Source organism: Ptychodera flava, chromosome 22 (assembly GCF_041260155.1).
Source record: "Ptychodera flava strain L36383 chromosome 22, AS_Pfla_20210202, whole genome shotgun sequence".
NCBI lineage: Eukaryota > Metazoa > Hemichordata > Enteropneusta > Ptychoderidae > Ptychodera > Ptychodera flava.
In genome coordinates this window covers 32840555-32984733 of record NC_091949.1, presented here as the reverse complement: position 1 = coordinate 32984733, position 144179 = coordinate 32840555, and the positions used below count along the sequence as shown (strand labels likewise).

Genomic DNA, 144179 nt, shown 5'->3' with positions numbered 1-144179 from the left:
CAACTTATTTAATGATTCTCACATGTGCCGCAGTTTTAACCAAACGCTCGATAGATTATGACAGTACTTTATTTTTGGGGGATTTCGTACGAATTTAATAATTTATCAGAGAATGTGTTTACATTACCCAGAATGGTACGCGGACTTAGGAATCACTCATATGTCTTCACAGTGTTCTTGACAAGGGAACCACAGAAGACTGGCTAAAACATCGGTAATCATACATATTTTAGGATCACAAAGAATTGCGAGACGATAAAATAGTGAAATTTGTACTAAAATAACAAGGATCAGGGAGACTGCGGTATGGACTGATCCTCTTTATCTCTTGGAGCACAGATTTCGCTCAGTAAAGATCAATATGTCGTCATGCCTCGATGATTCTGTGACGGATCTATTCATGGTTTGATGAATAGCCAGCAGAGTTGTACATTGATTGTTGATAAACCATGATACGTTGGTATGCCTTAATAATCACCACAAAGGTAATAAGCCGTGGTGCTCTAACACACAGTAATCTGCTGTCATCTCACCAGCTAACGGAACTGATGTAGAATTGAATTATTTCAAACACATTGACTCGACTTCCAATTTGTTTGGAGTTATGTTTTAGGATAAAACTAATCAGGCCTAAGATGCCTGTAGTTTATTCTAAAATACCGTCACACTGGTTGATGTATTTATTTATTTATTTATTTATTTATTTATTTATTTATTTATTTATTTATTTATTTATTTATTTATTTATTTATTTATTTATTTATTTATTTATTTATGCTGTTGTTATTATTATTGTCGTCGTCGTCGTCGTTGTTGTTTTTGTTTAGAAAGTAATATACGAGATTATCATTTTCAACCATGTTTTCACACTCATTATTAAAAACCACGAGGAACAAAGACCTTTGGCAATATCGTTGGGAGGGGTCTTTAACCTCCAAAATGCTTCCACTACATATTATGATCAGAAATCAAGGTTTCAAATTCAAAAGATTTACTTTTTTGTTACATATTATATGAATATTTAAATAATAACGCATGATAGCGCTGGTAAGATCACGATTTATTGCCTGCCCACGAGATGTTACTCATGACGGTAACATTGACAATACCCGTGTCGAAGGCGAGGGTATAATTACCGCCATGAGCACTTGCCAGAGGGCAGGCCTCAAATCTTGGTTGATCTTACCCGCTCTATCATGTGTTATTAATTTTATTATGCCGAACAAACATTTTTGTTTTCGAAACTTTTAGTAGAAAAAAAAATAATGAAGTGTCACGACCGTCACAATGAAATACTCTACTTCTTATTCGATCGACATGTACATGGAGATGATGGTCAACTCGAAATAATGTCTGAAACAGTTTTATCTTAATGCACTTATTGTTTTCAATTGTACTAAAGTGTCGTGAAATTCAGCTTGAAACAGCCTTTGTAAAGCTATGGCTAAACAGACAAAATCCAAATGATGCACGCGATGATGTGATCAGCACAGATAGCACACGCCTCGAAACGAAGATTGTTTTAACTTTTGCTCAACCTTTCGTCTAGTACAAATCTTTGATAAGAAAAACACATTACCTATTATATATCAATATTTGATCTTCAAGATAGCCGTTACAGCCTGCGTTAACTGCATGGTGAAACATAGATTTTCGATTTTCAAATAAAACCTGATGGTTAAAAGATCCTTTATTCAACAGGCTTCACATGAGTCTATTTTACCAGCGACTAGAAAGGGCATTTCAAAAATTGACCGTCAGAAAAGTATTGTAAAAAATTCCGAAACACGTTCCGCTGAGGTGCATTATACCTTGTCACCAAATTTTAAGAAAAGGCAATACCGATACTATAGAATGTCACACAGCACACAAATCTCGCGAGATCGATGTGCTGTTAAACATTTATACTACATGGAGGTAACTCTGCATGACCTTTCTCAGATCATTTGGATGACTGCATAGGATGTAATACTATCCCCGGCCTATTTCAACAAGATTGAACAGTCACAATATCCATCATAGTAACGTTGAATCTAATGATGCAATTATTTATTTTATCACTTCGTAATCATACTTTGCCAATGTCTCCTGCGATGAGTAGAAAAACATAAATTCCGTCTTTCAAAGCTACCCGTCAGACAGACAAATCAGATTGAAAGATACTTTAATTATCATGGTGTGTATGAAATATGGAAACTAATACCCCCTTTATGAGTTCAGTATGTTTGAGTAACGCAAACTGTTTGGTGCAGCGATTTTGAATTAGATACTTTAATCGATGATTGAAGAAAGTGTTTTTTCTTCTGTGGCTGAGTAGATTTTGTCATTTTACCATACTTGTAAATCAAGGTTACACTAGAGAAAGACTTGTCTCTACATTCAAACGCTTTCTTGGTAGGTATCACAAGCTGGTAGATATCTCTCTTCGACAAATGATCGCTGATGGCGTTGGTGACATTAGGCCTTAGTTAGTGACCACTACCTATCTGACTTATAGATTGATATATGGCGGGTGCCACATGTGGGGCAGGATGCGCTTATATTTTCGAAACACCTGACATCACTTCTTGGTCTTTAAGCCAGAGGCCCAACAGCTTTTATCCACAAATTTGACTTTGTTGTGTGTACCGGTGATTTACTGTCTGTTCTGTGCTGTTTTGTGTCTATGTTTACAATAATAGTATTACGAATTTGACCTGGTGTTATTGGATTATGGATGGGTATGATTGTGATTGTTTTTTGTGTACCTGTCGATAACTTATATTCAAACATAACTGTTATAGGAATGTCTAGCGTCTGAGGGCCACAGTATAAAGACGTCTAGGAATTTAACATTATCTGTCGGGGCCGAAGGTGTCTCCGAAGTAAATTTTTCCGGGAAAATGAATCTGTTGACAATTGAACAAGTTGTGGCTTGAAACGACTGATAAATATTACGGCTTACATGGGCTCACTTTATAAGCTAAACCCAAATGAAGTTTTAACTATATCCGATGTTTTCCTCTCTATAAATTACTTCTTGTACAAACTATAAATGCTTGGAAAGGTCAAAACACTTCCTATAATTCCCCTATCTTGATTAATGCTTTGATGATGAAGGGCTGTTTTCAGCCGGGAACACGATTATGCGGACACTTTAATCATGCGTGTAAGAGCGATATGTTGAATGAAAACCGCACCCGTGTGTTTGTGACTTATATAATAGCTTTCGTATCGCTAATACGAATAAACAAGTATGTGATGACAGAAAATTTGATATGACGATTCAAAATACATTGTTTACTTTCATCGCCAGGTCGCATTGTACCCTTGTTGATTATTCTATTACTTTGTAGGTCTATCAGTCCGTAACATTACTTTGGTACCAAATCAAGGATTTACAAGACACATTGACACAAATGCAGAGATTGACGAAGAGAAGGATAAGAAGCCTTATATAGAATACCAATGTTTGTCGCACGTAACCTAGGCCTATACCCCCATTTCAAAGCTGCTGGCGCTAAACGTGGTTTACTCGACATATCAGCAAATCGCGCTTCAAGATATTTTGGAGAAGTGTTGTCGTGCGAATTCATCCCATCCAAGACTCAAAACTTTACGTCGTGTTACAGTGACTAACGAATATATAAGCACCTCCCCGAAAGCAGCCATCGCGCACAACAAAAATTCGTAGACGTACCGTGGTGAAGTTATTCGAAGATGGAAAGCATAAGCTGTCTATCGACATTCATTCGAAATGTGCCTATTTTATTGAAACTTTCGATTTTTACGTCGTGTCGTTTCATTTTTATTGTTCTGCGAGATAGGCTAACCAGACAGAGAGGAACGCCGGGTAACAGATGATTAACAACATGTCGTGAGCAATTTGTTTGCAGGAACGCACGATACTGACAACTTCGGGCAGAAATAAGGTCAACGAAACCTACTGGAATCGAGTGAGGTGTAAAACATATTCAGCAAGTCGGATTTCACAGACCTACACTCGTTTGTACGGCCCTTGGGGTCAATTACGAAAATAATCCACCCTGCTCTTAAACACGACGTATCAGCTAAAATTAGTTTTTAATGAAGCTCTTTACGTGTTAGTGTGAGCCAGGAACCGTGTTTTAACACTCCCTATAGGGTGTCAGTTCAGAGTCAGTTAGTCATTGTATTTCTTCACTACTAAAGTGTTCGTGGAGGAAGCTTCAAATAGATATATCACCACAGGTACAAATATACAGTTCCCTGGGCTAACCTGTCTCACAGAAATAAAAGTGAAAAGAGATCTAGATCTTTGAAGAGGAGAATGGTGAAAAAAATCTTATCGTTCATCGTTTTAAATTGCATTTTCACATCGCAGGGACTCATCTAGAACTTATGATATGATTTTTATGTGAATATGTAAATTATGTGAATATGTGACTGATAAAGCTGTTAATATTGCCGAAAAAAAAATTCTCATCGCTTACGTGTGACGTTTATTTCAATAGTAACGGTTCTTGTTTTTGAAAAAGACAACAATTGACAATAGGTATTGTCTAATGCCCTGACAAAAGACAATTTTTAGGATGGCGTAGCACATAACCAACACACTTTTTTCAAAGCAATATTTATTATCAGAGATTACACGAAACCCCATCATACTATATATTTGCTAAAAACAGACAATCTCAAATTTAGTTGGGCAGAAACAGTTTACTCGAAAGATGAAGGGGGTACATTTTTGGGGGTAGAACCTCAATTTTGCTATTATTGACAGACATTCATTTTAGTCAAAAACTTGATACTACTTAATGAAATTTAATATCTCATTTGAAACTAGAGTATATTTACATTAAACCAACAATTTTGTTTGGAAGTTTTTTATTCTCATTCTTAAATGGCACAGGTTGAAAGACTTACATTCAAAAAAGAGATTAAAATTATGATAAACAAAATTGAGATGCCTCTTATTCAAAATAAAAGAACTTTACTACCTAACAAAATTGCTATTGTGTTATACAGTATTTTTAGAACATATTGTGAAATTTCTCAACATTTGACCCAGCCATGTGGAGTTGAAGTGTTTGAAATGTTATAGACGAGGGAAAGGGGCCGGAAGACTGTGTAATTTTCATAATTTTTAATAAAATTACACTGCTTTCTCACCTAACTTACATCAGTTTGTCATACTAAAAGGTGAACCAACAAATATTCTAATTTTGAACTAACAAATATATGGAAATGAATTATTCTTTTAAAAAAAGCGATTTCAAGCAAAATACGCGTGTTACATCATAGACCCTCGAGTTTCTCGAGGGTCTATGGTTACATATATGTTCAACACCACCGCAAAACAATATACGGATATCCTAGGCACCAACTTCATGAAGAACTTGATCAAATGTCTGCCGATCTCTTTTTCGCTGGATTTTCAACATAACGGGATCGGGTACATTTCTTCTTTCAATCATTGATTTATTCCCAGTCTTATCAGGAAAATGTTAGAATTTCTCGTTTTTCATAGACATTATTTTCGCAGCTTCATTTTCTTGACATAAATGCTTCATTACTTGGCTCACTTGGCTGTCAATATATCTTTCCGTCTTAAAGGTACACAAAGGCTGTAAATTTTGACGTTTTCATTATTTTTGTCTATAAAACATGTACTTGTCCGGAAGAAAATTTTGTTTTGATAAAAACACTGGACTTTGCATCATGATTCATACCGATTGAGTTGACAAAGTGAACATTGTCTATTCTGACATGATTTGGGGAGTAAAGTAAAATACTGAACTTCATAAAACCCGTTAAAACTTGGAAAGTACTTAAAAGGATACGGCTGATAAAGCTTTAATGTGCTAAAAGAACTCATTTACAACTGTATGTCACTTGTCAACCTTTTTATCGATTCCTTTCAGTTGCTTCTTCGCGACAGACATTTTTGTTTCAGTGAACATCGTCTTCCGTCGCTAAGGCTAATTAATTCTTGTTTTGCACCTCATAAAACAAGCTTGATATAAATCTAGAAATGTTAACCACGTCAACCAATGATTCCATACTACCCATCAAATTTACAGTTATACAATTTTCACCTGATACAGTTTATCATTGTCGGTGTTAAGTCATTTTCTGTCTCACTTAAATGACTTGAAAGTCTTAGCTTCGAGTTATTTAGGTGCTAAATATACACAACGGCCTTTATGAGAAAAAATCCCAATTTTCACAAAACTAAGTCGATGAAAACTGTATTTTATTTCATAAACTTCAAAATGAGCGCCCACAAATGGTTGGCCAAAAACAAATTGTCAAAGTTTGAGAGCCCGAATATCCGTCCCCTAGGCGCATTATGCCTTAATAAGTTACCCATTTAAAGTTTACGTCAGACCAACGAATGTCGACGGTGGACCGTGGAGGAGAGGAGTGCCGAGCAGTTGTCTCGTCCTGCGTGGTCTTCAGGTTGTCAAGGGTTCTCCCCCAACGTCGATTCTCTCGCAATCCTTTTTATCCATATTCTCATCTATTGTTTTACACCCGCACGTTTGCACTAGTCATGTTATGAATACTTAATTGGAGTAGACTGTGGCGGCAGCGTCGTTTATCACCAGCATGGGGAATCTTATGTATGTGGAAGTTAGAATTTGGCTTGAATTTTGATATACACACAGCCCCTAGCCTATGTCAAATTGATATCATAACAACAGTCGTGCGATATATTTTCCTCCAATGTGGACATGACGTGACGTCATAGAAATTTAGTTTTACACGAGACTACTGATTTCTATAAATTATCAATTTAATCGCCTGAGGTTCCTTTCTCTTTTAATGAAGGATTACTGCTAACCATAATTATCGCTTGAAGATCATGTCACGACAGAAATCCTGTAACTGAAAGTGATGTTGTCAATACTGTTGCATCTCTTGATATCCACAAGGCGACTGATCATGACTACATAAGTGTGAGACTTGTAAAAGATGCAATTTCTGTAATTTCCAAACCACTCTGTCATATCATAAATTGTCATTTTCAACGGGTGAATTCCCAAATGATTTAAAAGTTGCAAGGGTGATTCCAATTTACAAAAAAGGTGATGCAGATGATGTGAGTAATTACAGACCGGTTTCAATATTACCAGTGTTCAGCAAAATTTTTGAAAAAATTGTTAACAAACAGATGCTTTACTTTTTTGATCAGAATAACGTTTTATATGAACACCAATATGGTTTTCGGAAAAATTACAGCACAAAATTATCGTTAGTTAACTTGTCTCAACATCTTTTGAAGAAATCGACAAAGGTAATATTACAACTGGTATTTTTATAGACTTTTCAAAAGCCTTTGACACCATAAATCATGATATTTTGCTGTCTAAGTTAGAGTACTATGGTGTCAGAGGCTTACCTTTGCGATGGATACAAAATTACTTGTCCTCCAGAAGTCAGTTTGTCAGCATCGATGGCGTACATTCTCGTAAAAAACATATTTCTTGTGGCGTTCCCCAAGGATCGATCCTAGGGCCTACTTTATTTCTTATTTATATTAATGATTTTCCTTGTTCATCTGATGTTCTTCATTTTAGACTGTACGCCGATGATTCAAATCTTTTTCACACCATACAAAAATCCTGTAAACTTGATTTGAATGTGGTTACTAACAATTTATCTGCTGTGACTGATTGGTGCGATGCTAACAGGCTGACTATAAACTCTAAAAAGACTAAATATGCAATTATAAAAAGTAATAGAAAAGATTGTATATGTGAAGGTTCACTAAGAATGAAAAATGAAATTTTAGAAAGAGTAGACAGTGCATCTTTTGTAGGGGTAACTATAGACAGTAATTTATCATGGAAACATCACATTGTACAAGTAAGAATGATTATCATATACCAATGACCGTATCCGTGTCTCCTCTGACGCGTCGTCACGTGGAACGTAAAATATCATCTGATACGGCACGTTATACGTCATCAATTGTTGTTTATTTCCGATTTTGATGTTATGATGTTCATCTTGCATTCAATCAAAATTTACCGATATAAAACGAAACATATTCTTAGTACATATGAATTTAACGTTCCTTTATTTCAGATGTAAAGAGAGTTACAGGATAGGTTGTTGTAGTAAATTAAACGTTGATGTTTACAATCTGTTGTATTTCGCGCTACTTCGTCGTTCCTGTTCACGTCAGCCATGTTTCAGCAAGAGTTATTAAAGTGAATTCAAACTTACAATATTGTCCGTGTAATAATTATCCACCAGAACACCGGGACGGTGACCAGATTAGTAAATTGGCTCCATTCTTTTCTGAACTGCGGTAAATTGCGCTGAAATCACAGGCGCTCCTTAGTTGGGTAGTCTGCTAAGTAGATCGATTTTCGGATCGATCTATTGATCCCGTAGTCGATATGCCCGCCACTGCAACCTAAATACTCAGGAGTGAGTATTTAGGTTGCAGTGGCGGGCATATCGACTACGGGATCAATAGATCGATCCGAAAATCGATCCACTTAGCAGACTACCCAACTAAGGAGCGCCTGTGGCTGAAATAATCCTGTTTAGACCGTATACACTCGACACGATGCGATCGACGACTTGATCAGCTGTTGTAAACAAACATGTATCAATGCGCTCAGACCAGCGGCAGAATATAAAAACATAGTCCCTTCGAAAGACTGACAAAAACTAATAAAATTTCTTTATTTTTAATTACCTTTTACATAAATATACGGTCATGGGCATATGATAAATCGGTTATCCCACGATATCAGCGCTTGGTTGGGACGTATTGCCACTCGTGAGGGTGCGCGCCGCATCACACTCGTCTTCGACTCGTGTGATGCGGCTCGCACCCTCACTCGTGGCAATACGTCCCAACCAAGCGCTGATATCGTGGGATAACCTCATAAAATCAGTAAGTTAACAGGTGTGTTCCTGAAATTACGTCATGTAGGACCGCTATTTACACTTGTATTGTTATACAATTCCTTTGTTTTACCCCACATAATGTATGGCCTTGAAGTGTGGGGAAATACTTTTCCTACTTATTTGAATGATATTTTCCTGGTTCAGAAAAGATGGTCCGTATAATGACCTTCAGCGATTATAACGCAAACTCGTCCCCACTTTTTAAGAAACTTGGTATTTTAGATGTTTTCAAGCAACATAAACTACAGCTTGCAATTTTTGTACATGATGTTTTAAACCACAGACTACCAGATACTTTTAAAGACTTTTTTTGTCCCGATTCAACATAGATATAGTACAAGACAAAGTGTTCGTAACGATCTAGCCATACCAAAAATTAGACATAAGGCAGGTGAATTTACTGTAAAATATGCTGCAACGAAAGTCTGGAATGCTATACCCATTGAAATAAGAGAAATACACAATAGATATCGCTTTAAAGTGGAATACAAAAATTATCTTCAGAATAGTCTCACTGGTCATTGATGTACATTAATCCTTGGTTTTTATTTCCATAAGTTCCCTTTGTGTGAATTTGAAACTTGGAAACGGTTCTTTTATCAAGTTTATGCTGTGTATCTTTTTTGTCTTCCTGAGAGCTTTCACGCCTCCATAGTTACTGCTGCAAATTTTGATCCGCATTTTCCATGTAATTCATTGATAAATTTCAGCCCATACAGTGAATGTGTCAAATTACCAGGTATTCGGGAGTGACCCGATTAGTTGCAAGACAACTATTTTTCACTCTCGTTTTTCCTACACATATCAACACTTTCTCCATGTAACTGTCTTTGTGAGTGTGCTTTTTCACACATTTTCGAAAAGGAAATAAACCATTATTAATCCTCACCTTATACACGGAACCGTCTATGCTCCTAATTAAATGGTACTGTATCTTTGTCAAGGTACCTGACGCCGTGGTGTGCACTAAATTACACTACTCGTCAGACATCAAAGACACGAGCTAATAAGATTCGATACTATTTTGTTGAGAAGGCTTTACGAGGTGTGAAGTTTGAATTTGTGTAAAATGTGCTTGAACATGGGAATTTTTCAGATGTACGAGTCTAAGAACAATGCATTTATGAACAATACGCTTTCAGTTTTTCTCTTGGACATTCTAAATTTTGCCAGACAGTAATCTGCAAAATGTATAAAATTTCTCGATTTTGATCCCATGCACTTTTATTAAAAACACATGTATCTCTATTTGATAAGATCCCAACAAAACTTTCTTGAACTGGAATGAATTTGAAAGAATAATTTAGTTTCCCTCTAAAATATTTACATTTTGAATTCTGATATTTTAAATGGTTACAGCGATGAAGACCCGAAAAACTATTTTCTCCCTTTTTGTAGCTCCCGGATGTCAGTATACATTCCATAAAATACATTTATCATTCACCTTCTTAAAAAATTCGAACATACTAAAGTGAAGTAAAGATTATTCGATGCCAAGGGCATTAAACATCGCCATTAAGCTTAAAGCTGATAACTAAGTATCGTATGTGCTTCGAGACAATGATTGACTTGATCAACTTAATCATCGTTGACGTTTTTCGCAGCGTATAAAGCAAAGCCGCTTCTCTCGACAAGTGATAGATTTCTCAATACTACAGTATCACTACGTGAAGTGTCGGCCGGTGTTGTGCCTAGGTGATTGCATGGGGGCGCACTCTACAACTGAGTGCAGTGTGCAGTGTTGCACATGCAGCAAGGTAACTGGGCCCTGGGTCAACTTTGCAAAGAGTTCAGTATATGCAATGTATGACAAAGGAAGGGACCATGCCACATTTTCGGGAGCTCGGAAAGCTGCTTTTGAGGAATACCTTTAAGTTGCAACTCCTCAAAATGTTTACTTCCACGTTGTGTTTCTCTTTGTGAATTTTTCATGCAATTTTGAAAATGGTCCGTGTTGACTTTGACTGTTGCGTCTGCTGGATGTCAATCAAATAGTCCAAAAGACATTATTTCACACGGTACGGTGTTTCTCTAGTTTGTTTAAAAGGACGATGGTTTGTTATAAAACCAGCAAGTGCTTTCCTTAACCGTCCCCAAGTTTGCTGTGGTCCCTATCGTCCTCGAAGCTATCTCGAAACGGCTCGACATCACTAGTTTGACCAACTTCACTCCCTTCTCCGGGTATGAGGGCGTCATCTCCAAAATCTCGTTCGCCGTCCAGGCCTTCCTGCGAAGTCTTTGAATCTCCATCACCGTCATCTGGCCTCTCCATCGACTGCTTGTTTTCGTGGTCAATGTCGTGGTCGTCCTCGATATTCGATGGTTCACGTTCCAGTGGTACATCGTCAGTGTCACGCGATAATTTGCTAGCTCTGAGGTTTTCGTCTCCTTCCGGAACCGTGCTCAAGGGTTTCGGTCCCCGCCAATCTTGAACCGTAGCGGCGAGGTCCAGCCTGTCGGCAGAATCGAGCGCCTTGGCCAGCAAATCGAACATGTCGTCGAATTTATCACCGAGTAGCGATATCCAAGTCATTATCATGTTGTAGTTCAAGTTCAAATTACCAAATTTCAAATTGTCGGCCTGAATGTGTAGTAGCTGAACGGATGAGAGTCCGAGATACTTCCCAAGGATTTTCCATTCGTCGATACTCACGTTTAAAGACAGCACACGTAATCTTTTATCGGTTTCGGGGTCTGAAAGAGTACATAAAATTAAGTGAATCAAATTTTGGTAAAACGCGCATCGTGATTCGTGGATTTTACCTGTAATATGAACCAATGTAGAATTTTCAGAAGGTATAGAAAGTAATGGGACAGGTATACAGCTATAGAGGTGAGGAAAGTTGCCAACCGAAATGTAGGCTAGCTTAATATTTTGTATTTTTTCAGATATCAATTATTAATTTGTGTCACTCTGGACAATGAAGCTAGGACCGTCGATGTTTGGACTGGGATGACACAGTATACACCTAGTATGCTGACATTCTATCTATTTAATGCACACCATTGAAGCTTAAAATCGTCTTTGTATGACACCCGTTCTTGAAGAAGAGTAGTCAGGCTTTAGTGGTATTTGTCGCAACTTTACTATCAACAGAGCTTGGCCATTAAATACACGTTTATGTATAATTCAAAAGAGACGAAGAAATTCTTACCAAAATTTTGCGTTCGCAACCGCTAACGTGAGAATTTTACTGATATCAAATAAAATCTTTTTCTCACCTAACACTCTGAGGGCGTCAATCCTGTTCACAACTGGACTAGCATAGACGATTGTGCTTCTCACAATATCTTTTATTTTCCTCCAAGTTGCCCGAGTTTCATTGTCTCTCCAGTCAGCCAGCGCAATAACCATGGATTCGTCGTATGTCATCATGCGTATTCTGTACGACTGATTTGCATACCACTGCGGAGCCAGGTGGCCTATGACGGTGTTGTGATATGGTGAAAGTATGGTGGCCAAAGACTTCAACGATTCCATAGGTATGACGTCATCGTTTCTGTGAGCTCCGTCTTTGTCATCTGCGATCGAGGAAAAGACATCGGGATCCGGCCATTAGAGACAGTGTTTTTGAAACAGCGATGACTTACGACAAAAGTAGCTTAGAACAACTTTCGTATATTAAAGTAGGGCTTCACCATCAGAGGGCGCCATAGTGCAGGTGTGTAATATCTGGAATTTAATCGCATTGTTACAACGCTGTGACAATTTTAACGGATATCACGTCCAAATATCAACACGTACCAGAAGCAATCAAGTAACAGAGGCATGTAGCTAAATGTTGAACAATGGAAGTCGTTCATAATTCAATGACACATCTGAATAACACCTTACAGTAGAAATCGATTGGTCTGAGGACCTTAATGTGAGTAAATAAAAAAGACACTCCATGGATTGTACCAAAGCTTCTCATGGGCCCCGAATTTTTAATTTTGCCAATTGAATCACAATTGATGTGACGCAAAGTCGAGAGTAAGATGATGATACTTATAGCCAGAACTTTGACTTTGACAAAGAATGACGTCAAAAGTAAATTCCTCTAAATTGTTTTTATAAGCGCGGAAAGTGCTAAAATCACAACCAGTGTTCATCGATCATTTTACAGGTTTCAAGGTTCAAAGCGATTAGAAGACAGTAGAAAGACAAGTTCACGGTTTAATGGAATGAGTTTAAAAGTCACATCGGATAAGACTGGATTGAAAACCTAAATCTCAAAAGGAATTAAGAAGGCACTTCTCCAGTCAGATAAATCTCGATAAGAACTTTAAAACCGACCCAATGATTAAAACTAGACTTCATTTAACGTAAGTATGATTTCGGTGCATAGATTATTATCGTAATACACCCAAAAGTTTAATTTGAGTAGCGGAAACTATCATATTGATGACCAAACCTAAACCTATCGACTACACTTTGTTTTGATGCAAATTTGTGAAAGAAATGCAAATATGCTTACTTTGGGGAACATGACCTTGACAGTGACACTGACATAAAAAATCAGAAATAGGAGAACTCTGGCATTGACAATGTCAAAAGTCTAATATCGGATATTATTTGCTATGACATTCTGTATAAAATGTACAGAGTGAAGCATGGAATTTCCATTAGAATTTGAGAGGATTAAAGTCACTTAATCTTATATAATACAATGGAGACATTATTCTTTTTGGATAAAATAAAAAGGCTACCAAGTTCATGGCTACGTAATCGTTGTCGATCAAAGTTAAGGTTAACGCTCAAGTGGTAGGATATCTCAAGTGGTAGATCAGAAAAGAAATGTAAAGTTTTAGAGTCGGAATATTTGTCCCCGAGGCGCATGCCCAAATGTTGATGATGTCCTAGCCGCAGACGAGGGTATCATCTATATTTCGGTCCAAGATCACCAGCTCGAGGGCGGGTCTCAAATCGTGATATTGCCCGATCTTTATGTGTTATTAATTTTATTACACCGAACATTAGAAATCATCACAAAATTCAGTATTTGTACTGTGCGCATCGAAAGACAGGTTGAAATGACGAGCAAATATTCGAATTACGCATTTTATATACCTCGTGCAAGAGTTCCTGACGCCGCGCCTTTACACATGTGCGCGCTTCGAACATATGATTGTGTTCGAACGGATAGCGCGTAGTGGGAAAGAGTCGAGGGCAATAGCAAATCGAACCATGTCATATCACTTTTTTTGGAATGTCACGTGGCGGACTTTTAGCCAATCACAAGATCAGTACTATAGGTGAGGTGTAATAAACGCCGATTTTACCCTGTCGCGTTCTGGAATACCTCGCGTCGTTTCTGCGCGTACCGCATCAGCACATAGATTTGCTTGGTGTATATTCTGTATAGCAATCATTATGGCTTTGAAAATGTACACGGCGTTAGTCTGACTTGAATCAGACGATATTTAGCACACTGAAACAACATTCACCAAAGCTATGCGCTTCGCATATGCGCTTCGCATTCGGTGATGATACAGAAATTACTTTGATTTGCTTCAAGGTGACGCACCACTGAACATTGAATGGCTATGTTTCAAACCAAGAGAAGCCTCACAATTTAGTTCAATCAGTCAGTTTTCAGCAAAATGGGAAAATTCAATGTTCGACATGTACACTTGGAAGTTGTTTTACGATAACGGTTCAATGGCACGCTGACATTTTGTGTTATCTGCTGAAGTCATTAAATAAAAATAAACGGAATTGTAGACAATTGGCTGTTGTGAGTCTTGTGTTATTTTCACTTAAAATCGATACTGAATACTTTGCTATAGAATGCTACTTTAATCTAAATGACCGAAATTGCATTGGGAAAACACTAATGCATTCATTTCATACGGAACGATGATTTTGTCTGAAAGGTATGGAGCACTTTTTGTAGTTTTGGCGGGAAATGTCGATCACTTATCAAAAGACTCATTCGTCAGTCCGTTTTTTTTCACTCACCGAGAAGCTCTGTGCTGTGGTCTGCACTGACGGCCAGCAGTTTGACGCCGAGGGAATCAGGGTCTGGAACTTGACGAAAAGAAAAATCTCGGCTGTCGCTCAACGTTCCCAAGATGTGATCCACTTTACTTTCCAGTCGCCCAAGTCTGCTACCTGATCTGCCGTATTCTGGGAAGAATAATAGGTTTAATTAATGTAGTTAACTTTTTCCTGAAGTTTTGTTCAAAAAAGGGAACGTGCTTGAAAACAAAGAAGTTGATGATAATATTTTTCATTCAAAGGGAAATAAAGAGTCCGTGAAGATGTCAACAGAAAAATATATTGGGTGTATTTTATGCATAGTATTTATATGTGCATCTCTCGAAAAAGTCGATGTAAATTGAGTTTTAAAATTTCAGTACCAACCGTTGCTAGGGACAACAGAATTACACGGTGCTTTGTGGAACTAATATGGCAAGTAAGTGCAAGTGGAACTAACGAGTTGCTTTTATCAGTAAAATACGCAAATGCGTCACAAAAACGTGTCATGTCCATAGGTTTTTGATACATTATGTCTTTTATACTTTCAAGGAATGCAATATCCTGTTTTATATTCATCATTTTCCAATTAGCGGCGACGCAAAAGCGAGTTGGAAAATGTCGCTTGCTTGGTTGACGGAACGTTTCAAGTAATGTTAATTGATTCTCTTGACAGTGCAGTATGCAGATAATCTATTCAGAACACGAACAATTAAATTCCGGTTCCGTCAGAAAATATCGATATAAATTGGAGAACGGCTTTGCTGGCGATTTTTAAAATAAACACAGAGTACGAGGTTATACGTTAAAAACTGGTCCACTAAGGGATATGCCAGTTTCTAAAGCAAAAATGAAGGTCGCACGGAAAACTTTTTCGTAAAAATTCTCTTGTGGCCTTTTTGTTGTTCTTTTTAAGTCATGTCGTTCTTTCCTTTTACGAACACATATCGTGATACTTCGAGACACCTCCCTACTTTCAAGTGATATCACACATCATTATACTTGTTAAAATTTATGTGATACTACAGAAAACTTGTCAGAGTAACACAACTTGAGATTGAGGACAGCTAACATGAGCCATTTTGATATTTGTTCAGAAAAAGAAATATAGTAAAACTAAAAAAATAATATTTGAAGCGTGAATATAGTAAGGAGTATGAAAAACACATCGACTTTACCAGTCAACTGACGTTTTCATTCAAACATTCGCTCCTACTGTCTGTAATTCAAAATTGAATTAACTGATACCTTCATCAAAGCTCTTTATTTGTTCGTCATATCGTTGCTTTTCTTTCAGTGTACGATTGTAAAGGTAGCGATTCTGCTCTCTCAGCACGTTCTGCAGGATCTGAAATGACCCTCTCTTTTCTTTCAGTTTTGACAGCAAAGTCTTTGTCTGCTTCACGTATCCTGAATATTCCTGAAGTAAAGAGAGATGAGACAAAAAGACACACAGGTTGAGTTATACTGAATATTAAGTGCACTGTTTCGCATTCATAATTTTAGTAAAGCTTTAGTGTGCCCCTCGAAAAAGAATGTTTTTAACTTTTGCTCAAGTATTTTCAAGGACAGTTTAGACCATTCTCTTTCAAAATCAAGAACGCAATATTGAGATCACCATGCAAAGTTTGAAACGAGAGAAAAAATAACTTCGAATTTGCCGATATTTAAAATCCAAATGGCCCCAACCCTATGTAACTCCTTGGTGAAAAAAAAACAAATTTTCTGTTGAAAAACAGTAAGATGGAGAACACTTCATTCACTCAACAAGGTTCACAGTGTCCGGATAAGCAGCATCAAAAGTGGTGTACTAAATATGAATAAGACTTATGTGTCTCCGAGGCGCATTCACATATATCTTAAGGTAGAATGCACCTCGGGGACAGACATTTGGACTCTCAAACTTTTACAATTCTCTTCTGATATACCACATGTTGGGGTTCATTTTAAAGGTCTTGATGTAAAAAAAATTTTTACCGGCTTAGTTTTTATAAATTCAATTTTTTTTATTTTTCTCCATAGAGTTGACACAGGGATGGTGGCCATTTTGAATTTCAAATATCGGTAAATAATTGGTAATTTGTTTCTCGAGTACCAAAATTTGCACGGTGACCCCCTATTTTTATTCTTGATTTTGAAAGAGAATGGTTGAAAGATTCCTTAAGGAAAGTTTGAGCAAGGCGCATACTACCTTTAAGCGCTTTCATCTAGGCTAGCCTATATCATATATGAACAGGGAATTTCCATAACCCCCTATTCAGATCTACTGATGAATATTTCGTTGCCTTGCGAATTCATCTTTTTCATTACTAGGCCTGGTTTATAAATCGATTGTCACCCTACATGTAAGATATCTCAGCCCAACATGAAACTTCCCCTTGCCGACTATCCTGTGCCAGCTCCGATTGGTACAGTGGCATGGTAAAACTACCAGCAGTCCGTTTCGTGGACAACTCTTGCTTAGGTTTGTTAGCGTATAAGTTGTAAATTTCACGGAAAAAAAACCCTGACTAGACAAAAATACAAGGAGTGCATATAACAACAACAGTTCAATTGTGATATGTGTGTCTCCTAGGGGGGATTAGTGTTGTTATGACTCTGAAGTCCTTCAACTGGTCGTGCTGCTTCACGCCGTAAATTTTCGGAGCGAACGTTTGTGTTGACAGTACAAGAAACACACAATGATATGACCGGTAGCATAACAACACTGGTAAAGCAGTCTATACTCGGTTTTTTGTGAAGTTTGTTTATCAGTCCGGATAAACACGAAATATACGAGGACGTTTACATTACGGTCATCGACCAACAACAACTCACCTTAACTGCCTCTGTTTCAGTGTTACTCAGAACACCTTCCCTTTGCAAGTCCGACAAGACTGGCGCCACATCTAAATGAGCGATGAAGACATCTTCGAGTTTCTCCAGGACATAACATTCACCTCGGTTCATTCTTGATCAGTCCTCTCAGCCGACGACGCCGGCGACGTGAGACACCAACGCAACCGGCAAAACTGTGGTGCCGGTTAGTTTCGCATCTCCGGCCTGTTGTATTATGTGATGTTACTGCGCGTCGTGACAACCGGTACGGTGACGACAGCGGCAGACGACTGTCACGCGCGCGAAGAACACTCGTACGTGCACGCGATAATGAAGAATTCAATCAAAGCATTCGCAGCGATGAAAATCTCTTCAAATGTCGCCCAAGCACAGAGTTCTTTCAACTACATGTACACCAATCCGAGTAATGTGCAGCTTTCGAGCCTTTAGGGACTTGCGTCAATGCAAGCTCTGCAAGCTGTTCAATAGAGCTCCCTAACAAACTTCGGCAATACATTATTGCGTTGCTGTGTTCCAAATCACCTACCTTTCAGGCTTGAAAATATCTGCGTAGGCCTATTATGTTTTATTTCATGAGAAGGCCCTAATTCACCATTGTAAACAAGGAACCAAAGGTCGCCTGTTTTTACAAACAAAGCGACACCTGCGCTCAAGGCGGAGGCCTGACCTCACTTCATGCCAATTTAGGTCGACAGACTTTGGTCCTGTCCGAAAACGAAAGAGTTGTACTTCCAAAGAAATCGATACAAACAGGTGTATTTCTCCTAAAAAAAAAACTACGAAATTCTTGTTCGGGCATGTCTGTGGTGTCTTTCAGACCGACTGTAAAAAGGTGACAATAAGAATTCCTCCACGCGTACAATAGCAGAAAGTAATCTATTGTGAATCTTCGTTTATGAGGGCGCTCGCCACTACGGACCGGTGATTATCAAATATATTGGTCATGCTACGAATAGCCTGCGTTAATTTAAAACTCCGTTAGCTGTAAGTTTTGATAAATCTCCGTGTTTTTTTTAGAGAAGTTTTGTTTTCTAAAAGACCATTTCCTATTCTACGTCGAAATGTACAGACTGTATGAATGTAATAACTTAATTTCAGTCCGGACTAGAATTTACCTGTCAAGAACAACATTGTAAATTGCGCATAATGCATAATGTTCGTAAGACTATCGATCGATCAATCATTTATTGCATAACCGTAGGCCACAGCCCCAAAGAAAAAGTGTTACAGAGACTTTAACTAACGGAGAGAGAATCCATTCCTCTTTTCATTGCAAAGTAAATGAATGAGGCAAGGTTGTTTAAGTAAGTTACATTACTTGTTCTCAGCAGTGAAATAAACCTATCGAATATAACATATCATTGCAAAGGTATCTGTAGAGTAGACAGATAGACAGAAAACAGAACTTGTCCTCAATGCAATTGTTTTTCATACAAAATTTTAAAAATTAATCGTTAATATTTCAAGATGTTTTTAAAGTTGTTTGTGCCTAAATATTGAAAGACTTTACGTGTTGCTCAAAATTACCTCAAGCAAACATTCTTGAACAATGCTCTTTCAAAATCAAGAATAAAACTCGGGGTCACCCTGCTCTGCAAATTGTGGTACTAGAGAAACAAATTACCAAAGATTTACCGATGTTTGAAATTCAAAATGGCCGCCATCGATATCCCTGTGTTAACTCTACGGGAGATAATAAAATTACAATTAAAATATATGATTTTAATATTATTTGATAAGTAACTGAATAACAACAATGCTTCGTGGTTGTGTAAAGTCAGAAGTAACCATTGAGGCTTAGTTGTACAAAATACAAGTCTTCGCTAAAGAACGTTATTATTCAGAAATTTCTGTCGGGTGTTTGAATTGAAAGTTTGAGATTGTCAGGGTCTAATTCCGGGGGGGGGGGGGGGTAGGACTTGCAACAAGAAGAATACACTAAACCAAATGTACGGCGGTTTTGACCCAACTTTTTTCAATTCGTGGGGACTTTTGATTGAATTACCGATAAAATGAAAACTTTAGAAACTCCCCTCCCTTTTCCAATTTCCAACACAAATTTTGATCCCGATATAAGCACTGTTGAACTATATACTGCAGAAAAATGTACTAAGACCAAAAATGTAGACTTTTGACATCCTCTGCCTACCGGAATATGGTAAATTCTCAGCTTTGTAAATTCAACTGTCCGGGATTCACTGGATTCATCTGTACCGAGTTCGGAACTGTGTGCCCCCTCCCCCATCCGGGGGTCTAATGTCTAATCGTTTTTGTTACTAACTTGTCCGACCGCAATGTCACTAACGTTTACTTCGCGTCGCTATGGTATGATTTTGGAATATCCACAGTTCAAATGACACCTCTATCCACATATGAGCAATATCTGGAGTCCAGGAATTTTGACGACCTCTGTAGACTGTGAACAGAAAGTTTGGCATGGCCGAATCACAGGAGTTGTACATCGATTCAAGTACTTAGGCACTGAAACAATAAATTTATCAACTTTGGAGTAATATCACACTTTGACGATTGCAAAAACTACGTACGACGCGTTGCTCCCATTGCAATCATAAAAGTCGCCCTCAACGCGCAATGTACAGCGTCAGAACGGAGTTGCCTGAATTTTCAAGTATAGCGCCATCTAGTGTCCATCATGGGGAGGCTCATTCTCCTTTCTAAGTTCTAGCAAGATCGCAGTGTTAAGGAAAATCAAAATTTGCAAGGTAACAAACGTCATTTGTTAGCTTTTTCTTTGAGTTTGCCAGCAGGAAGTTTATGAATATACTACATCTGTTCAACAGTTTTCGCTTTTCAAGAACTGGTGTGATTCACCTGTGAAATTCGAAAGACTAAAAAACTTTTGCTAAAACTTCCAATAAGGAAACTTTAAATCAATCCCTTTTAAGTTCAAGAAGAGGTAACTGCAAAATTTAATACTTGAGAAACAAATCACCAAATACCGACTGACAATTTAAATTCAAAACAGCTGCAATCAATGTGTCAACTCTATGGAGAAAGTAACAGTCTCTATATTCTTAAAAAGAAGTTGGTGTAGGCCTTAACTTAATTTACTTCATGAGCCCTACAATAGTATTGTGAAAATTGAGCGTCTGAATATCTGTCCTAGAGGCACATTGTACCTCGGTTGTGTTTATTATAAACAGTTTGCTAATTTATAAAATAAAGAAGGCAAGGACTAGAAATACCAAGAGATCAAGTTGTTTGTTTATTTCGGTTTAAGAAAATCTCATCCATAACATTGTTCGTTTATTTGTAACAGAACATTTCATTGACGATCAAAGTCTCTTACTCAAGCTTGCACAATAAGTGTCACTACTAAAACTAGTAGTTGTAATAGTAGACCCATAGCAGCGATGCAAACACTTTATCCAAGGTATGTTGGTAATTGATAAAGTTAAAATATAATTGTCATCATGTTCATTGAACCTTTAAATGTTGCAGCTATGTTGACATGATGCATAAAGATATCATGCATGAAATATATTGTTTATAAATGCAAAAGTTGCACAGCAGCAATTCCGAAGACCCCCTCCCTTTAAATTGAACAAAGTGAACTTAAAGAATACACTTAATATTATAAGTAAAATTTACACAGCTCACTTTGGCATACTTTTTGATATTAGGCAACTCACAACTATATGTATATGAGAGTCTCTTCAATTATTTGATAGTTCTCAGCCCTCATGTCCTGGTTCACAAATGTTTGTGGAGGAGACCACGGACAGTCCTTTGTCTGTACAAAACATGAACACTGACTTGACCAAGGACATGCAGACTGAATGCTGACCAAGGACTGTCAACTTTTGATTTGGAACAGCTCTATATAGTGATCAACTGCAGTTGAGCCTATTCCATGGACCAAGTACTGGTTCAGCCAACATGTGTTATGGCCATACTAGCACACTGGCGACTATGGCACAACACCTGTACAACCAGCATATCACTAGTAATCAAATGGAAAGCATAAAGCATCAAAATGACTACAGTGACAGCATGTATTGGCAGATAGCAAAGCAAAAGTCTGCCTTAGCCTTGAGGGTATATTACCGGTGTCATGGCTGTAAAAAGTCCATATCCAGTTCAATGATATCTCACAAGAAACTTGTTGCTGATAGGTACAATGTTGACAAGCAGCAGATGCCACTCTTAATGTATGTAGAAGAGAGTTGTTTCGCCTTAACTTGCGAATATAAGGTGCAGCACATCAAATACTAGTATGCAGATACGATACCCAGTATCTCAAACACCTTTGACCAAGTGCAACATCGCCCATCAAATTTAATGTCTACTCTAACAGAATAGTATTTCGCAAAATAAACATAATCTTGACACTTACTCCTTGTTTAAAACAGTACCACACAAATTAAATTCTCATGATTGGTAAAATCCCATATGATCCAGCTCATTGGTCTTACAAAATACAACACATTTTGCTTCTCTTATTAAACTTTAACAATGTGTTAATTAAAACACACATTTAAGTCTCCTACCTCTGAATGAATACATTACAGATACAATGATACACATGTAACACACCTTCTAGTCATCAAACATTTCAAGTTATCAATGATTCTGGATAAAACGTGGTATAAATACTCTCCAAGAAGTCATCTCTAAATGTGGACTTAATATATAGCAGTCACACAGAAAGTGTTTCTCATCTTCAACTTGAGGAATTGTGAACCAACACAAAAAGCACAGCCTCTCTTTTACACAGGTTGATCAAATCTACCAGTCCCTATCTTTAAAAGTTGAGCAATTGCTCTATTAAAATTGACCAAGATTTGAATAATTCGTACTGACGACAACTGAAGTACAATATTTCATCCATGATTACAAGTCAAACATGTTACTTCTTGTTCACTTGCGTATCTCTATAAGTATCTGTTATGAGTCACATGATCAATGTCTGTCTTTTCCATACAGAGAGCAATTTTAGTCATTCTGTAATCAGGCATATCTACAACCCTGTTCAAAATTTTAAGCATGTACAGTTTGTGTCTGATACTGGATATGATCCAAGATATGGCTCCATTCATACTGGCTTGTGCACAGGGGCAGATAAAGTCCCCTTGGGTGGGGAGGAGGTTTTCTTTGTGCAACGGTTTACCTTTAATATTTGATTTTATTAATTTTGACTGTGATATTTCAAATAAAGCTTTCGACTCCTGTGTTTCCAATTCCTTATCTCCTCTTCAACCAGTGCACATACCACTCTAATTGCTGCGCAAACATTGCCAACTTGTTAATGACTGAGCGTATCAGCAGATTAGCTTATTTAAGTCAACACCACAGCCGTCCCACACGTAGTGAAATAATGCGTGTGGGACGGCTGTGGTGTTGACTCAATCACTTAATCCGCTGATACCGACAGCGGATTAGCAAGTTGGCAATGTTTTCGGAGCAATTACAGTGGCGTATACACAAGTTGGAGAGGAGATAAGGACTTGTCGGTAATATATAAAGCAGTCAGACGGTGTGGAGTCGAAATCTGTATTTGAAATACCACAGTCAAAATCAATAAAATTACTTGTAGTAATAAAGAAAGCAGTCAGACGGTTTGGACTTGAACTTTATTTGAAATATCACAGTCAATATTAATAAAATCAAATGAGGTAAACCGTTGCACAAAAAAACTCCCTCCCCACCCCAGGGGACTGATTTCTTTCCCCTATGGTACAACATGTGATCATGGAGGTAGTAGGAGACTGAGGTTTCTTGCACGGTCGCGCCGATGAAATGGGAAGCTGAAATTTTCGCTCGTAATTTTGCAAACGAAATCGTAAATCCACTCAAAACTTCGGATTATTGAGTTTTTGCTGATAATTTGCCAAATTAAATGAGAAAAAACACTACGAAAATTTCCACACGCTTACACACTGAGTGTTTCAGAGGCCTTTCATGTTCGTGTGGTACAACATGTGATCATGGAGGTAGTAGGAGACTGAGGTTTCTTGCACGGTCGCGCCGATGAAATGGGAAGCTGAAATTTTCGCTCGTAATTTTGCAAACGAAATCGTAAATCCACTCAAAACTTCGTATTTTTTTACATATTTGAAACCCATGAGGAACGTAATTCATTCTCCCATGCACAGCTGAGTAAAAAGGAGATCGAAACGACATGCATGTCAGACAAAGACCAACGCACGCAACATGTCCATCCACATCCACCAATCTCGTAATTTACACCGACAGAACAAAAACAATTTGATCGAGCATGGACGTTCTAACGTAAATGCATCATTGTCTATCGCATTTTCATGTAAGCCAATACACTCACACGTACGCCCTAAGTTCAATTATAATGTCAATCCAACACGATACTATTTTCACTGATAGCGAGTGTGCAGCGTGAATGGTATGCTATAGTCATTAGATAACACTGATCACGTGGTGTGACAAAATAGTTTTACGGAAGTGGTGATCACGTGGTGTGACAAAATAGTTTTACGGAAGTTGTTGACGGAAATGACGTCTACTTTGCCTCTCACAACTCCATAAGCTTCCTCAGTTACGTAACTTCGTCGCTAAAAAACAGCATATCTGCCAGTTTATAAAGAATCTTCAGCTGGTTATCTTTATCAGTATTTTCATCCTATGAACCAAACACATTTTAAGTCTCAAATTAGCATTGCAAGTAAGTTCTGTTGAATAAGTTGAGCCTGTAGGTACTCAGAGAAAGCACACCGAAGAGACAAATGTTTGCAACTTAAGAAGTTCAAGGTCATCAAAAGCATTATAAGGAATCCTGTAACACTTTCATTGCACTGTTTACACAGATTGCATAATTGCTATAAATAGAACATGAGGAATCTTATAGCCCAGCTTTACCATAAAAACCCTATCACTTTGACCACTCTTTTAATTGACCACTCAATTTTTTTCCTCAAAAGATAATTTTAAAGTCGACCATTAATGGAAATTGGAACTTTCTCTATCTCTATTTATTTGACCAACCTATCATGACAAACTATTATAGCAATTTCTTTTAGATAACATACAGAGAACAACACATGACAGCAGAGAATATGTCAAAGTTGGGATTCAGAAAGTTGTTTTTACATGTTTTCATCATCCAAGATGGTAAGCTTTTCACTATGAACTGTGAAAAAACTTTCTAATAATTCTACACTAAAATTATTTTGGCTTTGTTGATTTTCTAATTAATTCAATTATTTAAAATCATATCATTTTTTTCTGGGTGAATTGATAGGGTTTATATAGTACAAGAGTTACAAACAATGTAGGTCAAATTCAGTTAAAATATCAATTACCGTCTAACATTGCATCATTCCTATAAATAACACCTCAGCCTGGAACAGCACAATCATAATCTGCTCATTCACACAGGCAGTACTTGACTTTGAATGAATGACCTACTACATTTCACCTGTGTACCAAATTTGAAAGCATGGCAGAAAGTACAAAAAATTTGCAAATTTCGCCCGAGTTCACCGAGTCATCTTCAGGTCACTCCTAGGAACCTGCACATCCAATTAGAAAGTAATGGCATACACAGTTTCAAAGAAGATTTTTAACCAAAAATGGCAAAAATGCCCGAAAAATAAAAATATGCAAATTTTGCCATAATTTTGATGAATTCTATTTTGAGTTATCAAAAGGCACCTGCACACCAAATTTTAAAGCGATCCAACCATTGATAAGAGAAAAAGATTTTTTACTAAAATGGCAAAAAAAGAAAGAAAAAGTTCAAAGCATCAAATAGAAAGCATCAAATATTGACATCAAATCTATAGGTTTGAATGAGTTGGGCCTAAGGTACCTAAAATCCAAATATGACAATGATCAGATGAGTAGTTCCTGAGTTACTGATTTTTGACCATTTTGGCCATTTTTCTACCTCATTTGCATATCTATGAGATTAGAAAGTTCATTTTAAGAACGGCACATTTACATCATATATGGCATCATTACACCAAAAATCAGCTTAATACGTGCAGCGGTTTTTGAGTTTTTGCATTGGACAGACAGACATCCATACATCCATACATACATACATACAGACGGACATCTCACATAGACTTTTTTCAACCATATAACCTCCCAATTGCCATATATGTATGGCAAATGGGAGCTAAAAATATGAATAAACCTCAATAGCAACAAAATTCCGAGCAAAACATTACACTATGGTTCAGTGTGTTTATTTACAAAGTTCACTCAAAATGTACTTTGAAAACGATAGTATTTTGACAGCCGTCAACTACTTACTAAAGTCTGTTGAAAAAGAGTACTAAATATCATTGTTTTTCAGGTCAATCAGTGATTGAATAAAAAAAAATGTGTCATGAAACGGTGAGACAATAACTGATTAATAAGTAATTTTTCTGAAGAGTGACTTAAAACGCCTCGCCTGAAAGAAAATTTCATCCCGTTCCACAGAAACTAGCTGCGTTTTCCAGCGCCGCAGCTATGAGGGAATCCCCGCAAAAATTGCTCACACTCGTCCAAAACATGGATTGTTCGCTCTTGAGCTGCATGATTCAGCTTGTCGAAAATATTTTCATTTTGTAGAGAATGAATTACTTTTTCTTTTGTTTGTTAATTAAAAGTCATTTTAATGTTTTTAGATGCTTTAAAAAAATTCAAAACCCGCTAAAAAGCGACTATTTGGCCAAAATTCAAACGAAAAACATGAAAATAATGCTCGAATCATGGGCTATTTATATATGAATACTTTCAGTCTCTTTAAGCTTACGCTCAAATGCGAAAGAACGCTGTGTATATATTATTACATGCCTCGTATATCGAACGTCGCGCGCTCCATAGGATTCAATGGTAACTCGTCGATGACGTCGCGGGCCGCATAGTCATCACTGGACTGAAAGTGAACCGGAACTATTTTCAACTTGACAACTTTTTTATGTAAAAATGTCGAAATTTCATGTTTTGCACAGGAAATCCGGTTTTGGAAAATTTTGCAGAAAAAATTGATAAACCGCATAACAGTAGTTTACATATATCATTGCGCCATTCGATTATGAAAATCGTTCCATTGTTAACGGATTTTTGTCTAAGATGGAAATAAAGCATTGGATTATCATTTGCCAATAAATCTAAATATTTTGAGTGAAAAATGTGTAAGAGAGGCATGTAATAAAAACATTATAGCCCAAACATGGGACTATGTACCCTCGAGGCAGGAGACCATTTGCCCTCCTTACGTCGGGCAAATGGTCACCTGCCCTCGGGCACATAGTCCCATGTTTGGGCTATAATATATAATATAGGCTCAGCGGGCTGAAAATAGTGAGTTGAAAACATGGCGGCCACTCTCGCCGATGCACGATTTTGCATCAAAATTTTTCACTCATTTTCGTTCGTATGACTTTGAAACTCCAGGAAACAATTGAGAAGAAAGGTTTACCATGAAGTATTGAGGTATTTGCTGATAATTTGCCAAATTAAACGAGAACAAATGCTTAGAAAATTCCCACACGCTTACACACTGAGCGCTTTCAGAAGCCGTAGCATGATCGTACTTAGGCTGTCAGACATGTGAGTCGGATCATACGAATTTCCAAAACACCACTTGATACATTTGTTTTATTCCAAAAATGATCACACACATATCAGTATTCATGATGTGGTTTTCATGATGTACACAGTAAATCTTAATGAATTGGACGTAGTTCTTTTTCAAGTACAAGATTACAATCGTGCACCGGGAAAAGATGATATAGGAGCACAGGGACTGTGATAGCAGTAACAAGGACGGTATCAGATCCAAAGTTCAGATAATTCTCACCGCTAGATGGCGCTATACAAAAAATTTCGTTACTCATACTTGGCACGTTTTTTACCAGTACATGTATATCCAAATTTGAGCCATAATGAGCATTTAATTTATAAGCCACACCCACCAAAATCTAATCAGATCTAGATCTTATCATAACAATGCTACATACCAAATTTCATACAATTGGACTCAGGGGTTCTCAAGTTATGAGTGGAACAAAATCTGTCTACAGACGTACAGACGGACGGACAGACGTACAGACGGATGGACACACACACAGAAATTATGGCAACAAAGGACACCTTTAGCGCTTTGCGCCATGGTGTCCAAAAATGAAGAAAATTTAGCTTGAAGGTTGATAAATTTGCAATTTCCATATCAAAATCATTTGCTAAACTTCTTTCTGTCATGGGGTGCCTTAAAATCAATGTCCGGACCAATTGCAACGATACCACTAGGGTTCACACTCGGATGGCTTTGCTGCAACACAGACAGAAAAAAACAGAGACTTGGTCAGGTTCATTTACACCTATACTTACAGGCATACATTGTACTACACAGCAAAGTCTTATCTATGATTCTAAGTTTTGCGAAATCAAATATCAGCAAGTTTAGATCTAATGTGGTGTTACAATGTTCATATCGGGATCTGTATTGAGCTTAATATGCACCAGGCAATGTGGTGTTATGATGTTCATATTGGGATCTGTATGAGCTAAATATGTAACAGGCAAAACCAAAATATAAGTTGTAACACACAAGGTTGCAGTGCATATTGATGCAGTATTGGTATGCTATTTGAGACACATATAAAACTATTCTCCTAATTGTATCACTGCTCTTGTCACTACATTTTAATTAATGCTCGAAAAATAAGCTTGTAATTAATCAAACTTTGTTTTTACTTATTTACACAAATTTCAAGTGCACTTACTTTCTTTAAATCATGTCTTATTTTAATTTACTCAAGATTTTGTTTTACAAAAGCAATTGAAACAGATTTGTCAGTCTTCAGTTTGTTTATCCACTGGTATTGTTACACTGCTTGCCTACCTGGTAATGTTTCTGGATGTGCTCCTGATCACAAGTTGCTGCAATTCCATCAGTCTGATAAATGTCACGGACAAACCCCCAAATATTTGGATAATCTATGATGCGTTTTATGTTACACTAGGAAAATAAAGATTCACAATGGTTACCATCAACACAAACACAAATATCAGTAGCATACCATCTCAATTGAAAAACTTGACACGAAGAGCAGTGTTGCAGCCAGGAATTTTCAACTAGAGGCCACTGTGTCCCACTACCATTTATTTTTGGGGACATTTTACACATTTTGAGGACAAAATGCAACAGTTGTCAATCAAATTGTGTATTATTTTAATATAATTAGTTTCACTAAACAAAATTCAAGCTACCGGGACCACATCCCCATGCTTTAATTTTAGACAATTGTAACAGTATACGGAAGCTGCCTCCAATTAGTGCTCAGTTAGACTACAACCAAGTGTGGTATTTTAGTTACTTTAATCACAACATCGACAGTACGTAAATATAAGCCTAAAAATGTTCATGGAAAAAACAAAGGCTATTGTCAGTAACAGATATCACTTGCAGATTACACTCATTGAACACAGTAGACTCATAAGTGCCTCTGAGGTGACCCACAGTGAGCGAGAATGCGGGACAACGGGTTCTGTTTTTGGGACATTGTCGCAAGGGTGTGCATCCTCACAGCAACACTGGAAGAGTACATGATAAAGTGTAAGGAAAACACTATCTATGATACTGTAGCTTGTATGCTGTTTATTCGTCGGCAAATATACTATCACTACTAAACCTGACAAAATTCTTACCTTGAAGTGGCCAACATAGACTGTATCAAACCTGACAAAATTCTTACCTTGAAGTGGCCAACATAGACTGTATCAAACCTGACTAATTCTTACCTAGAAGTGGCAAACATAGACTGTATCAAACCTGACTAATTCTTACCTTGAAGTGGCCAACATAGACTGTATCAAACCTGACTAATTCTTACCTTGAAGTGGCCAACATAGACTGTATCAAACCTGACTAATTATTACCCTGAAGTGGCCAACATACATAGACTGTATCAAACCTGACAAAATTCTTACCTTGAAGTGGCCAACATAGACTGTATCAAACCTGACTAATTATTATCTTGAAGTGGCCAACATAGACTGTATCAAACCTGACTAATTCTTACCTTGAAGTGGCCAACATAGACTGTATCAAATCTGACTAAAGTAGTGAATAATCTGATATCAGCCTCTGTGAGTTGATTTCCAGTCAGATATCGAGTCATAGACAAAATATCTTCCACCTGAAACATAATTGGTACAAGACTAATGGTTTCATGATTTCAAGCATGTATTTCATATTTTGAATATCTAAACATGCAAACAGTATACAGAAGTATAAATTTCAATGTGAGAATTCATGGTTTTAACTTTGCAGTGAAAATGGGATCGGGGACATCAGGAGAAGAATATTAGGAATTCATTGAACTTTCAACAACTCTCCCTAGTATAGAGCAGCAAAGATTGATGGCTTGTGAGTTCAGTAAATGCAGGTGATGATGTATTTATGCATTTGTTAGCAAAACCCTGCCATTTCAACAATCTCTACAAACTAGACTCAGAAAGGAACCAGATGTGAACTAAATATGCTCACGTGTTTTACAACAGGTTCATTAATAGTAGTTTGCTTCACAGAATGTTGGATATCCAGTAAACAGACTAGAAAATTTTAGCATTATAAACTCAACAGAACAATTTGACCTGCTACTGTGACCCCTGAAATGGAAGGGCTTTGAGTTTGACAAAATTACAAACTTAAGTTATCAAGCATTGAAATTGACTGCTGATGACTCGACATGTATTGACATTTATCAAACACTACTAGATGCATGAAATCATACAGTATGACATAAACTACTGCATACTTTTTTACTGTTATGAAGTTGTGTTAAGGTAGGTTGCGGCTTACAGTGACTTTAATCAGGATTTTTCTGAAACTTTCAGATGTCTGGGATGAGATGAAATGTTAAAAAATAAGAAAAAGAGATGGGGTACGCATGCAAATTTTGGAGATATGGCGCCCTTTATGTTGTCCCGCGGAAACATTTAGCTGAAATTGGTTAAAATGTTGTATTTTTCGATTAACTAGTGTTATTGAATAATAAAACTGAAATAGAGTAAAAACAATTTGACAGATTTTATACAACACAAGTCCCTGTATTGTAATATATTAGTTTTGTGATCTACTTTTGAAAATATCAGAAAATATAGCTACGTTTCCATGAATAGTGCTTTTATACAAAGAGCAAAGTTTGGCCAAATTTAGATATTTTCATTACAAATGTCATGATCTGAAATCTACGTTTTCTTAAAACTCTCGTAAATTAAGCCCAACAATATATAGATACGGCTAGTTTTCAATCGGGTTTGAACCCACAACATACGGCATCAGTCGCCTAGCGGAGTGGCCACAGAGAGAACCGCTCGGCTAAATCTCCACTCCCAAAAAAGAGTGGTTCAATAGCCGGCTAAGTTGTTACATTTTTCTGACTGATAGATTTCGAATCAAACGAAAAAAATGGGGGTCATTGCACAATTTTTTAAGATATGGGCATTTTTAATACAAAAAATAGCGTCAATGACACTCTAGCTCCCATCCTGGACTATCTAGTGTTTGTTCTCTGGTCAGATATTTGAACATGTGTGAAAGGGATAAAGTGCATGAAGTAAAAATACTTAAATGTAATGTACTGGAGACAGTGAAATATGTTTAATGTATTTATTCAGAATATAAAATGGAAAAATACAGAATTAGAAATATCAATTACTGTGATACAACCATTAACTAAACAAGTCATTGACAATGACATAGTCCCCACTTGTAATAGGAGTATTAGTCTTGATGGGGTAGGGAAATGTGGTCATTAAGAAGTATCACTGGAGTGTATATGTTGAGATCTATGGGCACATAGGTCTATGTCGTTGTTCCCAATTTGAAACACATGAGGCATGTCTAAGTTATGGTTCTAAATCAGTAAAAAAGATCAGACCTCTAGCAGTATTGGCCAGCCAAGAAATACATATACGCATAATAAATGAGGTTCAAGATGTGACATCTTAAGGTCTAATATCAAATCAAAATTGGAGGGTATAGAACTTGTGGTTACTGAGATATGCATATATATGTATAATCGAGGTCAAAGGTCATCAAGGTCACATGACATTTTGAAAAAAAAATTATATCGCTAATTAATCCCCGTATGCCAAAAAATCAGACCTCTAGCTCTATTCACTTGCCCAGAATAAGATGTGTGCATAATTAATGAGGTAAAGCGTGTGTTGTCATAAGGTCTCCCACCCTACAAAATACAAAGGACATAGCACTTGTGGTTACTTATTTATTGACATAAACATATATTTTAGGTAAAAGGTCATCGAGGTCACATGACATTTGGTCAAAAAATTTCTCTCCTATAGTTATCCCTTTATACCAAAAATCACACATCCAGCTCTATTGGCTTGCTCAGAATTAGATATGTGCATAATTAATGAGGTACAGTATGTGGTGTCATAAGGTGTCAAATCATACCAAATATGAAGGGTGTAGCACTTATGGTTACTGAGTTATGGACAAATAAGTATATTTGAGGTCAAAGGTCACCAAGGTCATGTGACATTTTGTCAAAAAAATTGTATTGCTAAGTTATCCCTATATACCAAAAATCAGACCTCTAGCTCTATTGGCTGGCTCAAAATTAGATATGTGCATAATTAATGAGGTACAATGTGGCATCATAAGGTGTCCCATCATACCATACATAAAGGCAGTGGCACTTATGGTTACTGAGTTATGGACAAATATGTGTATTTGAGGTCAAAGGTCATCGAGTTCACATGACATTTTGTCAAAATATCCGTGATATCTGCGTGAACGGATGGACTCACGGATGGACGAACAGAGGGACATGACCCAATCTATAAGCCCACTGGACTTCATCCGTGGGGATTAAAAATTGTGTCACTGCATCCTTTTTGCAATATGAATAGGATGAGAAACTAAATTTTTATTTTTTGTGGCCTTATACATGGGAGTCTATGGAGATCTGCCTTATACATGGGAGTCTATGGACATGTAAACTAAAAATATGCAAATTTCACCACGATTTGCCCAAATTTGATAAAGGTCACTCCTATGCACTTCCATACCAAGTTTCAAATCAATCGGACTTGTGGTTTCAGAGAAGAAGATTTTTTGACCAAAAATGGGAGAAAATTACAAAAAAATTTATGAAAAATAGCAAGTCCAAGATACTGACCCAAGATGTGCACAATCATTTCAGGTCAGCCCAAAGTACTTACATGCTAATTTTTCATGTAATCTGCTCAGTGGTTATTGAGTTTTTCAATTTTGACTGTTTTTACATTTTTTCACTTAATTTGCAAATTTTTGGCAATGACAACTTCATTTGAACAAAATCTCATCTACAGCCCATCATCCATGTACACAACAAATATCAAGATGAAATGTGCAGCGGTTTTGGAGTTTTTAATGTTGACGGACAGACATACAGACATACACACAGACAGTTCCCTAGCCTATGAGAATAGCTTCACTTGCCATATATACATATGGCTACGGGGGCTAAAAATGCTACACTGAAGCGCCCTCTAGCAACAGATCCCTGTTTAGTTTGATATATTCGAAACTTTTTTAATAGCGATCGCAGCGAGAGCGGCATTAAGACAACTTATATACATGAAATTTAGAATGGAATCTCTATATACCTACAAGTTTGAAAAGAGTGCGCTGCTGGTCGTTTACATGGAGGCGGCCATTTTGAATACTTTTACACAGATTGCGTGAAATTAAAGATGTCATCTACCACAAATTCTACTCGACAATGTGTTTTTCTAACAAAAGAATCTCTCTGTTCCAAAGAAAGTGAGAAAGTTAGTTCGATCACTTTCGAAAGCCCGGTTCGGTCATCCTAGTGCACCGCCATTTTGAAACAAGCCAACTCACGAGAGAACAAACAGTCAACTCACACAAGAATTAAAATTCGTGTGCTTGAGCCAGTAAGTACCGACGGCAATATCAAGTGCTCGTTTTACATTTAGTTAGACTGCCTCTGTTCCCACGCCTGTTACAATAAACTGATCTGAATTATATAATTTACCAGTTTTAAATAATTTTCGTTGGTGAACTTGGCATTTCCGAGTTAAATTGCTATAATGATCTATAATTGTCATTCTAGAAAACAATTGACAGCAAATCAACCTCAATGGCAAAAATGTGCATCATGCATCAAACACAGAAATTAGCATGCTATTGCCTGAAAACATCAATGACGATATACCCTACACTGCGCTCACTCTCAGGTCAGACCTGTTACATATTAGGTATTAAATAAAGTTTAGTTCACTTAAATACTGCAAATAATCCCACATTTGTCACACTTAAAATGGGCCTGTTACACAAAGTTTGCTATCTTGGTGTGAACTGTTTTGACAAACCAGATTTGAAAGTCGTACCTCAAAGTAATTGTATGCTATATCGCTAAAAAAACACCACTTCCGCAAAGAACGCTCGCGGAAAGACCGTTAATACGCAGTGCGGAGATACCGTTAATACGCAGTACGAAAATTCGAATTACCCACAACCTACGTTAAACAATTGTACCTTTGACCTGTCTCATTTTAAAGTGACAAATCAATGAGCAAGGAGCTGTTACGCAACATTTACAGACCTCAGGATAATCACTATAACCAAAACACAAGAACAAAGACAGACATTGTATATTCTGACAGCAGTTCAATTGAACACACAACGCGGAGTGGAAGACAGACTTCTGATAAGACTAGACTTGTATACGGTCTACTGCCAGAGTAGCTATCTCTGATGAGGATTTATTGTATTATGTTCTTCAATATTCCTGTCAATAATCCCAATTCATACCAATATAATTGACACCCATGTGAGCCGTGTAATAAGAACAATCAGATATTTGTTATATCATTATATGTAGTAGGTTTCATCAACTTTCGAACAGTACTCTCACAGTTAAATCACTAATTACAAAACTTTATTTAATATTTAAATGAGTTAATTATTAACTTTACATTCCCAATGCTTCTCAGTACAATTAAATATTTATCAGATCAATATCTGTAGCAAGTTTCATCAAATGTAATGCTCTAATTATGGAGTAATATCACTAATTACAAAGTTCATTAAATATGCAAATGAACCCTTAATTAACTCCACACAACTAAATGCTTTACACCACAATTAGATATCTCTTGGATCAGTATCTGCAGCAGATTTCATCACATTTGATGCAGTTATTTCGGAATTATATGACGAATTACAAAACTTAATAAAATATGCAAATGACCTATTTGTTAACTTGAAACTGCCAAATGCTTCTCAGTACAATTAGATATTTATCAGAACAATATCCGTACCCGATTTCACTGACATGGGTGCCGTAATTTCAGAGTTATATACCTAATTACAAAGTTCATTAAATATGCAAATGAACCCTTAATTAACTTGACACTACTAAATGCTTTACACCACAGTTAGATATCGGTCGGATCAGTATCTGCAGCAGATTTCATCACATTTGGTGCAGTTATATCGGAGTTTTATGACTAATTACAAAACTTCATAAAATATGCAAATGAGCTATTTATTAACTTGACACTGCCCAATGCTTCTAAGTATAATTAGATATATCAGATCAATATTTGTTGAAAGTATCATCAAGTTTGGTGCAGGAATTTCAGAGTTATCTCACTAATAACAAAAGTTCATTAAATATGCAAATGAGCAGATAATTGACATGACACTCACAGTATCATGATAATGTTCTGAGATTGTCATCTGTGAAAAGTTTCATGAAATTTTGTGCAGTATTTCGTGATATATGTCTACACTGTCATTACCATCTCCATAGGGAAACCATCGTATGGAAAAAAACAATGTTGCATAACTTCATTAATATGCAAGCCACACTAACCAAAATCTAATCAGTTCTTGCAATTAGCATATGGTACCTGTGTACCGAATCTGACTTGAATCTGTTCAGGCGTTTTTGAGTTATCTTGTAAACAGACAGACAGACAGACAGACAGACAGACAGACACACACACACACACACACACACGGACAGACAGACAGACATCGCAATGATATTAAAAATAAGCAGTCAGTATGTATTTAGCTTGTTAGATCAATACTGGCTGTGTATGTCCTTTCAACACTGCAATACTCCTGCTGTATTTCTTGTTCATGTAATTCTGTATAAGGTTTTATTGAACAACTCTTTTTTTATTTCCCTGGGATTGTGGCGTATTAAATAATCTAAGAATGAATCATCTGTAAACTGGTTCCTGAAACAGGTTGGACGATTACTCATGCATATCTGAACAGTCACATGGTTGGAACCTTAGTGGGATATTTTGCAAATGTTAAAAAGAGTTTTGAAAGGAACTTAGTTCACCAAGGCCAAACCATCTAAATACCATACAGTATTCTTGACTGTCATACTTTCATCAAACAAGTCATTGTTGATGACACAGTCTCCACTTGTTACTGGGTACTTTGATTACAGGTCCTTAGAGAGGATAGCGTCCTCTTCATTAGGTCTGTGATAAAAATAATTTTGAATAAATTCGCTTGATACATGTCTGAGTTGTAGTTCAGGACATGAAAAAATCGTAATAAAATGGCCACAAGGTGGCCATATTGGATTGTATCACAAAACAAATTGGCATGCACATCTATGTCATTGGTCTATGTCCTTGTACCAACTTTCAATTAAATCAGTTGAAACATGCCTGAGTAATGGCTCTGGACATGAAAAAATACCGTCAAGGACAGTGTGCTCACATTCCGTTTGAATTGGTAAATTCAAGAAATATTTAAGCCAGAAAAACAAGAATGACAAAAGCAAATTAGGTCTGCAGCTTAGGTACTGGAGGTCATCTTTAGGAACATGCATATCAACTTCTATAGCAATGGGAAAAGCAGATCCTACATACATAAGCAAATGTCAACAAAAGAATTAGCAAGAGAAGCTTGACAAAAAGAAAAGGTGGGAGAATGGGGAAAAAATAAAGAGTGGGAAAAATGTACAAGGGATCTGGTAAAAAGTAACGCTACCTCATCAATCTTCTATCCCCTACCCCCTCCTGAATATCAAATGTTCCACCCCTTGGTTGACCATGTTTACATAAGACCAGCTGGTAGGAAATGCATTTACAACTTTGGGTATGTTTTAATTAATGCTAAGAGTGCTATCATTCGAATGTAAACAGCACTTAAATCAGTTACAGTTAGTGAAATGCCTTCCACTGTGGGGGATTATGACATATGGAATTATCCTGGATCCAAATTTCTTGTCAGTTCTTGTGTGTCTTACATGCAAAAGTTGCAAGAATTGGTTCGCAATGAAAAAATTACCTCAGCTGTGTTTTCTGGATCAAATTTTACTACAAATTGATATTATAAAACATGACAAAATTATGTTCACAGCCTTAAAAATTCTCTCACAACATATCTTGGGTTGGTGTAGGTCATTTAAGGTCACAAAACAAAACAAAAATATACAAATTTGGGGGTTTCCCAACACTTTGAGCAGAAAATTTATCTAATAACATCCCTTGGGACTTTTGTACTAAATTACAAAGCTATCAGACAAGTAATTTTAAGAACAAGTTTTCTTGACCAAAAATGACAAAATTGTCTTAAAAATACAAATTTGTATATTTCAGGACAATTTCCACTGAACTGATTCAGCTTATACGATTACCTCACATTGGTATACAAAATGTGAGCTAAAAATCGTAATAAAATGGCCGCCTGGCAGCCTTATTGGATCGTATTACAAAACAAATGTCATCGTTGATGACCCAGTCCCCGCTTGCTAATGGGTACTTTGATTACAGGTTCTGTGATAAAAATACTTTGATACTGATGGCACTCAATGGCCAAGAATGAGTTCCATGGTGATGAAAAACATAAAACCAATGTAGGCCACTATCCTAAAGGTAATTAAATGAGACAACTGGGAATTAGTTGACAGGATGTTGCAAAACATTTTTCCATTCTATCCTAACACTAATAGATAACCGGTACCATATTTCATAAAGTTTAATGTAGTATTTACAACACTATGAGATCAACATCTGTATCAAGTTTCATCAAATTTGACGTTGTATTTGTGGATATATCACTCTAATTAGGAAAGTTCATTACATATGCAATTACAAATTAATTAAAATGACACTGATAAATGTCTTTTTCACTGTTAAAGCAATGTGAGCTTAACATCTGTACAAAGTTTCATGAAATTTGATGCAGTATTTCTGACATATCAACCTAATTATGAAACTTCAATAATTGACATGATACTGCTACATGACGTGAAACAACTGACGAGCATGTATGAAATAGGTCAATGTCCTTGTACCAACTTTGAATGATACTGGTGGAAATACCGGTATGTCTGAGTTATGGCTCAGTACATGAGAAAATCGTAACAAATTTGCCGCCACGCAGCGATATTTGATCTTACTGTTTAAAAAATCAATACGTATATGTATTACATAAGTCAATGTCCAGGTACAAACTTTGAATAAAATCAGTTGAGACTTGCTAGAGTTATGGCTCTCGACATGAAAAAAACCATAACAAAATTGCTACCATGTGGCCATATCAGACCATATCGAGAAACAAATCAATGTACTTATGTATACTATAAGTAAATGTCCTTGTACCAACTTTGAATAAATTTGCTTGATACATGTCTGAGTTATTGTTCAGGACATGGAAAGTCGTAAAAAAAATGGCCACAAGGCGGCCATATTGGATCGTATCACAAAACAATTCAATGTGCATAAGTATAACATAGGTCAATGTCCTTGTACCAACTTTGAATAAAATCAGTTGAGATATGCCTGAATTATGGCTTTGTACACGAAAAATCATAACAAAATGGCCGCCTGGCGGCCATATTGGATCATATCACAAAACAAATCCACATGCATATATATGACATTGGTCAATGTCCTTGTACCAACTTTGAATAAAATCTGTTGAAACATGTCCGAGTTATGGCGCCTCTACATGAAAAAATCGTAATAAAATGGCCGCCTGGTGGCCATATTGGATCGTATCACAAAACAAATCGACACGCATATATATGACATAGGTCAATGTCCTTGTACCAAGTTTGAATAAAATCGGTTGAGATATGCCTGAGTTATGGCACTGTACATGAAAAAATCGAAACAAAATGGCTGCCTGGCGGCCATATTGGATCGTATCACAAAACAAATCGATGTGCATATGTATGACATTGGTCATTGTCCTTGTATTAACTTTGAATAAAATCGGTTGAAACACGCCTGAGTTATGGCTCTGTACATGAAAAAATCGTAATAAAATGGCCGCCTGGCGGCCATATTGGATCATATCAAAAAACAAATTGACGTGCATATCTATGACATTGATCAATGTCCTTGTACCAACTTTGAATAAAATCGGTTGAAACATGTCTGAGTTATGGCTCAGTACATGAAAAAATTGTAATAAAATGGCCGCCTGGCGGCCATATTGGATCGTATCGCAAAATAAATCGATGTGCATCTGTAGGTCATAGTGCTATGCCTTTGTGCCAAGTTTGAACAAAATTGGTTGGCAGTGTCTGAGAAACTGTTGATGACGGACGGACGGACGGACGGACGGACGGACGGACACACGGACGGGACCCAATCTATAAGTCCCCGCCGGACTTCGTCCGCGGGGACTAAAAATGACGTGCATCTGTATCACATATGAAGTAATCCTTGTACCAAGTTTGAATGAAATCGCTCCAGGCATCTCTGAGATATGTGCGTGAACGGATGGACGGACACACATTCATGAGCCCCTATGCATGAACACAGCATTAATATTAATTTCATCCTTGAACGTGGATCATACCTGGGGACCCTGTGGATGGATATCAAATACAGGAAAGAAAACAGCCGTCACACAGCCATTTATGATCGAATCATTACAAAAATCAGCGTGCATATATATGTGATAGGGATTAAGATAGGTACCAACTTTCAATGCAATCGCGCCCGGCATCGCTGAGAAATTTACGTGAACGAACGCACAGTCATCAAATATAGGAAACAAAATGGCCGCCAAGCAGCCATTTTAGACCGAATCACAACAAAAATCAATGTGCATATGTATAACATATAGAGTAATCTATGTACCAAGTTTGAATGGAATCGCTCCAAGCATCACTGAGAAAGTTGCGTGAACATACGCACCGACATCAAATACAGGAAGCAAAATGGCTGCCAGACGGCCATATTGGATTGGATCGTAAAATAAATGTATGGCATAGGTGATAATCCTTGTACCAAGTTTGAATGAAATCGCTCCAGGCGTCTCTGAGATATCTGCGTGAACGGATGCACGCACGGATGCACGCACGCACGCACGTACGGACATGACCAAACCTATAAGTCCCACTGGACGGTGTCCGTTGGGACTAAAAAGAATCATACATTTACAGTTCATACCTTATCCAAGTGTTCAAAGAGTGGTTTGACAGCTGCATTGTACGCCTCTTGTGTTGAAGCAAAACCACAGCGATAGACCCCATTATTAATGTATCTGGAAAGTAAACAGTGAATTCTTTCTGATTGACAGTATACACTTTACTACAACAAAATTACATGTATCATTTTAATCTTTGGCAATTACAATATGTAGAATTGATAGAAGCAATCAGTGCATATACCACAAGACAAGTGAAACAGCAGATACATGTACAAGAAAATTTAAGGGGGGGGGGTACATTTTAATTTTTGACATGTACATGTCAGTGTTCTCCCTGAATAAGGTAACAGGGGCGTGGCGCCCTCTTGTAAATTCCGAGCGCCCCCTTGCCAGAAATGAAAAAGATTTATTTTTTTGAAAAATAAAACAATAAAATGTACGAGAAAAAAAGTTGATGGTGATTTACAAGCAAAATGCAAGTGTGTGCGTCGATCCTGCAGGCTGCAAACGTAATTCTCATCGATCTTGCAAATCTCGCGAGTTTGTGATGTCATCCATGAAAGGCCCATGTGAAACTCATCGATGGCAGCCATATTTGCATGGCTCAGGCCGTAACGTTATCCACGGTCCCTGCATAGGGACCACGGTCCCTGCATAGGGACCGTGCATTAGGTAACCGACTTAGCTGAGTAAACATGCCAAGGAGCTTGAGGGTAACCAAGGACAGCAGGGTACACTGAAGTTTTTTAGGAGGTTAGAATTTCGCTTGTGTATTCCTTCCCAAAGCAAAACGACCTATTTTTAGGCTCGGCCAGACATGTATCAGGATGAGAATACGTGAGTGTTATGGTGATTATTTTGACATCGATGAATAAATGTATGTCTGTTGCTATGTTTTCGTTTTCAAAAAATGTAATCTTCATTGAAATCAGTGAACTGGCATAAAAGTTATCAAACACTGTCTCAGATCTCTTTTCCTTTGAGTTTTTTATACGAAAAAAATCTGAAAAAAATACTCCCCAAGTATCACCAAACAACACCATTTTAATCTCTGTTTTTCAAAAGCTCCAACGGCTCCTGACCTCCCCCCGCGAAAAACCGCTAACGCGGTAGCTTGTGGTGCTTCACACTAGTTACCGAATGTGTCCAAACTCTAGGGAGTTCGTATGTGTTATACAAGTGATATGACAGAACCCAATGGCCTTGGAGGGCACTCTGTGAAGTTCCGAAGGTATTTCCCGAGGGATACGGTGTATTCTGCCTGTACTTTTCCTGGCGGCAGAATACACCGTATCCCTCAGGAAATACCTTCAGAACTTCACAGAGTGCCCTCCAAGGCCATAGGGTTCTGTTATTATTACATATGTTCCACAATTTTGTCGATCGCTGTCGAAAAAAACAGCTAATTACGACACGGCCTAATTGTATATAGATTCTATATAGTGCGCATTGATATGCTGTCAATGAACTTTTCATCAGCAGTGAGCTCACTGATTGGCTAAGGGAAAACTTTCTACTATTCATATGCAAATATTTGATGCAGCGTACTGAGTTCAGTATATCACTGTATTTCCATCTCTACTAAAAGACAACAAAAATGGCTGTCAGCTCTACGGTTATGTGAATGAAACACGGTGGTGTACGGACATCTGGCGAAGAAAGACGCTATTAAGAGTTGTTTTCTGAGGCGGCGATGTTAAATGTGAAGTTGAAGACTCCACTGGTGATTTGAGAATAGCCCGGGTAACTGGTTTTGAACTTGCTGGCTACACCATTGCAAGGCTTGCGAAGTACTGATCGCCGCGTTGTCGGAGGAGCCGATCTATCACATTTGTCTTCACTGTGGCCGACATGGGTAATGCTTGTCGATGTGCTCAGCCCGGGTGCTCGGTCACGGCATGGTCCCTCAATCTCGGTCCCTCTATCACGGACCGAGGTCACGGGTTGAATTTGTCATTAACCCAACTCAATATTACTCATTTCCCGTTGTTGATCTTCGTAGGCGAGTGATTTATGGTAACTGGATACCGATCGCGAATCTAGCTCATACTCTTCGTTGCTGTTTCTGTACGCTGGCGTAAACCGGCAAGATTTATGTCATGGTCGTGGGTCAAGCTCGACTGGTAAAAGTTTCCGTTGTTATTGTCCGAAGCCAGTCGTTAAACAGCAACTTCGGGACCCGTTTCCATAACGGTTTTTCCATTTATTTTCTTGCAACCTGACGAGAGCTTTGACGTCTTCGGTCAAGATCGCAGCAAATCTTGCAGATGTCAACGGCTTAAGCTTCGGTGTACCTTTGCCTGTACACCGCTTCCATCGTAGTCACAGTATTTTGTTCCGTCCGTGCCGAGATATTAATTTCCCTTCGATAATAAAATTCTGATTCCAAATGTTCAAAATAATTACAGTTCTGCCAATCGTAATAATTATTTTCTTCCACAGATATACAGTGTTCAGGAGCCGGCAACAATATTTACCAATAGATATTTACTAATAGAAAGTAGTACGGGATAATAACTAATTTGCACAATTTATCGTGAAATAATTTCTTAACAATGGTTTTCTATGTAAACATTATTTAATGGCACGTGACCTGTTTTCGAAATACTTTGAAGTTGATGAAACATGTGAAATACTTTGCTGAAAGCAAGCAATTAGTTAAATATTTAAGAGTAGCGAAATACCTTTTAGACACTTTCAGATTTTATTTTTGTCTCAATTGAACACGTCCCAAACCCCAATAAAGTATACATTTTCTGAAAGCCTGATATAGAGCTATCCGACCAAGCACAATACACGGTCATTATTTGCATAAGAGTCAGGTGACAAGAGTTTTGCTGAACCTTCCAAAAACCGGTTTTCCCGCCTTATGCGAACACGCTGCAAGATTTCCGATTGGAATTTCTTCATTGACAAGCCTTGACAATATCCTTCATAACCGTGTCTGCGATTTTTTCCCGGAGGCTCCATTCAAATTATATGGCGTGATAATTAAAATTCCATGAAAAGCGACTTCATCTAACACCTTTAAGAGCGCATTAAAAAAAAACAAAGGCATATAAAGAAAATCCCAGACACGGTTTTGAAGGATATTGTCAAGGCTTGTCAATGAAGAAATTCCAACCGGAAATCTTGCAGCGTGTTCGCATACGGCGGGAAAAAACGTTTTTTGGAAGGTTCAGCAAATGCTTGTCACGTGACTCTTATGCAAATAATGACCATGTACTGTGCTTGGTCGGATAGCTCTATATCAGGGCTTTCAGAAAATGTATACTTTATTGGGGTTTGGGACGTGTTCAATTGAGAAAAAAATAAAATCTGAAAGTGTCTAAAAGGTATGTAGCTACCTTAAAAGCAGTGATAATTAGCTCAATCAGAAGCTAAAATACTTAAAAAAAGTCACAATTTTTAGAAAATGCAAAAAATATACGGGGACTACATTATCTCTGTCTGTGAAAATACCAACTTTATTTCGCTGCCAACAGACTGGTAATCTGTGGTACGAATTTAAGACATCACTGAAAATACCACTAATTTTTGAATGAATTTCGCAAAATTATACACCATTCATTGCAAATCAAATCTTGATTGTTGATATTGAAAGGTCATTGTTTAAAGGTTTTCAGAAAAAGAAAACATATACTTTATAGCTGGGCATATGAAAGTGAACATATCTCTAATGACAAGCGACCTAGCGGCCGATATAGCTCCGCTGTGTTTATGTAGAGAATAACTATTTTTGACACATGTTGATGAAGAAGGTGGAAATCTTTGATAGCTCAATGCAGTGGCCAGAAAAAAGTGGCTAAAATAGCTGCAAAAATACACAATTGAAGATTTCATCATACTTTGAATATATCACTTTGGATCATCCCTAAAGAACATGTCAACCAAAGCTATCTGATGAGTAGTTTTTTGAGAATAAAATTTTCTGACCAAAAATAGCAACAATTGCCCCAAAAATAAAAATTGCAGATTTCATCATAATTTCAAAAAGACCAAATTTAGTTCATCTATAGAAACCTGTATACCAAATTTCAAAGCTGTTAGACCAGTACTTTTTGAGAAACACATTTTTAGACCAAAAATGGAAAAAATTGCCCCTAAAATTCAAAATTGCAGATTTCATCATAATTTCAAATATCATTTAGTTCATCTATAGAAACCTGTATACCAAATTTCAAAGCTATGAGTAGTTTTGGAAATACACGTTTTTTGACCAAACATGGCAAAAATTGCCCCAAAATTACAAAATTACAGATTTCATCAGAAATTCAATACATATTACTAAGCTCATCTGTAGAAACCTGCATACCAAATTTCAAAGCTATCAGACCAGTACTTTTTGAGAAACACATTTTTTGACCAAAAATGGCAAAAATTGCCCAAAAATTAAAAAAATTGCAGATTTCATCATAATTTCAATATCATTAAGGTGATTTGTAGGAACCTGTATACCAAATTGCAAAGCTATCAGATGAGTAGTTATGAAAATACACAATTTTTGACCAAAAATGGAAAAAATTGCCCCAAAAATACAAAATTACAGATTTTATCAAAATTTCAGTAACTATCATTTACTTCATCTGTAGGAACCTGTATACCAAATTTCAAAGCTATCAGATGAGCAGTTTTGGAAATACACACTTTTAGACCAAAAATGGCAAAAATTGCCCCAAAAATACAAAATTACAGATTTCATCAGAAATTCAATATATATTACTTAGATCATCTATAGAAATCTGTATACCAAATTTCAAAACTATCTGACCAATTCTTTTTCAGAAATACATTTTTTGACCAAAAATGGCCAAAATTGCCTTTTAAAATGCAAATTTGCATATTTCTGCACAATTTGAACAAATCTGAAAAAGATCATCCCTTGGGACATATATCCCAAATATCAAAGCTATCTGATGGGTATTTTTGAAGAAGATTTTTAAAGATTTTTTTTACCAAAAATGACAAAAATTGCCTTAAAAATACAAATATGCAAATTTCACCACGATTTGAACAAATCTGACTGAAGTCACCCTAAGTAAACTGCATATCACATTTCAAAGCAATCAGACAAGCGGTTTCAGAGAAGAAGATTTTTTTACCAAAAACACCAAAAAATGCCCCAAAAATACAAATATGCAAATTTCACCACTATTTGAACAAACTTCAGTGAGGTCACCCTAAGTGAACTGCATATAAAATTTCAAAGCAATTGGACTTGCGGTTTCAGAGGAGAAGGCAATTGTTGACGGACAACGGAGACGACGGAAAATCAACCTATTTGATAAGCTCAGTGTTGCTGACAGCGGAGCTAAAAATAATAATATCATAGTAGGGCTGACCCATACGCTTGCAATTGAAAGTGACAGTTCACAATTCATAGTCTTTGTTTTGTTTGATCAAAATATTTATTGGGATACTCTATTACTCTTCTCCATCACAGGGGTTGATGGCTTCAATGGCTAAGCACACAGTACAGACTGCAGTGCTGCAAAGCATGTGCTCTCTCATATGGCAGCTCCCTAGCCTTGAGCCTGTCTGCATACTTTGCACAATGTGGGTGACTCTTGACAAAAGCCATAAAGATCGCTATATATTTCATCTCACACAAAAATATATTGATGTGTTTGAATTTAATTTCAAATTTCTGAATTCAGCTTTGACAGTTTATAACTTAATCAATAGCAAATCTTGATCAAAGTAATAAATATTGAAGCTGTGGCTTTGACATGCAATATCGCACTCGCAAGCACTGAAGCACTGTGGGACTATGTGTCAAAAATTTTATTCAGTGAGTCACACAAGCAATTATTTTAAATAGTACTCACGGATATACCCAGTCATTTACTTCATCAATTTCTGACTTTAAATGCTCTGGATACAGATTTAACTTCTTCTGATCTTCAGTTTTACAGAATGCATTAAACTCAGTGTTCAACATACGAATGATTTCACTAGATTCATTGTTGACGATAACCTTTGTCTTCTTATCAAAGAGAACTGGAACTGTATAACCACCACGGTAATCTGCAAATTTCGATGAATATTATGAACATTTCTACAATATCATAATAACTTTTGTCAAACCCTTAGAGATCATAAACCATGTAATGTAAGAGTACAAGAGATCATGTCACATGACAGTGACCAACTTAAAACATAGGGCCAAAGTCCCTGAAGCTACTATAGACATGGATACAACATTAAAGCGCAGTGGTCGTCACGCTGCGCAAGCTCCTGAGGGGGTCCCCCCTTGTTGACAACATATCCGAGAATGCCGCATGCTCAGGTTATGGGTTGATTATTATGTTTGCAATATTGCCGCTGATATGGCGGCTGATTTGTCACAAGCATACCAACTTACCAAACCTAACACGCAATAAAAGGTCAATTAATCTAAGTTAAATATCTGCTGAATATTGAACAGTAATTACACGCTGGATTGAGATCACATTTGATCATGATTTTCTTGAATCAGTTGAACGGGGCTCGCTCGAGCCATGGAGCTAAACACTTACCCGTACGCGTGTATATGCCAACAGACTATCAATGACCGGGCTCTGGTCTACGACATCGCTAGCAAGGACGAGAACTTTCATTTCAAGTGGCCCAACAGGAGTACAATTGACAAAAACGCAAGCTACAGAAATCTACAGCTCACAGAGCAATGCCCGCTGTAGCAAGAAGCATCTTTACTGTGGTCTGCATGAATGCTGGTGTCAAGAGAACCGGGTATATGGCGCGCTACACTCGGCTGTGGAGAATCCGACTCCACTACGAAGTTTACCCTGTTGGGGTGCAAACGAGAATTCCGAGTACAGGTATTCAAGTCAAGCGAAGGACCTTTCATAGGTCTTCTTGTTATGTGGGGTTTATCTCATTTGAAAGAGGATTCAGACCTACCCGGCAATCAAGAGGTACAACAACAAAGTTTGCGTAGCACCGGTAGGCCTACATTAGCTAGCCATTGGATCTCTGACATGACCGTGTACAGGATCTCTCAATACGTCCCTACATGTATGTGTAGCCCTGCAATTTTCCTGCCAAATGCCGCGACAACCCGCTCGTTTTGTCTATTGTGTCCTGTCATTTCACTATTTGTTGCCACGTATTACTAGAAGAAGTAAGAAATTGTGATCAATAGTGGGTAGTGGGCCAAGTCGTCGCGGGCCGGTACGTTGTGCAGCTGGTTGTGGGACCGGATTCTCTCATTAGTGTACGTGAACGCGGTGATCTTCTCCCTTATCAAAGCAACAGCATCTCCCGTGTCCTGCTCTAGCTTGCCGATCATGGTCTTGAGTGTAATGTTTGTGTTAGTGCTTGTTGCTGGTCTACATACCGGGGTATATATGTACAATGTTGATCATTTTAGTGATGTATTTTTACCGTGCTGTACATAGCATTGTGTACAACCAGCGTGACCGCGCACGATCGAACCCGTTTACATCCACAGTTATAAGAGTTTGAAACTAATAACCTGACCTTGTTGGATTAGGCAGCAAAGTTTACTGTCTACACAGATGATACATATCGTAAATATACTTATATTGTCGTGCATCTTGAAAATGAAAGACTGGTTGTATACAAGATCCGTAGGGGACTAATAAAAATGAAATGATGACTGTACAACAATTCTAAGAGCATGGATGTAAAAGGGTAACACACTTACCTGGTACTGAATTGTAGTAAATTTCACTTAAATATTTTGCATTGAAAACTGGGTCCTTTGTACATTTGGGTTTCTGTGTTAAAAAGAAGAAACATACTTTACACAGAAGAAATATGATGTTAGTACATGTCATTACAAACTGCAAAAGTTGGTGTTACCTGGGGCATGATATGGTTTTCTCTTTTTGACCTTATAGTATAGCATGTAACCCTTTTCCTGCCAAGTCCATATTTCACCACCAGGTCAAGATGGTTAAAATTAATGAAACACAGCATATTCAATGTGGTGTAGTTTAACATAATACTGTACATTCTAAGAGCTGTTGAAAACATAAATACTGTAAACTTGATTTTTTTGGACTGAAGATGCTATAACAGACCAAACCAAGTGGGTGAAAATGCGTCATATTTTGGCTCAATACCGCTTTTTACTGACTTGGCTGATTAGGAAGTGATACTGTCTGGCAGGAAAAGGGGTAATGAATTTGGTAAGAAAAACATCCTTCAGAAAGTGTGTGAAGTGAAAGGTGGTCTGATTTCTATGGTTACCAGGGCATATCATCAATCATATTCACCAACAGCTTGACTGATATGCAGCCATTCAAAATAATATTGAATGTAATTGGTACATATGTATAATAAAATATTAAAGATACAATATTCTAAAAATACCGCAATTATACGGTGTCGCTCAAATTTGATCAGAATTGGTATATACCAGTATAGGTTACCAATGATCAACAATAAATGTTGTTTCTATCTGTTCAGTGGAGGAAAATTCTATGTTGATGTTATGACAATGATTTCTGCACAGTACAACCAGAAAAACAACAAGAAATATTTAAACTAGAAAAACAGGAATGACAAAAGTAATTAAGGTCTGAAACTTTAGGTACTGGAGGTCAACTTTAGCAACATGCATAGCAGAAACAAGTCCCTCTTAGTTTGAGTATAGACGGTCTTCGCCCCCTCTACTGTCTATGGTTTCATCAGGTCTGTTAATATGTAACAGTTCATAAACAATGACAGGAAATGATTCAAGATCAGTGGAGTTGGCCTGTTTCTTACTGGCCTGCACATTTGCAGGATTTCACTTTTTCTTACCTCATTTGCACATTTTTGACACTGATGTGTTCATTTGAAGAAATTCACATCTCAACCCCTACATCTACCTGTACACCAAATACTGAGACGGTAGCTTTGGCGGTATGAGAGTCTTAAAAATTTGTATGTGACGGACATACATCCGCACATACCCACAAATATACAGACATGCAAATAAGATGCAAATGAACTGATTCAGCTTATATTATACGATAACCTCACATTGGTACACCAAATGTGAGCTAAAAATGGCAATTAACTCATAAATAATCAGTAAATTAAAGGTAAATTTTGTCTTACACCAGTATTTATTAATCGTTTCTCCATCAATATTGTCACTGCAATTGAATATGCACAAATTTGTGTGATCTTGGTCAAGTATTCCAATTTTAAGGAAATAGCATAAGTTCAAATATCACAGTAGAAAATGACTGATACATTAAAATGGCTACCCTTAATGACAGCCTTTGCTATTGATCAACTATAGTGGCACTCATTACCTGGCGTCATGTCCAGGAGAACATAAAATATGATTACTACAATTTTTTCATACAATCATCAAGGCAAATATACATGTAAGTGTTGTAGAAACCTACTGATAAAAGAATAATACTGATGTCTATATCAATATCACTGACAGATTTTCTGAATACTCTACCTGATCAGTAAAGTTCCATCCCTGTGGCCTTGCCATATACCAATCTACAACAGTGGTAGAAATTGCATTTTCTAAACCTTTCAATTTGCGTACAATCAGAGTGCGGTGAGCCCAGGGACATGCCAAGGATACATACAGATGATAACGATTTGCTTCAGCTTTGAATCCACTAGAGCCATTTGCTGTAGGAAGTGTAAAGAAACACAACGTTGCTGTGTTAACCAATAATCTTGTTGTGCATGGAATTGAAAGTGCACACTTACTGTCAAGTGACTCCTCACACTGCAACTTTTGTGATATACAGGTAGGTTTTACCTTACACTTGGTACAAGTCTATGAATAAAACTTTTTTTGAATGCTGTATAGTGGATTACTACTAGATTCATCTGGCTGAAAATCACTCCATACAGATAAAGTATCGCTCAACCTCAAAGCTTCGCTTTTTGAGCCTCATTATCGTTTCAGTATCGTTTCCGCATCGCCCAACCCCCAATCCAACATCGCTCACTCGGTTGTTTCGTATCGTTTCCACATCGTTTCCGTATCGTTTCACTAGCGCATCGCATCAAACAATAAAAAGAACGATACGCGAACGATTTATTTTTGCAATATTCGCGATTGCAAAAATCGCGATCTTTTGACGTTGCAACCATGCATAATCGCTCACCATGCTCACTGCTAATTTAAACGACCTTTTGCCATGACCTCTATCAACAGCTGAGCAGGCCTGCTCAGCAGTGTTTGCGCTGGTGCTCGCCACACTCGCAAAATGCGAATAAAACTCTCATTTTGCAAACAATTTTTGAAAGTCATTAGCCAAGCATGCAAATTGAATTTTTGGCCCCAAAATTGTTTGGACACATCGTTGGATCAATCACTCAACTACAATCACCTCTGCACTATTACTTCCAAGTGCTGGAAGCGACCCGAATACTCCGTTCACCAGAATAGAATGTAACTCGATACGGAATGCGATAGCAAAAGCTTAGAAATAGAAGACACAGTATGGGCACACGTACGCATGGCCTTTGTTTCTCTTGTTCATAAGTTCGCTACAATTTAATTAATTTTTACAAAAAAGAAGCTGAAGTCTGCAGGCTTTAGCCTGTCATTCCGATGATGAACACGTGTTCAGACGCCAGTTTTTTTGCAGTGCATTCATCCTGTGAACATGTCGCAGTCCTGTCCAAGTTGCCACGCGAGCAGAAAATCGTTCGTGTGGATTTTAATTTGCGCGAGCGCTAGGCGAGTGAAGCGATCGCTCGCCTCAAACTCATGCCCTCAGTATAGTGTATGGCCGGTAGAAATGGTTGTACGGAGTATAAATGGCAGGAGTATAGATGGCATATACATGCCATTTATACTCCACTGCTATCTATACTCTTTTGCTGTCTATACTTTGTTGTCATCTATACTCGATTGCTACCTATATATATGATAGGTTCAGAACTGAATTTCTGATACGGAGCTTCATTGTAAAAGCTGCACTGACATATTTTTAATATACCAGAGGGACAGCGAATAAAGACGTATATTACTGCCGTGAGTTAACGGAATCATCAACAAATTCTGCCAGTCAGCGACTTTGATAAATGGATGCTTGAAGTACAGTTGGCAATTAATTGCTTTCAATAATCAAGATTACAAACTAGAAACAATGCCTTTCACTTCGGGCGTTTTGCAAGAAAAAATGTTAGAAAATGGATCTGAAATATATTAAAGTATTAGTACATTACGGAAACAGAACAAAAAAAAAAAATGAAAACATGACTGAAAACGCAAAAAACTACCAAACTTCAGAATGTGAGTTCACACAAAAATATCACGGATCAACCAATCGCCAGTAGGCCTATAGCTACAGGACCCGGGCCACTACCCATGCACTGTACACCCTATGAAGTTTGTACATAGAGATCCGATCTGGAAGACTGGTGAGCTTTATAGGTGCACACAGTGCAGTGGTTCTGCAATGAAATCAAACATTTTATATCCTTTTGCAATTTCTTTAAAATTGGGAAAAGGATATTCTTTCCTGTTAATAAAAGTGGAGTATAGATGGCAAGAGAGCATAGATGGCACCTTACACTGCCATCAACACTCACACTGGCAGTTATTTGCATAACAATAGGTGATATGCCAGTGTACGTGTCAAATGCCAGTGTATGTGTGAAAGGTCAAACGGAGTATAGATGGCAATGAGTATAGATGCAGAACACCGGCTCGCCAGATAAATAAATGAACCCCGTATTTTTGAGGGTCTATGGATTATCACAAAGTCATGTTGTAAATATCACCTGTTACATAATCATGAAAAGCTGTTGCTGATCTAACGAATTCTCCTTTCCTTCGTCTAGCCATCGCCTCCTGGACACTGACTTTCTCTGGTTTCCCTCCTGAAGACATGCCTCTCGGTGTCAGAATCTTGAAGTCGAAAGTGGTAAGCTTATACAGGACACAGATTCTTCCCAAAGATAGCCTGATGAGCGTAGTCGGTCAGTCAGTTACTGTGACAGTGCAGCGGCCATGCTGTTTACCTTTCACTTGATGCGTCCACTCTCACACTCACAGTATCAGTAAATTACTGTGGTTTATATTCAATTGGTATTGTTGTTACTAGCTGGAATGCTGACTCATGGTGAGCACGCAGGCCTGGGACACAGGGGGTGCGTTTGGGCGTACTGCTCTCAACACGTTGCTCGGATATGCCGAGCGAGCTCGATTCTTTTCGCTTGATTTCCGGAAATAGCCGATCTTCGTTCCGAGAACGAAGAAGACCTGGTCTGATCTGGGAGCAGATGAGAACCACCTGTGCACAGGTTATCGTAACGTTGCTTGGATAGTCGTTCCGAGGCGGCGGGCGGCCGCAGGTCGCCGTTTACTCGGATAAAAAAGGTCACAGTGTATATAAAGAGTGTGCAGTAACTCTCGCCGTAGACTGAACCCGGGCAATGCCACTCCCAATGGTAACTCTCGCCGTAGACTGAACCTGGGCAATGGTGTCACTGGTAATTTTGGCATAGATTGTGAAACTATAAAAGGGTTTCCAGAGGGTTGTTCACATATGCAGATTGCAATGTGTAAAATATGATTTTAATAATCATAATCGTAATTTATTAATAATCATAATTATCACAACAATGGGGTTTCCAGACGGTATTTACACAAAGTAGACGACATTGTTTGGAAAAAAAAGTTTTAATATGCCGTAACATTCATATTATTAATTTATTAATATTCATAATCATTTGTTATGATAATAATAGGAAAAATCATCACAAATTATGCCTACTGGACCTGTGGTAGAACATGACATTGTATATCACCCGAAAAAGTCAGAATGCATGTATATTCCTCGTTCATTTGGGCTTTCTGTTGACCTGGTTCCACCTGTCTACTTGAGCGCCAAGAAACTGAATGCCGTTTCAAAACATACTTACCTGGGATATGTATTCACTGATAATTTATGTGATGACTATGACATTAAGAGACAAACACGTAAATTTTATGGTTATGCGAATTCACTCCTACGTAAATTTCATAGTTGTAATAATGCTGTTAAGGTGACTCTTTTCCGTACATACTGTACCAACATGTATTGTTCACAATTATGGTGGAATTTCAGCCGTCAGTGTATGAACAACCTCAGAGTGTCTTACAACAATGCGTTTCGTATTCTCATGCGTTTGCCTCGTCATTGTAGTGCAAGTGCAATGTTTGTTGAAAATTCAATTCCATCTTTCCAAGCTCTGCGACGCAAGTTCTTGTTTAAATTCTAAGACCGATTGCAAAATAGTGACAATAGCGTGTTAGCCACAATTCGAAAATCGGGTGCAATTGTGTATTCTAGCTTTAACGCGATATATAGAAAGTCGATGTATTTTTTAACCTTGTAACTTTTGACTCTTAGCTGCTGTGGCAAGTTTATTTAGTTTATGTACTATGTTATGTCTTTTTTTGTTTATTCTTTTTTATATGGGATGCAACAAACTGTATTTTTAATACTTATTGTGCTTTTATCCTGAATTAAAGTGTATTATTAGAGGCATAACCGTATGGTTATGGAATGTTCGCAGTTCAAACAACCCCTTTATCCACATATGAGCAATATCTGGAGTCTTGGCATTTTGGCAACCTGTGTAGACTGTGGACAGAAAGCTTTGTACACCGATTCAAGTACTTATAGGCACTGAAACAATAAATTTATCAACTTTGGAGTGATATCACATGTTGAAGATTGCAAAAACTACAATCACGACGCGTTGCTCCTATTACAATCATAAAAGTCGCCCTCAACGCGTCAGAATGTATTTGCCCGAATTTTCAAGTATAGCGCCACCTAGAGTCCATCACGAGGAGGCTCATTCGCCATTCCAAGTTCTGGCTATATTGCAGTGTTGAGGAAAATCAACATTTGCAAGGTACCAAATTTCGTTTGTTAGCTTTTTCATTGAGTTTGCCAGCAGGAAGTTTATGAATATACTACATCTGTTCAACAGTTTTTGCTTTTCAAGAACTTATGTGATTCACATGTAAAATTTTGAAAGACTTAAAAAATTTTGCTAAAACTTCCAATAAGGAAACTTTAAATCAATCCCTTTTAAGTTCAAGAAGAGGTAACTGCAAAATTTAATACTTGAGAAACAAATCACCAAATACTGACTGACAATTTAAATTCAAAACAGCTGCAATCAATGTGTCAACTCCATTGAGAAAGTAACATTCTCTATATTCTTAAAAAGAAGTCGGTATAGGCCTCATCTTAATTTACTTCATGAGCCCTACAAAGTGGTAGACCAAAATAGTATTGTGAAAATTGAGCATCTGAATATCTGTCCTAGATACATTCTATCTCAGTTGTGTTTATTATAAACAGTTTGCTCTTTTATAAAACAAAGAGGGCAAGGACTAGAAACACCAAGGGATCAAGTTGTTCGTTTATTTCAGTTTCAGAAAATCTCATCCATAACATTGTTCGTTAATTTGTAACAGAACATTTCATCGACGATCAAGTCTGTTACTCAAATTTGCACAATAAATACCAAAACTAGAGCTTCTTGTTGTAATAGTAGCATTACATTATACCAGTACTCATTAACATTTCCTATTTTTTCTTACAGTTCACAGAAAATAACTGTCATCAAGTTAGGCTTGGGATATAGGCCTGGCCAAAATATCAAAATCTATGAAAGCCTAATGAAACTCTGGACAGATTAAATATCCAGGTATAAAGAAACACACAGAGATAAGGGAGGGGGTCATTGGAACTGCATTTAAGGTCATATGGGACCCATAGAAGCGATGCAAACACTTTATCCAAGGTATGTTGGTAATTGATAAAGTTAAAATATAATTGTCATCATGTTCATTGTATAACTTTAAATGTTGCAGCTATGTTGACATGATGCATCTAGATATCCTGCATGAAATATATGTTTATAAATGCAAAAGTTGCACAGCAGAAATTCCGAACACCCCTTCCCTTAAAGTTGCACAAAGTGAACTTAGAATACACTTAATATTACAAGTAAAATTTACACAGCTCACTTTGGCATACTTTTTGATATAAGGCAACTCACAACTATATGTACATGAGAGTCTCTTCATTATTTGACAGTTCTCAGCCCTCATGTCCCTCCACAAATGTTTGTGGAGGAGACTATGGACAGTCCTTTGTCTGTACAAAACATGAACACTGACTTGACCAAGGACATGCAGACTGAATGCTGACCAAGCACTGTCACTTTTGATTTGGAACAGTTCTATATAGTAATCAACTGCAGTTCAGCCTATTCCATGGACCAAGTACTGGTTAAGCCAACATGTGTGATGGCCATACTAGCACACTGGCGACTATGGTACAACACCTGTACAACAAGCATATCACCAGTAATCAATGGACAACATAAAGCATCACAATGACTACAGTGACAGCATGTATTGGCAGATAGCAAAGCAAATGTCTGCCTTAGCCTTGAGGGTATATTACTGGTGTCATGGTGTAAAAAGTCCATATACAGTTCAATGATATCTCACAAGAAACTTGTTGCTGATAGGTACAATGTTGACAAGCAGCAGATGCCACTCTTAATGTATGTAGAAGAGAGTTGTTTCGCCTTAACTTGCGAATATAAGGTGCAGCACATCAAATATGCAGGTACGATACCCAGTATCTCAAACACTTTGACCAAATTTAATGTCTACTATAACAGAAAAGTATTTCGCAAAATAAACATAATCTTGACACTTACTCCTTGTTTAAAACAGTACCACACAAATTAAATTCTCATGATTGGTAAAATCCCACATGATCCAGCTCATTGGTCTTACAAAATACAACACATTTTGCTTCTCTTATTAAACTTTAACAATGTGTTAATTAAAACACACATTTAAGTCTCCTACCTCTGAATGAATACATTACAGATACAATGATACACATGTAACACACCTTCTAGTCATCAAAAATTTCAAGTTACCAATGATTCTGGATAAAACGCATCTTCGCTTGCCAAGGCCTGCTGTTCGGGCAGCTGGATGCTTCCCGAAATCAGGCCTTGGCCGATCGAGCCCACAGATCATGGTTTTTAAAGCGCCACCACACGACTGTACGAGACCTGTAACTAGCCAATCAGCGATCGCTGTCGTTGTTTACATTTCATTTCTAATTCTTCCTGTACGCATTCAAAGCGAGAGTGTAAATTTGTAACACTGTCTTGCAGCTTAGCTAAAGTATTTACTTTGGCGAAACATGGTTTACAAATGTACCTCGATCCAAACGATCGTCAAGTCCTCCGCAAACTTTGTTTAGAATGCAAAGTAAGTGACTGGGAAACGTTGATGTGAAGATTGTTCGTTGATCTACGTCGCAGATGCACACTTTGCCGGCGGCATCTCGGATTTCTCTGTTTATGTGACGCGTGCTGTGATTGGTCCGCCTGATTTTCAAGTTCTATCAGATTTCCTTCGCACAGTATATCAGCGTGATCACGCACGGCGTAGTTAGTGGAAGACTCCTGTCTGGCTAACGAGCCGTGCGAGCGGACGATGGATAAAACGTGGTATAATACTCTCCAAGAAGTCATCTCTAAATCATATCTACCAGTCCCTATCTTTACAAGTTGAGCAATTGCTCTAAATTGACCAAGATTTGAATAATTTGTACTGACAACAACTGCAGTACAGTATTTCATTCATGATTACAAGTCCAACATGTTACAACTTCTTGTTCACTTGCGTATCTCTGTGAGTATCTGTTATGAGTCACATGATCAATGTCTGTCTTTTCCCATACAGAGAGCAATTTTAGTCATTCTGTAATCAGGCATATCTACAACCCTGTTCAAAAATTCTAAGCATGTACAGTTTGTGTCTGATACCGGATAAGATCCAAGATATGACTCAATTCATACTGGCTTGTGTGGAAGCAATTTCTGCAACCAATGGCACCTCAGCTTCGTATTGCCATTTTTTGTTTTGAAACACATTTCTTAAAATCAGCACCACCATCTCTACAAACATCCTAGACATCTAAAACAGGTGCTAGACTTAAATTAATTAAAGCTATACAGGGGTTAAATCTGAAATCTCTCTTTGTCTTTGTATTCTAGACATCACAGTTTAAATTCCCACAATCTGTGTCACACAATGTATATGCTACTTTAACATCCATAAACTCATCTAATGTAATTCCATGATATTTCTACTTTCAACTGTGTCCAATTTTTTTTTCACATCATACTTGGAAACTAAATTTTTCCTACACACTTTTCAATTTCTGAAATTAACAAAGTGATTTTTGATATTAAACAACAATAACACCAGTTTGACAACAGTGGGCGAGTAGCTTCATTGCTCTGTGAAGTTTATCTTCTAAGTCAAGAAGCATTATTGTTCTTGGAAGTTTATCTTCCTAGTTTAAGCTTTAATAGCTATATCATCAACGGTGAAAGTAGAACAAAAAGTTCCAACAGCCCACTGGAATGCCAATATGGAGATTAATTGTAAATATCAAAAGCCAGACCATAAAAAGAAATTGAAAATGCGGTACAATGTAAATGAGAGGAAAGCTTCCTGTCTCACCCAACAACAGTAATATTGAGACAAAAACCATTGATATTGATACAATAGAAAAGACTGTTGTATAAACTCTTCACTTTTAAATCTGACAGGCTAGCTACTATAGAAAATAGTACATCCCTTTTTCATAATTAGAGGTAGTATGCACCTCATACATATGTAATTGAATGACTTAAACATTTGCTCCCACTTTCCTCAAGCAGACTTTCAAGCATTCTCTTACCAAATTAAGAACAAAAATCGGGGGGCCACCATGCTAATTTTGGTACTAGAAGAAACAAACTGCCTGACATTACAGATATTTCAAATTCAAAATGGTTGCCGTACCTGTGTTAACTTTAAGGTCAAACATAAAACTTTCAATTTTCAAAACACTAAGACAGTGAAAGTGTTTCTCAATGCTCCAAGAGCTTTGAAATAAGCCCCCAAGAGCTGTAGACCAGAAAAGTCTTGTAAATATTTGAGAGTCAAAATATCTGTCCCCGAGGCACATTCTACGTTAAGGTAGAACGCACCTCGGGACAGACATACGGACTCTCAAACTTTTACATTCTCTTCTGATATACCACTTATGGGGTTCATTTTAAAGCTCTTGTTGAAAAAAACTTTTACAGGCTTAGTTTTTTCGAATTCAAAAACTTTTATTTTTCTCCATAGAGTTAACACAGGGATGGCAGCCATTTTGAATTTCTAATATCGGTAAATCTTGGTAAATCTTGTTTCTCTATTACCAAAATTTCCACGGTGACCTCCTGTTTTATTCTTGATTTTGAAAGAGAATGTTTGAAAGATTCCTTGAGGAAAGTTAGAGCAAACATTAAGTCATACACTTTCGAGGTGCATACTGCCTTAATTCAAAAGCAAAAGCCTTTCTCTATTCTAGAATATGTTGATCATGATTTCTTTTTCTTTAATCAAAGAACATCACCAATCCACAACTGAGAATATCAGACCACAACTTGCCAACAGGGGGAGAAGACTAACAATCCTATGGTTCATTGGATGTGTGGATTATTGTGAGCAATCTTTTGGACAGGTCAGCTGACAACATACTGAAGCTTTCCCTAGGAACAAATACAGGGACACCACAATATGCTTCAACAGAGAGTCCCTTTGTAAGAAGTAAGTAACATTTACAATCTCTGACATAAACATTACCAATAGAGTGTGTCTGTTACCACTACCACCAAAATGTGACACATTTATTTATTTACTTTTCGGCCAAAATGAAAATGAAATGTGTGTTTACAGTTAGCAACCCTACTCAATTTAAAAACCATCACCCTACAATTTTTTTATGGCATTTTAAAAAAACCATGTATGACATTTTGCAATTTTTTTTCTGTTTTTTGATTGGTTGCACCTAAGTAAAAATATAAAATACTTATGAAAGTTTCTGACTGACCTGCCCCTATTTCTTGTAGGCATGTTAACTGTATGACACAAACATATTTTATATTTCATGTAATGGCCTAACCATTCTCTTTCCTAACTTGAAGTGTTGCAGGCATTTCTATAATTGCTCATTCTCAAAGGGAGATGCACGATGTGGAGTGATAACTTTCAACACTTGAACAAAATGAGGATATGCATTTGGTCCCTTTGTGCAAAGTATATCTAAAAATTTCCGTCTTTGTTCATACTCTGAGAGACTTTTATTCATGATGGCAGATTCATCTTCTTCAGTGAATACCTGCAATGAAAAAAAAACACTTTATTGAAATTTTTCAACCAAACCCAACTGGATTACAACATAACTGGTTCAAATTTCCAGATAAGTCTCTGGCGATCTTGTAATGTGAATAAAACTAAACACTATTGGTTGACTATACCATACATCCTTTAATCAGTTGAGTATACCTGTTGGTTTTTCATATAAAGCTCCACAAAAAGAGTCTTATCCCATTTAAACTCCTAAAGATTTTTGAAAACATATTAAAATTACCAGAAGCTGATAAATTTCTGCACAGGTTTTGAATCACACACAATGGTTCTACTCAGAAATAAAAAAGACGCGTGATGTGTTCTACAGACTTAGTATACCCAAAAGATCATGTGATAGCTGTACAAACAAACCCTTGTGTACAAACAAGCAGTGAAAATATATGTATTTCTGTGCACGGTTGATGTGCACATGGGAATATACCCCGGGAATATACCATGGTCCATTCGAATTGCAGATTTAACCTATCAATCCAGCTTTCACTGTCATTTTAAAATACATGTAATTTCTGACAAGTCAGCATCTAAATACTTACTTCAGCCATAGAATCCAACATGGCTCGAGTATTTAAATCCTTCACTAAGTGAGGTCTTTGCTGTCGTATCAAGTTTCGGTGCCTATCATTCATTCCAACAGAGTCACCTATGAAGTGAATATTCAGAAAAAACAATTATTTGAACAAGGAATTTCAAAGTTTACTCTTGATACAACCTGTTCATGCATTTCATTGGCATTCATTATACAAAGATTTCTTTCTACATGCATGCCCAAACGTTCAGCACACCTGATCTTAAAAGGAATTACATTATTGAGTGGGACATGTGTGAGTCTCAAGTGTAAGAAATATGAATATAGTGTTCAGAAACTTCGTCGAATCTAGTCCCTACAAGTTTTGTGACAGTAATTTGTAAAATCATGCCATTTTTTGACTAGTGTTCAAACCATTATTTTTAGAAACACTCTCTTGTACAAAAAATGAACCATTCAAGTTATGATCAATTCAAAGATAAAGACATCAAGGTCATCTCATGCATTCTTACGGATATGACTGAGTCTTGTTTCACATTTGTATGAGTAGACTCTTATTAATGTTTTATGATTTTTTGAACACTTGAATCTACCAATATAACTTCTATCTGGACAGCACTTTTGACTTTTTATCAGATGCATTATGGTGACACTTTTGATTACAAAATCCAAATGTACACGATGTGTCAAACATGAAGTAATTTGCATGCATTGAGACCTGCTCTAGCTGATGTAGTTGCATTAAATTGTATTTCACACAATTAGATTCTGCAAAGTTATTATAAATGACAAAATGGATGGAAAAATTTGAAATGAGGATATATGTAGACTGACAGGTATTGTTTCCATGCATACAAATCTTCTCGACGCATAAATACCTCCTGAGCTGTGTTCTGTGACTTCATCTGAAGAAATACCGTTTAGTGGGGGTAGTGTCTCAGTTGATTCAACGAAGTCCTGAACTGTGTTGCCCATATCGTTACCACTGATACTGCTTACATTGTTCAATGAGTGATATACATCACTCCTTTCACGGTTGCCTCCCCCAACGGGTGCCTCTGGATCTGCTAAAATTAATCAGGAAAATTGAAGTTCAATAAAAAATACAGTCAGACATGTGTAGAGGTCATCTGATCAAGGGATCAAGAGAAAGCCCACTCATGTGGAAGTGGCCTTTCTCAGTGTAGAGGGGTGAGCCTAGCTGTCAATACTTTTAAGTCTAAATGGTGCACAAAATAATTGGTAAACCTAAATATCACAAAACTACAGTTATACATTTCATTTTTGAAATAACATTCATGATGATACATGTATGAAACCGTATCAGTCATTATAAAAGTCAGGTAGAATCAATATTCCTAAATATTGCTTTAAGTGTGACTATTTCTGGTCATACAGTATTATAGGAACATGACATGCGGCAAACAAAATTCTTTGTTCAAAAAGGTGTTTGTGCAGTTTTTCAGTGAGCAGGCAAATTTAAAAATAATCAGCGGACAGGAAGATAAGTCAAGTTTTACTGTGGAGAGGGAACAATTTTAATTTTTACAGTTGGTGGAGAGAAAATTCCTGACAGTGTGTACCGGAATATAGGTAGAGGGAAGGGAATGCTGTGGTTGATAGAACTTTAGGAAAAATTATATACAGTGTTGGTGATGGAAGAGAGCAGTGGAGAGCTTTTGAACTGTTGACGGAAGTGGGAAGCTGACAGACCACATACTGGAGGGCAGTGGGCATCAAAATTCAGTGGGTGGGCATATTTTCCGCATATGCCAGTTGGAGGGCACTTACGTACAGCTCTACTTTCCCCTCCAAATTATAAGGTCAAGGTCAAGAATTAGTAAAATCAGTATATCAGTTCAAGAAACATGTTTTTTGATGAGCTTTTAAAATTGACTGAATTTGCATGTACCTGAAGAAATTGACCTCTATATACAAGTATGCACTGCTACAAAATAAGAGTGTGCAATAATGAGGTGGCTCACGTACTTCAGAAAGGGGTCTCTCAGATGTAAAATCATACAGGATTGCCACCTTATCACTATGAAAGGCCAGCCTACACATTCTACTGTTATCATTGGGACAGGTTTCACTGCCAGTGTCATTGGAGTTGTTACATCTCAAATTGTGTTTGTCAATGGCCTCCCTCTGACAGACCAACATTACATGATTGAGAGACAAAATAAATACTTTACACATTCCCATGTCGGCTATATAAATCACTCAATATGTTGGATTCAAAGCTTACTCACCATCTGGAAGGCCTGACTGGCATCGTAATCGCCCAATTATCCTCTTCCAGTTGCAATACATGACTATGCTCACAATGCAGACAATTACAATGCAGCTAATACAAATGGCAGCAATAGATCCAGCTGTCATACCATCATCTGAAGAGGACTCAACTTCCAAGTCTTCATTTCCATCATCAATTACTGTTGTTTTGTTTTTATATAATTGAAAAATATAAAACAATCAATTGCCAGTGAGTCAACCTTTCCTTGAATTTCCTTTTATCAGTTTAATTACTTTCCATATACCCTGACTTCAGCTCCTGAGTCAGATTAACATTACTAAAATGGGATGCAAGCTTAAACAAATGTTGTGCTCACTTATATATATGCGAAATGTTAACATCAATAAATATTCCAATATGAAAGCCTAAATTGGCTAGAGTATTTAAGTGTAAATAACCTTTACTAACTTTTGATAATTTTTTAACTATTTTTTACCATGTCAAAACAGCATCTACATGTACAAATTGCACTGTTACTGATCAACATATTGGAGTCTAGTCCAGACCAGAATTCACTTGTCAACAATAGCAATGCTGTCAATATATATGTAAAAGCTTGGCACTTTTTCTAAATTATGATGCTTCATGGAGTACGGAGTTAATTGCAGTTTACATTACAGACAAGTAAATAATGAAAGGAAAATCATTAAGAGTTAATGCTATTGGCTCTTTAATGGAGATCATGTTGCAACTGTAATTACCTATATCTCCACCAGAGCCACTTTGCACTTCTGTTGGATGGTAACACACTGTTGCCATTGTTGAGTTCCCTGCTTTTAGTACTTTAAGACCCATCGCTTCACAGCTGCAATAAATTTGAAAACAAAATTGCAAATTTGTCATCATCATCATTGTCATCATCGTCATCATCTTTCACATATCAGCACATTTATCTTACAGTCAGATGATTCTGTAAGTAGCTGAATAGCAGTGATTACACATCTTACAGCTGCATTAATCAGCCAACATGCCCTGCTGATGTCCCTGATTTGGCAACAAAACTGACAGATTCTGTTGTTCTCCATCAATTGTGACTTTATTAATCTCTGTCTTATCAATGGGAAAGTAATTCTTTGGCATCAAGAGTAACTTCACTGAAGAAATTCTTAAATTTTCTCTTACTTTGGTTGATCTGCACATTGTTCAGTCCTGGATGAGTTTCCAGAATAAGTACCTTCACGGCAAAACTCACATTTGCCTGTAACTGTAAGAAAACAGCATTAATATTTGTTTATTCTAACTTTCACTACCAAATTTGTTTTGGCCATAAAGAAGTCCACATATGGCTGGCATTGATCAAGTTTCATCTATTTTACGGTATGTATAGAATTAAAAAAACATGAATAAGGGGATTCTACTTGAATCTGGTACAACTGTACCTTAAAAGACTGTCGATTGCAGCATTTTGTAGAAATGTGCAATTTTATATTTGAATGTGTTTGACTTCATTAAATAATCTATTTACAGATTTACAGATTACATTTATTTAAATAATATAATAAGCAAAAGTATTTTCTTGTATGAAAGTTTTTTAAAAATGTTTCATTTTTAACTTTATCTATTTTCTGTAGTTCAATGCACTACAGTATTTATTGCAGCCAATGACTTTATGGCTGGATATACCCCTGAATTCAGCATTGCAATTGGTCAATTTCTTGATAGTTTTTAAGAAATATCACAAACATGACAAGAGATAATCTTTCTCTTTGATGCATATTTTATTGTTGCTACATGTATATTGCTTGGTCAATCTATGATTTGGTTTACAATAAATTATTGATTACTAATTTGCTCAACATAAGTTTTGAGAATGTTAATCAAGATAATAATGTGAGTGAAACTGTAAGACACTGGATGAACTTTGACCTTTCAATCAATAATCAAGGTACAGTTGCAGTTATCAGCATGCACATATGATATGACAGTGTATCGCTCGTGCATATATGTCATGAACTAGTCAAAATCTCATGGAATACCATTGCTGGGTGTGATTTATTGCAATTATATCATAACAGTATATTGAAATTCTGGCGAGGAACTTCAAAAACGGATTTTTGCTCAAGCTGAGAGCTCGCTCATATGCCACTGTGGTACCACTGTTCTCTTTGCGTCTCGACCAATCAGATTACTGTATTTGCGCAATCAATGTACTGGTATGATATAAATAAGCAATAAAGCAAACCCAGGGATGGTATACTACAGGATTTTGACCAGTTCATGACACACATGCAGAAGCGATAGCGAGTGCATATATGAAGTGAACTGGTCAAAATCGAGTGGTATACCGTATCTGGGTGTGATTTATTGCTATTATAACATAACAGTATATTGAAATTCTGGTGAGGAACGTCAAAAACGGATTTTTGCTCAATCTGAGAGCTCGCGCATATGCCAGCAGTGGTATATAGCCAATATACCATGGTTTCTTTCACGTCTCGACCAATCAGATCGCTGCATTTGCATCATCAGTGTACTGGTATGATATAATAATATTTATATCATGTCCAAACATGATGTCACATGCAGTATGAGATATATTCTTATGAAGTTGTGATATTATAGAAATAACAGGCGATACCCTGACCATTAACGTTTATTTATGGGCAAGGGAGAGAGGAAAGCCAAAAACTAACAGGCGAGGCTTGTAAAGCCTGTTAATTTTGGCTTTCCTCTCATCCACATCCATAAATTAATGTTAATGGCCAGGGCAGAGTCTGTTATTTCCATTACATTATCAAAGAACCCAAGAAAATTGCCAAAATATACAAAAATTTCCTGTGCGAAAGAGCTACAACGGGCCCAAGAACTAGTCAGTGAGCCCAATGTACTATCAAGCATGCTGTAAAACGTTTGCAAACCCGCAAATATTTTGGAAAAAAGTGTCTAAACTTGGCCCAAAAGTGCCCCATTTTAATTTGTGATTGATAATGATATTTGTACAAATCACAATTTACGTTTTAGCTGCAAAAGTTATGATATTATTCATATTCATGGGCATGTAAACAAACCATTACTGTGTATTATTACCATGCCCTCCCCGTCACATTTTGATTGGTTGAGCTGAACCACATGACTGGCCACAAATACACAATGATTTGTTTACATGCTCGTGAATATGAATAATAAGATTAAGAACTCAAAGTATCGCAACTTTACAGCTGAAACGTAAATCATAATCAATCACAAAATAAAATAGAGCACTTGTAGGTCAAGTTGAGATTCTTTTTTTCTGAAAACATCACTGGATTTGCAAAATTTTTGCAGCGCGCACTACTCACTGAGAAGTTCTGGGGCCCCATTGTAGTTCGCACGGGAAATTTTTGTAAATTTTGATGCTTTGGGGAGGTTTGTTGATAATATGACCGTTAACGTTATTTATGGGCGCGGGCAAGAGGAAAGCCAAAATTAACCTGCGAGGCTTGCCGAGCCCGTTAATTTTGGCTTTCCTCTTGCCCTTGCCCATAAATAAACGTTAATGGTCAGCGTGTCAGTGTCACCCGTTATTCCTATAATTGTGGTCAGTCACATGAAATCACACACATGCGACTGACAGGGCATGGTAATATAATCACGGTTTAAGTTGATTGTGTCCAAGCTTACCTTTTTGAATGCCATAACCTGGAGGGCAGATTGGATTCTGCAGACACATCGACTTAGTGTATTCACTGTTGTAATGATAACCAGTTTTACATCGACACTCATTATCAGTGATACCATCAGACTCCCTGTATATGTATTCATTCCGTTTATCACAATGGTTCAACAGGAAACAGCGCTTGAGACCACTAGGCCCTGGGTTAAAATAGCCTTCACCACACTTTGCGCATTCTGTGTCCCTTGTTGCTGTACAATGTAACTCCACTTTGTAACCTAGCAAATGTAAGCCAAAACAGTCAAGTCATTTTACAAGTTCCTATACTTTTGACATAGGCAATATGTACCTATATATTTTTGGCTGTTTCACTGTGAGAAGATACATGATAGCTGAAGGATAATTAGTAGGATTGGAGCAAATTTTAAGACAATTTTTTGCAGAGGAACTGGAATTTTAGTTGCAGCATTTTGGGTTGATTCACATAATTTTTATAAAAAGGAATATACCGGTAGTATCCTTAGAATGCACTATGTCAGACAATAACTTGGACACAAAAAGTTATAGGTGGGAGTGTCTTGCATATGTTTGTGTATTTTGCATAGATCATCAGTAGTTTTTTTAACAGGATATATTTCCAGAAAAATAATTCGTAGCTCAAACAAAATTCACTGTACAAATTGATTTTTAATAGTTTTACCAGCTACCGTAGATTAACACTGAGCTATTTTAATTGATGCTTTAAATGAATGCATAATATTAAAAATGGCTCTGCAGATTTCAGGATGTAACACTAAGAGTCTATGGTTGATACACATCTTAAAACAGAAAGTTTTCATAATTTTGTCCCAAAGAAACTACCGTATTTCTCCATGTTACTTGTTAGCACTATTATGGTGGCATGGGTATGTGCCCACGCCTGAATTTAGGTGAATTTTTCAAATCTTTGTCAAATTATGGCAAGCACCCACACACAGAATGCATCATTTCTGTTCAATTTCCATGAGCAGTACACTAAAATTTCTTATCAGTAAATATGATCAATAAATGTTGTTCAGGCCTACAGGGACAAATCAGCCATTTTTCATGAATTTTGTTTGATGTGAGATACAACTACTTATATTGTTTGACATGTAGAAAGATACTGAATGAATGGGTGACCATGCATATATTTGACCCTCGGTTATAGAAACGATCAATGAAACTATTGCGAAAATGAATTAATGGTCATGACCATTAATTCATTTTCCGATGGTTTCATTTACGAGTCTAAAACTGGGGTCGAATATATGCATTGTCACCCATTCATTCAGTATCTTTCGACATATACAAACAATATATCTTGTATCAAACAAAATTCATGAAAAATTGCCAACTTTGTCCCTTTAAGTTTACTGTAAATGTTGTGTTCTTTAAAGGTGTTGAAATGAGAATTTTTATTGTGTTTCATGACAAATGTCTGCAGAAGTACATTGTTGTTTGTAATATATTATTCATCTGTCATACAGTTAGAACTGGCTATATATAACTTCACAGGCACTCAGCTCACACTGTGTATGCACCATGGCCCTGTGTTTGTAATAGAAGTATGTCATTTATGCATAAAGATTGTTTGTTTTAATGTATATTCTCTGTTTTACCATAAGAAATATGAAGGAAATATATTGCACAACAGAATATGCAGAACTTGGGAGTGTGTTGGTGTTGATATGCAAATAATACAGGTCATTTGCATAACAATAACCAAGTACCTGTAGTTGTGATCACTCTAAAACATGACCGGGCTTTGGGCCGGATAAATGCCCATCCCAATTTCTACAGAAAATTATGTGCGCCTTACCGTGGAAGTTTACACAGAGACTTACGTTATGAATTGGCCATTCTCTTTTACAATTAAGAATGAAAATCAAGAGTGCAAAGGAAAATTAACCAACCTGCCTCGCACCGGGTGCAGCACTTTCCATTATAGAAGTACTGATCTGGAAGGCATTCGTCGACTTCACTGACTACACGTACAAAGAGGCATACCTGTCAACAAAGATGGACAATTATCACACTGGGATAATTTATAGCTTTGACATCTAGGCTTGATATAGGGTCATTTCATCATATTGGGCAGAGGATTGTGTTCAGCTAGAATGCATGGCTGACACTCTCCTAGGAGTATTTTCCTTCTCAATACCAAATGTATTATTAGTGAAAACTGGAGCCTTGCCACATTGACTTGGTAAAGGTGGCAGAGCATTCACAAAACACAAAGCACTATTGTCTCTGTCTGCAGAGACTCTGTTATGTGCATATGTAATCTACAAATACTGAAAACAGATACAGAACAGAAGTTAATTAGTACATCATGTGCAAACTACAATACTGATTTTCATGCATCAAAACAAGCAATATAAATCAGTCCTGAATGGGGAGCATAACTTAAAACATCGACAGCTCTATTACTGCTACACATTTATGGGCCAGAATAGCTGTAACTTTGGGTGATTTTTTCACTCTTTCCATTTTTAATGTCAACGTCAGTTTCTTGTTCTACTCCCAACAGTGTGTCATGGTACACAGTATTTAGCTTGTAAACTCAGCCTTTACATGTGTATACTGCATTGTTATTGTTGACAAGTGAATTCTGGTCCAGACTAGAATTCAAATGTAAACAAATCCATTCCACTGACTTAGACACACCATATTGGGAGGCTAACTAGTGGGTGTTGCAGTTGATATATGCTACACAAAAATAGGGAAATAATCATTAAAAGTTACAGTTACTGGCCCTTTATAAGTGATAATATACATGTATATATACTACATATTTATACTAAATGCAGTGACTTCAATGTAATGTATAGAATTGAAGGGTAATAACCATGCTTTGGTATACCTGTCCATCATATCCTTGTAGAAGCAAATAAATAAAAAAGGTAAAATCAAAAACACAATTAGTGTACATACATAGCTCTATAAGCTTATGATCATTATTTCTAGACTTAAAGCACTGCACACATAACTGCATATAACCTGTTCATCCACATACAGACTGTGTATGGTTCACATGACAATTCCTTGTAAATATATCATAATATTTTATTGCTTGCTTGTAAATATAGGATTTACATCACATTTATATATTTATATGGGCAGAACTTACAACCACAGTTGTGGAAGGGTTAAAGACAATGTCCAGTACACACAACAAACAGTCCATTATGACAACAACTTGCAGAAAATGAAAAAGACGGCATTTAACCCTTTTCACCTTTATCAGGGGTACCTAAGAAAGTGTAGCTTTTGAATGAAAACGATAGCTTTGACACCGTGAAGGATAGCTTGGGTAGGGAAACGATAGTTGGTGGAATGAAATCCGTAAGTTTGGTCATCTAAAACGATAGCTTTGAACATATTTTGATGTTGAGGGCATAAAACAAGATGGCTGACAGCAAAAGCAGTGGTAGCGGCGGTAAAAATTTTACCCGTTTCTCAACAAAATCACCAAATTCTGTTGTGTAAGATGCCGCGTTCAGTGAGGTTCAAGCTTGATTACACTTCTGTAAAGTTTCTGCGCCCATTTTACAAAACTTGCAGAGAAATCACCGTTCCCGTTTTCGAAGTGAACAGGCTATCAGGACGTCCTATTCTAATACATGTACAGGGAAGAGAATGTATATGATAGTGTAAAGACGTAGTCGTTAGTGTTGGCAATGTCTGTTTTCCAGAGTTAAGACTTACCAAGATTTCAAAGTTAGCTTCAGATAAGATGAATAGTTATCTTCTCTACCTTCAATGTATGCACGAGCACTTTTTTATACACTATCACATACACAATCCATGTACATGTATTAGAATAGGATGTCCTGATAGCCTGTTCACTTCGAAAACGGGAACGGTGATTTCTCTGCAAGTTTTGTAAAATGGGCACAGAAACTTTACAGAAGTGTAATCAAGCCTGAACCTCACTGAACGCGGCATCTTACACAACAGAATTTGGTGATTTTGTTGAGAAAACGGGTAAAATATTTACCGCCGCTACCACTGCTTTTGCTGTCAGCCATCTTGTTTTATGCCCTCAACATCAAAATATGTTCAAAGCTATCGTTTTAGATGACCAAACTTACGGATTTCATTCCACCAACTATCGTTTCCCTACCCAAGCTATCCTTCACGGTGTCAAAGCTATCGTTTTCATTCAAAAGCTACACTTTCTTAGGTACCCCTGTCACCTTTATGGTTTGGCCCAAGCCCATTGTTTTAAATCTTGAGTGTGGAAGTGTTTACAGGGAAATGGGGATGAACAGGTTAATACTGAATAATCCTGTGTTGTAAGGTGACTCATACACCTATGACGTACGTACTATCAATTAACCACACCCTCTGCATACCATAGAGTTCTTTAGTAAGATGAGTATTGCAGCCAGAACACCTTCGAAGCGTTATGTTAACACCACTCCACTTTTAAAGGAATAGTACACTAGTTACATGAAAGTCAATGTCAATATATTAAGATTTTAATCATCACAGTTAAATGCCTTACTTAATGGTTCAGATCCTCCCTATCTCTGTGATTGGTCAGTCTCTATGTCCAGAGGTGTGTCTATGTTCCATTGACCATTTTAAACTCAGGACTCAGTGTGCTTTTAATGTTCCCTCCCTTACTTTTTGGAATACTCTCCATCTCTGAAACTATTGATGTGAGAATTTCATTGTCTTTAAACATTTGATGAAAACACATCGATATCTTTCTAAATTAAACTTTTAGTTCTGGATGTTTTGCTTGCTGCATTCACACTGTTTCGATTATTGTCTTTTAAGACTTTTAGATCTGGAATTTTTCTGCTTTTACACTACCCACTGTATTACATTTTAAGTGACTTTAATAACTGTCTATGTGAACTGAAGTTGCTACATAAAAATGAATTATGATAAGTATTTAGTAGCACCCTTTCCAATCTACAGCTAGAAAAGAACATTCATATCACATCATATCTATTAGTATACATTTTTATGTCATTGGTAATTTAATTTTCATCAGAAATTCTGTTAATTGGCTATTTTAAGGCTGATACATCTCAAACCTGAAAACTTTTGCTTGAAGACTTTCTTCAAGGAAACTTAACTGAAATTCAAGAATAAAAATTAGGGGTCACCAAGGAAATTGTGGTAGTAAAGTAAGCATTTACCAACATTTCAAATTCAACACAACTGCCATCTCTGTGTTATAAATAACCCCATTGGGAGCAATTAAATTTTTGAAGGTGAATTCCTCCACTCTAAAAGTCTAACAGCTTTGAAATGAGCCCACAAGAGGGGTAGACCAAAACAGTGCTCTAAACATTTGCTAACCCAAAGGCACAAAGGCACATAGATACATAAACAATGGAAAAGTGTTCTTTATGCATAAATGAACGTTAAGCTAAAAAGGAAAAATACAAAAAAAAAAGAATAAAATTGGTCAAGTAATTTTATTATTGGTCTATCACTCTTATTTTATTTTTACTCTGTCTTGTTTCATTAATATTTATTTATACATTTAACTATTTATCTCATTATTTATCATGGTACCCTGTGGTTTGTCTGGCACCCTCTAGTTCAAATAAAGATGTCATACCAGGCAAATTCTTTTGAGCTTTCAATTTTTATCTTGAAAAGTAACAGTCATAATTATTGACAGGTGTTCTGATTGAACAAGTGTCCATGACAAATTGACAAATGTTTTCCCCACTGAATTATCCCTGTATGCATGTACAAGCACAGTTGGAGTAGAAATGAGTATGGTCAACGACTGGGCACATTTCAATAATGAAAACACTTGAAAAAATTATACACTGTCAGGTATATAATACACTTTTCACAAATACATCCATCACCTGTCACCTTTGGCAATATAGGACTTCCTTAAAACCTACGAATATGATACATTTACAGAGAATATAGGGTGTTATGTGACCATCTGTTAAACTATATGACTCATTTCCTTCACCAATTGATATGACTGTCCCATCCATGGTATAACATGCGTACATGCAATAATGAATTATATACACTGCATGACTTTGTACTTTGTACTAGATGTTGTATCAGTGGTGTATATCAGACACTATGAAATGTTCTCAACTTGTTTCAAAAAATCAGCAAGTACTCAAAAGGAATACATGGTCTTCAAAACACATTTAGAACATTTACAACCAGAGTATCTGCTATATACTAGTGATATAACAATATCTGGTACAAATTCAAATTTCAACTGACCAGGGCTGTAAGTGGAGAGACTGACCACTCCAATTAATGAGCAGATGAGACTTGATATCGATCTGAATTTCCATATAACAATACTCATTTGACATGATAGAAGCTGCAGGAAACTTGACTTTATAGAAGAAACATGGCTGCTGACTCTAAAAAGACGATATCATTTTCTGTGATATGTATGATCAGTGTATGTATGCATGTATGTTTCTGTGTATGTTTGTGTGTGTATGTATGTATATGTGTATATGTGTATGATTTATGCAGTCTGTTATTCTTGTATTCAAACCCTTACCCAAATATTTGGTTTTGAAAACAAATTACATATTTTTGTCTTGGAGTGACCGTGAAGCATAAGTAATAAAGAGGTCAACATATAAAGGGCTTCACTATTTTTGTTTTGAATATCAATTTCAAGTTTTGTTACATTCCACTTCCCAAAGCATGTTGAAACATAAACTAATTCAGCTTGTCTACACAGTGCTAGTTTTCATGTAAAATACACTTATTATTTGAATTGCAGTCCAGACTAGATTTCATTGTTAAACAATAATATTGCAGTCTACGCTGTGTTACAGCTACTGTCATAATTACTAATATTGGCCCTTTTTAATAGAAGTTTTGACTGACTTGCTCGAAAAAATTTCCTGCATGGTCAACGCCTACCAGAACCGATCGATGAGTGGTTTTTTAGGAAAATCTTATTAAAAACTGCAGCTGAAGTATAATTGTCACTATATCTGAACGAAATTCAATAATATGTTGGTATTTAAGATTTTAAAAGGAACCAGATAAATGGTATTTTTTTTATATAACCAAAACCTAAATAAGGAGGACAATTGTGAATATTTCTGATTTCAGTACATTACATACATACATTACATACACACATACATCCACACACACATCCACATACATACATACATACATACATACATACATACATACATGTACATAAATTGGCAATCTAGGAGCAATACAAATATCGGTTACCCTACTGCCATGTTCTCATGTGGAATTTAAACAGTAGTGAAAGAAGAATAGCCGCTGATCAATGAGACCGTTGAATGGTCATTGTGAATACAAGCTCTGGTGAGCATGAGACCATGGATGACACATAAAAGCGAGCCTCGCTTGCACCTCATATAGCGATCGTAGACTTATACTGCTTATCACAGAAATTTTCTTGACTGAACAACGACGAACGAAAATCATATTTATAGGGGTATATATGTTGTATATAAAACATAAAAAATTGCGTGGCGAAACAATTTATGTGGCCACAACAGTGCAGTGGTCAGTGAACGATTCCCCGGAACGATTCACAATGAAAATACAAACAGTACAAACAATGACGCCTTTGTGAACGGTAAGGTTCGACGTGTACGTGTGATGCAATATTGCACCAACAACGACTTGCTGTCGAGCTGTCCTGAGATGTGAAGCCGGTTAAAAAACGTCTATTAAAGTAAGTCATCTTCGAATTATTGACGAAGGCTGAAGAGTATTCAAACGTTTATGTGAATAACTAAAATCCAGTAAAAGATACTAGTAGCTTGATATTTTAACAGCACTGGTACAAGTAGTAGTACTCACCATGGCTAAGAATAGCACAGTCATCATGACACCACGCACTATAGACTTATAGTAGTACTCTGACAGTGATATTGAGAAATGTAATCGTATCGATGAAAACAGGTTGGGTGGGTAAAAATTCTTCACACAGAGTAAGATATTTACGTGTGTGAGCAGACGGGAACATTCATCCACACCAAAACGGATTTTTAACGCCGCAAACTCGTCGTTGGTCTTTATCACTATGGCTAGTTGACTTCAATTAAATTCCTCATAAGGTGTATGACCCAAGGTAACCCCTTGCGCATGCACTTTAGGAGCGGATCCCAGATAAGGGACTGGTGAGTTTCTTCGGTGGGGGGGTAGATTCAGGTTGGGGGGTCACCCTGTTTTTGACTTTGGTGATCGGGGGTCACCATGTTTGTGAAATGCTAAATGGGGGAGTGGTGTCACAACAAATTTCATCACTCAGATGCATTTTTCGGCGTAGGCCTAACTTTATTATATCAGACATATTTTTCGGCGCACCCTTCGGGCGCGTACATTTAACATTTCATATATATATATATATATATATATATATATATATATATATATATATATATATATATATATATATATATATATATATATATATGTAATATCGAAGTATACAGATGTCCTCGTGGGAAATTACCGCGTGCTTGATGCTAAGCAGAGTGTTAAAAATAATAACACAAATTACTTCAAGTACACAGTAATGAAATCTGCACCCTGCAATCCTCAGGCCAAAGTGAAAGGATTGCAGGATGCATGAAACTTAAGTAACAGATTTCATTACTTTGTACTTGAAGTAATTTGTGTTATTATTTATTTATTTATTTATTTATTTATGTATGTATGTATGTATGTATGTATGTATGTATGTATTTATGTATGTATGTATGTATGTATGTATGTATGTATGTATGTATGTATGTATGTATGTATGTTATCTATCTATCTATCTATCTATCTATCTATCTATCTATCTATCTATCTATCTATCTATGTATACATATCAGACATGTCTGGATATTTGCATATTGAAAGTTTCTTATGTAGAGCATCGTACCAGCCACAAATTGCATCATTCAGTATCAGTTTTCGACGCACCCTTCGAGAGAGATATGTGATATCTGGATGTTTTCAAATTCAAAGTCTGTTTTGCAAAATGTACTAATTATTATGAAATCTGCAGTTCATATGAAAAGCGTGACAATTTTTTTATTTTTTTGTTCTGTTCTCTCTATGAGAATTCAGTATAAGTAAGCAACATGCACTAATATTTCACAATATAGTTGTTACAGTGCCATACTTTAGAAAGAGAAAAATGACAAGGTATTTTCCGTTGTCATTGACGCAACTTTTCTCCTTTTGTCACAGGTTTTCAGGAAAAAGGTATTTTTTTTGACAAAAATGATAGTTAACAAAAGGCAGTTTTTGTCATTGTAAGCTGTGCTTTTATTGTCTCAATGTAAAAAGAAAAGTTCCTCTCAGACACTGCGCACAGATTTGGCTACAACTTATTAAAATATCTCTCTATGGCTTCTCAGGAGATGTAATTGGATGACTGGCAAGTATAAACACCCGTCAAAGTTTTTGATTTACCGCTGTTCTCTCTTTGATATTGATGATTAAGATGCATTTATTTACAACAGTTCTGGACATCTGGTTATGCTCAGATAGTGTGGAATACATTCACAGCTAACAGCTTACTCAAAATACCGTATTCAAACTTTAAAATTGAAACTTCGAAATTCCTATCTTACAAGTTACATGTCAACAGTGTCATTAAAGCACACTGCACAGAATAAATGGTTAGAATATATCCAAAATATTATATATATAATATATATATATATATATATATATATATATATATATATATATATATATATATATATATATATATAGATATGTATATATGTATATCTATATATATATCTATATATATATATATATATCTATATATATATATATATATATATATATATATATATATATATATATATATATATATATATATATATATATATATATATATACCTTTTGTGTTTTCTTTGTCGGGGGGGGTCAGCCTGTTTTCAAAAGTTGGAATAGGGGTTCACCCTGTTTTTGAAAGTTGGAATAGGAGGGATCAGCTACTTTTTGACGTCGGCAAAAATTATCCACCCCACAGCCCGAAGAGATTGACCTGTCCCTAACAGGGGGCCAACAGAGAGCTAAATTTTCCTATTTGAAAACATAGAATGGCATAAATTCCTTGACATGTTAAATCAATGTCAGCTTGAGTCTTGATGGGCAAACCCATTGCAATTTAAAGTCAGGGGTGGACCATTTGATATTGGGGGGGGGCTCGGAAGATTGACTCTTCACCATATTTTCTCATTGCTTCACCTGAAATTTTTTTTCAACTTGTGAATTTTGACATCTTTTTATTTCACTTCATCTCTCAGAGGAATCTTTTTTACTGTCCTTTTTATTAAGATGCTTTTCTTCATATGACATGGCAAAACTGAACAAGGAAAGAACCGTAAAGCAGCACAACGTTTACGTAGAACTATTAGCAAACAACATCTGCTCCAAGAAGCTGTAAAATTGGAAAGAAAATAGAAGCTACAGCAAAATTACTGATGGAGGCAAATAAGAAGTCATCGCGGTCTCTATTTGTAAGAAAACCACCACCACTGTTGGGAGCCTACAGGCTGTAGGCTAAAAGCTTGTGGCTCAAGATTTGAGAGACAACAAATGCAAATTTAAGTGGTAGTGGAATACTGAAATGACACAATTAATCCGGTTACGTTGGGATGGTTAGGAGGTGGTGTCCCCCTCCTGATGCAGAAAATTTTGAATTAAAATGGGATTTTTCGGTGATCATTTTGAATTTTTAACAGAGTTTTCATGAAGACTTAAAATACATTAGACACGAAGTGATTTCCAACTATTAACCTGTCAACAGACATAAGTGAATATCCAAATAGGAAAAAATTCTACGTTTATGCAGCTTCTGTATGCATATGTATATGCCACATTAGTGCTTGGGATTTCTAATGTTTCAAAAGGTTTTGTGATATATTCAATTTGTTTCAAATTCAGGGTATGGCTATTCATTTTGGAATACAGCTTGTATTTGGATATTAACATGCTTATTCTATAACATGCTTTGAAAGACAAAATAAATCACAAATTAAGGATTAGGACATTTATAAGTAAGTCTATTACGACAAATTCTTTCACCCTTGTCAAACCCTCGTTATACGTTGCAACATTTCGGCAACCACTTTATGTACAACAAATACTTTTGTTGACAAGTCGTGATAAGGTCTGGTAAAGAACAACACTGGAAACACGATATCAAGTAGTGGCTATGTGGATAAGCTGAATTAAAGGGAAACGGTCGTCTGAACTGCGCCTGTGCGAGTTTCTTGTTTACAAACAATGTATTTCGTGCACGATATCTAGATGCACCTCATCATCATACCTGCAACGTTAAATTATACGATGTAGATTATCACAGACATGCGGCTTTCATCAATCACCATCGTACCTTGGATACAGTGTTACCATTGGTCGTATGGATCCCATACGACCTTTGAGCGCAATTCCGACGACTGCATCCCTTTAAATGTTCAAGATATTTTATAGGTGTAAGGATTAGAAATTGTAGGAGAAGCACAACAAATTAATACTACTACTTATTGACGAAAGCAAAAGTGGGAGTTAAAATATTAATCAAATCAAGGCATTCATGAAATGAAATGTAATGAAATCAGATTTTATAAAAATAGTGCACCGAAAATGAAAGATGCTATGAAAAAAGGACGCCCGAAGTGTGTGCCGACATTGAAATACGTTATAAAAATAGTTTGCCCGAAGGGAACGCATAAATTGTTAAAATTAAAGATGTTATCAAATGGGGCGCCCAGAGGACGTGCCAAAATTCCAAGCAAAGACTTAAGGTAACTGCAATTTTTACTTCATATCTGCTGGAAAAATTTTATATTTTTACTGCCATCCTTGGCTGGATTTTTTTTCAAAGGCAACTTTCGGATCCCCCCCCCCCCCGAAATCTTCAAAGCCCCCCCCCCCCCATCAATGATCTACCTTGAGTGATGAAAATAGTGCAAAAGTGGAGTTTTTTGCGGAAAATTATGTTCATCGCTACAATTTTCATGGGCCGTATAACTCCCCTTATTACCCACGAAATGCTACCGCCATTTTTCACAACAGTCCACATTTTGATTCAAGAGTTAAGCAGACATAATCTTTGCGAAAATGTTTCAAATGGAAACTCAAACCAAACAACAATCAAATGAATACAGGTATCAAACCTCAAAGGTCAGCACTATTTTTCGATCATCCGAACCATGATGTTAATTGTTGGTATAGTGCTTTATGGTCTTGAGAGTATTTGGCTCGCTGAGAAGAACCCGCAAAGCGATAAGATAAGATAAGAGCGATAAGAACTCTGCAGGAATGGTACAAGACCACCACGAAGATAGTTCGGAAGAAAAATAGTGCAGACCTTGACGTTTTGACACCTGCTTGGATGTTTGTCTGGTTTGAACTTTAATTTGAAGTACCGGTACTTTTGTAAAGCTATTTTTCTGCTTGAATCAAATGCAGACTGTTGTGAATATTGGCTGAAGCATTCTGTGGTAATATTAGGAGTTACAAGGCCCACAGAAATCATAAAACATCATTGCGATTGAGGGCGTTCTTTTCATCGCTATACATGTATCTGTATTTCCGTGGACTTGCCCACACGAAAAATTCATCAGTAGTCAAGCTGACATTGAGCTCCACGCTACTGTGGTGGCCTATGGGAAATTAATAAGTGGTCTTGTGCCTAATACCACGTACATTGTGACATGTTCGGCAAGAGAAAAAATATGTCCAACAGGCCAGGCCGACCAAGATTTAGTCCATTTGACAATTTTCTTTTCCCCTCCCCTCCAAAATCTTCAAACGTAAAACTGCCCATGTTAACACTCTCCACTACACGAATCTGTCAAAAGTTAAATACGAAAACCTCATGTTTAGGGCTTATGGTGTTTGCTAACTTCACTTTCTTTGAAAAAATACATGAAAAGAGCTACATGTTACAAAGCCCTATTGGCTGTATCACTTAGCACGTGTTTTCAATGAGATGGTTTGGAATCAAATGTAAGTAAAACTGCTCACCAAACTATGCCCACAGTTATGCGATGAACGCGCTGCAACTCAAGTATGACCGCCGCACATATACGTGTGTTAATAAACGCCTGAATTTATTAGACCAAAGCCATCACCAAGGATTGAAATAGTGAAGTTTTAAGGACAGTATGATTTCAATTAATAACGAGAATTCAAAACATCTCTCTGAAGATATGTCGGTATTCTATTGGCAACCAAAGTACAAATAGATACCGCTAATTGGGCTTTAAAATGTATTTGGTACATGTTACAATATGAGGGGGAAAAATTCTGCACACAAAACATAAATTGCAAATTTAAGAATTCTAAAACCAAAGAAAAATTGAAAGAAAATAATTATCAACCTACCTACCTGAGTTTCAAACGATCTTGCGCGTTGAATATAATGTTTTTGTTCGCCTTATATTCAAATTAAAAACAGATTTAAAGGACCCATGAAAACTTTACGATTACTCCTCCTTGCCCGTGGACGCGATTCATTTCCGCCGTCTTTATTGCACGCGTTTGCAGGGAAATTGACGGATAAAAGTGTAGAATTGGCTTTTTTCTAAAAAATGTTACCATTCGACTTTTTTCGGCATTCCGAAGATCGCCCCGATCTTTTAGCACGTGTAGAAATAACGTGTTTATATCTCCCTTGACAATGAAAACAAGACAGGGTCTCTGTTTGCTTGTTGTTCTTGAGTAGAAGCATTTTAATTGTATTTAAGCTAAAAAAATGTTCAGGAATAGGGTAGGTCGGTTGGGAACTTTTTTCATTTTTACTGCATTTGATTGTTACCTATCGAAATAGCAAATTTGGCAAAATCTTATGTTAATTTTGAAAATGTGATAAGATTGTTTAGGGTCCGGGAGGGTTTTAAATAGGGAAGATCGGGTTACCGAACGCACACATATTTTATTTTGCCTTACGGTACGCTACCCCTATGTGGGGAACACTACCGCCTACTGTAGCGTCTACTATACCGTCAGCCGTACTGGGCCTGACCTCAGACAAGGAGACCTGGCGGCAATAACGGTCGATCTGACGTATCATCCATTAATTGCGGACTTTGCCGTCCGTGCGAACTTTTTAGTCAAAAAACTATAGATAATATCTCCCATTTAATTATTCCAAAGCCCGTTCATGGGCCCTTCAACACAGAGAAAACGCTAGTTAGATTGTGAGAGAACAATATGCCTTACAAAAATTATATTGTCCTTGCTCTCGACGATAAGATATGAGCTAGCCGATACCTGACGTTTTGATCAGTCATATAAATATTCTACCTGATACTGCTAAGAAGATGCTTTAGTGACAGATAACAACATGAACTCCTTTCAAAACAAAACTTTGTGAAGGCAAAGGATTTTTTTCATGCACAGATTCTTTTCGATTCTTATCTACCGTTTTTGCACTTTGGTCTCCGTAAAATGGCGAATTCGAAGTCTTGAGAGAGTCCAGTGAGTGTATTCTATGTTGACAAAGCAGGAAAATTGCCACAAATGATGTGCTTCTCATTATCACTGATCTGTCGTCATTTCCTTGCCTATCTCGTGATTGAATGATTATATTTTCAAAATTTGCGCATTTACTCATCTTCTGAGGCGTCATGTTGACACTTCCACCTAACACGTGATCGATCACGTTCATCCTGTAAAATTCACCACGCTTAAATCTTAAAATCTTTCTCAAAACTTGTTTATTTCTTTCAAGCCTGGATAACAGGGGCTAACATAAAAAGAAAAAATTAAGAAAAACGTATGAAAATTTCATAAACCTACTATGCAGTATGCGCAACTATTGTTAAAACCAAAAATTCAAAATTTGCAACAAAAAAACATAGCATAAAAACATTTCAAGTTTGAGTCTTCATTGAATTTTAGTGTACACAAGGTGTACATATCGAATCACAAAATCACTTTTTTTATTTATTTTTTTCAACATGTTAATCAACAACCGTATTAAAGTATGGGAAATTGGTGAAAGTAAAGTGTTACCTGTCGCACGGTGGCGCTATTTCAGTTACTTTTTTAATGTCCTTTTTTTCGTATTTTTTTTAATCTAACAACTTACACTTACAGTCGATTTTGGATTGCTTGCAGTTTCTTTCGGTTTTTCATGGAGGCGATACTAAAACTTGACTTATAACCAAAAACATCGAAACAAAATAATTCTCAAACCGTTTCGGTACGTCGGGGGTCGTTTGAAGTCATAAAAGATACCTATGTCCATAATCATTGACGACATTGTCCAATGTTTTTAAGACTCTTCTTCTGTTTTTTTGACACCATCTTCTTCTACTACAACGTTTTCTGTGACAGTTTCTGTCGTGGTAACCGTGCTTTCATTCACGCCCTCGCCTTGACCATCACCGCTAACGATCGTTTCCGTGACAACGGTCTTGACAACATGAGTTGTCACGCGCGTCTCGGATGAAGAGTGCTCGGAAAAGGTAACATCATCACCTTCGCTAAGCATTTTGGGATCGATTGACTGAGTTGTGTCGATGATCAGCGGCGTGCTCTTCGGCTCTTCGATCACTTTTTCAGTGACTATCGTACGGACGGCAACTTCCTCGGCGTCCTGTTCTGTGGCCGGGGGCGATTTATCCTCCTCGGCGCTAGCGGGCGCCTGCTCCTGTTCAGTCGATGTTTGTTCCTGAACGGTGATTGGTTCATTATCCGGTTTATTGCCTTCTTGCTCTTTATTTGACGAATCGGCTTCTGGCTTTTCTTCGGTTTTTTCTTCGGCTTTTTCTTCTTGCTTTTGTTCACCTTGAGTTTCTTTATTTAGATCTTCAGATATTTCATCAACAGGCACTATCTGCGGCGTATCACCCTCATCGGTTGTGGCTAAAACGACAAAAACAGATTACAAATGGTTACGACTAGTAAAATAAAAAAATCTTTCTTCATGGCAACAAAGTACAACTGTCTAAATCCCTATATAAATGCAATCTTTCACAGTGGTGCATCGATCTAAACATAACTTAGGTTTTTTCAGAACTACCGTAGTTAAACAAACAATATTTTCTGTCTGGCTCAAAGTAATGAGAGTAACGCCACCGCATGTTTCTGTCAGTTTCAATGTTTCATTGTCCCACGGTTCAGTTATTCCACCAAAGGGGATTACCAATAGGTTATTACTTTGAGCGAATAGCTTGGCTGTGCTTGGGAATTCATGTCACATTTTCATGTCACATTTTCTTGTCACTTAATTTTAAGGGCTGAACTAAAACAGTCAAATTATTACAGCTAAAAAGGCTTATGAATCATATGATACATGTACCAAAACAACAGCTCTCTGTCATTTTCAATACATACATACATAGCCTACATACATAGCCTACATACATAGCCTACATACATACATACATACATACATACATACATACATACATACATACATACATACATACATACATACATACATACATGTATAATTATGTACATATATGCTTATTATTATTATCATCTGTCTGTCTGTCGCGAATACGCCAAAGCTATCTGTACGCAAATAACGAATCCTGCGTATAAGATTGGACCCCTCCGGTGAACTTATGGCTGACACCTGACCGCATTGGCCGCGTTGACTGTTCTGTGGCACAATGTACGAAAATAAGGATGTCTTGAAGTATAAATTTTGGCAACATTACCTAAATGCAGTCGATAAAATGGGTTGGGTTGTACAAACCCATCGAATTTGTGGTTGTCGTCATTTGCACATTAAGTTAGGTTTCTTCCATTTATGCGGCATTGCATGAAGTAAGGGTTTGGTTTCGTTTCTCCTATTAGCTTGAAATTGATTTTCAGCGATTTCACGGATGATTTGATCCCCGTCGATTTGTTCAGAAATTGAACCCTGGTTATTTAATAACATATCTTTGAATATTACTCTCTTATGACCTTTGCCCTCGTTATGGATACAAATTATTCATTCGATCCACTATGTTTCGTGCTTCCCAAATAATGAATATTATATCAATCCATTTATGCATATTTTATTCGCCATTACCTTATCGTATATCGGTATATTTGATCTGAAAGAATGCTAAAAGACGGGTTAATTAAAATGCAGACTCAGTGGACGTTTTCCACGGTCTCGTTTTATGCTTTGGTGATATTCCCATATATGGAGGCTTTAGTTTTGTCTGATTCTTGCATTGCTGTTTTAATACGAACATGTTATATTATTTCAACTTGAAAACGCTCGATGAAAGCGAGAGAAAGCAGACGTTTCTTCTTCTAATCAATTAGCCAAAAAATGCGATATGGCCAAGAAGGATTAAAGGAATTGAACTTTTGGGAGGACACCGACTTCATGATAACGAAAGAATTGACAAGGGGGTACGCAAACAAAAGATGAGGTACAACGGCCCTGCACATGTCTAAAACTAGATCTAGATACTTATTGGTCTCATCGAGCTAAAGAAAAACACCAATAATGATGATGAGAAAAGTAAATTGCAATATTAGCGACATGTTCGATTTTGCTAAGGACCAGCAAATGTTCAGAGTCTCTTGTGGAAAAGTAAACAGAGAAGGCCCCTGTAGCAGCATAGAAAAAAGGTTATGCTGTCACAGGGGTCATTGCCGTGTACCGATCCACAAACGATTATGTATATGTTCATATGATGCGGGATATGTAGACGTCTACCTCCTGTAAAGATGGCGGGAACTTTACCCTGCAATGTCGTTGTGCAAGAAGAGGGTCGCCTGCGAGCTCGAACTACAGGGCCACACAAACACCGTACAGAAGTGAAACAGCCCTTGGCGACCTGATTATATTGTTCAAGGACGGGCTTTGTCACAGAAGTCTGTCCTAATTCCAAGCAATTGCATCAGCCGAACTGACAGTGACATATACGGTTCATTCTTCATCATGTTCATGGCGCATCACAGCATCTAGTGCCTGCATTGTTCATTGCAATGAAATTCCTACTAGTATCCTTTTTCAAAAGAATGAGCTAAGATGTATTTTTTGACCCTTTGTCCAGAACTAGTGTCGACGAATATCCGTTTCGTATCCCTTCCAAAATTTTATCCTCCATCTCCCGAGAAGGCTATGCTGCTTCTCATTTTATACTTGGTGGAATACGATTGACTGTGAAAGGAATAGCTCCCAGGAATGTATGCTGTTAGGCTGTTGTAAATATTTGAACTCCGAGTTTCGCAATGAGGAAATTCATGAACCAGAACGTTATTCAGGACAACTGTTAAATTCTATTTATTTACATATATACATACATACTTACATAGGCCGGAGACCTACAATGCATTTTGAACAGTGTTCTAATATGAATCCTTATTCTCCCCAATATTGTGACTGAATCAGAGATTATCCGTTTAACCCTTTCAGTGCTTTAATATATCCCAACAAAATTTTTTGCAACATTTTACCAATTTTTATTAATTTTCCTGAATTTTTTGGATAATTTTGTGCCAAATAGACATTAAATCTCATTTTCTACAATTTTTACTCAAAATTATGGCAAAATCTGAAAAATTGACTGAAGTATATTTTTAATTTTAGAGCCAGCAAAAATTGACTTTTGCGCTCGAGGTTAAAAACACAGGAATATTTACATGTAAACAGACACTAGTTTTGTTTCCAATTTATTACAGGGATGACGGATTTAGAAGCTGATACTCGCGCCCTGGATTTAGACTGTCAGTCCATATCGACAACTCTTGGCTTCGGTCCAGACCTCCTACCGAAGTCTCGGGTCACGGCTTCTACCTAACGCAATAAATCTTGGTTGTTCTTCACCGTTAGGAACGTACACCGTACATTGATCTGTATTGTCGGTCACGTGTCTTGTTTCAACCAGCAAAACCTGTAGTCTTCTTTTACCAAAATGTCATTCAAATGAAAAATCGTTAATAAAGATGCGCTATGTGTGTGTGTGTGTGAGAGAGAGAGAGAGAGAGAGAGAGAGAGAGAGAGAGAGAGAGAAACAGACAGACAGACAGAAACAGACAGACAGACAGGTTCATTTGAATTATATGTTATATGTTTCTTCTATGCCATTGGTTGTTCTCCACCGTTAGGAACTACTTTTATCTTAAAACTTGTTTGATGTGAGTGTAATTTGTGAGAAGACGGTTTTAATTTGGATTTAGATTTTAGACAACTTCCAGTGTGCTGGTGAGCAGGCAGCTTGAAATTCGGTTCATAGGTCAGGAACTCTGTGAATTGCTATGGTTTTCAACATGTTGGAAAGTGAAATCTGTGACGAACAAACGGAAAGATCGAGAAATGTATGATTTTGTGCCCTGTACCCGGCAACCCCTCTCAACCCTACCGCAGCTCAGTATCTCCGTTACCTTTACCATGACCCCATGACCTCCACACTATGGTAGACTTTTATTGTTTCACCCAGAAAAGGTGCACCCATGGACCCTCGAGGGTCTATGGTGCACCTAAGTAAAGAAGAAACGGTCAGTCTGGAAAGGTTGACAATGTGCTGTACTTGCAAACAAACGCCCGTTGGATGGGCTCTTGTCGCACACAAGCTGTTAAGGATTGGTGAGAAGGCAACAAGTCATTGTGATTCTGATTTAATCTGTCACTATGAAGTAAAGTGAGGAGTTGGCATGGTAACGAGGACAAGCGATCTTTGAGATTATCAGTATCACGTATGTAATCAACAGGTCACAGAAAAAGAAAAGGAAACTTCCGTAATGCGACGTCTCATCTAGAAGAGTAGATAAATAAATTATTTAATATGTCTAACAGTTGGCCGGTGAGAACGAAGAGGTACACAGCCTATTTTTGAATTTCCACAGTGACAAAACTTTTCCCAGAAGAATGCATCGACGCGAAATATTCCACTTTCTTCTGGGTTGAAAACGGATGTATGAAATCGTACGCTCTTTGTCATGGCAGAAGTACCATCCTTATTTTAGAACTAGAATAGAAGTAACCCATTGCACGCACATTTCGTCTTGGATTTGACATTTTTAAACAGCTCCTCGCTTCTGATGACATTTTTCGATGATACATCATTGGCGCCTCCCCATCTCTTAAGGTAGAAAGCGCCTCAAGGATGTATACTCGGATCTCAAACTCTCAATGCGTTTTGGTCTACCACTTGTGGCGGCTCATTTGGAAGCTAATACTGTGAATAAAGTTTTACTGGCTTAATTTTGTGGAGCATGGGGATTTTATTTTCCCCCATAGAGATAACACGGGGATGGCGGCCATTTTGAATTTCAAATATCGGTAAACATTGGGTAATTTGTTTCTTTAGTAATAAAATTTGCACGGTGACCCGGCTTTTATTTTTGATTTTGAAAGAGAATGGTTGAAACGTTTCTTGAGGAAAGTTTGAGCAAAAGTTTAAGCCTTTCATTTTCGAGGCGTGAACGACTTTAAATAAACACCGTGCATAATGTTGGCACTTCATTGAGACTGGTCCGTTGACAAACTGATGAAGAATGTTGACGCGATATATAAATTTAACGAGTTACAAGGCAGCGCATGGTGGGACAGAACTCTCACTTCGGGGTGACTTCAGTATTGAAATATGCGGGGATATATTCAATTTGACAACATATTGACAGTGAACGCCCTCAACAAAAGGCAACTCTCGCGACCTACGTGCCAATTTTAAATATTTAAATTTGACTTTCGTTTGTAAATCTGCGTTCAATAAGTGCGCAGAGCTATATTTACAAGATGATACGACATTATAATTTCTCATATTTTCGGTGGTGTTGAAAACCGTTCATTTCGAAAAGGACAATAAAGCACTTAATAAACACAACGAAAGTGTTTGAAATTGATTATTAGTCTAATTTCCATTTTATATTTGAATGAATAAATTTGAATACTGACTGGCCGCAATGTACCACAGATTCAACTGCTTTCAAAATAACTCAAATTGATATTCTTTGGTAATATCAATTCTGTTAGATTGTTTAAGTTTCTGGCACCATGCATAACAACGCTACTGTCACCAAAACATGCAGAAAATGAAAAGTACTAGGTCTGAATAAGTTAATGAAAATAAAATGTACTTTTAAATTTGCGGGGAAAACACGAACACTATTATCTTGCTTTTTGACGATCCGTTAATTTTAGCGATCACTTACATCGTAAGAAAACTCGATCGTAAATTGTAAACGCTCGATAGGCATATCAAATTAACAATATGGAAAATGCCGGTGATACTGTCGATAGTTGGCACAGCTTTCAACATCCCTCCACTTCTACTTTTTATGCCCACTTCACCTACTGATTTGTCATATTTATAAGAGAAACAGATGACGAACCGGAAATTTTATTGCTCGAAAGCTTGAAGTCATTTTGGTCTTTAGAAGTTGGATTTACGTTTTGAACGCACGGATGGTGACTCTAGATATTTTTGAGTTACGATGACACTACTTGTTAGATCACACGACGACCTCTCTGTGACATCATAAAACAAAATGTCTGCCCCTATCATAATTCATCTGAAAGCGGTTTCAAGTTTGGTCTCATGGAGAAATCTCATTATGATTACGCATTGTGCGAGCATGGCCTGGGCTCCGGGCTTTGGGGTCGTCTTGAGGAAATAAAATGTCAAAGATCAAAACAGTCACAACAAGATATTTTTGTGGCGTGATGTGGTCCCAATTAACAAAGTTGAAACTTGGCAGGGCGAAAAATAAGATTGACTACTTATATGAATGGAAATTTAACAAGTTACCACCTACATCATGTGACACACGAACGCACAAACACATAATTTTTTTCTCTCCTTTCTATCCACACACTGGAAAACTTGATTAAATGACCATCTCCTCTTTCTGGCTCCAGAAGGCCGATAAATTTTATAAAGGACAACATATCACGACAAAGAATCATTAGGACGAACCTAAGGTTGTTACGGTTCAAACATGTATATTAATTTAACCGATTCAAGTTTTTGAGTGCCAAATGATAGCCTCGTTAAGCACAGACGACGTTCTCATCAATTTGTGCTTCACGAAACTAAAACATCACATGCAGACGGATCGACACACAGACACAAAGGTTAAAGGGCATTCCGGTTTCGATTTCATTAAGTTGCAGATGTATATGACATTACTGACAGTCTCCAATGAAACTTTATCGCCTGTTTTACCCTTTCACCCTCAGCGCCGAGTACACAAGACCAACATTGGCCGTAGAAAACGATCTGTCTGAACCAATCAGTATAAGTGAAAGATCTTAGGATCTACGACAACAATTTGAACCAGAGAAGATGCTGAAATTTCGGATATTGCATACATTTATATGTTTCTACGAGTATTTTCCTTCATTATACATATATAGGACCCAGTAAATCATTCTACAGATCAGTGAACGGTAGACGCCTTCCTCTTTGGGAAACGAATAGTAGATGTTACTTAAACACGGGTTTACTATTTGGACCCTTCGTCGTCCGGCGCGTGGAGTGTTCTGTGTTAAGTAAAAGACGAGTTTTTCTGCGTGTACCACATTGGCAACTCCATGCGCCTGTGGCATAGTTAGCACCAAGAAACACCCTTGGCTTGGAGAAGTTGTAGACCCTCAGGCTAACGGTAATTGCGCGTTGCTTATCGACATTGACCTTGCAATGTAAGAAGTTTTTTGTATCTAGAAAGGAAGGATAATTTTGGTCGGCCGGCGTAAGCTTCTTAGGATGCCATAAGTTATTTTACTAATATTGATTTGGGCTATTTGACGCCTATATTGAACACTCATATTTGATGAAAATGCCCCCAGGCGTTACTACAGCTGTTGACATGTATTCGCAATGATTTTAGATACTCCGTCTGCGCTATTTGCTGAGTTCCCATCTTTCATTCAGGCTATGGCAAGTTCTCTGATTTAAACTATGGCAAGTTCTCTGATTTTATCAGTCTATGTGTACATAGTGTACATGAAAACTTGAGAGATATTTTTATCGTTGGAAACTGTTCGAACTCATACTTAGTACTTTACACGTTGAGAATATGTCTCGATATGCACTTTAGGATCAAATACACATTTTTTCCGAAAAGTGAACGTACAACGGACAACTATTGAACGAAAAAGCATGTGTACACGTTTTTTTGAGTTGTATTCTAAACTCAACAAGTCATCGTTGATGACACAGTCCCCACTTGTTAATGGGTACTTTGATTACAGGTTCTCAGAGAGGATAGAGTCCTCTTCATTAGGTCTGTGATAAAAATACTTTTGAATAAATTCGCTTGATACATGTCTGAGCTGTAGTTCAGGACATGAAAAAATCGTAATAAAATGGCCACATGGCAGCCTTATTGGATCGTATCACAAAACAAATTGACCTGCATATGTATGACATAGGTCAATGTCCTTGTACCAACTTTGAATAAAATCGATTGAAACATGCCTGAGTAATGGCTCTGTACATGAAAAAATCGTAATAAAATGGCCGCCTAGCGGCCATATTGGATCGTATCACAAAACAAATTGACGTGCATATGTATGACATAGGTCAATGTCCTTGTACCAAGTTTGAATAAAATCGGTTGAGATATGCCTGAGTTATGGTTCTGTACATGAAAAAAATCGAAACAAAATGGCTGTAAGGCAGCCATATTGGATTGTATCACAAAACAAATTGGTGTGCATATCTATGTCATTGGTCAATGTCCTTGTACCAACTTTGAATAAAATCGGTTGAAACATGCCTGAGTAATGGCTCTATACATGAAAAAATCGTAATAAAATGGCCATACGGCAGCCATATTGGATCGTATCACAAAACAAATCGACATGCATCTGTATGACATATGAAGTAATCCTTGTACCAAGTTTGAATGAAATTGCTCCTTGCATCTCTGAGATATCTGCAAGAACGGACGGATGCACGCATGCAAGCACGCACACACGGACCCACACACAGACATGACCAAACCTATAAGTCCCCCTGGATGGTGTCCGTGGGGACTCAAACCATCTGCACAAAGTTTCATCAAATTTGGTACAGTTGTACCAGAAACTGCTCAAATCTCAAATTATGCAAATTAGACCTAATTATGCATGCCACACCAATATAAATAGACCTGCATATGTATGCCATAGTGTAGTATCCTTGTACCAAGTTTAAAAAGAATTGGCACAGGAATATCTCAGATATCTGCATTCATGAGCCCCTATGCATAGACACAGCATTAATATTAATTTCATCCTGGAACGCCTGTGGATCATACCTGGGGACCCTGTGGATGGATATCAAATACAGGAAAGAAAACAGCCGTCACACAGCCATTAATGATCGAATCATTACAAAAATCGGCATGCATATATATGTGATAAGGATTAATATAGATACCAACTTTCAATGCAATCGCGCCCAGCATCGCTGAGAAATTTATGTGAACGAACGCACAGTCGTAAAATATAGGAAACAAAATGGCCGCCACGCAGCCATTTTAGACCAGATCAAAGCAAAAATCAATGTGCATATGTATAACATATAGAGTAATCTATGTACCAAGTTTGAATGGAATCGCTCCTAGCATCACTGAGAAATTTGCGTGAACATACGCACCGACATCAAATACAGGAAACAAAATGGCTGCCAGACGGCCATTTTGAATCGGATCGTAAAACAAATGGACGTGCATATGTATGGCATAAGTGATAATCCTTGTACCAAGTTTGAATGAAATCGCTCCAGGCGTCTCTGAGATATCTGTGTGAACGGACGGACGGACGCACGCACGAACACACGCACGCACGGACATGACCAAACCTATAAGTCCCCCCGGACGGTGTCCGTGGGGACTAATAAATCAATAAATTACAAGGGGTATATATCAAAGACACGATGCCTTGGCCACCAACTACAAATGGGCCTTACGACAAGCGAATGCCCAAGTCCATGCCATCAAGACCAGGCCATTGTCGGCAAATCTGATTTTTGTGACAGACCATTCAGAAATGTAGTCTTTATTTAAGTTTCCTCGTTCGCGAAATAGGATAGGAATGATGTGATTTGGAATATTTTTCTGAGAGAATGAAAGTGTTCAGAGTCCTGGATCAGAACAAAAAAGTGCTAGGGTTATCGGAAACACTTTGGCGTAAAAAGCGTACTTGTCGGTTTATCGTATGATACAGAATTTAAACTGAATGATGAAGCAGTCTTTATACGTAAACACTAGCTAGCTTTCTTCTCAGTATTTGGCCCATTTCAATCTCACAAACTAATTATGGTTTCGAAACGAGAGTTACATACACCAATAAGGGGTGGACCATTTGATATCCTGGGGGGGGCTTGGAAGATTGGTGGAGAGCCATTATTTTTTTTCCCACGTGCTTCACCATGAATTATTTTTTTTCTACAGGGCATATGCTGGCAACTTTTTTTTTTTCACTTTCCTTCTTCGAGATATATTTTTTTTTTACCAAATTTCGGTGCAATGTTTGTTTGCTTGGTTTTTCACACCCAGTAAGAAGATGCTGTTCTGTCGCACACAGACTATATTCAAGAAACTAAATGAAGTTATGTAAATACATGTACATTTTTGATTCACTTTACAAAAACATATTTGTAAAATCATGTACATTTATGGCATTTACTTGTTATTGTTGTCCTTACATTGAAAGTAGCCGGGTAATTTAAGAAAGTAGATGGGTGGACTGCGAGGGAGCGAAGCGACTGAGTGGCGAGTGAGCGTAGCGAACGAGGGGGGGAGAGCGCGAGAGGGGGGTGTCCCCCTCTCGCAAGGCGAAAAATGAAATTTTGGAGTGGAAATGGTTTTCTCTGGTGGCATCTGAGGTGACATTTACTGACTGAAACAGTACTTTTGTTGTGTGTCTTAGACGTGGCTCACATACAAAAAAACAAACAAACATGATTTTGTTTTGTTTGTATTATTTATGACACACTTATGGTTTTATTTGCAGTGAAGATGTAACATTTAATCTTAAATCACCTGCTGTCTGCTCATTTCATTGCCCATTTCCCATTCTTCATTACCGCATAGTAGTTTCCCCAAAACCATCAAACTCATTCAATTCTAATCAAAAGACATTCGCTTTTGTTAAGAAAAACATTGGTAAGATAATTCACTATAACAGTGTTCGCATTTACGAATAAAACATGCGTATATAGAAAACTCATAACAATGAAAAAATGTGTAGAGAGTCGATCCAATGCGTAATAATATTACGCATTGGATTGAGTCTGTACGCATTTTTTCATTGTTATGAGTTTTCTATGCGCAAACGATAATAGTAAAATGTTTGCAGGCTGTCTCTCTTCTTGTGGTATTTTGACAAAATCCTTACATTCAGATTTACACATTTCTGGAAAACACTGGTGAGCAATTTCAATTTCAGCATACTTCCTCTAATCAGAAGGTCATGTATACTGTACAATTGTTCATATTCAGTTATTGTTCCTCAAGCTTAAAATGGTTTATGCTTTATAAAACTCTACAGCTACTGCTTGATTTTTATTGATGCTGCAGTGTGCATCGAACAATTGCCAAGATTTTTTTTTTCCGAGTCGAAATGGTCCATAATTTTTTTCCATCAGCCACCTAAAGCCAGATTTTTTTTTTGAGCAACTCCACCTGGCATCTTTTTTTTTCCCCAAATCTTCCAAGCCCCCCCCCCCGGATATCAAATGGTCCACCCCTAAACAGTACAGGACTATAGCACCGTGCCCAGCTCCGATGCGACTTGCGAACCCATGGTGTGAGATATAATTCATATACCGTCACGTCACGGTGCGTTGTTTTGGATGAAGCAAATGGTAAGTTTACGTCTAATTGATCTGTAAAGCAGGTCAGCGTTTCTGGACGTCGACATCTTTGACACCCAGTGTCCAGTTAATAAACGTGCGAAAGGTCAAAGGGAAGATATGTGCGCATGCATCCCCCGCGAGGACTGTGGGATTGCCCGGGCGCTGAGGGCAGTGGAGGTTCAGCTCAGACAGTTTTGTCGCGTGATCATTTTATTTTACGATGCGCCGAATACCGACTCTCTCGTAAATCTTTGATTGGATTTCCATTTCAATACTTGCAGTCGAAAAGAGTTTAATATAACTCACTGACTTGCTCTGTGTAGAAATATTGTGAAGAGATTTTGCGAAACAGGCTAGTTTATTCTCAGTGTGAGTCCGTAAACTGACTGCGGTGGGCACGGTCGCTTGTGATCAGGTAAAAACCCGAAAGCCCATATCAAAGGTCACTTTCTCCATGTCATTTGGCTTTTCCCTCGTATAGTTCATCACAAGCAACTGTGACCCTGAGCTAAAGTTTTATTCACTCTAAAAGTTTGAATTGTGTGTGGTGGGACTTGGCAAACAAACGATATGCTGCTGTCTGATAAATAGTCCAAAAAGTATGCTGTCGCATCGAAAGTTTAAAAAGTCTTTGCTCTACTGCATTTTGAAATCTGGAGAGATTCTACGGCTACACTGACGCACTACAAGATACAGTGACACCTACGTACGCGGCAGGACTGGTGAGTCTACTAAAGTTCAACGAACTGTTTCTTGGTTGCGTCATGACAGCCCGTGGCGCGCCTGATGAAAGTGGAAACATATCCTATCGCATTCAGCAGGCAGTAAAAAACAGCCTTGATCATATATTGCACAAGGAGAGCTTTATGTGAATTAACTCGAAAGTTGGCCGATTAAATTTAAAGAGCGCACAATTTCTGCACTCGTATTAAAACTTGATCGAAGAAAGGTCGGCCCTGGCCTCCACTCGTTAGTCCATGTGGCCTGTTGACTTGGTTGGGCACTATATAGATATGAAAATAATATCAAGGCGAAAGTTATTGGCGATGCACTGTTGAAACTAATTAAGAAATATTCCCTGATTGGAAACTTTGAACTTCGAATGTCAATTAAATTAAATAAAGCTTTTATTGAAATACTCACGATATTTTAGTGATGAAGTACATAAAAATTTCCGCTTAACTGGTTAAACGGGTTAAAAAGTAACAGAAGGTATGGAATAATTGTGTTGTAACAGAGTTACAACAGCTGGAGAATTGGTGCTGTCCTAACCAGTCGCAAGACGGTGTTTCCGTGACCTACATAATTGTTCCACCACTTTCATATCCTTTTCAGTGTACCCTCAACTAATTCTAAAATCAACTTTTCCGCTTACAATAAATTCGATGATTTTTTGTTTCGATTTGATTTGATTTGTTTGGTAAACTAAACTGCGTTGCAATACAATACGAAACAAACAAAATGATTTTGGGAGAATGAAGTAATGTTGAAATATTTCCAGTGGTCAAAAAGACAAGATTGTGTATCACGTATGTGTAACAAGCTGACGAGATTCCGACCAATCGAAATCGTCCTAGAATTGACCCAAAGTTGACAGGAACTGCCAGCTGGTTCTCAGTTTGTACGAGGTCGACCCTTTAACATGTTTAAGAGGGTTATTGGTTTCCCACTGTGAAAAGAGCTCCACTGTCTATGCCGGTCGATGTAAAGAGTGCTAATTTGGGATTAGATAAGCAGCAGGATTGAAATACGTCCACTTTCTGTAATTATTAGTTCCATGCTCATCATCTCTCCCCACTCATACATACATACATACATACATACATACATACATACATACATACATACATACATACATAAAATGTACTATGTACAAACACACAAAGGTATATAGGTATATACATGTGGATATAGATATGTCTGTGTGTATGTATGTAAGTTTGTATATGTATGAGTGCAGATATACATAGACTGAGTTGGAAGAGAGTAGAAAGTCTATAGTCCTGCCCTTTCCCGCCATGCAGCGGAAATCGACAGGAAACCAACGCATTGGCAAGACTACAAAGGGCTGAACGGAAGTGAGAACAATCAACCTCACTTATCATAATGAGTTAACAGAAATAATTTCAACATGATATAGTAGTATCACTGATTGTGATGATGGTTGCGGTGTCACTCACTCTCAGGAAATGAGTAACGTGAATTCAGGGTGTCAAATGACACTTTTTGAAGCATGGTCATTGGTTTATATTGGGGTCATATGACGTCATAATTGTTCTTTAAATATTCGCTTTTTCAGACCAGCTGCTGGCGTTTGTGCACGCAAAGTCTATTAATTAACTTTCAGCACAACAAGAATGGATGTTGATGGCAAGTTGTAAATTTTAACTTTAACGACCTTGACAGCCAATTAAACAGAGTCAGACGACAACCAAGCCAGACAGCGACCCGACCAAACGACTCATAGAGCCACGGAAGTGTGGATTCTTTGCCATTGCATAATTCAGTGATGTGTCAGGCTTGGAGAAATTCAATATACTCGTGCTCCTAGCCCCACTCTTCAAAAGCGTTCTTAATATTTGGTTGGTACCTTGAGAAGCGCGTTGTCTTACAGCAAGGGGGTATCCATCGGTCAAAAAAACTACAGAGTTAAAAAAGGATCTGTTATTGTAGCAGGATGCGCATACAGACAATAATCCATTAGTCTCAGTGGTGGGGATGCTAATGCTGCACCCAGTGGATAAAAAATCATGGTGATGAGCTCTTGATGAAATTGATCGCCTTGTCACATACTTGAAATAGCTCAGCAATGGAATGTGGTCTCCCGTTTTGTCCTATGACTGCGTAACGTTGAGCAAGTTGGGAATGGCTGACAAGGCTACTGGCCGAGTACCGGTACATAAACGTTTTCCATCTGCTACGAAACAAAAAATCTAGGTGTTCGTTTGGAAACCTAGAATGTAGCTTCTCGATTAAAGTGCGCCCACAAAATAGCCAAAAGACTAAATGCAAGGTTTTAAACGGACAGACGGTTAAAATTCCAGCTGCAGTCTGCTCTCTTTTGACGAGCAATGGTTTCGTTCAGTATTATGTGCTGCCTCGGCTCAGAAGCCCATGCGGTGACAGTTGACCTAGAGGACGTCCATGTCCGCTCCGACCATCCCATCTATCTAGTCGCAGCAAAAAATGTATTGAAGTGGAATACGCCAATATGAATACAGTTTCGTTCTGTCCGAGTAACCGAAAGGCGTGGACTCGGACAGCAGTGATACGGCTATCGTCTGCATTTTACGCAATAAACTACTAGCGGAGTGGGTATCACAGACAATTAAGTTGTCGGAGATTTGTCGACAGTGTCAAATAGCTCTCAAATGTTGTTGCGTTATCTTCATGACGTTACATGGAGAACTGAGCACTTCCAGATTGAGATTAAAGTCCGGAAGGCTGAAGAATGCTCATTAACATTGTACCGTCAAAGTTTGAAGGAAGTCTATAGTCAATGGTGATATACACTTACCAGGTTTTCGACGCCTGCCGACCGGACAGCATTTGGATAAAGCTTTCCCCATTTTGTATGCCCAGGAAAAACACGCGAACGAGTTGCCGTCTGGTCAAATCACTTATAACCGAACACTCGGAAAAGGGGTGGGTTGAGCGTGGGCTTCCTGCGAGGACCCAGATGATCTGCTTGTCAAAGTTGGTGATAGGCGGGCCTCATTCATGCATTATAAATTGGGACTGGGGTACTGCACACGTATTCCGTGCCTGCCACTCCCTAAAAGCGAGGTTTATAGTCGGCCAGTATTAATGATACGAAAGATGAGAAAGCGGCCACTCAAATTTATTTTTTAGTTACTCGCAACGGCATTCTTTCTAAAAGGCGAGGATCATTTGCCTTGTTTGTCGGTAGCTTATGTATCGTCAACGAAATGAATGTCACATGGAAAATACCCACCACACATCGACAATTTTGAAACACGGTTATATTCCATCTTCGAAACTTTGCGAACTCTCGGATATTAGAGTGAAACATGGAGCGGCAAGAAGATGTTTGGGATCACTATTACATGTCCTTGTGAATGTTTAGGAGATTTGAGTGTCCGCGCCACAACCTTGACCCTCTTGGTAACAAACTCTTCAGTTGGTATTAACCGGATGGCCCACCATAAATGAGGGTGATGATCTCAACTACAGTTGTATCGGCCTTGTTGGGTTATTTGAACGTATGCATGATTTTTTTTTCAAACATTCAAAATTTCACGTATAGATACATTGCGTATTTATGCACATCCCTCCCTCCACCCATCCGTCCATCCATCGATACATAAATCCATCCATCGATACATAAATCGATCCATCATTAATCCATCCATCCATCCATCTATCCATACATACATACATACATACATACACACACACACACATACATACATACATACATACATACACACACACACACGCACGCACGCACGCACCACACACACACACACACACACACACACACACACACACACATACATACATACATACATACATACATACATACATACATACATACATACATACATACATACATACATACATATGCACACAGATATACGCGATGACATAATGAAGGATATAGTTCATTTATGTTTAAATGAAGATGATTATAACCTAGCCATCAGGTTTTTATTCATGAGCAGCGTTTTAATACTGCAGATGTACATGTACAGTGTTAACGCCATGAATCATTGAACTTGGCGATGTCAAAATGAACTCTTCACTTGTTAACGCGAAGTGAACATGCCGTGTACATTCGAGCTAGCGCTTGTTACTTTGTTTTGATCGAAGGTCAGGGAATGGAAAAACACAGGAAAAGATACATATAGAATACTGGGGTACTGCACACGTATTCCGTGCCGCGGAGTATACCTAAGAAGGTATTTTTGTGAGGTAATAATTTTAAGGTTATCTATAGTCACCTTACCCCGAACAATAAATACAACAATCCAATTAATTTTGAACCAAGCTATATTAAAAGTGACTCAATACGATTGGACCTCAAAGCGACGAAGCCTGCGAGTTACACCAATCCTCACCAATTGAAATAATTGTTCAAAAGACAGCGATTCATCAATAATCTTACCTTAGTTTTGCCTCTTTCAACTCGAGATGTGAAAGAATCTGCAATGAGGACTGCTAAAGGGTCAGTATTTCTCTTCATAGTATCTTATTTATGTGGAGAAGTTATTAAAGAAATACTTGGTTTCGGAAGTACGCATTGCATTGGAAGTTATCCAGTCAGCCTCTGAAAATATTGGCATTTGACTGCAGATTTGAAGATGGTAACTTAACCACGCCAATCCACCTGATCATACTCCGACAGAGCGTACCGTGTTGTTGATAAGCAAATCTCCACAATGGGAATGGTGTTTGTTGCCGTCAATCAGGTTCATAATTCTCTGTCGGCCAACAGCATACGTCATCAAAGTCGCATGTCAGTGTCGTTAGTTTTCTAATAGGGACTTGAAATTCCGCGTACCCGCCAAATGTGCACATTCGATATTGCCAGCTCCCATTTGAAGAAAATGACTGCGGTTACCATAATTCATCTATTTTTTCCTGGTGTATCAATTGGCAAGGTAATCTAACCACACATCAGACAAATCTATTGGGCAAAGTAGTTGAAATGAAATATATCACATCAAAAGTCTTTTACAATAGTTTCGATGGTTTAACAATAACAAAAACAAATAAATAATGAAAATTACATCCTCTGTATAAATTTTATGATTTAATAATGGCCGATGACAAATAAACCTTAGACAGAAATACTGATGATACCAGTCCAACCAGTTTCCCATTAAACCAACTGCAAATAGAAATATGTAATATATCGTGCTGCTTTAAAGTGGAGCATAAGGTGATACTGAAACACATCGACTGATTTGTTTTATTTCTGTATAGACATACCTATGTACCGATCTTCTCCACACCGGCACAGGATGTGCCTCGGTGACAGATATTCGGACTTTTATATTTTTACAATTCTTTATTGATCTGCCACTTGTAGAGGCTCATTTTGAAGCTCGTGAGTTAAGGAGAGATTTCACCATCTTAGTTTTTCAAAAATCAATTTTTCTATTGTTTTTCTCCATAGATTAAACACAGTGACATCGGCCAGTTTGAAATTCTTACATCAGTAATTAGGTAAATATGCTTCTATAGTACCAAAATTTGCAACGTGACCCCAGATTTTTATTTTTGATTTGGTGAGAGAATGATTCAAAGATTCATTGGGAAAAGGTTTTAAGTCTTTCACTTTCTTGGCGCATACTTCAGGCTAACACGGCATGTATCTATTCAGTAGTACCACATATAGTCAGGGAAAGTTTGTGATCCGTAGGTTCTGCATCTAAAGAGACAGTAGATGTAACATTTGATGATTTTTTACTTATTTGTTTCAATGCCGTTCCCAAAGGCTTACTGAGATACACAGTATCCAGCTTGTCAACTAAGCCTTTGTAGGCAGCACTGTTATTGTTGACAAGCAAATCCTGGTCTGGACGAAAACGCAAATAAAAAACAACAGTGCACTCGGCACGCATTATGTTGTCTTGACACGCTGAATAGCTTCAACATGCTTTTGGGGAACAGAATAAAAATTTGCAGTCAACATACAAAAACAAAATTATGAAAAAAAATCATCAAAAGTTACAGTTAATACCCCTGTAAATTTTAAGGTTTTGTGTCGCAATCGAGCACCCCCAATAATAATCAAAAGTCAAACGTTATCTCGTATTTTCAAACAGTAATTAAAATATAAACACCATAAAATCTCGCCAACATAGTTGTTAAATCACTAAGTCGGACCGTGAGTGGGAGTTACCAATAACGATACCGTTTTTTCAATCCAGTCGATGACTAATCGGACCTTTTGTGCTCCCTGTTCTTTTCATAGCTAGGATTGCTGAAGGACAGGTGAGTGATTTTAAATTGATACATAATCTGGAGATACAGTCTCGGTGATGTTTGAGTAGTTGTTAAATCTTGCGACAGAACCAGGTCACGTGATCTTGACAAGGTAAGGTTTTGGCAATATGTACTTTTTAAGAATTTTAAACCGATAAAGTTGGAAGATGCTCGTAATTTTTACAAGAGTTGATGTATTTGTAAATATAAAACAGATAGAGAAAGACCCAGACGATTGCAAAGGGGAGAAGGTAGGAGGTATGCATTTCCTGGTGACATTCCGCCATAAATATGCAACCCGGAGATGCAAGTACACTGATTCTGCCAGTTTGTACAGTCTCAACACTGGGGGAACAACATTCCTTGGCGATGTGTAACTTCAAATGTCAATTCTAAACACTGGCGGAAACAAATAAACTGCAGGATCGGAAATTTGATGCATCTGCGACAAATTTTTAGAAACTCAAACGCCGGCAACAAAAATAATACGAATTTGTGCGGACCGTGTCTGGTTTTCTGGTTTTAGCAGAGTCAAATTATCGGAAAAAGTAAAATGGTGAAAAAACAAGATAAAATTTTGACATTATAGAAGCATTGCATTGCATCGCATGATGGAAAAATATCTAAATGAAACAACATGAATGATGTTTTTGTCATTGGTTCATGTAAACAGTGTATCTGATATTTTATTATGTACCCTTGATTGGGTTTCCTGAGAGGAAAGGGTCCCTTTCTCTATTCTGCGTTCATGTCGCTGTAACAATCATTGGTCTCACGTTTCGCTTTCGCAGTATCGTAATCTCACCTACGATCCTGTGGAAAAAAAAAAACTTTCCCTTGTCATGGTGGAAGTGGTCTTAGTTTAAACACAAACCTGGGCTGGTCTAATGAATCAAATTTCGAAACTTGTCTAGCCGACAAAGTGCAATTATATGTTCTGAACTTTCTTCAAAACTATAATTTCCTTTTTATTCGCTTTTCTTGTAGATGACAAAAAGTTTGGACTGAAATTCATCGGACCTCATGGTAGTTTTGCAAACGACCTGTGGAGAGATAGTGTAAGATATACCCAACACAACAGAAGTACGTAAACTACAGGCTCGAAGTATAACGTTTTCATAATAGTTTGCGATTTGCAAAATTCAGGGAAACACAAAGGTTTCGCTGCGGCACGAATTAATCAAACCAAACCTTAGTATAGATACGAACAATACGGGTTTTCGGGTGGAGGGGGTCATCCAGACATTAAATCGAGCCCTAACTCTAATTGTTCAACGGTATCCAGAGTAGTAGGCTTGACAAGTGATACTGAACGCTGCTGTGTCCGTCGATATTCTTTCACAGTCATTCATTCTTGTTCAAGCGGCCGATTGCCGCACGTGGCGGGGAAAAGAAGCCCATCACGATGTTGAAAACATCAATGCACGGTATCAAATTCGGAAGGAGTCGGCGGAATTGCAGCTTCAGTGAATCACTCCACCCCCCCCCCCCCCCCTAAAAAAACACCCCTTAGTACAGCTTGGCTGTCATTGGTCGTTGTCGTCATTGGAGAAAAACAAAGGCATGACCTTATTCACCGCTAGGTATTAAAGTGAAGAGTTAGAACGACTTAGCCTATACAGTCTTATAGTCGAGAGACGCGATGGTGTACACAATGAGACTTTGTGCAAGAAGGTGATGTCGTTTTGTAACGACTGAATTGTTGTTGGTGAAACACCTTTGATGTAATGGAGACGGATTGAAAAGCCCCGAGGCCGCGTTATTTACAACTGATAAATTGAAGTAGAAAACCACCTTTGATTGGAGTGATAAGCTAACAAACAAACTAACGCGAAAATGGCGGCGAACAACGACAACAATGCACCTGAAACGCAAACAGACGAGAAAAAATCAGGAATTGCAGATCCTGCACCCAATGTAACGAATGCACATACGAAAAAACAAGTAAAGCAAGACGAATGGCCAGCTCCAGTCGTTGCCACCAAAACGCCGACCTCAAGAAAGCGGCGAGGTAGGATTTACAGATTCTAATCTTCCGATCACCTCCCACACTGCTACAGCTTTGGCTTCCGAGAGGCGTGTACTACTGGCTATATTAAATGGCAGTACTAGATATACAATGAAAACCCCAGTAGATACAGAAATAATGCAAGTCCCTTCAGTCGACACCAACGGCCAACACTATCACCCACTTAATTTTTCCATCGTTTTACTCGTAATTCGATGTCTACCATTGTAATGTATGTTTTTGACACGTATATACAACTTCGTTTCACCATGGTTTCACTGTGTCAAAATGTTTTGTGATCCACACACACGCAAAAAGAGAAAGAAAATTATCACCAGTTGCATAGCAAGAAAGTGGACCTGGATGCACGTTCATGATCACATACGGACCCCATCAGTACTTTGGTAACTTATTCAAGCTAGAGTTGACATACAACAAGAATTACAACAATGAACTGAAAGCAAAAAAAATATGAGTAAATACTTGTCAATCAAAGGTTGTGGGGAAATAACCCATTGAAATCGGTTATACCGAATCATGTCCTCAAACTTGACTTTATTTATCTAATTATGGTTTGTTGGTATCAGTGGTTTTGTTAAGGGCAGTACCTAGGTAAATTTTACCGGGGTTCCCTTGTCATGGTACCAGGGTTTCCTAAGAATATCAATGCAATGAGATTAGAGACAACAGAATGATACCCAAACCTTAGCAAAAACACGGGGTATGTTGTAACTCGCTGTCTCTAGAATGATGCAATTGTTGTGAGATTGTCAACGTGCCCTTGTCTGTTTGCATCGCACAATACTCAATCAATGCTGGAAGTGAAAGGTAGAAATTGCTGGCCAACTTTCACTGCCTATTCATACAACCTACGCTTAGGTCATGAATAAAAGTGACAATACCATAAGTTATCTGAGTGTATTTTTCACATTATGTGTGTTCTGTTTAAAGCTTATTGCTATCAGTTGTATTCAGAACAACTGTGATTCAATTATTCCAATAAGATTTACGAGAAAATTGAAAGTGCCATATATAATGCTCTGAAACTGTTGTTAAAAGATGAAAAACAAAGAAGTGCAAGTTCTATGTTTGTTACCAAAAGAATCTGTAATTTTGATATCCTTATGAGGACCAATTGACCAATTGTATTACAAGTCTAAGATGATCAAGATACTATATATTTGAATCATTTATCAATAATTATTTTTACTATCTGAAACAGTTTTGATATATATGGATGCTGTTGTTTGAGAATAAGCTATAGTGATGAATAAAAAAATATGTTGTTGTTACAACATTATAGATATGAAAGAATAATAAATCAAAAATTTGTTCATATTTTTCTTTACTTTGCTCACATGCATTACAAACTGACTCACTAGATGTAGGTGACTGTAGTGGAAGCTACAGTGCATCATAACGCAGATACAAAGCTGTCTCAAGGTAATACACACCAACAAACTTTCAAGTTTGAAACTATTGCTCACACCTTCCAAAAGGAAGATTTGAACCATACTCTGTCAAAACTCAGTATAAAAAGCAGGGATCACAGTGCAAATTTTGGCACTACAGAAGCAAATTGCCGAAGCTTGACCACAGGTCCCTCAGTGTTAACTCTATGAAAATTTGAGAATAAGAATATCTGTCCATAGGGTGCCTGTTACCTCAAAGCAGCTTTGTCAATGTATGCAAATTAAATGATAATGACTTCATTATCAATGGTGAATATTCATAAGTTACTCATCATGCAGTGACAGAAGAGTGTCAGAGAATATTTATCACAATTATCAGTGAGTTTCTGTTTGATAGCGAAGATTTCGTTGCTCTGAGGTATTAATGCTTGACTCAGAACATTCCCACACAACTTTACTGCCCCTATTAATTTGAATTCATGTTTACTTTACGAAAGCATTCAGCAAATTTGACTGTGTCTGAAATTTCACAATAAAGGAGAAAATTAATGTAGTGATTAACGCTGAACTTAAATGTTATATTATGGCTGTGTCATAAATCATAATGTTTGCATAAATTTGCATGAATAATGCTACACCATAAATCTTTAAACTATGCACCAAATCTCTCAAATTTCCATACTTGGGCAATGTAAGTGAATCACATAAAATTCATCACCTGATATAATCTTTGACTCATTAGTCATGTGACATGATGGATTATTTCTTGAAAATTGTCTTCAGTACAGAGTGAGCTATGTGACTTGAACTTCCATTCCGTTTCTTACTAGTGTACTTGTTCACAACTCAACAAAAAGATTGGCCTAACTTTTTGTTAACATGCACGAAGTTGATGAATTTGACCCTTTGTGCAAGCAGGGAAATCGAGAGGATGGGTTCAGTTCTTTGACACCGTACTTATTCCTACAATTTTTTACCCTTTCCTACAATTTTTTACCCTTTCACGCCTAACCTACCCCTATATATAGGTTAGCTATAGTGGTACCCATATATACAGGGTAGCTATAGGGGTAGGTCTGGTAAGTTACCAGAAAGTCAGGCCTGGGTTGGATGGATCTATACACAGAGACATGGATTGTAGGAATAAGTACGGTGTCAAAGAACTGAACCCATCCTCTCGATTTCCCTGCTTGCAAATTTAATTGAAGCATAGAAAATAACAGGGTTAACACCCAACTTTAACCCTTTCACCACAATGGTTTGGCCCAAATCTAACCTTTCTTATCAGTGATCATTTTGGAGCTGCTTACAGGAAATTGGGGTGATTAGTTAATGATTCAAGTGTTGCCTACATTATTTCTTGTTGTTGTTGTTGTTGTTGTTGTTGTTGTTGTTGTTGTTGTTGTTAATCTGTGTTTCAGGGCAACTGAAACGCATAATCATCCTCAAGAAATACTCTGTAGAACAGTCTATTTTCAAAATTGTTTTTTGTTTCAAAAGTTGATCCATGAGAATCTAAAGTTGCTTACCACTGCCAGTATGATAAGATGGAAACTGCAGTTTAAAAAGACTTGTATTGGATAGAGCACAATTCAAATTGAAAAATAACCTACCATACACATCTGATGCAGGAAATTGCAAGCGCTAGTATCCCTCTGCATGTTGAAAAGGTTTTCTTATTCATTCTTTTAGTTAACATTATCTGTTTATAAGATTGTTGAAGTATCATAACAATTCTTGGATGTAGAAAATTTTGGTTACACGTGGAAAAAATAAAAGTATAGACGGTTACAAGTAGTGTATGTGCACATAAAGTTTGTGCAAAATGTCCCTTTTTTTGACTAAAACTAAAACTAAACCTTCACAGCAGGCAGCTGACAACTGGTTGTTTTTGCCAGCTGCCGGCTATATTCTACGGTACATCCCTGAATTCTGATCAGTTTAGCTGATGGGTTGGAAGTATGAGACACATTAGCAAAGGTCAACAGGTCACAGGATATTCACCAACAATATGAATTTCCTTTGGGAAATTTTTATTTCCTTTCAACCAGTGTCCTGTTCATATTGCTTCAAACAATGGAGATTTAAGGTTTTGTCATCTGATACCTTCCGACCCCTTGGCTTTGGTAAACCCAGTCATTTTCTAAAGACTCAGTGGACCTGTACACTTTGAATAGGGGGTAGGGTCTGCTGTGTATGGTGCTATAAATATCACCCTGACCTGTGTCAGTGTGAGTCACGTCAAGGCTCGACCAAATTCTTAGAGTGACCATTTATGGACAAGAATATTTAATGTTACTCTTAACTTTGTAGATCTGAACTAAAGCACAAGTTGAAGACAAAAACATTGTTGAATTCCTTTTTTACCATATTTGGTAGATGTTTTTGCTGAGGTGCATGCTGCACAATGCCTATCCTTGTTAACCTGCTGCAAGGAGATTGCTAGCACTATGTATACACCAAACAAGTTGAGATAATTCAGAATATTCACCTTAACACACTATTCATTGTCTTTTTGGTAATTTTGACACACAAAATTTCCAACATTTTTAAACTTTTGATTGAAATCAAATTTACTGATGACATGAGTTCGTTGGCTGGATGAACTGCAAATTGCAATTAAACTTTTTTGCAACGATGTTAAAACATTAGACTACATGAACATTGCAGTGTGGTCCGAGAACGCTGAAAGCTGATTGCTTGAGATGACGGGGAGGAATGGAGGATGGCTTGGAATAGCCTTGCTACTGTGCACATACCTACATGTAGAAGCAGGTGCATGATGATACAAACTATACATGCACATTGCAAATGTCCCCTAAAATACTTTTTTTGAGTCCTGCTTTCTGCAGCAGTCAGCTCACAACAAAGTAGAACTGACACAGGGCAGCATGTCTCGCAGCTAGGATTTTGCATTTTCTTGTTCTAAATTGCATTGAGGTATTTTTATGGTACCATATTGACATTTACATGTCATGACATTTTGTTGTTAAATTCTCATTGTTCGTCACCAGCATTGACATGAACACTAATGAAACACTTTTTCATTAAATGCCCTTTCTCTGTTGTAGATAAGCAAAAGCTAAAATAATGTTAAAATACGACTTGTTGAAATGCATGTGGTTTATGCTATCAGTCACTTTCCCAAATTCCAACCATGTGGCTGGAAGTGATCCTGCACTGATCAGACAAAAGGTTATCAAATGCTACCCTATTTGAATTCAATTTTCTATCCTCCAGTAATATTGCACATATCAGAATGAATCTGTTATAGCAGTACTTTTTTTACAACATCGTAAATAATTTCTTTCTATTCTTTTACTTGAGCCAAGGACACAATTTCAGCATTTTAAAATTACTTTGATTGTTCAAAGACATGGTTCTTCAGCACCCAAGTCACTGCCTTATAGTCTGCTTGTCTATGTGAAGCTGAAGCGCCCTCACATGAAATTTCTTTTGAATATTGTAGGTTACCAACTCCAAGTTGCTTTTAACCCTGTGAATACCATAGTCAATTTTCGTGACCTTTATAAAATATAATGCTGACAAGGTTTTTTTCAGATCCAGACTGGTTTTTTTTTCCAGATTTTCCCAAAATTTTTGATCAACAACTGTTTCCAATAAAGAACTATGTCCATGTGGTCCAAAATTACCAAAACATTCCAGAAAAATTGATAAAAATTGGTAAAATGTTGCACTGAAATTTTTGATGACAGAAATTACAACACTCAAACGGTATGTAATAGCTATTGTTTATAAATGTACATGAAAGAGAGTATAAATACATCATGTTGAGAGTCAAATCAATGTGCAAAGAATCTTCAGTCATTTTCCATCCTAAATGTTTTTCAGGTTTGATGGACAAAATAAATGCCAACTATTTTTGACAAAGACATTTCGTAGATAACTTTAGCCTGAAAATTCTTCTACGTTAGTAACTGTATCTGTGGAAATGGAATAGGGAGATCTGCAAAATAAGATTTTAGAACATTGTCTTAGTTTATTGTATTAAACTATTTATACCAGAATCAATCGGCCATCACTTTATAAGGATAGTGCTGCTATGAATACGAAAGATTCATAATCCGATATGTGTCATATTTGTAAAAGATTACACCAAAGTCCCTCATTTGAAATGTTGTCATGCTGCTGACAAAGGCTTACAACAGTTCAAAATTCCGGGAACTGTAAGTATTTATGTTGAGATGGAAAGTCTAGTAAATTCACATTTCACAGTGCATAATTTTACTGTAATATTTCAATCCATAGAGTGAAATGGAAATGTTGAAGTTTGTGCTCTTTCCTTCTACTGTAACTCTTTGTCCGTGTTAAATTGATTTGGGCAAGGGTGAACGTTTAAGGAAGTTATTTTCACTGCATTGTATCAAATTGGTTCTGAAACAAAACAGAAAAGTTGTCAAAAATTGCTGATTAGTAAGTCAGATATGCAGAAGTATACCTGTACCATTGTATCAAAATGCACTCAATTGCTAAGATGGTTTTCTATGAACTGTTGATGGTATTTTTTATCCATTTTTGTTTTTAATGTCAACCACAATTCATTGTTCTACTCCCCAGAGCATGTTGAGATACAGAGTATTCAGCTTGTCAGCTCAGCCTATACATGTGTAGACTGCATTGTTATTGTGCATGTGGACAAGCAATTTCTGGTCTGGACCAGAATTCAAACATAAACAATAATAGTACTCTATAGATGCTGACTTTACAAGCTAAATAGTTAGTGTTTCAACATGCTTTTAGGAGTAGAACAAAGCCTTACAATTACCATACTGTTACAAAAGAAACTGAAAAAAATTGTCAAAAGTTAGTTACTTGCCCTTCAAGGCAGTATGCATCTCCAAACTGAAAGTGACATTTTTGATCATACTTTGCATAAGGAAAACTTTAAACCATTCTCTTTGTCATTAAATTGAGAACAAATACCCAGGGGTCACTGTGCAAAGTGTAGACTTAGAGAAACAACTTTAACTTTACCAATATTGAAATTCAAAGGGCCTTTCCTGGTAATCTCATGGGAATAAATTGAATTTTCAGCTTCTCACAAAAACTAGATGGCAAAACTAAATTTAGCCTACTGGCTCCAGATGACTTCACATAAGCTGCTGACCAGAAAAGTATTGTAAAAATTTGAGTGTCAGTGAAACTGTCCCCCAGGCAGATTCTAACTTAAACAGTTCCACCATTTTTCTTGAGAATTTGGTGTGTCAGACTTACCAGCTGAATGTGGTTAGCTCTACAGTTGACATATATGGCTACAATAGAAAATTGATATGTGTGTACCCTAATAAAATAGTTTGAGGGATAGAGTCTTAGATTTTGACAACCTTTGAAGACATGTTTATTTATTTTGGCTGATAAAATAGGAACACCAGTATTTGTAAATTGTCAAAATATGGAGTCGTCAGATTTTGACAACTTTGGAAGACATATTTATTTACTTTGGCTGATAAAATAGTATAACGGGTACTTGTAAATTGTCAAAATATTAACAGAAGGTTTTGTTTATCAGTGAATCATGTACTGTGAATAATTGACAATGTGATGTCTTGGGAAGTTAGATCGAAGTATTTACTACTTAGTATTTTGTGTTTCATGAATGTTGTTAGTTATGAGTCTGTTACAAATTGTGCTCCACTGAGACCAATAGAACAGATCGCCTCCACTGTCAAATTTGTCAAATTGGTTTTTCAAAGTGGAGTGTTTCCTGTTTTTTACAGCTTGTACAGCTATTGCACAAGTTGTATGAATGCTATTGAATTTGCATCTTGGCCTTGTGTCACCTCAACACTGAAATTTTCAACAACTGGGAGGGCAGTTTCTCGCAGCATCTTCACACGTACGCTCTGTGCCACGTTAGAAATTTTTACCAGCCAATGATCCTAAAATACGATGCTGATCAGGTTACAGCCAAGCCAGTATAAAAATAGCCAGAGTTCCTAACACATGCACTGTCGTATATAATTTGGTATGTGAAGTCTGGCTTGTTTTGAACGACAAACAGACTTTCACCGACAAACATGGCTGCCAACACTGATGCAACATCTCAAACAGAGCCAACATTTCCAGGTAAATTACTTTTTTCACGTGGTTGCCATAGATACAAGACCAACTTTTTGAAATGTAAATCACAGATGAATGGTTTTGATTTTGGTTTGACCGTATAGTGAGCAATGATAGTTAAGCCTGTCTCTTGTGATGCACATTTATAAACAAGATGGTTATTTTTACCCGACCAGCTCTGATTTGACACAAGTATGCGGGTTTATGAAAATTCCATCAAAATATGGGATTTTCTTTTTCTTTTCAATAACATTGAATTGTAATCTTTAGTATTTGAATTCTGAATAAGTTGGGTCAAATCAAGTAGCACATTTTTATATTTTGTTAAATTGTTGAAGAATGATGTCAAATTTTGACAAATAATCTGTTTCCCCAAACAGATCGGCAATAACCATTGATAACAGTAAGGTTGGACCAAACCATAGCAGCGAAAGGGTTAACAAAGTTTATTTTAGAACAGAGAAAATTAAAACAATTCATTTTGAAACACAAAGAAAACTACAATACAAACTTGTACATGTAAGTGATAGATTATCACCCTTTCTGTATGTAAGGTATGATTTAATACCTCATGAAGAAATTGAAAATTAGCATTACAGAAACTGCTGACCTTACTATAAAGTCAATTTATTCCACAATTAATTTTGAATGGATGACAAGTTGAAAAGTTTCTTGTTTCTAATTGAAATATCATCAAAACGTGTAGGACAAGTATGTGCAGGGTCCCTACACTTTGAAAAGTCCTGAATAGTCCATGAATTTTAGAGCTTCTGAGGAAAGTCCTTGAAAGTAAAACAGATTCCTGTAAAGTCCTGACGAAATTGATAAGCCACTGATGATTTTGAAAATTATGAAACAATCAGTCATGACACCATAAAAATTATAAGTAAGGATGGTATACAAAACGAGATATTATATGATAGCTGGGAAATGGTATTTTGGACCTTAAAAATCCATTCAATATTTGCTGAAAAAGTACTTGAAAGTCCTTGAATTTGAAGTAACTCTGAGTGTATGGACCATGTGAGTGGATTAGAGTAGACGTGGATTGCCGTGTTTTTGTAGTCGGAACTGATCATGAAATAAGCAAACATTCTGGAAGTAAACATCTTTGATAATGATACCAATCGCAGTACAGCAAGGTATGGCGTCGAGAAAATGTGTCTTTCACAAATTTTGCTGTTTGCACATTTAAGTATACAATTCATCATTATTGTCTTCAAACTTCAAAGTAGTTTTATATCTGATTTCTGGATTCATTTTTTTGCCTCAGTACTTACACCAGTGTATTCATGTCACAAACACTTTAAACCATCGTCCGCTGTCACGGGTCCATTACTTCCCACTAACTTTCATGAAGCATCCAGCTGCCCGGACAAGACCTTGGCAAGCGAAGATGACTTTGAACCTGAGAAAAGAATGCTCGTCAGATAGAGACAAGCAAGTTTTGAATGTTGATTTTAAAAAATTAAGGAAGTTTGCCCCTGTGTTCTTGACAAATTCAGCATAAAACTTATATTCTAGTTGATCTTGCACAGATGATGAGGAGAAAAAATTCAAGTGGAATCAGGAAAGCCTTGGACAATTCACCATGATTCCATCAGTCAGAGAAAACAACTGAAAATGAAAGAAATCCGTCAAAAGGTCATTCTCTGTGCAAAACATTTACAAAAAGACAATTTGCATGTGACCACTGTATTATATAGGTTTGCCTACGTAAATTCATCTGTGCTGTAAAACTAAACACCTCCAGCCATGATGAAAATTAAATGAAATTGTTGGAATATTTTCCCCTCAATTTTCGTAGCCCTTGTCACAAATACAAGATAAAATATGAACAAGATCTAAGATTTTAATTAATTCAGATAGGCTTTCGATATGAGTTTCTATTAAAGGACTACTTACAGGCAGATTCATGTGATATTGCTGACTCCAGAGAGTCAACTTATTTTTCATGGTCTTATGCATGGTACAAATGGAAGGGGAAGCTTGCAAAGCACATGTGTAACAGGATAATTTGGGTTCCATATTTCAGTGAAGTAACCATCACAAATTCTAAAATCTGTATTCATTCCTGAAATTCTGTCAGAAGATTATCAGCATGTCGTCTTCATGTTAAAGTGTAACAGTAGTCATAAAAATCACCGTAGTTGTGAAGTTAAAATTAGTGATCATGTTGAGAACAGTAGAACTAAAAAACCCACAATTTTAAGCAGTGCTACATGTGTCTATGACATTCTATAAATATTGATATTACTTTTTGAATTTTGTATAGTTTGGCATGAAATAGAAGAATTACTGTGAGATATTTTAAATTATTTCAGAGTTTGCACGTGTAGAAACAGCTTTAGCTTTTTTGATTGTTTGAGCTGCATTTGAAATTTTGATTTAGTAGCATGAAAGGCGCTGAATAAAGAAAAAAGAAAGTAACAAAATTTCAGTTGTAATTTTACAAGTGTCTTTTCATTATATGTAATGAAACAGCAGTTATCATACCTGAACTAGTATTTCATTGCTTATTAAAGAACACCTGCATTCCCTGTACTATAATGGTTTCTTCCATAACCATGACAACTAAGAGACATCACTGTTTTCGTATTGTGTTATAATTTGTTTAATTAATGTAACAACCTATTGAGTGGGCAATCTTAACATGATATGTTTTAAAAAGAAAAGCAGAAAATTGATGCTTTTAAGCATCAGTGATGGTTTGTTTGTCGAAAGATGAGGCTGCATGGATGAAAAATGTTTAATGAAGGTTGCATTAGTATGCAGAGAGAAAGAGGCCATACTGGGTGAATTTGAACAAATTCATCAAATTTCAACCTACAGCTAGTTTTCCACAGAGTTTGTAAATGGATTCACTGTGCATGCAGAGATCAGGTGATTGTGTAATTTACATATAAATGACAGCTGAAAGGGTAGGTTTTCTCTGGCAAGACACTGAAAAGAAGGTGTGTCCTTCAGAGCCTGGATTCACTTCATATTCGGTGATCATAAAATAATGAACAGGCGACCACACATCTTTACGTATTAGAATTAGGTTAAATATCAAGTTGGATATTTAAATTTATGCCTCAGCACATCATGAGGCTTGCTTCTTAGCAATCCGTTGAGGGAGAGAATTTTGGTTAACCGATCACGTACAGTCAGCGCTGTACTGCTTATTGTAATATGAAGATCTCAGCAAAACCTGGCTGATGCTTGGGATCTGTCTCCTCCTGGTGCTGGCTATTTTCATCTTCCTTGCTGTGGGTGCCATCAACTTTGCCTCCAAACTTCTCCACCTGCGCATCAGCTTCTGGGAGTACACAGGAAGGGAGATCTCCCGAGATTTTGTCAGTGAGCTAGAGCTGGGAAACCTGGCGAGAAGACATTCGCTGCATCTGGACAACACCTTGAGACAATATGGCCGAAGAGACTATTTATCTGTGTAATTTCCGCGTGTCTGTGGATGGAGAATGGCTGTGTCTACGAGAACTCAACGACGTTTCGATGACACCAAAACTACAGTCCCCAGAGGAAGAGGGTAATCCATCACCAGTCTTTTTCACCTTCCATTTGGCTAATTCTTGCCATGCTTAACCCATACGGTAGAATTCATATAGCAACCTCATAAATAATTTCCAAATTCATTCTTCTCAAAAAGCAGTATCTCTTGTACAGTTACAGTATCCATGATACAATTTAAAACTTAACTGAAGTATATAATGTTTACCGTTATGAGACGATGAATTTTACTACCCATGTGTTAATGAAAATTGCATTATTCAAATGCTGACAACTAAAATATATTACACATGTCATGAATTAAGATGGCTAGAATACCATATGTATAGAGATTCTATGCCAAATTTCTGAGGACATAATTTTCCTCAATTGCCATCAGTGTTGTGCCAACATCAAGGCACCATGATCAGCCATTTTCCATGGTTTGTACATATACCACACCTTGATGCCACAAGGCTGAGGCATAACTAGTCTACAATTTACTGCACACACTGTAAGGGGCCATCTCAATATTCTACACAAGTTTGTAAAACCAAATCATTTAAAACCTAGGTGAAGGCTTCATGTATTGAACGTTCACTGTTTTTTCCCCTCAATTCCCAGTCCAACGGTAACCTGAGCCCTCTGTGGATATAACATACTAATATGTCATATGTGTTATCAGAAATCAAGCTCAGCATTATGGATATTTTCAAGTAAAGTCGACATTGGAGAAATTTGAAAGACATGAACATTCTCCGTAGAAGTTCATCAGTTGTATGTTTGTGAGAAGTTAAATTACTCTTAATGCTATAGTTTTTGTATCAAATTATCGAATGCTATCAAATATAAAAGTACATGTATATTGGTACATTGTGGCAGATAAAATTGCCACTGTCACAAAAATTGTTTTGAGAGAATGTACAGATACTGTACGACAAACTTGTCTCTGATATCAGATGCCTTTCTGCTCAGAAAATTCACTTTTTAAGCACTGAATGTGGAAACAGCTGGTTTTTTTCACCCTCTATCCTGTTCTTAATTCTGTGTTGATATCCATGATTAAGTTTTTGTATTCTATCACACATCTTAATGATTAAGTAAAAAAATAGTTTACTTTTTTAAATATATCCAAACATCACAGGTAAATGAATGAATGAATGAATGAATGAGTGAAGGGACAAAAGAATGAATGAGAGAATTGTTTGATGAGAGGAAAATAAACGATAAAATGCTGTGAGTGTCATAAAGTAAGGACTGTGTTGCAATATTCCAGTCAAAATGCAATTGAAATGCTGATCATAACAAACTAGAGCACAAGTCATACCATAATCTAATCTAAATTCTATTTTCTGAATATATCAAACTTGGCCCACGCAAAATAATTTTACAAATCAACGTACTGGCTCCTAGGGGTTCCACTTGCTTCACAAAGCTATTGCAGGGCCCCTAAGTAAATCCCTACTGTTTCCATATGAGGATGGGCCTAGTGCTGTAATTGCCAGACACAGGGCCAAACTAATTTCAGTCTGACAACAGTTATTTAACAAACAGTGGACGTAAATTGTAGTAGGCTAAAGTCACTGTGTGATCTTGATGTGTAAACTGTATGTGGACCTCACATATACAGTGCTGTCAGGTATTGTGAAATGAACAACTTCATATACTGGGGCTGTACATGTCCTTGTCAGTAATCTCATGCTTCCAGGTATCAATATACAAAATAGATTTACAAATATTAACTAATTCTGTCCTAGGCAGAGTTTACAGACTGCCTGAATACATTATTTCCGTTGAATTCATCAGAAACTGTAAACTGTCATTCTTTTGGCCTTTAGTTAGTTCAAATCTGACTTTTATAGATTCAAATAATTAGGATCAAAGAAACTTGACCTCTGACATATCGTTCAATAGAGAATAACACAACCAATTATTAATGTTGACTACAGATAAACACATGATATCGCAAGCAAATAAATAAACTAGCATCACCAGAAATAAATAAAGATATCAGAAATGGGAGAGTCCGTTGGTTAGTAACTAGAGAGCCCATTTTCGAACTTTGTTCAATATCGTAAAAATATGCATTACATCTTTTTAGTAGTATTGTAATGGTAATACAAGTCAGCACTGAAAGATGTGATTATTTTCACATTTACAGTATATTATGAGGTTATTGCAAAAAACTGCAAAGAATGCACAAGGACATTGATGCAGCATATTGCCCAATGAAAAGTAGAGGGCAATACGCGGTGCCATGTCCGAGTGTATCCTTTGCAGTATTTTCATAATAACCTTATTGTTATACATCTTACATTCATGACTGGGGCATCAAATGGGCCGAGTATTGACCATTTTCGTGCAATGTCAACAAATTTTCTTCCAATTTATCTTTATCTCACAAGTGCAGTATGGAATGCTATCTTAGACGTCCACACACTTCTGGACAGCCTTTGCACTATACATACAGAGTGTGAGACGTAGTCTTGCACTCAGCCAATGGGTCCCTTGACATGTTGACCATTCAGCAGTGAACAAGCAGATACAACTACATGGGGTGGGGTGCCTGGTAATGGTATATGTTATGGAACAGGTGTTCCGCATGGCTCTTTTATTGCATGGAAAATTCTATTGCTGTTGATGGTAATTGCTATAATTCATAATCTTTCAAACGTCCACCAGAAAACGGGATGAAAGTACAGTAATCAAAGTCATTGATCGGAGTACTTTTGTTCCAATTTCTGGTGGACATTTGAAATAGAGTAGCCTTATTTCTAGAGGTATGTTGAAACAGCACCTTTTAGCACAAGTATTCTGCAGACTGTTTTTAGATTTTATTTCCTCTGTACCTCGTGATCCTGTGTCACCGTTATTTGTTTTGTTTCAAAGAATGTTTCATCCAGCTTTTATGATTTCTGCACAAAAAATTTTGTTTTGCTGTTTTTTAATATTTAATTTTATAAATGCATTCTTCAGTGAAATAAAGCTTAAATGCATGAAACAAATAAAATTATGATCACTATTTCTCTTCAGCAGGAGTTTAGATCATTTGATATAAACATACATGTACCCTGTTAAGCTCTAGTGCTTTGACGAAAGTCTGTTTTCAGTTTCTAAGCTATGGAAATATTATCACAAGATACAGAGATTATCTAGCCACAACATAATGGTCTTTGAAGAGGACCATGGCAAAATTGTTTTATTTATTTATTTTTTCATTTATTTGTGATCTTGGAAGTTTCTGGGCAAATCATCTATTGCTTTAGAAGTAATAAAACTTACAAATAAACACAATAATCACAAAATAAAACACCACACACAACAGAAAAGACAGCTGATGTTAACACTGAACATTTGAACTCACATAGCACAAACTATCATAGACAGCCATCATTTCCAAGCTGATAAATATCTGCCTGCGGTATCAGGTCAGAGAATGGATAACAGACATTGCGATATAAGTCACAAGTGTAACCATTGGGATGATAATCATGGCATGGCTGTGGTTTATATGATCATAACCAAGTAACACATACACTGTTTTGATACTGGTAATTCACAAATAGGATAATTGAAATGATTGCAGTGAGCAGATAATACAACATGACAGTGATTTAGATTTCAATGCAGGCAATGTGTACAGTACTGATTTCAATGAAAGGGAACCATGTTCAGGTACTTGAATGATGCAATTTGGTAGTTTTATTGCCGGTGTTTGTCAAAACTTCCCAGGATAGTTAAGTCAAATGAGAAGACAAATTCCATCATGTATATGATCTTTGAACTTTTAAAAAATGTCAACTTGATGAATGACCAGTGAGAAACTTGTAATTTTTGCTTTGAAAATTTTATGAGACAGCAGTTTATAAGTAAATAACAGATCAAATGCTATAATTACCGTCAATTGGCCTCTCCCTATCCCCCCTCCCCACTTCACTTTAATTTTATATGAATATGAACATAGCAATCTGATTGCATACACCAACAGGTAGTTCAGAAAACAACGTCTGTCAATGAAATATCAGTGAATACCCCTGGTACAGGCTGCTCAACTGATAGGACTGGTTTGTTAAAGGTATACAGTCACCTGTAAGCTAAATATGCCCATATATGGTCGGGGGGGGGGGGGGTCCTGGGTATTCAAAGTGCTCATGTGAGGGCGCTGTTTTTAAAAAGCAGCCACCTAAAAATCTGTGATTGGTTAGATTTTCTCTTTCCATGGTAACTGTGGCAAAATTGGAAAAGGTGACAGTATACCTTTAACGTGTATCTACATTGAGCCATGTTATAAGTGGAACGCTGCAATATTCAAGGGTCTTTAGGGAGCGTTCAGTTATTATGGCCGGGGCTGGGCCGGCAAAATCCAGGGGGGGGGGTCACCTCAAATTTGAAAACTGCAAAGGGGGGGTCATGTATTTTTCAAACAGCTCAGAGGGGGGTCACTTAATTTTCATAAGTATCCATCCCGTCAAAAAGCAGTTTCAGTGTTCAGAAATATTCTGGGAGATAAAAATGATTCGTTGCATGATTTCATTCTCTGAAGTTATTCACCTGTAAATCTGAACAAAAGTATAATTATCTGTCACATGAACATCTTGACTTGACAACTCTGAGACTTGTCTTATTGTAAATCAAGCTCACTGCACTGAGGGCAATGAACAATTCCTATTACTTACATATTAGAGATATAGCAAGTTTTGTCAGGGAAATTATTTAACAGTTACCTGTACTGAGACTACAGTACCATGAAAAGTTAAATAATACTTTTAGGTGAAATTCCAATATCATAATTGTTGTCCACATCTGGACTTTTAAATACCCTATTTGAATCAAGTACATTTGTATCAATTATCAAACACCTATAAAAGCACAAATTAATTTAGTTTAGCATTGTAAAAAAATTATTCTTAGTTTTCTCATAGACTCCAGTGTATAGTGAATCAGCATTTCGGTGAAATTCCAAAATCTAATTTCTTGCACACATATCAACCTTTAACCATCCTAGGCTGACTAAGTACTTTAAAATGAATTATCAAATGTCTATAAATTCACAGATTTTGATAGTTTTGTATTGGAAAAAAATTCCTCATAGACTCCCATGTACAGTGAATCTACATTTTGGTATAATTCCAAAATCCAATTTCTGGCGAACACATCCATTTGTTACCATCCTAATCTAATCAAGTACATTGATATCAATAATCGAGAGTACATAAATACATGGGTTTACCTATTTTTGTATTGGAAAAAAATTATTCATACTTTCCTCATAGACTCCCATGTATAGTGGATGAACATTTTCAGTGAAATTCCATAATCAGATTTCTTGTACACATAATATGCACCTTTAACTATCATATTCTAATCAAGTACAATTATGTTTATTATTGAACGTCTGTATATGCACAAGTATACCAAGTTCACCAAGTTTTTCATTGGAAAAAATTATTCACAATTTTATCATTGACTCCCATGTATAGTGGATGAACATTTTTGGTGAAATTCTAAGGTCAAACTTTTTGTCCACATGCCAGTTGTAACAACCCTATTTCATTTAAGTACATTTATGTAAATTATCAAATATCTATAAATGTATAGATATAGTTTTGCATTGAGAAAGTATTACATAGATTCCTCATACATGTATGAGAAAATATATGTATACCATGTATAGTGAATCAACATTATCAACAGCTGATTTTTAATTAAATCCAAATATCAAAATATGTAACACACGTTTGCGCAAAAATATTGCGATCCACCAGTAATTCTTGTCCAACCCCTTTGAGGGGTAATTTCAAAATTATGGCAAGTCAGAATGGGAAATCTGAGCATTAACACCTTTTGAGTTTGTAAGGAACGTCATTTGAAAAATCTAAGCTTTTTGGGGGGATTCTATCGCTCCATACCCCTGAGGTGTTTGTGTGTGCAGCTAATTTACTCAAGCAATGTGGGGGGGGGGGGGGTCATGAAATTTTTGTCATCTTGAAAGGGGGGTCATCAATTTTTTGGTACAATGGGTAGGGGGGTTCACTTATTTTGACTGATGCGCAGGAAGAATTTGCCGGCCCACCCCCGGCCATAATAACTGAATGCTCCCTTAGTTAAAACATATGCAGAATTAATTATGGTGAATAAAATTTTAGTTGCTTTAATCCATTCACTTCATAACATTTATTTAACGATCTATTACACTTTGTTACCAGTTATTACATGATGAACAATAGAAAAACGTAGATATGATGTGGACTTGACCTGTTCATCTGTATATACTTGTAACTAAATATCCCCATGTCCACATGGGGATACACATGGGGAGACACACTGTTCCAAAAACCCCAATTACTGAAAGATACTGCAATCAGTGTAACACCAACAGTATTGAAGATGAAACACACTTTTTATTAGTCTGTCAGAAATACAAAGTCCAAAGAAAGTGCTTTTTCAGTAAAATCAATTTCCCAAACGACGATACTGAAAATCAGCTTATTTCTCAACTAACAAAACAAGAGTTATCTTTTAATGAACAACTTGCTGATTATATTTTACTTTATATAAACAAAGAAATACCTAGTTATATTTATTATTAGCTACTATTATTATACTGTAATACTTTATCTTTATTGAAGAAAATTTTAACTTATTTTTGTATCACACTTTTATTGCCGCAAATGTGATGTAAATCCTATATTTACGAGCAAGCAATAAAAATATTATTATTATTATTATTATTATCACATTGAATAAAGGCATTCAGGGTCAAAGGTGAGGTATTATTATCATAACCACCAGCCAGAGGGCTGGCCACAAGTCTTGATCTTGCCCTTTCTATACATCATGAGTTATTACATTTATGACTCCAAACAAAACTTGTGTGTCTGAAGCTATGTGTATAAATCATTGTCACAGCACAGAACGTACTCACAGGCAAAGAGTCACCACTGTCAATGGCTCCATTTCCTGATCACAAAATTGCTTTCAAATAGTTTTCTAAGAATGGTTTCTGTTTGTAGCAAGTCATACGTACATTGTCTAATTCGACTCATATGTACATCCGGGGATTGTGCACACGTGTATGCTTTTCTAGGCTACCAGTGCACGACGATTTATTATGCACAGAAAAGATGCATATTGAACCCAGGTACATGCTCAGCAGTCAAGATCACTTCATCTAGCCGGCAAGAGTCTCCTAAACCATGTTTTTATCATGGTTTTGAATATGTCACATGACCAAGTCTAAGCCAATCACAGTGATTGAATGAAACATGAGGTGTAATATAGAATACCTGTACCATTTTTTATGCAAATACAGCACTCTACAGACTCTTCTCAACATGCAGTTAATTTATGTTTCAGTTGCCATAGCTTAGTCAATGAACCACGCTTACACGTATCATCTCATAATATTAATTTCATTACATTTCAGTTGTAGTACATTTATGTACTATCAGTTTCCATCTGGAAATCTATTTGTTATTTGAGATGGGTTGGTGTTATTGGTAACAGTAAGGAAAGATTACAATGCTTGTTTGAAAGCTGTAACAGTACAGTTCTTATTATTATGATCAATTATTGTTTATAATATTTATTCCCTTATTACAAGCCAAACACAATTACCCCTTGGAATATGAAATCACTATAGAGAAAGAGAAATTAAATTTAAAGGCACACTGCTTAAATCTACTTTGAAAAAAAAAACATTCCTATTTTGGATGTACTGAAACTTTCTACACCACTGTCATAGAGTGAAAAATGTTTTGCTTTCAGTGTTGTCTGACTTTCTGTTGTCGAGACTTAATATATCATTTGAAATTCATACTCTGTTTGATGTCTGTGGCCAAGGCTGTCACTTACACCTGGCAGAAATGGATCTCTGCATCGATCATCAATGTTTACATCATAAAAAATCCAAAGATTCAGTACTATTTTCCACTGGCAACCAGCCAAGTAAAATGAGTTCATTTGGAAAAAATGAAATAGTCATGTTAAACATCATGGCTGAAATTATTCATAGATTTATAGATGCATTTTAGATTGCTGATTAATGTCATTTTGTAATTCATTATTTCATACACCAAACCTTATCAATATTAATAACTGACATACTGTCTGCAAAATCTATAAATGTAGCAAAGTGTGGCATCTGAGTGTAATATAATAGCCAAGAATTTAAATGTACATTTTTCCCTGTGTTTCAATTGCCTTTGTAATCGCTAACCAAATCTTGAGTAATATGCAGAATATTACACTCAACCACATGTGCACAAGATGTACAGATAAGAAATTTACAAGTCATTTTGTTACATATATCTGTCTCAAGATTGTTGACTGCAAATCAAATCACAGTCTACCGGTTTATATGAATCAACAGTAATTAATTTTGCGACATCATGTCTATTACATCAACCACAGGGAAATCTGTTATCTAAATAATATTATATAGCTGCTCGATTTGCTATGCCTTTGTGTCATTTATGAACAAGAAATGCACAAGTGAAATAGACAGTCATGTGACCTTAACGCTGATCAGAGGCCTTATAGAGGTAGAGTCACATGGTTTGATCACTGACTGCCTCAACGGGGAGTTACTTTCCATTCAATGTTTCAGAATTTTCTGCACAAAAAAATGAAATTTTCTTCAGTTTGATTGCAGAGACAAATAAATTGCTTGATAATACAGGGCGATGTCAATCGTGTTTCCTGTTTTTTTTTCACTCAGACTTTATTTTTATAATTTAAATATACCTGTACCAACTGCAAACAACAGCGTACAATTTCCCTCTATGCGAGGTGTGAAATTAAAATTCAGAAAAAATCAAAATGTGTGTATGAACATTAAGACTTTGGACAGTCCCAGTATTATCAAGTTAATTATCATCAGTTCTATCAATAGTGTTGTAAAGTGTTTGCTCTTGTCCTTCCATCAAAGAATAGAGTAAAAATACAAATTAAAAATTGTGATATTAAAATATTGCAAAAGGTTGTCAGTATATTTAATTGTTTGAATAAATGAAATAAATTTATAGTATCTCCATCTAAAATTCTAAGTGTAATAAATATAACTGAAATAAGCATAATGAAATATCCTGGCTCTAGTCACTGTACAAATAAAGTCTTACTGGATACATATAAATGCCATAGGCACACGGTGAAATTTACTCTTGTCGTGGGTAGTATATGTGTAGTATTCTTGCAGCCAATTTGAACTTGTATAATCCTATTCTGCTGAAATTAATCAGTTTTAATTACCCAACACTGAATGTATGTAACCGATATCGTCATTTGTCTTGTATCAGCATTATAATTCTTCATAGTGATGCTATAATATCTGTCAATATTAACTGAGCTCCCATCAATTTTGAAATTAAGAACTGATAATTTTAATTAATTACATTGGCACATATCCTTAATCATGATCATAATATATGAATTATGTTGTAGAACTTCTCACATGACACTTGAAGAAAATTAGCAGCACTGACCACAAAAGTCAGTGTTCATTTCACCTGTGTATCTGTTGCTATGTCTGTGTATGTGTTTGTATCTTTGATCAGCACAAAGTGAAACAGTTACTGTTTATAGACACATTTTGGTGGGAATAATGAAAATATTCAAATCAGAATGGCACCCATACAAAGTTGTAAATGAGTTATCAAGACACAAAAAAGGGAGAAGGAAGTCAAAGTCTGAAGCACAGACATGACTTGCTTTATTGCTGAACAGTATTCAGAACATAATTCAACATAATCAGGATTATTGCCATTGCAAAGTAACTCTACCATCTAGGATTATCTGTGGAAGGCAGATTAAACAAGAAAGCATGGAGATGTTGTGATTGTCAAATTTGAAATACCATTTAGTGATAACATCTGCATATTACATTAGAATAGTTAATGTTAAAACAAAGTAGCACTGTACAAGCTAATATTGGCAAAGATCTCATCATCTGAAAGTTCAGGAATTGTTTCAGTAAAATCCCATTCATTCAAATTGTTGAAAGTGTCAGTTTTTAGCAAATTAAAATTTTCCCGTAGATTTACAACTCCAAACATCAGAACAATGGGTAAATATTGTTGTCCAACACGGCAATTGTAGTTATTGATTTTTCAGATGTAAGTTGACACTGTGTGAACATCTAATCAATTTAGTGTGAGCAACCAGTGAAAAGAGTATGCTGTAAGGTCTTTGTATGTGTGATTACATTTTGATGTAGAGAATTATTCCTATGTTTTTGTCTTCTCAATAGAGTGGCCAGAGGCATTGGCCAGAGGCCATCTTAGAAAAACATGCTTTATATGCAGTATTACTAGTATTTCAGATTGATCTGTGAACATTGATGTATATGATATTATTTTTATAATTTCATAGGGAAATATTTCAAGGCCATAGCAAACTCAGATTCGCTTACTAATATTTGAAGTTGATGCAGATTTCCAACCTATCACGTAATCGATCTTGTCAAAACGACAACCAATGTTTTTTTCTGATTTTCAAAGTGAAATACAGTATATGCATTGTTAACTATTAAAAATGACAAATTAAAAATATTTTATTTCAAGGTTTATCAATGTCTTGATTTGCGTGCAGATTTAACATTGTCTTACAAACACAAACTAAATCGTGAAACATGATACCATAGAAATCAGTTGTCATTGAATTGTCATGGGCTAGTTGTGCCACACTGTCAGTTCTGATTGGTCAAAATGTTGTTTACATATTTACTTGTCTCAGGCTTTTAGGTATTTGTGGAGTAGGTTTCACTCAAGCCTTTCCTTGCAATCAAGGGAAATTTGATAGTGCAAAAACAATCTTAATATTCATTGAAGACTTATTTTTAATCATAGACCCTCGAGAAAAACGTTTTCCTCGAGGATGTGTTTTAATCAACAGCAACTCAGTTATACATTTAAATTATTTTGTCAGTGAACTGCTGTTGGCAGAAACTAGTGTGAGTGAAAGAAATATGAGTAAAATGCAGTATTCTAAAAGTGTTAAAATTTTCAGAAATATAATCTTACCACCGTGATACTAATATGCAGTTGTAATTGTCATTGTCTATGATATCTTCCATGCAGAAAAACTATTTCATTTCCCCTGTATCGCAAACCAGTAAAGTTTGTCCACGACTATCTTTGGTTTATCTTGGTTTATCTATGGTTTGCTCACAAAATATTCACAAACAAAAGCAGTTCTTGATGCAGTGTTATTTGCACTGGGCAGCGCAAATACCAGTGGTTACAGTATGCTTGTTCGACCACAGGGGAGCCAGGAAGAACAAACAAACAAATAAACAAACAAATAAATAAATAAATAAATGATAAAACATAAACAAACAAACAATATCATGAATAAATAAACATACAAACAGATAAACATCTATATTTATATTCTATCTATCTATCTATCTATAATAATATTATAATCTATAATATATATTATATAATATATAGATAGATAGATAGAATATAAATATAAATAGATGTTTATCTGTTGTATGTTTATTTATTCATGATATTGTTTGTTTATTTATGTTTATTGTTTATTTATTTATTTGTTGTTTGTTTGTTCTTCCTGGCTCCCCTTTGGTTCGACGTTGTGGTTTTTGACTCTGCAATCAGCAATCCACACAGACTGACAGATAAATCTCTCCACAAACTCAAATCCTTTCCATCAATTAATATTTAACTTTACTGCTCAAGTAGTATTGATTTCTCACTGTGTATATAGCATAAATTTCTTCCCGCCCTTGGCAAAAGATAACTTTTGAAGAAATGTGAGCCGAGTTTTTTTCACAAGAAGGAAGTACCTGGTATATGTTTGAGCACTGTGTGGAGTGACTGTGATTTGAGATGTTTGATAAAATTGATATTTGAAATTTCAAACAAGGTCCGCTGTCCCTACTTTGAATATGAATAGGGTCCACTACCTCATTGCTGTGTGGTCCGCTACCACCAGCTGTGTCTTACCTGGTGTTAGGCCTGGTGGTCAAACAGTTAATCTGAAGTGTCATCCAAAATTTGCAGATTTTTCCAACCACACAAATCTTTTGGTCAAAATACCATTACGAACCTCTCTGATAAGGTTATTCCAATGCATATATAAATGCATATTAAGCATTTCATTCGCCCTTTAAATGTAATATTTTTACACATTTACACAAGGAAATTCAGTTCTCAATTTACAACCATCTCTTTTTCTGTGAAATGTCCACTTACAGATCCCAATGTTGTGGAAAGAACAAACCTCTTAAATATGTCCAAATTATGCATAAAAGGCCTCATAGAATCAGCACTAGAAGAAGGCAGGACACTGGACAGCGACCACCAGCCGCTGCAGCAATTCTTTGCCCTTATGGAACATGTCATGACCCATGGTCTAAAAGGTGAGTGTCAAAGTTCAAGTGTCATAAAAGGTCAAAGGTGAGCATGAATATTGAATAACAAATTTCTCGCAGGTATCCTGTGTATTAATTTTTTCACTTCAATTATAACTCATAGTTCTCATCAAAGCCACAACGGCTGTGAATGTGTAATAAACCAATCTCAAAATGTCATCATGTTTTCCAAGAGTTTACTTTGAATAAGACCCATCAAAGACTGAAAAAGTGTATAACACTGTCACAAGTGTTCGACATCGTCAGAGTAGATGTACAGCATCTTGCACAAGTCAGATTCTGTCTGTATTAAAATTTGAAAGCATGCAACTGCCACCAGAAATTTAGTGAAATTTCATCTCTTTTGTGTGAATATTTATGATTCTTCATAATAAAATTTGCAGTAACAAAGTAACAATTCATCATTTTTGGGAATTATGAAACTCATAAAAGATTTCAGACTAATGTTGATGTTTGCACATTTATGAAAGAACTTTAACATTTTCTGATCTGATCTGTTGATTTGTTTTACTCTTTATGAATAATTCATTTTGCGTTATCTCCTGCTTGATGTGGTGACATTTATCTGACATATAATCGTAGCTATTTCAATATTGATGATTTCAATGCTCCTATTTCCTGTCTCACAGGGAAGAAGTCCTTTCTTGAGAAGAAGAAAGATTTTTGGGGTCCGTTGGAAGCTTTGGAAAGGATTATACCGGAAGCAAATGAGATTATTGATAGTGTTAAAAACTTACCAGGCATCAAGTAAGAATTGATTTACAGGGTGAATTTAATACTCCCTTAACTGATATATCTATGAATAATTTAGTTCTTGATATCAGCTTGGCAACCACCTGCTCCAGAAAAATAGGTCCATGTGTTCAAAATTTATCACCAAGTCGAGGCTTTCAAATATTATGGGATGGATTCACTCATAGGATGATGCAAGGACTGTTGGGAATGTGCATATCAAACAAAGCTGACTGTGTTATGGGGGGAGACAGTTTCAGCTCTATTTTGATTATCGTTAACAAAGTCACTGTAACTATATGGCATGGTTACAACATGGAAACTATGTATACATGTGTGCAATGATATTCTATTATCATTAAGATTTTCTTTGAAGTGTTTGTTATCCAAAGAAGCCACCAGAAGAATACAAGTTCAGTGACTTTCTCGACAATGTATCCTGTACAGGGACGTTCAAATCATAATTTCATTGCCTGACTTTAGCCCTCGCAAACTTTACAAGATTTTAAATTTTAGGGAGCAATTTCACACCACCATTAATACAGTGTTTCAATTTCTTCTTTCAATTGGACATGGATTCACCCATTATAAGGATGATGCAGTGCAGAAGTTCCATCATCCATTTTCTCTAAATGAAATAAGATTTTAATCCGTTATGTATTTTGTAAGAAAGTCTGCAAATTTAATCATGATTTTTTGCACATTTTTTGTTACGTGTGAAATTCACAGCCATAACATGACTGTTCCCTCATAAATGTCCATAAGATTTCTCCGCGTGCCTTTTGTTTTTGTATTTTTTACAACCAGCTTTGTGTAAATGTGAGTCTAAATGGAAGGAGAATTTATTGGGCAGATTGTCTATGTACGGTAACTGACACCAACACAAACATACCGGCTATGAAATACTATGAAAAATAGTAAAGAATGAGCTAAAATCATTATCAGCTTTAAATTGCAGGTAGGATAAGTCTGTGACTTGGTATAAACTACTATAAAAATAGTAGAAAGTGAGCAACCAGCTGAAAGTTAGTCGAGGAGACCTTAAACTTGTACACTACGCATATCATTAGCATCTCATTGTCAGCTACATGGACTGTGTGCCATTTATTGGACATGCACATAATAATGTGGTAGAAACATTCCATTTCCATAAAGAAATTGCTGACTCATTCTGTCAAAGCTATTAGACTAAAGAGTTGCCAATGAACCTGAAGAAGGGGTTCATACCTTGACATTTATTTTGAAATTGAAAATTCTCAATTATTTGAAGGGAAAGTAGCTGTAACTTTTGAAAAAAAATTTTCGCTGTTTTTATTTTAAATTTTAACTATAGTTTCTTGTTCTTCTCCTCAAAGCATGTTGAAATACCTATTACTTAGCTAGTCAACATAGTGTCTGTACATGTAGAATACACTGTTATTGTTTACATTTGAATTCTAATCTGCACCAGAATTCACTTATCAACAATACCAATGAAGTTTACACATGTACAGGCTGAGATGACACGCTGAATGCTGTGTATCTCAACATGCTTTTGGGAGTAGAACAGGAAACTGTGGTTGACATTAAAAGAGTAAAAATAATGAAAAAATCTGCAAAAGTTACAATCATTTGCCCTTAAAGTCTACAGTATTTCAAAACCTTGACACAAGAAGAGTTGAATCACTGTAAATCCAATGTTGGTATGGCACCCCAAAAATGTGTATTGATTTGACATTTCATCTTTCAGGACCAATCTAGGCAGAGGACGTGCCTTTGTCAGGCTGGCACTTATGCAGAAAAAATTAGCCGACTACTTTAAAGCACTCATTGAAAGAAAAGACATATTGGGGTAAGTAATTACTGGAAGTGTCAAGGTACTTGATACAAGTTGATTAGTACACCAGGTAACTCAACATTGTGACGTTTTGAGTAGGAGAAGAAACTGGGGTTTACAAACAGAACAACAATACTAGAAAATATGTCAAGCAAATATGGCCAGTATTCATCTAATGTGGCCTATGTTACAGCTAATATGGTCAATGTTACAGCTAGTATGGCCAGTATTGTAGCTAGTATGGCCAGTATTGTAGCTAGTATGGCCAGTATTGTAGCTAGTATGGCCAGTATTGTAGCTAGTATGGTCAGTGTGACAGCCAATAAGCCCAGTATTTAACAGCTGATACGGCCAGTGTTACAGCTAATAGAGTTTTAAGTAGTGGTATCATGCAGAGGGCTTTTGCCTGTTAATATTTATCATTAAGGAATGTGAATTTGGTGCAGGATGGGATTCGACAATACACCAACACATGGTCAGAATTTCAGATCTGCTTATTTATGTACACTCACTCCATCCTGACCAAGCACAGTAGCCTGCTGTTATAAGTAAAGTTGGTGTCTGTAAATATTGTATTGGGTAATGTTACTGATAAGTTTAATGGTTTGCTAAATTATGTTGTGTTGATATGTGTAGCTCATACCATCGTCCAGTCCACATAGCGTGGTTAGGTCAATGTAGCATATAAAGCTGTTTCAAGTGAGAGTCCTACCTGAGTAAACACCCTTAACTAGCAAAGTTGAGCTACTACAGTGCAAAAGCCTATGTTGCTGTATGGTTTGTAGGGGTATGTGTAGCTTACACTGTTGGCTTGTGTGAATTGATTTGTATGAGGTACAGCTCTGTGGATTCCTTTGTACATGTGTTTGGCTTGGTGAGATAGTTGGATGCCCAACAGGTGTATTGCAATTGATTTTGATCAATTTAAAATGGTTATTTGAAAAAGGTACATTTGCCCTTTTAATAAATGTACAATAGAATTGGACAGTTGTCTTGACAACCAGTGGTTGACTGGTTGATCTGTATTGACATTAGTTTAAGAAATTATTCATTTATTTATCACTTCATGGATTAATAAATCAATTGATTGTCTAACTTGCATAATCATATAAAGACTCTAACTAGCATCCTTTCTGGTTGCCTTTCAGTGAATATTATGAATCAAATGCCTTAATGGTTGAAGAGGAGGCATCAGTCATTGCTGGCTTGTTGGTTGGATTAAACTGCATAGATTGTAATTTATTCATTAAGGAGGATGACCTTGACAATCAGATACCTGTCATTGATTTTAGCATGTACTTCAAAGAGGGGAACTACCTTGAAAAACCCAATGGATCTGCTGGGTAAGTGAAATAGCTTTCTGTCTTGAATATATTTCAGGGTTCTCTGAGACATATCGTGCAGTCTTCATCCTCATCTAGTCCAAGATCTGTAATTACTGTAATTACCGATAGGTTGTCATAAAAGTGTTTGGCTAATTGTTCTGTATCTAGTAGCCTGGCCCTCAGTTGCTTGGCTTTCCTTGGCAGCAGGTACTGGTGGGCCAAACAAGTGGTGTACCTTGCAAACGCCCTCTAGTGTTAAAAGTGGTCTGGCTGTTTGTTGACATAAGCTTACTACCTAAGCAAATGATTGACAAGGGCCTCAGACTTACAAAGCAATCGGTATATCATAAAAAAATCATCTTTATTTGTAGCTGATAGTTCTCAAAACTTGATTAGGGAGGTGTCATGTCTTGGTGTGATCTGAGATAAGTATTGGCATGCAGAAAATGATCAGGAAATTAGGCCTAACACCCACATAACACTCACGGACTGTATCTCCATGTTCTGTTCTGTGCGTGTGCATACATGATTTTTAGTCTTACTCAATCAAGTTGATAATTTACCCAGTTTGGAAATAAACAGTTACAAAGTTACCGTATCGAACATTCTTGAAATAAAACTTCTATAATCAGTGTAATAAAGAATAATGACCCTACAGGTGTCAGGACAGCTCATTACACGTACAAGGACAAGATTTCTCAAGGAAATAAAAGAGCATTGAAACTCATTGATGTAGCATGAATTACAATCAGACCACAACAGCCACGGCTTCAGAGATCTTTATTTCTGTATACTTGTTACAGCAATCGGCACTCATTTGGCATTGCCTTCAAAAGGGAAAATAAATCATTTTGTATTTGTATTGACAGGGATCCTGGTGCCTCAGCTCCAAATATCACTGCCTTGTTGGACCAGAAAAACTATGTAGAAGAACTGAACAGGCATTTGGATACGACGGTTACCACACTACAAGGCAAAGTCAGGGATCTGGAAGCTGCCAATAGTACTATGAAAGAGGAGGTGAGATTGCCTGTCAATACAAAGTACCTACTTGGGATGGACTTTTTCTCATAAACCTTTTTTCCGTAAGATTCACTTGTCACTATACAGTAATGCGCAGGTAACGTATTTCTAGTGGTATCAGCAGAGAGACATTCATAGTATGTCTTTGAATCAAAAACAATTCGAAAATATATTACCCTCAGTTTACATGTGTTAACAAAGCGCTAAAGAAATCCAGTAGTCCAAGCTACGTCACCATCAAATTTTTCGAACCAGACCAGAGAATTCACGATGCTGGTTGACCAGTAGACCAGGGTATAATAAAACGGTCTAAGATTTCCAAATTTGACATGAGGACCAACCAATACTTGTCAATGCTGATCCTATGACCATTAAGTTATGATCAGATCTACTCATCATAGTAAACTTTAAACAGGAACTTCCCGTATACAAAGCCGGATTATCGTAAATCTATGCAAATGTAAAACAGCCACGCTACTTATCGGCCATGCCAAGAATCTCAAAATTTTGCCATGTTTCAGGCGTTCAAACTTCATTGTCATTGAATCTTGCATATGATGTCTGTGAATATATAGCAACTAAACTTGAGTCTAAAATAAACTGAAAAATTGTTCCTTTTTATTCGGAGAACGCATGTTTCAAAATGTGTTTCCTGTACAACCATTTGACCCCTCTTTGCATGTGTCATGAAAGTGCCCATCATGATTATTCAAATTTATCACATGGTCAAAGCGATGCTATTAGAATTCAAAAATTCCCTCTCAGTGTACGTATAAATGGCTGTGTCAATCAGTTATCCCTCTGTTGTGTGCCCATGGTCCTGTAACTTCCCATTTAAAACAAGGTAACTCTGAATGGACAACCAATATTGATTAAAGTGGCAAGCAACCTCCATTTTAGATGGAGTATCCAAAGACCACTGTCAATTGAAACCCGGTGGTCCTGCAGCATTTTCACATTATCCTGTCTATAACTGGGAATGTGAAGTCTGGAGAAACTGTGTTCCTATGTGATAAACAATTTTTTATTCACAAAGTCAGCTGTGGACTGGATCTTGACCTTTGACCTTCCAATAATTCTTTCTGTTTCTCCTCTCAGTTTGCCGCAGCCAAAAATGACATTATAACGCTACAAACAGTCAATGAGGCCTTAAAGTCGGACAATGCCTCGCTACGAGCTGGCCTAGAAAAGAAATTGGAAGTAAGTGTCCAGTGGTGAGAACTACTACAAATAAAAGCATGAATGATGCCATTCATAATTCAAAAGTTACTGATTTATATTTAAGGTGGTGAAAAATACGCACACAGTAGAAAGGTGGCAAGCAGAGGAAGTGTGCAGTCCTGCACAAATGAAGTGAAATGTGGAAATGAAATACTTTGACCTGTAGTTGTAAAGCCAGTATGTAATGGCAGATGCTCTAAAATGGATGAGTACATCCTGTCCAAGTTATCACACCTGCCATTCAACAATCTGTCAGTCAATATCAAGAAGTAATTACACTCCAATGTCATTGATACCATCCCATTAATTATTTTCAAAGTAATATACTCTCAGTTCACCATCTTGTGACACTGATAAGCTAATGTTGACACTTTCCATTCTATCGAGTAATTTTATTAGAAAACTGTCTTCATAGTTTGTTATGTTTATCGTTTTTTGCTTGTTTTACTGTACAGATTGCAAAAGCTGACATTGATGTTGAGCGAGAAACATATCAAACATCTAGAAAGGGGTTGAATGAACTCTATGAGGAAACTAGAAAACAACTTGATCAAGAAACTAACATCAGATTTGTGAGTCATTTTTAGCTCATATTTGGTTTTGTATATAAATACCAAAAAGAGCTTATATGATGAGTCGGTGGCGTCTGTATGTTTGTGGGTATGTATGTGCGGATGTTTGTCTGTCACACACAAAGGCTAACATACCGCCAGAGCTACCATCTCAGTATTTGGTGTACAGGTAGATGTAGGGGTTGAGATGTGAATTTGTTCAAATGAACACATCAGTGTCAAAAATGTGCAAATGAGGTAAGAAAAAGGGAAATCTTGCAACAAATGTGCAGGAGTGATGGCATGCCAGTAAGAAACAGGCCAACTCCACTGATCTTGAGTCATTTCCTGTCATTGTTTATGAACTGTTACATATTAACAGACCTGCTCAAACCATAGACAGTAGAGGGGGGAAGACCGTCTATACTCAAACTAAGAGGGGCTTGTTTCTGCTATGCATGTTGCTAAAGTTGACCTCCAGTACCTAAAGTTTCAGACCTTAATTACTTTTGTCATTCTTGTTTTTCTGGTTTAAATATTTCTTGTTGTTTTTCTGGTTGTACTGTGCAGAAATCATTGTCATAACATCAACGTAGAATTTTCCTCCACTGAACAGATAGAAACAACATTTATTGTTGATCATTTGTAATTACCCATACTGGTATATACCAATTCTGATCAAATTTGAGCGACACCATATAATTGCGGTATTTTTCCTAGATTTTGTCTGTATAGATGCCGTATATTAATTGTAGTAGTAGTAGTAGTAGTAGTAGTAATAGTAGTAGTAGAAGTAGTAGTAGTAGTAGTGATAAGGTATATTGTATGGAAAATGGCTGTCAACTTTCCTACCATAGAGGGCAGTAGAAGAGACATCACTGTAGTTTTACACCTACTCTGAAACCATCCATGTATTCCAGTTTGATGCAGCAATTAATTTATTTAAATTAACTTAACCACCAGTTTCTGAATTTGATAATCCAAAGTGATAGAGTGGAGGGGTTTTAGACACAAGACCACCATTAATTTCAAGCCAGGTTTGGTTACAATACTATGGTTAATTTAAGACAAGTGGCTGCAACTTTCGACATTTTTTCTCTATTTTTGTTTTGAATGTCAATTGCATGTTCATTTTCTTCACCCAAAGTGTGTTGACACTCCTGCAATTTAGTTCGTTAAAACAGAGTCAATATATATGTTTAAACTGCACAGTAACTCAGGTATTGTTTAGATTTTTAATTACTATTGTACAAACCAGAATACATTGTTCAACAATAACAATGCAGTCGATACATGTACAGGCTGAGTTGACAAGCTGAGTACTGTGTATCTCAATGTGCTGTAGGGAGTAGAACTAGAAACTGTGGTTGACATTCAAAACAAAAAAAGGTACAGCTAACGTTACAGTAGACTGAAAGATCAGTCGCTCGAGGACGCTCCCTACGCTCCCCTCCTGTGGGGAGCGTAGAGAGCGCCCTCTAGTGATGGATCTTCCAGTCTAAAGTTACAGCTACTAGCAGTCCAAAAATGCATTTTATAAACCCATTGCGTTATTGTGAGTTGATCTGGCCAACAACTCATCATGGGTGTGTCTTTCTGCAGGAAGTAGAGAAGGAACTTGAACTTCAAATCTCCATGAAACAAGAGATTGAGATGGCCCTGAGACTCCTGGAAAAGGACATCCATGAAAAACAAGATACTGTAGTGTCATTGAGGAAACAAATTGATGATATTAAAGCAATTAATATCGATCTCTATAATAAAATGCAGGTACGTTAATCATGCTAATAAACTTATAGTAATGTATTAAAATGTGAAAAAATAAATGGCATTATTTTATCATTAAAGGGACAAAGTTGGCCATTTTTCATGAATTTTGTTTGATACAAGATACTGCTTATATTATTTGACATGTTAAAGAATACTGAATGAATGGGGGACCATACATATATTTGACCTGGTTTTAGACACGATCAATGAAACCATCGCGAAAATGAATTAATGGTCATGACCATTAATTCATTTTTGCAATGGTTTCGTATCAAACAAAATTCATGAATAATGGCTGACTTTGTCCCTTTAAGGTATTTCAAGAGATATCCATCCATAGCCGGAAACAACTCATTGTAATCATGAAACAACCAATAAAAGCTTGAAAGGGACAAAGTTGCTTTTTTGACCATTTTGTGATATCAAGAACACATAGAATACTTGCATAAAGTGACTCAATGTATAAAATTATGATGGTACATAACTGAAACAGTGTCAAAAATTACTCCTTTGCTGCATGCAAACAGATAATTTTGCTTGTGACCTGTAGACAAAATGGATTTTACCTTTTCCGACATGCTTTCTGATACTATGACAAATAAAGATTGCCACAATGTAAGGGAGAGCTACTGCCCATAGCTGTATGAAATTTCATTGCAAAAGCTTGCATGAAGTGTGAACTTCATAGGACAGTGTATGTTCAGCCATGCATGGTGAGAGTTATACACCAGACCGGATTTCTTGATCAAGACCATAAAAGGTTTCACTGAATTTTAGTCTTGTCTGGCAATCTGAATGTTCAATCTTGTCTGGCTGCAAACAGAGTTCAGGTTGTGCACAGTTGACCAGTATTTCAGCATGTTTCAAGAAGTCATAATACACAAAATACTTTTCATCCAAATCAAAATACATTAAAAAAGCTCAAAAAAGAGTGACTTTATCCGTGAAAATATGCTTTTGATCTGTGATTGGTTTTAGAAATATTCAGCAGATCTGATTGATGGCTAATAGAAATATTTTACAATCTTTGCTTACCTGATCACCTTTAAACTAGGGTTGGAAGTAGACAAGGATGTTCTCTTCCAGTGTTTTCACATCATGGCAAAACTAGCCAAATAATGTTTTTGGTGAAATTTTCCTCTATACCTGTATCTTGAGGAAATGCCCTGCAAACAATAAACTCACGCAGCATCTTATGAAATCTCATTAAATAAGCTGTTGTATTGATGAGAAATCATCTCCTTAGTGACTTTCAGACCTATAGATGCACACACTTTTCGTTTTTAGCAATTCGACGGATCTCTGAAACACAAGACGGAACTTGTCTCCAAACTTGAAGAGAAAACCAAACAGATGAGTGCAACAATAAAAGATCTTGAAGAAAGGTAATGATTTCTTTAAGACGTCATTTGAGAAACCTTCATATACCCTCTTGTTGTTACATTTTATCTTTGTCTGTACCAATTATCAGTAAAAATAATACTTTAATCCACTTGTGCTGAAGTCATTTCTGACTGATGCTCAAAACTCATTTGTTACAAGGTTCAAAACATAAAAAGATTTTGTTTCACATCTTCCACCCCTTCCATAGTGAAAGTTTGGGACAACCCTACAGTTTCTTTACGCAAAGGTGGACCTACATAAAGTGAAATTGGGTAAAACAGGATAAATGATATGAAGACCAGATGAAATGAATCACACTGTGAAATTTCATAAACATTGACTTGTGTGTCTTTGTGCAAAGAATTTGGTAGACATGTTTAATTGTCTCCTAAAAAGCCTCATCAGATCATGTCATTTGTAAAACTTTTGGACATAATTCTAGGGGTGCTTCTGTTGGTCACAACCAATCATTGGTGTATTCTGTGACAGGTGTTCCCCTATGTTCATTAAAGTGTACCTGGGGTGAAAGGGAAATTGATAGCGCTGTAAACGGTGTGCATAGTCAAAATAATCCGTTGGTGTCGTAGTAAATATTTTGTACCGTGTCGTGAAATTGTGAATCCCTTTACAAAACAACCATTCCACATTATTTTCTTTTTTACCCTTCATAATGTATCCACGCTATTGTTTTTTCATTAACTTTTTATTTTAATGTTGACATTTACGAATTTGAATACGCCATGGCTGTTTATTTCTTTTTTCCCAAAACTTTTGTTTTCTATATACCAGCGGGTTTTTTTCTCTCGGCTTCAGAAGTAAAATCACAAAATTTTGCAACAAATGAGGCAAAAGCCTGAAAAGAATTCTCATATTAAGTTACTAGAACTCAATATACCCTTTCACCCCTAAAAATCTGAAATGGTTTAGTCTACATTCTATATTAGACGGAACATTTTAGAAAAATTAGGCGGTCAGAGGGTGCTGAAAGAAAGAAAATTCAGAAGTGAATATCGTACATTTTATGATTAAAGAATAAACAAACAAATTCTAACTTTTATTTTGTATTTCTCTTGTCTTTATTTTCTCATCCTATTTTTTTGTTTGTTTGTTTGGTTATATTTATCCTTTCCTCTGGTTTGCTTCAATGTTGTTCTGTGCTTGTTGTATCATACGTTTGTACTGGTATGTGTAAATGTAGATTGAAAAAAAGTGAAAAAGAACGTGTTGCCGCGGAGGAAACAGTTAGAAAGCTGGGTCTACAACTCGCAGAGAAAGATGCCAGGCGGTAAGTTTCTAATCAAGTGTAACCAAGATGAGATTTCAAGAGTCGTCCCCGAAACTTTCTCAGTAGTTTCAAAAAAAAAAGTATGTTTCAAAGGTTATCAGTTTGACTAGTAGTACACACAATTCTGAAAGTCTTTGTCAGTGTGTCCTGTGTGCATTGTATAATGATTAAAGGTTTGTGTTGGAGCCAGATTATCTCATCAGAAAATTTGCTTATTACAATTTCAGTGGAAAACAAAAGGCTATCACATCTCCATAATCCTCTTACATACTAGAACAAAGGTGATCCCAGGGATCACCAAAAAAGCCTTTAAGTCATTTGAGGTCCTGGGCCCAGGAATCGGTACAATGGTAGATTTTCTTCAACAGCTAATCAAAGTGGAAAACATATATGATGAGTTACAGGCCTTCATTAGCTTTCCTGATAGCATTCATTTCATATGGAATAAAATTTCATGTTGATAAAAATCCTAAGTCCAGACAAAAGGTATCTGATCGACTGGTCTGCAGCCAATGTCAAGCAATTTGCTGTATTTTGTGAAACTTAAAATGCCATACAAGATTTCCTACACAAATGTTTGAATTGATTGCCTTAGATTATCATATGTATTTTCTATAAAAAAAATGATAAAGATATTTGTGTTGTCTGATAAAAATCTGGATTTTGAATAAAAATTAAGAAATTGTCCTGACATATTATAATGATACATCATGGAAGAAAGTGAAAATAGATATTAGGCAAAGAATCTTTATGAAAATAGGATGAGCTGTGGGCTGAACTTGAAGCACAAAGTAAGACATTTTTGTATGTTTTGTGAAAATATAATGTGCATCCTCAAAAAAGTGTTCTTTTTTGTCTTTGGTTTTTTGCAGGGCAGCCGTAGAAACTGACTTGAAGATAGAGAAGGAATGGAGAAGTACTCTCCAGACTGACCTGGCCAAGGAAAAGGAAGAAGTTCAACAGCTAGAGACTGAACTTCAACAGATGGGAGAGTTGAAGAAAGAATTTTCAAATCTGCAACAGGAACATCTCCAGTTACAAAAAACTTGTGAAGATCAGGAACTCACTTTAACTGACATGGGCAACAAATTAAGCGAGTAAGTGTCAAATTTCGCGTTGAATTTATCATTTGCGCCTAAAAACAAAAAGTAGCATATCGTTATTTTGAAATGCACAAAAAGATAAACATATATGAGAGGGTACGTCTCTGTGACTTGAGATTTCCATCGTCAGCATGCGTAATTGATGGATATCACGACAATTCTCGGAACAGCTTCTCATATTCTCATTAATGAGCTGTTCTCATCCAAACTGAGCCCAGATGTGTATGCCCTTTTGTCCAGAAAAGTCTTAAAATTGTGAGATACACTTAGAGAATCCTGGGAAAATCCAATTTACTCCATGGAACTCCAGGAAAATCAATTTCCAGTAGTCATTGGCAATTCACAAGAATGATTTAAGCTATGGAAGAATGTCAACTGTTGTCAAAAATATTTTTGCAAACTCAGCAATGTTGAATCAAGAACTTTACTCACTCACATGTAATTTTAATACCCCCCTTCCCCCCCCCCCCCCCCCAGATCTCGACTCAAGATGGATGATATGTTTGAACAGCAACAATATCTGAAGGAAAAAACCTGGACAGATGACAAGGAAGTAACTAGCTGTAAACAGTGCAACAAAGCATTCTCTGTGTCTAGGAGAAAGGTAATCCCCGTCATCATTTTTTAAATCCAATCAAAAATTCTACTTTTTATGCCACATCAACTCCATCTTCCTCTCTTTATCAATATTGAAAGACCAGTATTTTAAATGCAAGTACAGTTTCTTGTTCTACTTCCCAAAGCATGTTGAGATACACAGTATTCAGCTTGTCAACTCAACCTGTACATGTGTAGACTGCATTGTTATTGTTGAAAAGTATATTCTGGTCCAAGGTAAACAATAGCAGAGCATTTTACACATAGATGCTGTGTTGACAAGCTAAATAGTTGGTGCTTCAACATGCTTTGGGGAGTAGAACAAGAGATTATAGTTGACATACAATACAGGAATAGGGTAAAAAATTAAGAATAGTTAGAGCTACTGTCCCGTTAATATTGATTTATTTGTAGTTTCATAATATTGGTACATGTGCTCTTGTACTAAATCACCAAATCCAACAACCAAGAGTTGTTTTCACTGAAAATGGAAAACACACAGGAGAGAAAATTTAAAAAGTAAAGCAACAACAATATGTTAGACAATAAACCTGGTACAGTTCAGTAATTTATCAACCAATCTTCATGAAAGATACGACAGAAAAAACACCCCTAATTAATGAGCTGAATATTCATTCAAATTTTAGTATAGCTATCTGAACTTCTTATTTCCAAACTACTGCTGCCTTTGAGAATTTCCTGAACTTGCAATGAAATGTGATTTCAGCATTTAAAAAAACTAATATGTGTTGTGTGTGTAAGTTTATTTTGTATGTATGTATGTATGTGCATGTATATATGTGTATTGTATTTATGTATGCATGTATGTACATATTAATGTACGTATTCTTCATGACTTTTGTTTTATTTTTACAGCACCACTGCCGACACTGCGGTGATATATTCTGCAACAATTGCTCTGACAACACAATGCCACTAGCGTCGTCTGCCAAACCAGTCCGTGTCTGCGACAACTGCCACACTCTCTTGCTTCAGAGGTTCTCTGCTTCCAAGAGTTAAATTCCATAAAGTTCATCATAAAATGGGTGTCATAATTGATTTACAGTGGTCAAATTTACAGTCTTGTTGTTGTTTCGTGGATTTTGCTGGTCTTGTTAAGTCTCTGTTCAGCTTGTCCCAAAGATAGACTGATCTATGTCAATATTTTTCACATTTAGAAATGGAAATTTGCATATCAATGGTGCTTCAGTTTACTTCTACGATTGGACAGCTGTGAACTTTGAACTTTTCTCCTGCATGCAACAACGGCTGTGATTGGACACATTTCGCAAAAATGCTTTACACAAGAAGTGAAATCTTGACAGCATGTAATTCTTCTTCAGGAAATGCAAGGTCTCAAATCTCCTCACATTATTTTTATGGATTAAATATGTGTATATATACTGTATATCAGTATTCACATTTTATTCATATTTTATAAATATTGATAAACGTTAGAGTTTTAATGATGTGAATACTTTCTAAGTTCGTTTTGGTTTCATTTGTCATTGTGTCATCATAAATGCATACTTGTTCTTCCTCAGAGCACTGGTCCTTGGCAGCCGTAATTATCAGAAAAAATAATGTGAAAGATTTGTGACTTTGCCCTCTAATAAGGAGGACATCTTGTGTGGATTTGTAGCTTGTGTCACAGTAAGCAGTAGACTTGGTACAAGTCTGTCAGTAAAACTAATTGAGTGAATTCGATGTAGTAGAGTGAACGCTATGTAGTGGAGTTATGGCAAGATTTCAACTGGAACTTACAGCCCATCGCTTTCACTCCCCACATGGACAGATGTCATGCTTTCATACAACTGACTGGAGACAGTGCACAATTGTATTGCATTCATCCCAGTCAAAGTATTTCATATGAAGAGTAACAGCTGTTGATAGCTTGCTGAAATGACTTTATTTGACAAAATCACCAACTTGAACCAAGTTTGAGTAAACAGTGAATTGTTCAGAGGAACTTCATTGGTTTATCTGTTGAATTGATTCCAGTATTCACTTTCTGATTGTTTACAAGGGTGTTGTTAGTGATACTGGTCAACAAATACTCTTGTTCCTAGCAATGGCAGAAGATGAACAGACCAGCTGGGATGAAAATTCCCACCTGATATCGCAGGTCATCGGGGGTCAAAGGTTAAAATCCATTACACAATCATGGCTAATTTCCCAGGGGTTAGAGTTCAAAGGTTTAGATATAGACCCAGTATGCAATCATGACAAATTCCCTGTTGATAGTAATGGTAGACAGATTACAAAAATCTTGCCAGACTCGGTGACTGTGATGTGATCAGACAAAACCATGTCATTCAACATTACTACTACATTGTCCGGGTTGTAGCAGTTTATGTTGCACATGATGATTACATCTATCATTGTTATGTGAAGATATGTTGCACTTCATGTCGCAATCATGACATTGGAGAGATGAACTTGTATTTCATCGTTTGTCAGAAACCATGAGACGTGTGATCAACATTATGATGAACAAAACCGCAAATCATATAAATGATGTGTTTTAATAGGGTTAGTTGAACATTCGATGTTACACAACTGAATATTATATAGAAGAGTCAAAAAAATGTGCAACAATTCAGATTTGTCACATTTCTGGTAGGAATATGATTTTCATGTGGTACAATATAACCCATACAGACTGTCAGACTGTACCATTTGATCCAATCAGCAGTCTTCGGACCCTGGTTCCCACATTAGTACTTACTGACATTGACATTGACTGTTTATGTAATTTTAGTCCTTTGTTCTCAGTGTTTTTGTCAAGGGCAGTAGTCGGGTAAATATCACCAGGGTTTCCCAGTTATTTCACTAAAGTTCTCTTTGGTAGATCAGTGCAATCAGAATAGGGTCAAGCAGAAGTGTTACCATGGTTTCCAAATCATTTGGTGATGTTCTCCCAACCAAGGCAACAACACTGGTTCTTCTCTGAAAATCATGCACATTTAGTAAATTTGCTCGGTGGCAAAGCTGGTAAAAAATCTGCCCCTTTACGTTGCCTTCACTGTTTTGATGCACACTTGCAATGCATGAGTATCTTGGTTTCTTCTGTTTTATCGTCAGTTGTCTAGGCAACGCTCCATGGACTCATCACTTTGACATTCACTGCCCTATACGTACAAGTAAGTCATCGATATTTTCAGATGTAACCTCATTGACGGGTTGTTTACCAACAATAATTTTAACAGTTACCTGTGTGTGTGTTTCTATGGAAACTAGGAAATCAACAAATGAAAGTTATGTTGGCAGGGTTCCCGCTTGATATTTAATTTATGTATAGGATGCTAGGTAATTGAATTACATTATCATTGAGTGCATATTTGTCATGTTTTAGACTTAATTATCATCACTTGGTAATTTGAAGGAATCTTGCCAATATAAATCTAATTTGGCAAAATTTGGTGAATTTGTTATGTTGCATGTCTTTTGATTATTTAAGAAGTGACTTGTGAAAATTTGTAAACGTCACCGAGTATGACTCAACTTTTATACATTTCTTTTTCATTGATTTATATCGCTGGTCCACTTTATACTTCATGCTCAATTTGACAAAATGTCGGAACAGATCATTAGAATGGATGTTTTCATCTGCCCAGATTGCCAATGGAATCAGCACTAAACCAATTTCAGTTCCAAATCAGTGTAGATTTCTCATCTCAATGAACAAACTGATAAATTAGCATCAAATTTTACCTTCATACAGGATATTGATTATATCTATTCTGGGTTACTTTGTCCGTAATATTGTCATTTTCCAATTTCGTAAACTGATCACAAATGTATCCTTACAAGAATCTTTGAAGCATTGCTATATTTACGACTCACTTTTCAGATAGCCTTTGGGAAATGATTTCAAGCCATTTTATAATTTATGTTGTGCTTCTGAGTTAAATCTGTATATTTTGTAAAATTATGCTGATGAATTGTTTTAAAGTTAGTTTCACAAGGAACGGGCATTTGGTAAGGCATGATATTGGTAAAATTTTCTTTAAAAAATCAATAAGGTGACCATGGCAAATAGAAACACGAAAAAACAGCAGCAAGTATCAAATATATTTTACCTGTATTCTAGTAACATGATCATATTATGTCTATACTTAGTAGTGTAACATGTCATATTTGCATCAGATGTGCGGCTGTATAACACACACACATCTCAATGTATCATGTTTTTTTCAACAATAATGAAAAATTCATTTGCTATGTGATTTGTAACTCACAATGTATGTCAGACCACTGATCACATAACATGTTGTATTTCACCAGTAAGACAAAAAACGTTATGTTGTTTGTAACATACAACAAATCTATGTTTGAGGGTCCATCTGACAACATATTATATTATGATGAGACATAAACCAATGTGCAGTGCCTCAGAAGGTTATATGTGATTGGTCAATCATCATTATTTAGAGCAACTTAAGGACCCTGAAACAAGGGCTTTTTCCTACCTGATTGGCTGTTGAGAAAAATGGGTTTTAGTCAACCAATTGGCTAAGAACTTCCAAGGTAGCGCACATTAGCCCTTTCACAGTGTATATACACCCTGTGTGTGTTTGACTGCCGACATATAAAGTGTCATGTTACAGTGTAGCATATAGTAAGATATATGTTGTAGTGCAATGTGAGGACAACATATCCATGTTGCAACATAGCCGGTGATGTAGCAATGTTCAATGGAGACAAATGTTAACCAATGGAAATGATACACAGCATGGCAATGTTGTCACATTGTAACAACGACACAGATGTAAATTTCTTTTTCATAGAGAAATTGATTAATTAATTAAGTGTACATTATTGTACTCCTTCATACAACTCACTAGAGAGACAAATTTGCCATCTTTTTAAATTCAACAGTCAAAATATCACTGGACAGATGTATTATCCTGCTTACTGAAACATACAAGGAAAGACTTCAAATGTATCCTAAAGCCCTGCCCACGTGTTGACACTTCTTGAATGGAATTTCTTGTTTACACCTTCAGTACCTCCTGAAAGTCATCACAAGTCAAACCAGCTCTTTGAAGCCCGAACTGTCTTGGTGAGTGACTTGGCATACATCCCACCCTCATTACCTTGAATACAGGTCCACCCTTCCCCTGAGAACAATAGGAACATACCAAAATGTCCTAGTTAAAGGGATAGTCAGGACAAACTAGATTTAACCTCACATGTGAACTAAGTTAACCAGAGTGATGTCACAGAATGGTGATATCTATCCTCTGAGATTATTTCATGGATATATTTCCAATCCACAACAGCGGAAAATATGAACATAAGAACAGTTGCAGTGAGGAAACCTGAGTATGAATTTAATTTGCAAATTCTTGTGTAATTTTTGACACAAATTGATGCATTCCAAACATCTTTTCAGCTCACCCAGATATCCAACTCTTTATGTTTATTCTCAGAATTAAGCATATTTTTAGCTCATACAGGTTTTCCATTCATAATTTCCAATTTGCAGGAAAACTATCATTTGATCATGTGTTATAGAAGGTAGACTTTTCTTATCGATTTCATCAGTACGGACATAAACGTGAATATCAACACAAGGTCAAAAGGGTAATAGATCAGTAAATATTCAAGAACTCCTTTATTTTTTCATTTGTGTATATGATGTATCTTTTTAGCTGTGCAATCCGAAGCAAATTATGTACTGAAAATTTGTTCGTAAATTATGTGAAATGAGATCTGCGGCAAATAACGGTAGGCTGTATAGTGCGCCATCATGAGGCAAAAAATAGTAATTCATTTGTTTTAGTAAGTGTATGCTGTTAGAGGGCGGTAAGCAAATGGCATGTTGCCAATGGAATGACTTTTGGGACAATGCTGTGTATAGTGTACAATTCTCATTTGTAAGTTCTTCATTGCCTTTGTGATCGTCGTTGCAATGAATTAAATGATATATGTGGTATTGAACTCTTGTCTCTCTTATTTCGAGTTCTTATTCTTTCAGAACTCTTGCAAACTACATGAATTTGTACAGTATTACAGCTGTAAATATTGTAAGGGTGCCAGTTTCCGAAACATGAACAAGTCAAATAGTTGCCATCGTTCAATAATACCGCTGAGGAATTCGGAATCAGACACCTTGCCCCTACTCGCTAAAATTCAAATTGTCAAAACATTAATGGATCGGATACCCTACATAGTTTTGTAGCCACAAAAATGCCATCATTAATATTGATATCGCCAAACTGGGAAGGCGGTTGATCCTTATCATGGCACCTGGAATTCACATTTCCATCACAATAACAATTTGAGAATGGTATCTAACATACCAGAATGGAAGTTAGGGCGACTTTTAGGTCGGATCGATGCTCATGAAACGTTGGGTTTGGTAGTTAAACCTCCACATATTTGTACACTCTCTCTCTCTCTCTCTCTCTCTCTCTCTCTCTCTCTCTCTCTCTCTCTCTCTCTCTCTCTCTCTCTCTCTCTCTCTCTCATGATCTTACTTCTAAGGTGTTTTCGTAACTCTTGAAAAATTAAACGACTCAGCTTACTACCATAGTACGATTTCTTAGACGTTCTTAA

General features: G+C 36.7%; 5 protein-coding genes across 11 annotated transcripts; 1 reads left to right on the top strand and 4 right to left on the bottom strand.

Annotated features, from left to right (window-relative positions):
• Positions 1-10087: 10087 nt before the first annotated feature.
• LOC139123222 (uncharacterized) lies at positions 10088-18199 on the bottom strand. Its single transcript, XM_070689338.1, has 5 exons — positions 17666-18199; positions 16097-16268; positions 14831-14998; positions 12112-12411; positions 10088-11583 (listed from the first exon to the last, which is right to left on the bottom strand). The coding sequence occupies exons 1-5, from the start codon at positions 17795-17797 to the stop codon at positions 10973-10975; spliced, it is 1383 nt and encodes a 460-aa protein (XP_070545439.1). The 5' UTR covers positions 17798-18199; the 3' UTR covers positions 10088-10972.
• Positions 18200-27245: 9046 nt separating this feature from the next.
• Positions 27246-52389, bottom strand: LOC139123221 (glutathionyl-hydroquinone reductase YqjG-like). The gene is made up of 8 exons (XM_070689337.1): positions 51804-52389; positions 49510-49691; positions 47749-47821; positions 45908-46106; positions 40100-40193; positions 29701-29817; positions 28521-28637; positions 27246-27947 (listed from the first exon to the last, which is right to left on the bottom strand). The coding sequence occupies exons 1-8, from the start codon at positions 51910-51912 to the stop codon at positions 27852-27854; spliced, it is 987 nt and encodes a 328-aa protein (XP_070545438.1). The 5' UTR covers positions 51913-52389; the 3' UTR covers positions 27246-27851.
• Positions 52390-58801: 6412 nt separating this feature from the next.
• Positions 58802-73828, bottom strand: LOC139123219 (uncharacterized). 3 transcript variants are annotated; one of them, XM_070689335.1, is made up of 9 exons: positions 73564-73828; positions 67659-67752; positions 65733-66002; positions 63255-63336; positions 62834-62937; positions 62089-62271; positions 60715-60903; positions 59844-59950; positions 58802-59278 (listed from the first exon to the last, which is right to left on the bottom strand). In XM_070689335.1, the coding sequence occupies exons 1-9, from the start codon at positions 73588-73590 to the stop codon at positions 59099-59101; spliced, it is 1236 nt and encodes a 411-aa protein (XP_070545436.1). In that variant the 5' UTR covers positions 73591-73828; the 3' UTR covers positions 58802-59098. The 3 variants fall into 3 exon arrangements, with proteins under 3 accessions (XP_070545436.1, XP_070545433.1, XP_070545435.1); XM_070689332.1 differs by lacking the exon at positions 73564-73828 and adding an exon at positions 68609-69177; XM_070689334.1 differs by lacking the exon at positions 73564-73828 and adding an exon at positions 68609-69177 and having other exon boundaries at positions 60715-60900.
• Positions 73829-80424: 6596 nt separating this feature from the next.
• Positions 80425-96298, bottom strand: LOC139123220 (uncharacterized). Its single transcript, XM_070689336.1, has 2 exons — positions 95989-96298; positions 80425-81594 (listed from the first exon to the last, which is right to left on the bottom strand). The coding sequence occupies exons 1-2, from the start codon at positions 96038-96040 to the stop codon at positions 81002-81004; spliced, it is 645 nt and encodes a 214-aa protein (XP_070545437.1). The 5' UTR covers positions 96041-96298; the 3' UTR covers positions 80425-81001.
• Positions 96299-101009: 4711 nt separating this feature from the next.
• LOC139123228 (RUN and FYVE domain-containing protein 2-like) lies at positions 101010-143561 on the top strand. Of its 5 annotated transcripts, none has more exons than XM_070689346.1 (14): positions 101010-101436; positions 124633-124797; positions 125439-125556; positions 127271-127372; positions 128506-128700; positions 129552-129702; positions 130804-130905; positions 131382-131498; positions 133080-133247; positions 134535-134632; positions 135829-135915; positions 136788-137012; positions 137496-137622; positions 138492-143561. In XM_070689346.1, exons 1-14 carry the CDS (start codon positions 101262-101264, stop codon positions 138633-138635), a joined length of 1974 nt encoding a protein of 657 aa, XP_070545447.1. In that variant the 5' UTR covers positions 101010-101261; the 3' UTR covers positions 138636-143561. The 5 variants fall into 5 exon arrangements, with proteins under 5 accessions (XP_070545447.1, XP_070545449.1, XP_070545450.1 ...); XM_070689349.1 differs by lacking the exon at positions 101010-101436 and adding an exon at positions 108645-108932; XM_070689347.1 differs by lacking the exon at positions 101010-101436 and adding an exon at positions 111838-112455.
• Positions 143562-144179: the final 618 nt, after the last annotated feature.

What these genes read in the sequence shown, in the direction of transcription:
- LOC139123222 (XM_070689338.1), bottom strand. Translation starts at nt 17,797, where the DNA reads ATGAACCGAGGTGAATGTTATGTCCTGGAGAAACTCGAAGATGTCTTC. An exon ending in CTGAAACAGAGGCAGTTAAG is followed by an intron (nt 16,269 to 17,665) that starts GTGAGTTGTTGT and finishes TCTTTACTTCAG; the next exon opens with GAATATTCAGGATACGTGAA. An exon ending in AATAAAGAGCTTTGATGAAG is followed by an intron (nt 14,999 to 16,096) that starts GTATCAGTTAAT and finishes TATTCTTCCCAG; the next exon opens with AATACGGCAGATCAGGTAGC.
- LOC139123221 (XM_070689337.1), bottom strand. Translation starts at nt 51,912, where the DNA reads ATGTCTTCAGGAGGGAAACCAGAGAAAGTCAGTGTCCAGGAGGCGATG. An exon ending in TTTTCATGATTATGTAACAG is followed by an intron (nt 49,692 to 51,803) that starts GTGATATTTACA and finishes CACTTCCTACAG; the next exon opens with CAAATGGCTCTAGTGGATTC. An exon ending in TCTTTGAACACTTGGATAAG is followed by an intron (nt 29,818 to 40,099) that starts GTATGAACTGTA and finishes ATTATGTTTCAG; the next exon opens with GTGGAAGATATTTTGTCTAT.
- LOC139123219 (XM_070689332.1), bottom strand. Translation starts at nt 68,740, where the DNA reads ATGCAGTTATGTGTGCAGTGCTTTAAGTCTAGAAATAATGATCATAAG. An exon ending in CTGCACCCGGTGCGAGGCAG is followed by an intron (nt 66,003 to 67,658) that starts GTTGGTTAATTT and finishes TACATTTGCTAG; the next exon opens with GTTACAAAGTGGAGTTACAT. An exon ending in TGTTGGATTCTATGGCTGAA is followed by an intron (nt 59,279 to 59,843) that starts GTAAGTATTTAG and finishes TTTTCATTGCAG; the next exon opens with GTATTCACTGAAGAAGATGA.
- LOC139123220 (XM_070689336.1), bottom strand. Translation starts at nt 96,040, where the DNA reads ATGGGGAAAGCTTTATCCAAATGCTGTCCGGTCGGCAGGCGTCGAAAA. An exon ending in CGGCAGGCGTCGAAAACCTG is followed by an intron (nt 81,595 to 95,988) that starts GTAAGTGTATAT and finishes TTGTCGTTTTAG; the next exon opens with CCACAACCGATGAGGGTGAT.
- LOC139123228 (XM_070689346.1), top strand. Translation starts at nt 101,262, where the DNA reads ATGGCGGCGAACAACGACAACAATGCACCTGAAACGCAAACAGACGAG. An exon ending in CATGACCCATGGTCTAAAAG is followed by an intron (nt 124,798 to 125,438) that starts GTGAGTGTCAAA and finishes CCTGTCTCACAG; the next exon opens with GGAAGAAGTCCTTTCTTGAG. An exon ending in ATAGTACTATGAAAGAGGAG is followed by an intron (nt 129,703 to 130,803) that starts GTGAGATTGCCT and finishes TTCTCCTCTCAG; the next exon opens with TTTGCCGCAGCCAAAAATGA.